The sequence below is a fragment of the Amphibalanus amphitrite genome, unplaced genomic scaffold (genome assembly GCF_019059575.1).
Source record: "Amphibalanus amphitrite isolate SeventyFive unplaced genomic scaffold, NRLGWU_Aamphi_draft 000337F_arrow, whole genome shotgun sequence".
Taxonomy (NCBI): Eukaryota; Metazoa; Arthropoda; class Thecostraca; order Balanomorpha; family Balanidae; genus Amphibalanus; species Amphibalanus amphitrite.
This window is the reverse complement of record NW_024881832.1, coordinates 61,856-165,779: the sequence shown is the minus strand read 5'-3', so window position 1 is coordinate 165,779 and position 103,924 is coordinate 61,856. Positions and strand designations below refer to the sequence as shown.

The 103,924-nt window shown below is 48.1% G+C and overlaps 4 protein-coding genes and 2 long non-coding RNA genes across 14 annotated transcripts; 4 read left to right on the top strand and 2 right to left on the bottom strand.

Annotated features, from left to right (window-relative positions):
* The first annotated feature begins 502 nt into the window (after positions 1-502).
* LOC122388860 lies at positions 503-8,851 on the top strand. Its single transcript, XM_043380342.1, has 2 exons — positions 503-788; positions 7,655-8,851. Exons 1-2 carry the CDS (start codon positions 595-597, stop codon positions 8,763-8,765), a joined length of 1,305 nt encoding a protein of 434 aa, XP_043236277.1. The 5' UTR covers positions 503-594; the 3' UTR covers positions 8,766-8,851.
* A 31,673-nt stretch (positions 8,852-40,524) lies between these two features.
* On the top strand, positions 40,525-73,231 carry LOC122388857 (organic cation transporter protein-like). 4 transcript variants are annotated; one of them, XM_043380337.1, is made up of 13 exons: positions 47,224-47,248; positions 56,127-56,340; positions 56,786-56,883; positions 57,303-57,445; positions 57,865-58,041; positions 58,335-58,438; positions 59,619-59,773; positions 60,994-61,162; positions 62,441-62,567; positions 62,967-63,267; positions 70,701-70,891; positions 71,713-71,849; positions 72,286-73,231. In XM_043380337.1, exons 3-13 carry the CDS (start codon positions 56,787-56,789, stop codon positions 72,413-72,415), a joined length of 1,731 nt encoding a protein of 576 aa, XP_043236272.1. In that variant the 5' UTR covers positions 47,224-47,248; positions 56,127-56,340; position 56,786; the 3' UTR covers positions 72,416-73,231. The 4 variants fall into 4 exon arrangements, with proteins under 4 accessions (XP_043236270.1, XP_043236272.1, XP_043236273.1 ...); XM_043380338.1 differs by lacking the exon at positions 47,224-47,248 and adding an exon at positions 48,397-48,417 and having other exon boundaries at positions 56,134-56,340; XM_043380335.1 differs by lacking the exons at positions 47,224-47,248; positions 56,127-56,340 and adding an exon at positions 40,525-40,839.
* On the bottom strand, positions 41,413-42,598 carry LOC122388859. The gene is made up of 2 exons (XR_006257879.1): positions 42,463-42,598; positions 41,413-41,518 (listed from the first exon to the last, which is right to left on the bottom strand). It is a non-coding gene; the product is annotated as an uncharacterized LOC122388859 (long non-coding RNA).
* LOC122388856 (translation initiation factor eIF-2B subunit delta-like) lies at positions 73,172-89,013 on the bottom strand. 5 transcript variants are annotated; one of them, XM_043380332.1, is made up of 12 exons: positions 88,814-88,958; positions 86,743-86,766; positions 82,529-82,908; positions 81,895-82,462; positions 81,369-81,629; positions 81,108-81,242; positions 80,726-80,862; positions 80,149-80,434; positions 79,808-79,935; positions 79,416-79,593; positions 74,966-75,146; positions 73,172-73,885 (listed from the first exon to the last, which is right to left on the bottom strand). In XM_043380332.1, exons 2-12 carry the CDS (start codon positions 86,752-86,754, stop codon positions 73,692-73,694), a joined length of 2,460 nt encoding a protein of 819 aa, XP_043236267.1. In that variant the 5' UTR covers positions 86,755-86,766; positions 88,814-88,958; the 3' UTR covers positions 73,172-73,691. The 5 variants fall into 5 exon arrangements, with proteins under 5 accessions (XP_043236267.1, XP_043236265.1, XP_043236266.1 ...); XM_043380330.1 differs by having other exon boundaries at positions 81,895-82,908; positions 88,814-89,013; XM_043380331.1 differs by having other exon boundaries at positions 81,895-82,908; positions 88,809-88,974.
* A 58-nt stretch (positions 89,014-89,071) lies between these two features.
* LOC122388854 (60S acidic ribosomal protein P0-like) lies at positions 89,072-95,549 on the top strand. 2 transcript variants are annotated; one of them, XM_043380328.1, is made up of 4 exons: positions 89,072-89,269; positions 94,069-94,416; positions 94,668-94,814; positions 94,949-95,549. In XM_043380328.1, exons 2-4 carry the CDS (start codon positions 94,099-94,101, stop codon positions 95,420-95,422), a joined length of 939 nt encoding a protein of 312 aa, XP_043236263.1. In that variant the 5' UTR covers positions 89,072-89,269; positions 94,069-94,098; the 3' UTR covers positions 95,423-95,549. The 2 variants fall into 2 exon arrangements, with proteins under 2 accessions (XP_043236263.1, XP_043236264.1); XM_043380329.1 differs by lacking the exon at positions 89,072-89,269 and adding an exon at positions 89,279-89,345.
* Positions 95,550-95,938: 389 nt separating this feature from the next.
* LOC122388855 lies at positions 95,939-97,013 on the top strand. Its single transcript, XR_006257878.1, has 4 exons — positions 95,939-96,123; positions 96,342-96,392; positions 96,576-96,644; positions 96,867-97,013. It is a non-coding gene; the product is annotated as an uncharacterized LOC122388855 (long non-coding RNA).
* The last annotated feature ends 6,911 nt before the right edge of the window (positions 97,014-103,924 follow it).

Below are 103,924 nucleotides of genomic sequence, written 5' to 3'. Positions count from 1 at the left end.
CCAAACGTTTGGGCTCTAGAGGCCAAAATGTTTGACTCTTTTAGTATCCTGGCTTGAACTCCCATCCATCCCACAGATGGACAGAAACTGACTCGCATGTTAACGAGCCGACTTTTACACGACTTCCGAATGTAAATTTCTGGTTGAAAAAGCATTTACTCTCTAACGCATACTTTCAAACCTTCATTTCAAATTCTCGTCTATATTTATTCATGTCCCAGCAGCGTCGAACCCACTCTGGCCCACTGTCGAGCCCAGTGCCGGCGCGGCGGCCTGCCTGTCACCTGCATGACTTGCACTACACACTGGTGCGGTGTTCCGCCCGGACAGTTCACCGTCCGCCGCGCCGCGCCGTGCCGCGCCGGGCCTAGTCGTCCCGCTTTTTGTAAGAGACCGCGGCCATGATGCTGCAGTAATGTAACGGTCCCGCGCGAGCCGCTCCGGCACTGCAGTGTGCCGCAGGCCGCCGGACTGCGAGGTGGTCTGCGAGACACGAGTTGATTCTTTGCAGGACGAAGTGCACCATACCGACTACCGAGGAACGAAGTGATTCAATGGGGACATACAGGGACGGAGTGGCGTGACGTCCAATGCATGTTCGGCGGCCAGGCGGCCAGTGTCAGAAGTCGTAGTTCAGGTCGGCGCAACGGTCGCGGGACGTTCTCGGTGACATCGCATGGGAGCCACAGCCAGCGAGGAGCTCCCGCACACCGCACGGCCGGGTCAATAATGACAAAACGGGCCGTCACACAGGGTGTTGCGATGACAGCCCTGATTGTGCCAGTCAGGTGAGACGGTGACTGCAACGACCGCGAGCCGCATCACCTGCTGACTGATGTGGCGGCGTAGGTAATCACTAATCTTTCATACGTCCTCGCCATCCTCAGGACAAGCCCATCCATGTCCCCACTCGAGCGTGTCACTTTCCGAGCTGATGGTCACCCCATACCAGACCGTCCATCGGTGGTTGAGGTCGGGTTCACACCAGGGCCTCGTCTCATAAAGTGAGTCCGTAACTTACGCCGGTTTTTGGTCTTGTATTGCAAGTGCATGTGAAGCGATAAATTCATTTCCCCTTCTCCCTTCTGTTCTGGCTTGCAAGATAAATAAATTCAACGGCTCAAACTAACGTCATCGCCTCACATGCACTTGCAATACAAGATCAAAAACCGTCGAAAGTTACGGACTCGCTTCATGAAACGAGGACCCGTTTGCCATAGTTCTCTAAAACACGGAAAAACACTTCTTGCCAGGCTACCAACTATGTTTACAATTTTGTATATCATTTTGCTCCATAGCCGTTTTGATTTTTAATAAGCGTTCTTGTCAATGCATTGCTTGGTTATCGTACACGTCTTCTACCAATTTTAATGCTGTTTACCCCACTAATAGCTGAGCTGGAATATTATTGTCTCTCCCCCCCCCGCGAGACAACATCTGACCTACAATACAGTACACGAGACAACAATAGACCTACAGCGCCGCAGAAAAGCGCATTCGATAGCCCTTTTACAGACCTTTCTGGATAATGTTCTCAGATATGACCTCAGGTCAACGATTTAGCTTCCACAGGGCAAAAACTGTTAAAATAGCGGTTTTCACAAAAAAATGTTTTTCGGCAATAACTTTTTACTTGAGAGAGCCACGGCATTACTTTTGGCAGCATCGTGTTCCTCTCGTCAAGACGCGTCGAATTAATTATTTGTTGCTCTTGAAAGGTCATTTTGAAAATTTGACCTCAGGTCACGGTCATGAGTGACCTGACAGGAAAGGGTCATGCTGCATATCAGTCGATCCGTATTGTCAATTAAACACATCTGACGTGTTTTCACCACTCTAGCACGTCTCTATCAAAAGTTATGGCCAAAAAACTGCTAGTGACCGTTCGTGACCTGAGATGACCTTAGGGGCTTACAGAGGGGTCCAGGGGCGCAGCCAAGGGGAGGGCACACTGGGCTTTAGCCCCCCCCCCCAAATCTAGCAGGCGCCCTCATCCAGGGCGCCGAAGGCGCCCTGGATGGCGCCTTCCACGATCATTTCGGGGCGCCCGAAGGCACCTTTCTAATGTCCAGCACTCTAGGCGCCCTCGACGGTTAGCCATTGCGGTACACCATGCGGCACTGGCGCCCAGGTTTACAATTTTATATCTCTTTGTGGGTGAAGATGCACCCACAATCCTGAACTGCCAGACATCCACCCCCAATCTCCTGACCATCTAGCGCCCTCATCATCTTCAGCGCCCTTCTGTCTGTTCGGCGCCCTTCTGATCTGTCGGCGCCCTTCTCGCCATTCAGCGCTCTTATGGCCTGCGGCGGCGCCCTTTTCACATTCGGCGCCCTCTGGGCTGACCAGTCGGCGCCTTCATGGTCCTTACCACACAGCATCCTCCTGATCTTTCTGCGCCCTCCACACTTGCCGGCGCCCTCCTGACCTGTCAGCGCCCTCCTTATCGTATTATAACGCCCTCCTCACCGTACAGCGCCCTCCTGACCTGTCGCCGGCCTCCTCACTGTATAGCGGCCTCCTAACCATACAACGCCCTCCAGACCGGCGCCCTCTGCGTTTAGCGCCCTCCTGACAAGTCGGTGCCCTTTTCACCGTAGAGGGCCCTCCTGAGCTGTAGGCGGCCTCCTGACCGTACATCGCCTTCCTCACCTGTCCGCGCCCTCCTCTTTAAGCAGTGCCCTCTTGACTTATCAGCGCCCTCTTCACTCGTATAGTGTCCTCCTCATCGTATAGCATCATCCTCACCATACGGCGCCCTCCTGACCTGCCGGCGCTCTCCCCACTATACAGCGCCCTGCAGACTTGTCGGTGCCCTCTTCACGTAGCGCCCTCCAGATCTGTCGCAGCCCTCATCACCGTGCAGTGCCCTCCTCACCTGTCGGCGCCCTCCTCGCCTGTCGGCGATATCTTCGCGTTCAGCGCCCTCCTGACCAGTCAGCGCCCTCCGCAATGTATAGCGTCCTCATCACCATACAGCGCCTTCCTGACCTGCTGACGCTCTCCTCACCATACATCGTCCTCCTGACCTGTCGGCGCCCTTTTCACCGTAAAGCGCCCTCCTGATCGGCGCCCTCCTCACATTACAGTGTCCTCCTCACCGATTATCGTTCTTCTCATCATACACTCCGGACCAGTCAGCGCCCTCTTCACGTTATCTATGTTGGTTACTGACCGTGGTAAGTTCTGATCACTATGTTATGCGTTTAGTTGTGTATTAGGTATGGTTTTCCATGATCCGTCATATTTTGTGAATTGCCGTAGAAGCTTGAGCTTCACAGAAGGTGAGCTTGAGAGCAAACCAAGCTCAGGTTTTGCTTAAAATTTTGGCTTCGCATAATAACAAATGTTACCTCGCACGTAAAATATCCAGTTTTTTACAACTATTTACAATTAGAAAAGCGTTAGGCGCCAACGATTTAGGCGATAACTAGAAATAGAGCAATTTCCGGAAAATAAAGGCATGACAACGTTTCCAACGCCTTATTTTGGAGCTTACTGCATCTAGTTCGGCAAACATCCATCGAGCACGTCAGTGCCACTGGCCCGACCGGCAAACTATTCACTCATCTTATTCACTCTCATTCAACTCATTCACTTATCACTTTCGTCCTTTTTGGGTCGGTCGTAAGCCAGACGACGCTTGACACCAGAATTTGAGACCTAAATTGGAACCGAAGGACGGAGGAACTGAGCCATGGGGTCGAAAAATACACCAGTAATGCAGACATTCGCAGCCCGTTTGTTTGCCTGCAAGGCTGCAAGAATGCCGAGCCTCGCTTCCGTTTGAAATGCGCAAAATGTAAAGGCAGTTTTCATCTGGAATAGGGAATAGGTCAAAAACGCCCCCCCCCCCCTTAAGCGCGAAGCCTTCTGACCAGGGGCGGATCCAGGAAAACTCCAAGGGGAGGGTCATGAATCGAAGTGGTGCCCCTACCTATAGGTACCCAAAATTAAAAACTCAACGGATTTCGTCCACTTCATTTTGGTGGTGCCCCCATTTTCAGGTTTTTTTATTTTTATTTTTAGTCAGTATCTTAACTCTTAGCCACAACCACATTTACCAATTGTAAGCAAGTATATATGAATGTGCTATGTGTATATATGTTGTGGACGCTGAGTAGTGAGTACTTACCAGGATCGTTATCAGGTAAGCGAATCGTTGTCAGTCCGACGAACTTGACCCTGGCGTCTAAAGGGTCTGTCCTTGACACTTCAGGCTTGTCAGGGGCACCAAAGTCCTTCCAGGGACACCACAAACCTGTCAGGGGCACCTACGGCCTTGAAGGGGCGCCAAAGGCCCGCCAGGGGCACCACAGGCCTGCCAGGAAGCAGGGGCACCACAGGTCTAGCAAGTATACACGACAGGCTTGTCAGGGGCACAACGGGCCTGTTGGGCCCATGAGCACCCCTAGGGGCAGAGGCACCACAGTCCTTCCAGGGGCACCGCAGGCCTGTGAGGGGCACCAGCGGCCTAGCAGGGGCACCAGTCAACACAGGCCTGCCAGGGGCACCACAGACCTGCCAGGGGCACCAGAGGCCTGCCAGGGGCACCACAGGCCTAGCAAGGGCACCACGGGCCTGTCATGGGCACCTCAGGCCTGTCAGGGCCCAGGGACACCACAGTCCTTCCAGGGGCACCACAAGCCTGTCAGGAGCACCAGAGGCTTAGCAAGGGCACCACAGGCCTGCCAGGGGCACTACAGGCCTAGCAAGGGCACCACTGGTCTATCAGGGGCACCACGAGCCTATCATAGCCAGGCATCTCAGGCTTGTCAAGGCCCAGGGGCACCACAGGTCTGTGAGGGGCACCAGCGACCTAGCAGGGGCACCAGTCAACACAGGTCTGCCAGGGGCGCCACAGACCTGCCAGGGGCACCACAGACCTGCCAGGGGCACCACAGACCTGCCAGGGGCACCAGAGGTCTGCCAGGGGCACCACCGGCCTCGCAGGGGCACCTTGGGCCTGTCAGGGGCACCACAGGCCTGCCAGGAGCACCACAGGCCTGTCAGGGGCACCACGAGCCTGTCATGACCGGGCACCTCAGGCTTGTCAGGGCCCAGGGGCACCACAGTCCTTCCAGGGGCATTACAAGCCTGTCAGGGGCACCAGAGGCCTAGCAAGGGCACCACAGGCCTGCCATGGACACCACAGGCCTGCCAGGGGCACCAACGGCCTTGCAGGGGCGCCTCAGGCCTGTCAGGGGCACCACGTGCCTGCCGGGGACACTTCAGGCTTGTCAGGGGCGTTACAGTCCTGTCAGGGCCCAGGGGCACCAGGCCCGTGGTGTCCCTGCTAGGCCTGTGGTGCCCCTGGCGGTCCTGTGGTGCCCCTGTCAGGACTGTGATACCCCTGATAGGCCGGTGGTGCCCCTGGCAGGTCTTTGGGCCCCCGGGCCTCAAGGGGGGGGGGCCATGACCCATGTGCCCCCCCCCCTTGGATCCGCCACTGCTTCTGACACTCAAACCAACACCGATTACTCAAACCTTTGGGCACCATCATGTAGCTCATTCTTTTTTTTTTTACTACGCTTTGAGACTAAGAAAAGACACCTGCGTGTGGTATTTAACCCCCAAAAAAGGTTTCCGCATACCCTTACAAAAGGGCGTTTTGCCCCACACCCTGGGTAATACGTCCACACCCATGTGCAAAGCGCCCCCATCCCATCTATCAACAGAACATGATGAACATGGCAGAACTTGACGTCATTCTGACGTCATTTGTGGTCAACCTATCATAGCCTTTGGAATAAAATTTTGTTGCAATGTGTAAAATGGATGTCCGGAGGAGTCCTCAAAGTTTGGTGACGATATCTGCAGTCGTTTAGGATATGTCAGCAAAAAAGCTCAGGGATAGGCCTTTTCGGGCCCGACCTAGGTACAGGGCGCTACCCTGCACTCTCACCACCGTGCAAAACGCCCCCTTACAGAAAACTGGGGGCGTCTTGCCCCATGCATCGAGTAGGCGTCTTTCCCCATCCACTCCATTTCCGGTCAACAAAATATTGACAAAAAACGCGCCACTAACGCCGCAGCATAGTAAATTCAACAGAATGACAATAAAACGCAGTTTGAGTGATGTGCACAATAGCAAGCTTTTGTGATATAAAGAGGGTATCAAAATATTAGGAATCTTCTGTAAAAACAACAAAAACAACACCCAAAACCAACATCAGCACCTACCCACGCTGCTCCTCAAGACGCAGAACCGGAAATACCTAGAGACCTACGTAAACAAGCAGCTGACTGTTCTGAAAGACAGGATAAAACACCTATTCGTCGATAAGAAATACGATTATTTAGGGGAGGCGTTTAACCCAGGGGTGCGTTTTCCCCACAGTTACCATACCTAGAATAAACCGTAGTTTGAGTGGAATAAGGTCGCGTGACCATGTAAGGGAAATACGAGAGTGTACATTTTGTCGTCCTTGCTCGGCATTGATAGCGTCCTCCAGAGCCGAAATTGGCGCCCTCCTGACCCAAAATTGGCGCCCTCACCAATTCTAGCCCCCCCCCGAAATTTTTTCCTGGCTGCGCCCGTAGGAGGGGTCACAGGTTTTTCCGATTCAATGTGTCATGTTTACCTCTGAACCAATGTTGGGAGCGTTTTGAACGACATTTGTCCAAAAGAGGCGCATTTCAATTCTCTCCCATTGACTTCTAATGAAGAGGTCGCAAAATTGACCTGACCTTAGGTCACAGATATAAAAAATCAGAGATATAAATTGTATACATAGGGGAAGACGGAGGAACACCGACCCCATTAACCTTTTAGGGTCTAGTCACGTAAACTTTGGCCAAATGATCAATCTCTCTGTTTCATTGGATTGTCGCATCAATTTTACACACATATCAACCAATTGTTTTCTTGAAGTTTCGTTCATAATTGCATTATTCCCCTAGTAAATGTCTACATTTTTCGGGGTAACACCGACCGCTGGGTAACACCGCCGGAGCTAAGCAGGCAACGAAATTTGCAGATTGCTGGACTATTAAGTTGTTCTTCTTATCGTAAATTTCAAGGCGTTTTAGTATATTTATAAAATGCAGTGGAAACGATTTTATTATATCTCCGTTACAATGTAGTACCTACTTATTTATGTAACTAGACGAATTAAAGTCCCAAAATTTCATTTTTTCGAAATTTTTTCATTATCTTCTAAAAAGAAAAATAGCAGCAACGTTCTTTCTTTATTGGAAATACGCCACTCCTGGGGTAGATGTCACAATGTGCTATTAAATACCAAGTTTCCCAAGTGGGCGGTGTTACCCAAGTGTCCATTTTTCTTTAAAAAAAAATCCTTCAATATGGCAGCACGACAAAAATTTCGCTCCAGCAGGAGCTCGATATGCTTGGATGAGTCCTAATAATGGCAAAAAGTACTACTTCAGGACTAATGTCTGTCAAATAAGATACCTAAATTTTCTTCTGCATATTCTGCTAGAAAAATAAAGCAAATTTGACCTCTGCTGATCTGACCTGTGACTTGGCAAAACTATAATAATTCAAATATTTTTTGACGATCCTGAAAACATCGCTTCCCGCTAGTCGTCGCGACGCAAGAGGTGCGCCAGATTGTCTACATTTGATAACGGCGGAATGCATTTCACGACGGTTGACGTCTAACGTGGTTTGTCCCGTCCCCGTCAGGTACCGACGGCTGGCCGCGCTGTGCTGTTGGGTGACGGTGATGCTGCTGCTGCTGGCCGGTCGAACTCGTCACCCGGCGCCGGCACCACCCGGGCCGACGGCTGCTGCGCCGGGACGCTGCGCTCGCCTGCTGCGCCTCTCCACGTGTCGCCACCGCTGGGAGTCAGGGCCGCCGCCGGCGGAGGCTTGTCAGGCTCAGCCGCTCAGCGCCCAACAGGTGCGCGGCTGCGTCCAGCCGCCGCCCGGCCAGCCCGCGCCGCGCATAGTCTTTGTCGGCGACTCGCGGATCCGGAAAATCTTCCACGGTGTGCTCGATCAACTGGGCCTGCCCCTGAGCAATCGGACCGAGCCGATTGCGGTCGGACATGACCCGCACTTTATCAGCCTGAACATGACGACGGCGCCGCCCTACTGTCAGGAGGTGTTCAAAATTACCATCCGGCCGCAGACCGAGCACACAGACCGCAAAATGTTCTTCTGCAGCCAGAGCGGCGGCGGCGACTGGCTGCGGCTCGAGTACTTTTGGCGGCCGTACCTGTCGCGCTCGTACCTGGCCACCGTGTCGGAGCTGGCCGACCGGTGCGACCGGCGGCCGGAGCGCTGTCCGCGCCTGGTGGTGCTCGACAGCGGCCTCTGGTACGCGCTGCGCTTCTCGCTGACCGAGTGGGCGCCGGCGGCCGACTGGGTGGCCCGCTACCGGCAGCAGCTGGCCGCGCTGCTGCCGCACCTGCGCCGACTGGCCGCAGCCTCCCACGTCCTCTGGAAGCTGGACGAGCCTCAGTTCCGGCAGGAGACCCAGGGCGGCAAGCCGGGCATCCTGATGGGCACTCTGACAGCCATCCAGGCTGCGGTGTACAGCCAGACGGCCGGCATCGGCAACCTCACCGTGTGGAGTGCCATGCTGCCCGACACCATCTTCTACCACCGGAACGTGTGCTGGACCGGCCGGCAGCGGGCCGGCTTCCAGCAGACGCCGCTGTTCAAACAGTGCGGCGACATGCACCACGTGGGCAGCCAGCTGATCGATCGGCACGTGACCCAGCTGGTCAACTGGCTGTGCCGCCACTCGGGGGAGCTCCCGCCCGGCCATTGCTGCCGATCCGATTCGTAATGCAGCCGCCCATCCGGCTGTGCATCGGTGACATGTCTTTTCCCCAATATTCATGGAGCAAGGTCAGGTGAGCACACTGGTATGTGCTGTGTCATAGACCACTATATATCTATATAGATATATAGTGGTCTATGGCTGTGTGCGTGCGTTATATACCTACGTGAGCACTGCGCACGTGCAGGGTTCCAAGAGCGGCTCGGCCGATTACGCTCATACCTTTTTGGGACACCGTTGGGGACCAGTTAGAAGAGGCTAGTTCGAATCCAGTTTGCACGTGTCACGTGTGCACGTGCAAGGGGCCGCTTCTATAGCATAAGAAAGGCTGTGAGAATTGCAGTCAAATTTAGAACAAAATTATGGGTCGGCAAAAAGAGTAGCTCCGCACAAGTCAGCAAAGGGTTTCATTTCGTTCTTTCTTTCGCGCAATGTTCACTGTTGTGTTCGTTTGCTATGTGCCCCAAATGACGTCTCGCTAGTAGGCAGGGCAGTTATACCTAATTTCGGCTGACATCTCAAACAGCGATTCAGAAAGCGACTTAGAACCAGCGACAGAAAAACGGCGACTGCGACTGCGACTGCGTTTACCTCTGGTACAGCGACTTACACGAGACACTTGAACGATTATTTAAAACGACGATCCGTGTTAGAGCGACTTCAGAGAAACAGCGACTGTTCTAGGTTAATCACGATTGCAAAAGCAAAATCGACGATATCTTGCGATGTATACGCCTATCTGATGGTTTTAGTATATTTTTATGTGAAATGCACTTGTTACGCGTTATCATTTACTAAAAGCAACTGTTAGGAGTCAATTCGATGATATCGTATATTGATAGAGACAAGTAGAAAAACACGGAACAAATAGTGCATGGACGCGTTTCGATTATTAACCCGCGCCCCGTTGGGCTCTGCCGAGCAACGCGCCCGGTTGGGGGGGGGCCATTTTGCCCCCCCCCCCTAAGATCTCGAGAACCACGCAACATAGCGACAAGCGGTAAACGGCGTTGGATAGCCCCAACGGGGAACTACCTTGTGACCCAATTTTATTGACCTAGGTCAAACTGATGACGTCACAGGTCAGGTCAAAGGTCCAATTTTCACCGTTTACAGGCACTTCAAGAAATGCGTTGTAAAATCGAGTAAAATGCATTTCATTGAAAATCATCGATGGGGAAATGTTCTTCAAACACATATTTTGCTATTTGAGGTCACTGATACCAGGTCAGGTCACAGAGGTCAGGTCACGGGGGGTCACAATATGAAAGTGTCGTGTGATACATGTTTTATGGTCCATTTTACATGACAAATGCGATTATATGGGTCAGGCAGCCTTTGGGGCCAGCTTAGATCACGTTTTGGTCAAGGTCAGGTCAAGGTCAGGTCAAGGTCAGGTCAAATTAGGTCAAATTTCAAAGTTAATATTTTGCATAAAATGGGTATCGAATCGATGCAACTCGTCACGGGGAGTTCAATGGTGGTCTTTGTTTTGCCGTACGTGATCTAGAATTGCTAAAAATTGAGTTCAAAAGTTTGACGTCATCATTTTTGAACAGTTTTTTCGCTATAACTTGGCCAAAAAACGAGATATCGATCTGAAATTTGGTATGTATATAGAAGAGCGCTGGGACTATCACATTTATTCCGTTTTTTTTTTCGAAATTCGGAAAAATTTTGGATTTTTTCAAAGTTAAAAAAATCAATTTTTTGATTTTTTTTGGTCAAAAACCAAAAATTTTGAAAATCCGAGATAGCAGTTTTGTAGCGCCGCTTTTTGTCTACTAGACCATATAAAGAACTTTGAAATTGCTTGATAACTGTAGATTTGGTGAGCGTTTCAAGATTGCATGTTTTTTGCTCATTTTTGCTCGAACATGACCTCAGTTTGACCTCAATAACTCCTGACCTAAGGTGACCTAAGACTTGAAATTTGGTGTGAAGGTGTCAAATTGATGCCCGGGAAGGTACTTAAAATTTGGCGGCGCTGCGCGCCGCCGTTTTCTTGCTATTCAGGAAAAACCACGGGGGGGCCAAAATGGCCCCCCCAACGGGGCGAGGGTTAAATCTTCATCAGCATGACATAATCACAGAGAAAACAAATGTGGTCCATATCACTTATGGAGTGTGCCTATTGAATTCTATGAATAAAATGACCCATAAAACATGCGTCGTACATGCCCTTTTCTATATTTCATTTTTGGTGACCTGACCTGACCTTGACCTTGACCTTTGCATGATATTGTATGCAACGAATATTGTCTTGGTAGCCTAAGAACACGTTTTGGGCAATCAGTCTCAGTCCATTCTTCAGCAACTATGGTGCAAGGCCGATACTGTAGAAACTTGCATTTTGTACCCTTGCCCTGACCTTGACCTCACCTCTTACCTACTTAAGCAAAAAATTTGTCTCTTAAGATCCGCCTTGTTGAGAGCTTTCGATCGCCGTTTTTCCGTCTTTCTACGACCATCGTTCGGAAGTTAGACAAGGGGGGGGGGTCAGAATCTGCCCCCAGTGTTCCATTTTTTTCATACTTTTTGGTGGCAAATCACACCTAATGGGGAAAATATGTTCATCCCTAAAATATGAATTGCCGAGTCAACTTCATCTCTGAAAAGTGTTTCATGTATTCCCAACAGCCAATTCACATGTCACTTGACAGTTGATGCACCCACATCCTTTTGCTCCACACCCTGTCAAGATCCTGACATGAAATCCTGGTTTATCAGTTCGCATGAAAATTGGCATTATACCATTTTGCAAAAATACTTCAGTTATTTACTTTCTTTTTTCTCATCCTAGAATTTCTTTTTTCTTTATTGGCACACCCAACCAATATCCAATTTTAGAACACTGCTGCCCCCCCCCCCCCCCAGCAGGGCGCTTATGGCTGAATAGCCCAGCGGGGCGCAGGTTAATTTCTTAAAGCCCTTGTCGGGCTTCATCGGACATGCAGATGCTCTCAAAAATAAGAGCTACATAGTGCACATGCTACTTTTAGCTTGACCTTTGAGTTAGCGTAAAGATATACCCCGCAAGAAAAGGACAATTTTACCTTTTCCAATCGCGATTAGCCTGCTCCCCTGAAGTCGCTCTATTGTGGATCGACGTTTTAAATAACCGCTCAACCGCGAGTGCCTGTTAGAGAGGTCGCTAAAAATGCGGTCGCTGTTTTGAGTGAGTCGCTGTTTTTCTGCCGCTGTTTTCTGAATTGCTATTTGACACGACACGCACATCACTTAGGTATATATTAGTGTGAAGTTATATTTAAAAGTAGATGTCAAGATAAGATTTAGCCGTCTTTTATTGCATAAAATTTGACTTCAAACTGGATGAATATCCAAATCTACATATTATTAACCCGCGCACCGACGGGGGGGGCGGATATCCGCCCCCCCCCTGAGGTTTTTCGCGAATAGCGGGAAAACCGCAGCGCGTAGCGCCGCGAAATTTGGTATGACTATAACCTCATCAATTTTACACATGGTGTGCAAGTTTGAACTTCCTACCTTTTAAGGTCAGGTCACCAGGTCACTTTGAATGACCCAACCTCAAATCACTTTTTTGCAAATTTGTCACCGTGCCACAGCTAGAGTAGATGTTGGAGGCCTTTGAAAGTCGCAGGATATTATAAGGTCATTAGTAGCTACAATTTGTATATCTCGGAATTTTGATATCGGTGACCTAAGGTCAGGTCAATTTCGCGACCTCCCCATTATAAGTCAATGGGGGAAAAATCAACTCCCTGTTTTTACCACTAAAACGGGTCGGAATGGCCCCATATACTTAACATGACTTCATATACGATCAACCTTCACTACCTTGAGGTCTGTTTTGCTGTTGGGCAGCTGTGAGGTCATGTGACGTCATCAAAGGTCACCAAAGGTTTTTGGCCAATAACTCCGTACAGGAACAAGATACAGACGCGTGGATGGTCTCATTGTGTTCAGCTCGTCAAGACGCATCGAATGATATACATGATGACCTCGAGGTCACGTGACCTGAGGTCAACCTTTGACCTTGACCTTTCGAGGTCAACATATATATCATTCGATGCGGATTGACGAGAGGATCACGATGATGCCCTTAGTTTGTTCCTATCTTGACTAATTCGAAAGTTATTCGAGAAAAACTCTCCATATCTAGCGCCGCCATTTTGACTTTTTCGACCCCTGTGACGTCATCTTTGACCTGACCTGAAAATGACCTTAGTAAAAATTGTAGATCTTGGCCGTGCGTATCCGATGCCGTTTACCGCTTGTCGCTATCTTGCTTCGTTCTCGAGATCTCAGGGGGGGGCGGTCATCCGCCCCCCCCCCCGTCGCACGCTGGGCCGGCGGACCGGAAAAGCGCTAGAAATACCCCCAAGAGTGACTTTCCACAATATGAACAAAATATGTATCATTCGATCCCAAATTGATCAAAGCATACGATTCTGATGCCATTTTTGCCCTAAGGTCGAAATTGAGGTGGTCAGTTGTCACCAAACATAAGACTATTTAGACCCGCTAGTGGCCACCACATTTGCCGATTTTAATGCTAATCTTTTGTAGGGGGGGCTCGGGCCGGTCCTTTTGGCCTTTCGCAGCCTCCCCTCTGATTGTATTACTACTACTCTACTTGATGTCCGTGTTAGACTGAGACGTCTCCCAGCCTGTGCCCGACTGCCACTCGGGCCACGAACATCCCAATGTCTAATTCTACTATTTTACGTTAAGTTACAATGCATCGTGGTACCAGTGTGAATCACTCCGCCATTTTGAGGCACGCCGCGGTTGGTAGCGCGCCCTTATGGGTTTAGGAGTGAAGCTCCTGGCCATTGATGACTTTACTAATGTACCGATAAAGTTAGACTCCGCTCAATCACCGTTCTCCTCCGACTCATCCCGTTACCAAAAGCATCTGGTCAATTCAACGCCCCATTTATTGTTCATAATTTCGTGATGTGGTCATAACGGACTGCGCTAATTTGACGTAATCATTTTAATTTCCTACCGCGAACGCAATCTACCCTAACAATACCCTAACGCCACGCATGCTAACCTAACCCTCCACCCACTTGCTCCTACCTATCTATGGGATGTGCCTTGAGCCCGCACAGCATCCCTGCGTAGTCGGAACCTACCTTCGAGCCAGCTTACCAGCAGCGTGGTTGAGGTCGGGTGCAGCGTTGCAGCCTAGTCGGCGTACAGGCACTGACGCCGTTCTCACTCCCCGCTGCGGTTATATACTCGCCCGAAGGTGGATAAGTCCTGTCACTCGGTCTGAGGCTAAAATCGATCGAGCGACAGTGACTTACGGTTCTGACTACGCTGACCTCGACGTGGTGTTTCTAAATGTCAAAAGGCGAGCGAAAACAAGAATACCGCGAGCGAAAACAAGAATACCGCGATTACGAATTTCTAGCTATAAACCAAAAGGCACATACCGCGATCCATTTTAACAAACATACCGCGACACACCTTACATAAATGCCCCCCTCTTTGGGCCTGGGGTTAAATCCCCTTACTTTGGGGCGGCTCGGCAATCCGTTTTTGTGTGTGTGTTTTTGTTTAGCGTCACGACTTCCTCTGCCGCGACGGCACCGCGACGGTTTCCTCTTCGGCGACGGTTCCGCGACGGTCAGCTTCCGCAGCTTCTCCTTCGTCCACATGTCCCTTAACATCGTGCAGCGGCGTCCACCACTGCAGCATCTTGGCGTTTCCGCAGGATCGGCATCCCCGCGCGGTTTTGCAGCCTCATCATGTCCTGCAACACTGGCGCGACGGTGTCCTCTTCGGCGACGATGTGCGCGGCGCACCAGCCTCCACGGCATGTCGGGTGCGCGCGCCTCCACGGCGACGACCTTCGCGGCGCACCAGCCTCCACGGCATTGGTGGGTGCGCGCGCCTCCACGGTGACGATGTGCGCGGCGCACCAGCCTTTACGGCTTCGGTGGGTGTGCGCCTCGGCATTGGTGGGTGCGCGCGCCTCCACGGCTACGATGTGCGCGGCGCACCAGCCTCCACGGCATGTTGGGTGCGCGCGCCTCCACGGCGACGATGGCGCACCAGCCTCCACGGCATTGGTGGGTACGCGCGCCTCCACGGCGACGATGTGCGCGGCGCACCAGCCACCACGGCATGTTGGGTGCGCGCGCCCCCACGGCGACGATGTGCGCGGCGCACCAGCCTCCACGGCATCGGTGGGTGCGCGCGCCTCCACGGCTACGATGGCGCACCAGCCTCCACGGCATTGGTGGGTACGCGCGCCTCCACGGCTACGATGTGCGCGGCGCACCAGCCTCCACGGCATGTTGGGTGCGCGCGCCTCCACGGCGACGATGTGCGCGGCGCACCAGCCTCCACGGCATTGGTGGGTGCGCGCGCCTCCACGGCTACGATGTGCGCGGCGCACCAGCCTCCACGGCATGTTGGGTGCGAGCGCCTCCACGGCGACGATGTTCGCGGCGCACCAACCTCCACGGCATGTGGGGTGCGCGCGCCTCCACGGCGACGATGTGCGCGGCGCACCAGCCTCCACGGCATTGGTGGGTGCGCGCGCCTCCACGGCTACGATGTGCGCGGCGCACCAGCCTCCACGGCATTGGTGGGTGCGCGCGCCTTTACGGCGACGATGTGCGCGGCGCACCAGCCTCCACGGCATTGGTGGGTGCGCGCGCCTCCACGGCTACGATGTGCGCGGCGCACCAGCCTCCACGGCATGTTGGGTGCGCGCGCCTCCACAGCGACGATGTGCGCGGCGCACCAGCCTCCACGGCATTGGTGGGTGCGCGCGCCTCCACGGCTACGATGTGCGCGGCGCACCAGCCTCCACGGCGTCGATGGCGCACCAGCCTCCACGGCATTGGTGGGTACGCGCGCCTCCACGGCGACGATGTGCGCGGCGCACCAGCCACCACGGCATGTTGGGTGCGCGCGCCCCCACGGCGACGATGTGCGCGGCGCACCAGCCTCCACGGCATTGTTGGGTGCGCGCGCCTCCACGGCTACGATGTGCGCGGCGCACCAGCCTCCACGGCATTGGTGGGTGCGCGCGCCTCCACGGCTACGATGTGCGCGGCGCACCAGCCTCCACGGCATGGTGGGTGCGCGCGCCTCCACGGCGACGATGGCGCACCAGCCTCCACGGCATTGACGGGTGCGCGCGCCTCCTCGGTGACGATGGGACGGCGCACTAGCCTCCACGGTATGTCGGGCGCGCGCGCCTCCCCGGCGACGATTTGCGCGGCGCACCAGTGATCAAAAGCATTGTAGTGCGGCGCCTCGGCATCATCTTGCTCTGCAGTGGCGTCCGCCTACGCAGCCGCCTCGGCCGTTTTGCGTAGCATCCGTTTCTGCAGCGTCATCGTGTCCTGCAGCATGTGCTCTCTTTCCGCGCGGCATCAGCTTCCGCAGCGTTTCCATTTGCGGTTCGCTGCGGCAGCTTGGCTTGCGGTACAGCAGCTCAGGATGCGACTTCGGCTTTGGCTCGGCCGCTTTGGGACTCCACATGGTGGTACTCGTTGCTATTGTCGGTTGCCAAGTGGTCGCAGGCGATACAGGTGGTGGTCCTGACCGTCACCCGGGCTCACCAGATGGCAGTATAGCTCGGCGTGTCGTTTCCAGGATGGTGCTGCCGTAGTTGCTGAGGTGGACACACGGCAGCGTCCGTGGTGGCCTCGTTGCCGCCACAGCAGCAGCAGCGTTCGCAGCGTCATCACGTTCTGCAGCTTTGCCTTGTCTTTCCGCACGGCATCCGCTTGTGCATTCGGGTGCAGCAGCTGGGGCCTGCGGCGCTGCAGCTGAGTCCTGTTGCGATTTCGGAGCCCCTGGGGCGGGCGTGGAGCCGTCGGCTCGTTTGCTTGGGCTCGGGGCGTTATCTGGTGTCCGTCGCTTGGTGATTGCCGTCAGTCGGAAGGGTACCATCCAGGTGGCGGTCTGGTCGGCCCACGGGCTGAACAGTTGGCAATGTAGTCTGGTGGTTCGCGCGTCGGGATGTCTCAGCCGTCGGTGACCGGATGATCGGCCGGTTCCGCGGGGTCGGTCCACCGTGGTTGTTCGTCTGGTCGGTGACCGGATGATCGGCCGGTTCCGCGGGGTCGGTCCACCGTGGTTGTTTGTCTGATCGCCGCCGTGCTTGCCGCCGTGGACGTTCATGTGATTGCCGTCGTACTTGCTCTCGCCAGTGCGGTACGACGCACCGGAGGTGTTCGGCACGCCATTAGCGCTCCGGGCCCGTTCGCCCCTTTTCTTGTTCTCCGTCACTGCTGTCCGGGTCACCGCTGGCCTGCCAGCATACTGTGACATACACTCATACAACCGCACGTACATTGTTTCAGCCGTAAGCGCCACGTATGACGGTATTACGACGGCAATTTTCTTCCACACTAATATACATGGCGACATACATAATAGATACATACATACATACATACATACATACATACATACATACATAGTTACATACATCCCCGCTACAATTTTACATATTGGCATTCATGCAGATGCAAGCTCGATTAGTTACATACATCCCCGCTACAATGTTACATATTGGCATTCATGCAGATGCAAGCTCGATCTACATGCAGTCAAATTTTATACCTATAGATTTCCAGTTTCCAGGAGACATTTCTACATGGTGTCATAAAGCATGTGTTGCCACTACATCTATTGGGCGTAGTGTTTGTTCACTGGCCGTGAACTAGGCAGGGTTTTACATCTATGTGTCAAGCTAGTGTATTTATTTTGCGAAATCTGATTTCGCTATTTGGAGGTCACAAAGGATGCACGAAGGTGAATCCCAAATCGATACCAGCCGGGATGAAGCCAAATGGTAGCCTCTGGATAGTTAACTTCGGCAGTTCGCCGGGGTCGTTCTTGTTATCCATCACGGCTGGCACGACCGGTCCGATCTCCCAAATAGCCATCCCAATTTGCACTGCTTTGGCCGGATCGAAACGAGCATTTGGAACACTGGGCTTTGTCTCATCGAAGATCGCAGCACGCTGCCATTACATGTGTCAAATCGGGTATTTATGGTTACAGCAACAGGCCCATTGCTCCAACACCATTATAAGTGTGGCGGCAGCTTGCAAAATGTAATAGCAGCGTGGTAGCATTGTTACATTTCCCTGTGATAGAAATTGAGGCCAAAGCTATCGCTTACCTGTGACGTTGATTGTTTCATTTCATTAAATTAAGTTGGTTGGGATTCTCCATAACTAAATACTTGCCTTTAGGATGTACTGTATACTCACCCTTTAGAGGGAATATTTCCCAATGTGATTTGGTAAGGTAAATTTACGTTATACGTTGTAGAATGAATGATGGGTTCTTCAGTTTTAAACAGTCGTTATGAACTTTTTTTTTTTAGCCAACATAGTAGTGGAGATAAATCGCTATAGGTACTTCAGTCTTTTGAAAGGGATAATAATACGGCCAATATGGATCCCATAAACCGTGTCCGCAGTGACCATTGAGAGGCCATTATCTGGGCGGATTTACATTTCTTATTAATTCGTCCGTTGCGGTGTCGGGATAGATACTCTGGCCGCTGTGGTCACTTGTTGCCAACCTTTGACAATTGCGAAAGAAAGCATAAAGTAGCGCAACGTTTAAAATAAAGTTAAGACACAAATGTCCACTTTTTAAGCCACTACTTTTTTTCGAAGCATCAAGCATCTACGATGCTTTATCGCCTTACTATCGTGATCAGAACCAACGAGTGACGTCTTATTTATTGATTAATTGTTTTTTTTTTAGCCTTGTCTTTCTATGCTGGTCCTTCCTTTATTGCTCTGACAGGCGAACGATTGAAGGAAGCTACCATTGCAAATAAAAGGGCTGTCATTCTGAGCAATCTTTGCGACAGGGGAAGCAGGGCAGGGTGATTGAAGTGATAATTCGAATCCAATGGCACCCTACAGCTAAACACAACTGGGCGAATGAGACGGAATGCATACAGCCCGGCAATGTATGCCCTTGTGGCTTATTTAAGCATTTATAACGTTAGCTAGGCTGGACACATAATAATGCCCAGGTAAATAGCTTCACGTGTGTCCTAACTTGTGAAACTGAAACGAGAATGGTGAATAACAGCCGAATCGATATATGAAGGTACGGGTTTCACTGTTATTATAATAACTGTCACTCTCGAAATCCAGGTATTTTCAATGATTCAACAGCCTTTGTTTACGACAGTCTTTGTTTGTTTGCGATGGGTGTAACTTCCACACCTATGAGTTCTGGTCGAAAATGTTATATTTTGTCAGGTAGCCCATAGCCTCTGGCTTCGGGACTGTAACTTTGATGAGAGAGAACATTTGCGGATTGTCGACAGTGGGGCCCCTCCCTGTCTGAAAACTAGACTGCTTCTTTATTTCAATCAGTTAATGATGCATTCATAGGTACTGTCATAATGTCATTGTTATACCATAGGTAGTCCATTTGCGCCTCTGGCGGACAATGGCCATGGTCGCAATTCACTTAAATTGAAGTAGGTGTTGTTCCTAAAAGCGTGGCATCCCTCATACAGATATGAATGATGTTTACTTTAAAATTGTTGCATAATGAAAAATGGACTCTGCCTTTAAATATCACTCTGAAAATGACAGATGTATCGCAAGTTTTTATGGTCTATGTTTCAAAATACTGCAAAAAGCTAAGAACAAGTCGTAACATTTCTGACGGCGCAATGAGGTCTACAAATAAGCTTATTTCTAGAGGTTGAATCATAAAAGGTACTTCCCAGTGGTAAATATTGTTTTCTAAATAAACTGTTATATATTTGTCATACCTATATGCCATTGAATTAGTGGTAACGTTGGTGGGCCGTACAATAAATATGCAAGCATATGCCATATCTTTGGACATTCAGTGGATAATTGTCGTTAGTTTCTACCGAAATTTTATCAGCTTTGCCCGATCTGAATGCGTCGCTGCGGGGAATAACGTCTTGTGCCGCCATGTTGACTGTAGTGTAGCGTCGACGTATATTTGACCCGTTGAACTCTATTGATTTCCGATGCCCGACCACTCGACTGACAGCTGACCGATCACTTGTGACAGCTAACTCGGCGAGAAAACGTGTACTTTAGTTCACTGGGCGACCGTTTCAAGTCTGAATTTTACGTTATTTGCACAGCATGGCCGTGCGCTCCTGCCGACGCCCGACACCCAAAATGAGTAGTCACCGAATTTTCTCGCACCCGTCCCAGGTTTCAGTTTTGCCTCGGATTGGTGTAACGGCCGCTATATTGCGTAGACATGTCAACCCCATGGGTCGCGCGGGCGGTAGATACTTGTTTAAATGGACATCACTAACGGGATATTTCCCGCAGCATTGTACATTGATTGTGCCAGGTTGGCACTTGAACAAACTATCCTATTTGAATCTGGTAAATCTAAATGGTTAGAAGATCTGCAAAATTTAAATCAATCACTTCAGATATTACTTTGAAACAGGGTATTTGGTGTTCATCCGTTGTTATCGCAATGGTTATTGCTTTGACGTTGATCGCTATAACACGATTTAAAATGAGCGGTAATAATTTAGTGGGTAAAGCCCAATAATACATCAGCATCGTATAAGTTCTAAACGCATTCCCTTGTCGTTGTTTTAATTTCAGTGCTTTCGTTCATGTTGTTACTGGTTTTACATAGATTCCTGACACGTAAGATTTAACCGACTTCCTTTTTATCTCTTACGTCCCTTTTCCAAATCCTGGCTATCCAACATAGGCATCGGTCAATGATTCGATTAGAGTTTGTGATCCGCCATAGAAATAACCGTCAGGAACGTTCAGGATACGTAGAAACAATATGCCACCATCGTTCAGTCGCCGAGCAGTGTTGGTCGCAAAAGCCGGCGATTCGCCCCTGGGCTGGTGCTAGTGTCACCGCGCGCATTGCATTCAGCATCAGGCCTGCAATGATGGACGCCGATGAAATTCTAAAATTTGTTTCGAGTGGCGCTGCTCGAGCATTAAAGAAGGGTATGTCAGAGCTTCATTAGGGAAATCAGCGAAAATGCTTGATCCGAAAGGAAAGTTCCTATGAGACACCATTGATTACGGCATAGGTCATATTTTATGACATATTAAATATATTTACTTAAATAATCTTTTATGAATAAAATGTAACAAAATAAACCAATTATGTAGCTAAATCTGTGCTCTCAGCTACGATCTGAAACAATTCACCCAGGTGACAATAAGCTGATGGTATTATTTATAACTATGGGTTCATAAATAAATCAATACATGCTTTTTGGATTTCTTCTCTATTTGAAACAGAAATACTACAGTTGAAACTTTGTAAAAGGCAAATCGTAGGCCAACTGGCACCTGACAGTTTGCACTTGCAATTGGCAACCCAAGGTTGACCACGAATGATTGACGTGGTTTTGCATCTGTCAGCCCATATGGTTGACTGACGTGTTTTGCATTGGACAACCCACATGGTTGACTGACGTGTTTTGCATCGGACAAGCCATATGGCTGACTGACGTGTTTTCACATTTGTACGTACTAGATGTCGATCTCTGAAATTCACGCCGCGACTACCATAAATCTTTTTATGATCATCACCAATATTTTAACTTGTTACCAAGAGTCTGTTTCACCAAAGCTGCCGGGATTTACACATTTCCATTTATAAGCAGTATGCCAACTATGTATAATTCGATTTTACATAATCTCTGGCCCTATTGGAATATGTAAGTAATTTTAACTTGCAACCAGCCAGATTGTTTGTAGGTAAGAACGATATTATGTGATCGGTATGGCTCCTTTTATCAAATCACGTCTCTAGTTTGTTTATTCCTGGAAAGAATGATACTTTTATTCTGGCAAAATAAGATTGATGACGGTCCATGGGTAAATCACAATATCTTATTATTGAAATAAGCGCGTTCGCTGTCGCACATGATTGAGAAAATACTACATCTAAACACTGAATGTCTTTAATAAACTTTGGTGATTATTTCTTATAAATACAGATTTCATTTGTTCGTGAAATAGGCCATTTTACACGTTAAATCATGCGCTATTCTCGGGCGATTCTGAGAACGAAAGATAGCAGTCACTTAGTTTAATCAATAGCAATATTGGAGCTTTGCTCCTAGTGTATTCTGCAGCCATCGTGAGAAACCTTTAACGAATTTATCCCCTTTATAAGCCGAATATTGAAAAATTGCAACCTTCGATTCTATACGCTTAATTGTATAATGAAATCGTCAAATTCTGAATAAAAAAACCTCCAATAATCCTAGTACCTACTTTTATGAAAGTTAAGTTGAAATGCACACAAAATGCTTAGACCCTTTTTTTACAAACATTGATAGCCGGTACGCCATTCTCGCGGTGATTCTGTGATAGCCAGATAGCAATTAACAGTCGAGGATTATGAATCTACCAATTATTGAAATTACAACCAATGACAAACCCCTTTTCATACTTCAAATATTAACGAATCTTACGTCCATTTTTATGTTCCTACATATTTAACCGTGTGATAAAACGTTATTTTCAATCAATATTAGGGGGAAATTTCACGATTGCATTGAAATACACAACTTTTTTACAATCTTTTTGATAAATTAGATAATATGATGTGTAATCTGAAATTCATTTGGCAGATGTTTATGTCCCAGCCGTTATAGTTCATTTGGTGATTTATCATTGTAGCGAAATCTGATTGAGTTTTCCGATAATTTAGGATCTTTCGCGACTGCGAAGTTGAATGAACACAAAATACTCTACCTTATTTTTAATTGGTCTGGAAGGCGTCAATAGCGGAGTGTGTTCACCTTATTCTAATTTGTCACAAAGGCAATATAGCTGATACATGTTAAATCAAGTGTCATTTCATTGCAATTTTGAAATAGAATGGCGGGCAAAACAAAGGAACCTGAAACATGCATCAACAGTACAGTTAAAGTTTTATTCAGTACAAAGGTATAATTTAAACGAATAATTTTTATGGTAGGCAATAATTTATCCATTATGGTGGGCTACTAGAACCAAAAATTGTTGTGTTTGTAAATAAATAAGTGATTTGAGGGCAAAAAATGCCCGGATTTAAACTTCTAAAATTATTTTGAACATAAAATATTTCAGTTTGAGGGATGTTAAGGCCTCAAAGGGTAGGTACTTTTTAGGTATTAAATAAGTTCCTCTGCGAAAGTTCCGTCGTGAAAACGGCCTATATACATTATTGAGATAAGATCAAAATGAGTTAATGCACGTATTTGTAAATGAACAATGCACACATTACTGAGTTAATCAAAACAAGCCTCCCGCTAATCGCAAATATGTGAATGTTACGATCGAGATGGGAATTTACATATTTTCATTGCATGCTAAGTTCAGGCGAATCCTTCACTTTCGCTCAACATACTCACAATTCACTCAACTTCAGATAGGCATTGTCCATCTAATATCAACATACTCACAATCTCGCATTCCATTTTCATTCTTTCATTCAGCTTACACTCTCCATTCTAGAAATGCATCATTCATTCATTTAACATACTCGCACCAGCTCGAGAAACTTTTTCCTTCTTAGCGACTCGCAACATTCTACACTCTCGCTTCTCACCAATATCACTCGTCACTCACTCAAGTTTTCATTGTTTCTCATTTTTATTGCAGTCATAGCAAGCTTTTGCCTAACAATTTTGGCTGCTGGTCTGGCTCGATTGTTCCTAGAAGTTCGGATATTGAGCGGAGTAAATTTAATAAATTTAAAATAATGGCACATCAACCGTTCTTTCAAGATTCATTCGATCGTTGCGACTTACTATCAGCCGTTTGATTTTTACAATTTATGATTTACAAAATCTCGTACTGAACACGCGCGCTGGATTTACTGTGGGCCGTCTCGCCAAATGCAGTTTAAGTCTTACGTTAGCGTCGTACCCCATACCAAGATCCTATTGCTCAGGATTAAATGAAAAACGTTTTTACGACTTACTGTTAGCCGTTTGTTTACACAGTTTAAGATTTACAAAACCACGTACTAACCAGTATAACGCCTTTTGGGGCGACTAACGGAGCGAGCGAGAGGGTGAGCCTTGCACGTGCGAAATTTCGAGGAGGTACCTCCAACTGACTTGTGCACGGCACCCTACTAACCGGTCTATAGCGATGTGCCAAATTTGAGCACAATCGGCCCAGCCGTTCTCGAGATCTGGAAGCGGCACCCTGCACGTGCGCACGTGCAGAATGGGTCCCAACTGACTTGTGCACGGCACCCTACTAACTGGTCCCTAACCGTGTACCAAATTTGAGCGCCATCGGTCCAGCCGTTCTCGAGATCTGGAAACGACCCCTGCACGTGCGCACGTGCAGCAGCACCCCAACTCTGGCACATGGATATGCAATGCCTAGTGGGTGCCTACCTACATGCCAACTTTCAGCGCAATCGGCCAAGTAGTTACCGAGATATTGCAACAATTACAAAACTGACACCTCTTCGTTTTGCGCGTGGCACGTGCATAAGGGGTCATCCACATGCATCGGGAATAGTCCAATACTTGGTAGAAGGAATGAAGCTACCCTACAAAAATTACCCCGTGTAAATCGGTCAAGTGGTTGCTGAGATATAAGCCTCGCAAAAGCGTCCGCACGGCCGGCCGGCCGGCCGGCCGGCCGGCCGGCCGGCCGCTCATACTCAGAAATTTCCGTTAATCTAAGGAAAGACTCCGCTCGCTTCGCTCGCTCCGTAACAAGCGCTTCGGAGTTATTACGGCAGGGCGTTTCATTAATGCAGTTTAAGTCTTACGTAATGGCGTGCCTGACCAACCGGATGAAAAACGTTGTTCAGTCCTCGAATTTCACTTGAAAGAACGTTTCCCGGCCGATGAGCACCATTTATGTAGGGGGGGGGGGGGCTCGGGCCGGTCCTTTTGGCCTTTCGCAGCCTCCCCTCTGATTGTATTACTACTACTCTACTTGATGTCCGTGTTAGACTGAGACGTCTCCCAGCCTGTGCCCGACTGCCACTCGGGCCACGAACATCCCAATGTCTAATTCTACTATTTTACGTTAAGTTACAATGCATCGTGGTACCAGTGTGAATCACTCCGCCATTTTGAGGCACGCCGCGGTTGGTAGCGCGCCCTTATGGGTTTAGGAGTGAAGCTCCTGGCCATTGATGACTTTACTAATGTACCGATAAAGTTAGACTCCGCTCAATCACCGTTCTCCTCCGACTCATCCCGTTACCAAAAGCATCTGGTCAATTCAACGCCCCATTTATTGTTCATAATTTCGTGATGTGGTCATAACGGACTGCGCTAATTTGACGTAATCATTTTAATTTCCTACCGCGAACGCAATCTACCCTAACAATACCCTAACGCCACGCATGCTAACCTAACCCTCCACCCACTTGCTCCTACCTATCTATGGGATGTGCCTTGAGCCCGCACAGCATCCCTGCGTAGTCGGAACCTACCTTCGAGCCAGCTTACCAGCAGCGTGGTTGAGGTCGGGTGCAGCGTTGCAGCCTAGTCGGCGTACAGGCACTGACGCCGTTCTCACTCCCCGCTGCGGTTATATACTCGCCCGAAGGTGGATAAGTCCTGTCACTCGGTCTGAGGCTAAAATCGATCGGGCGACAGTGACTTACGGTTCTGACTACGCTGACCTCGACGTGGTGTTTCTAAATGTCAAAAGGCGAGCGAAAACAAGAATACCGCGAGCGAAAACAAGAATACCGCGATTACGAATTTCTAGCTATAAACCAAAAGGCACATACCGCGATCCATTTTAACAAACATACCGCGACACACCTTACACTTTAGTTGATATTTATTAGTTGACCAGTTGTCGTTTTGAACGCAATTTTCTGTCAGACTAGTTCAGGGCACTGTTGTTCACTGTACCAACAACATTCTTACATATTGCATCGCTTTTCTGCAAGATAAGCTAGCTTTTTGCAAGCAGCTGCAAGACCTAAATAAAAATCATATCTAAATTTTTAAATAGACTTTTATAAAAACGTTATTTCGAGCGGCTAAAAATGAACATCTTATACTAGCCTCTGATTACTCATCTTTCGTTCCATATAGGTGCTTTGCTGCTTTTCCCTGCTACTTTTCGAGATATGCGCCAGTCAACCACATGATGTAGGGGCAATTGTCACCTCGCCGCTCTACTGACGGCCCGGCGCTCTTTAAAACGCTGAAATTTATGAAAAACGAATGTTTATAATCTGAATAAAGTATATGTCACTGAGCTCAGAATTGATCAACGCACACAATGCTGTCAAAATTTTTGGGCCAAAGTCAATAATTAAGTCATTATGAACCCCCAAACACAAGTCAGTGATAATCAACAACAACTTGCTCTTTATTTCGACTTTTTGAGAAATGTTATTTCGAGCCGCTAAAGATGAGCATGTCATGCAAACAACTAGTCAATTGTCTGCCATGCCCTATTGACGATTATTGCCTATTACTGCTACTTTTCGAGATATCGTCTGCTAAGTCACCTGATATAGCTGCTATGCCACCCTACCGCGGTAGGGTGGCATAGCAGCTATTTCAGGTGACTAAGCAGACGATATCTCGAAAAGTAGCAGTAATAGGCAATAATCGTCAATAGGGCATGGCAGACAATTGACTAGTTGTTTGCATGACATGCTCATCTTTAGCGGCTCGAAATAACATTTCTCAAAAAGTCGAAATAAAGAGCAACTTGTTGTTGATTATCACTGACTTGTGTTTGGGGGTTCATAATGACTTAATTATTGACTTTGACCCAAAAATTTTGACAGCATTGTGTGCGGTGATCAATTCTGAGCTCAGTGACATATACTTTATTCAGATTATAAACATTCGTTTTTCATAAATTTCAGCGTTTTAAAGAGCGCCGGGCCGTCAGTAGAGCGGCGAGGTGACAATTGCCCCTGCATCATGTGGTTGACTGGCGCATATCTCGAAAAGTAGCAGGGAAAAGCAGCAAAGCACCTATATGGAACGAAAGATGAGTAATCAGAGGCTAGTATAAGATGTTCATTTTTAGCCGCTCGAAATAACGTTTTTATAAAAGTCTATTTAAAAATTTAGATATGATTTTTATTTAGGTCTTGCAGCTGCTTGCAAAAAGCTAGCTTATCTTGCAGAAAAGCGATGCAATATGTAAGAATGTTGTTGGTACAGTGAACAACAGTGCCCTGAACTAGTCTGGCAGAAAATTGCGTTCAAAATGACAACTGGTCAACTAATAAATATCAACTAAAGATTGGCATTAAAATCAGCGAATGTGGTGGCCACTAGCGGGTCTAAATAGTCTTGTGTTTGGTGACAACTGACCACCTCAATTTCGACCTTAGGGCATAAATGGCATCAGAATCGTATGCTTTGATCAATTTGGGATCGAATGATACATATTTTGTTCATAGTGTGGAAAGTCACTCTTGGGGGTATTTCTAGCGCTTTTCCGGTCCGCCGGCCCAGCGTGCGTCGGTGCGAAGTTGGCGCAGACCCCCGTCGGTGCGCGGGTTAAAGATCGAACGACTAGAATTTGCATTCATTTCGCATGTCCATGAAAAGTGAAATGACAACTTGACAACTATAAAAGACGTTTATTATAGACGTCTTGCAAGCTGTTTATAATCGTCTATCTACTGCCTGTACGTTCAACAAACTTAGGCTATATTAAACTATACACTGACCTCGGTGTTTGATAAAATAATCAAACCGCTTATGAATAAAAGTGTTTCGCCAAGCTCTATTAGCCGTTCAATGTATAAAGGCAGTATAAGACGTGCTGATGATTTTAGGCAACGCTTGGTAGTCCATAACAGTCAGGCGTCTATACCAATAACTATTTAGCTATCAGATGCAGCGACTGATCAGGAACAGTGTTTTTTATATGAGTAAACATCTCACAGTAACGATAGTTCTGCAGGGTTAAATGTAGCAGCCGATCATATATCATATGATGACTGACAAGTGTTCGTTTATTTTGTTAGCAATGGTTTGTGGTTGCGTTTATTTGTCGTGATGTACCTACAGATAAGGATTGCCGCCACCATTGGTGGCCCGTGGTCTTTGATGAGATGGTAATTGGTACCGCATGAATGAAAACATTCATGCAACTAAACATTATACCTAGTTGACAGGCAAGGACAGGGTTCAGTTGACGAATGCTTCTTATGTATCATACAGCGGCTGCAACTGCATATGAAACGGATTCATCTGTAAACGGCATTCATGTTGGCCTATAGTTTGGAAGATTATTGATTGGCAGGATCGGCGTGGACTGGTCTTGGCTGTGAGATTGTCACTGTTCTTGTTATGACATGTTTTTGCATCAGACTTTCGACTGTATAGGATAAGGTAGGTACGTTGAAGTTAATAAGGTGTAAAAATAAAAAACTGCAACAGCTCAGGTACCTATTTGTTGATTAACGACGGTGTGCTCCTATTGGTTTTGTTTGTTGTGGAACAAATACAATATATTGAATCTGAGAAAGCATGTCAGTGCAACTAAAAATGAACAACATTTCGCCATTTCCCATATAGTTACCTACTACCTACCTTACCCATACCCATTCATAACCATTCATGTAGTACATACCTATCATTAACCCGCGCATGACTGGGGTATTTTCCATAACGCGAGTGACTGGGTATTTCAAAATTCTCAAAATTTTGAAACTCCGAGATAGCAGTTTGATGCCACGTTTACTCTAAGTTCACTCATTATAGCTTTAAAACTGAGGTCTTGAGAGCGATTGCTGTAGTTCAATGTTTTGCGTAAAAATCGGCCGACATGACGTCACTCTGACGCCATTTTCGGCCGACCTATGATAGCTAGGAAGTTGAAATTTGGACACAAGGATACCGCTGAAGGTACCGCAAGGTTCGCGCTGGTACGTTTAACGGTTTGGAAGATAGGTACTGCCGAAAAACGGGAGGGGGGGGGCTCTGTAGAGCCCCCAGTCGTGCGCGGGTTAATTAGCTATGTTATCGATACGAGATTTTAGGAGCGGTGGATTGCCGCCACTTCAGTCTTCATTGGCTCATTCACAATGGGTTTAGAACAGCGAATTTAATTGAAATGGGTTATATAAGCATGGAACAGGCTGAATTGCAGGGCTACTTGTATTATGTTGGTATAGGGATGGAGGCCGGACGCCAGTAACTTCAAAGTCGCGGCTGGAGTGAATGGAATGGGGCAACCGGAGTGAGTTAATGCACATTCGGATTCGGCGTTACAAATATATAGTACATCCAGTCAAATATTACAAAAAGAAATGAGGGCTGACCGCATTTCGACATACATTTTTGGTCGAGACACCGCGTCCGCATGGTACCAGTAGGGAAAAATGGGTAAGACGGTTAGGGGTAGGTAAGACGGGCACTCCCTCCCCTCTGCAGACCAAACCAATACCTAGCGCTGCGAGCGAGAAAGATTAGGACCAGTGTTGCCTTTCCCACCACACGCCACCCTTGAAGCCTGGTGAATTTGTGTTCAGTCAATTATCTTTTATTTCGATTTCTTAAAAACACTCATTTCATTAAAAATATCGATAGTGATTGTGCAAACTTTTGTGTGCAGCACAATAGAGTTAAAACTCGTTATCACTTGTTGTGGTACACTCACATGCCACCGGTGTTCATTTATCGCGGAATTTCTCCGCCCATGCATCAAATTGTCCACAGAGAAAAATTGTGCTAAACTTCTAATTGAGTTTAGTGTAAGACGGGCAAGTAGGTATGGATCCAATGGTGAAAATTAAATGGTAAAAAATATTTATGTTTCTGTAGGAAAAAAGAAGCATTTCTGGTGAAAATTTGTTCGATTTCAATACTCACAGACATATAAGCAACAATCCTTCGGTACAATTTATCCTCTAATAATGAAAATGAAAGACGGCTTAACAAGGCTTCTGAACTAGGACCTACCTACAAGTATACGCATTCTGCACGAATCGCGTATACTGCCTTTTTCGAAGCACTTGAAGTTGAGACCGACGAGCGACTGTATCAATGCGGCTAATCTCGGGAATTTATTACCAGCTGTGCTGGTCGGTGAAAAGAGCGGCCGTCTTACCCTACCCAGTACCTACCCATGTGACCGTTTTTCCTCATGGGGCTGGGAAGACGTTTTTTTTTGCAAGGTTTTGCAAAAATAGTTTATTTGTTGCACAGTTCTAAGTTTCATCTTCTGGCAAATGGAAGTAAAATGTCGGAAAAGGGTTTTCTTTCAGTTTCGCGTCTCTATGTTGTTTCTAGCCGGCGGCCGAAAAATGGCTCCAAAGTTAGGGTGCCCGTCTTATTTCCCCTATACCTAATGACTGGGATAGTACCTAGGAGAGAGTGGGGCAAAGCGGCAACCAGTGGCGGCGGATTCGATTTTGGCGTGGGGAGGGGGCAAGATCCCAGTCGAAATGATGTCATAGGCGGATCCAGAAAGGCCTTTTTTGACGCTGTAGGGGATATACCCCCCAAAAAAGTGTCCAAATCCAAAAACTCCTCGGATTTCGATTCGTTACGGACTTACTGCTGAACAGCATAAAGCAAAAAAAATCATAATAAAAGTGTTATTATTAGGAAACATAAGGTACGTTTTGTCTATTTCGGGCAATGCAGGGGCCAGGGGGAGGGGGAGTAAATATTTGCTTTAAATGCCCGCTCCCTGGATCCGCCAGTGGACGATGTAACACTTTTCGTATTGCTGTATTAGAAAAAAAGCTCCAATGGGAAAAATTGTGCCATAACCCGATCGCATATCAGATGTTGAAGAACGGTGCCAAACCTTTTAAAGTAGGCGAGCGCTATTCTTTGCAATGAGGTATCTCGTTATCATTTCCTCTGTTCATTTTACGTTCGATTTCCGTTTAACCTTCCTTTAAAAAGTATTTCTGAGACAGATATCAACTGAAACTAGCTCACAGCGGGAGGAGACCGCTCAAACATTCAGAGACAGTCGGTCGCATCTTAATCTATTGGGACAGCGATCCGCCAGAAACCCTCCCCAAGGCAGTAGTTCGCCAAATAAGCTCACCGAGACGGGCTGTCTCGAACTCTCGATGCGTTTATACAGTAAGCCTACAGCAAGGCTTAACTAGGGCCCAAACGCTCGTCAAGCTGGGAACGGAGGGTGAGGGAGCGCGGCGGCGGGCTGAGGTGAAGGAACGGTGGACTGGAACGAGAATCCAGAAGCTCTGGGTGGGGCGTTTCCTTATTAGGGCTTTAGGGTGTGCTGACTGCGGTAAAGTCGATATTATCACACCAAATTTTGCCACGACATCTGCCGGTTCAGGCACTCGAGAATCAGTGGCCAGTGATATCTGCAAAGACGAAGCATTTCCAACCCAGCTTCAGCCTGGTGTCAGGGCGCCTCAGGTGGCTTTAATTACAGTTGCACATACCAAACGACCTCAGTGCAGCCAGTCTGTGGCCGAAACAATTCGGAACAGACTTCAACGAAAAGTGAGACAAGGTCAGTGCTATCGTTAAGTGCCATTATAGACTTGGGCCCTGTTGGCTTGACCCACTGGAAGGTGGTAGTTATCGGACGCTGCGGGGCATACTCATTTTTCCAAAATGCCTTAGAATTTGCTTTCGTGTTCATAGGCGGCGGAACAGGGAGGGCACCGGGGCACCGTGCCCCCCTTTGATTTTGGCATTTTAACGTTAGCCCTATGGGCGTTGCACTTGGAAAGAATGGGACCAAAAGTCGGCAGTGCCCCCCCCCCCCTTAATTGAAGGTGTTCCGCCGCTCATGTTCGTGTTTGATGCTCTTTATTCTATAGCCAGCCTTTAGACAGAGGGGGGGGGGGGGCACTAATGATCAGTGCCCTAACCCTCAAAAGCTTCCATAATTAAGTTTTACTTTTTTGATAGTGACAACTGAAACAAAGCGTATACTGAACTTTGAACATCCAGTTTTAAAGGGACTGTCCCACCTTCAAAAAATTGCTTTGATATACTGTTCTTGTTTTGCAAGACATAGATTAGGGGCCCCTGTACACGAAATTGGCAAACATTCGGCCCATAGTTGGCTAATTGTTTAAAAATTCCAATTTAAAGCTTTTGGATCGATTACGTCATATGATTGTTTTTTTTTATCGGGCAAAGTTTTTTTCCTAGCTGCCAAATCGGTGGCACAAAGTTTTGTTACGCTTCTGCCGCGAATAGTACAAACATTGCGCATGAAATCAAAACTCAGGAAATTGTTTGGTAGCCGCCATTCAGGAGACCCATTTTCTGGATTCAGATTCCTCTAATTACAACTTTAACATACGTGGATATACTTTATATACAAATAACGTAAATGAAAAACCCCGCCGAGGCGGCTCGGCCCTTTATATTGCTAATAACCTCTTGCACCACGAAATTCAGCTCCGCACCACGCTTAACGCGGTCGCAGCTCAAGTCAAAATAGCGCAACATGACCTTGCCATCCTTTCCCTGTACCCAAGGCTATATAAACCAGGTAGAACGCTCCCGACGAAAAAGTGGTGACAAGCGATAATTAGTAGCCGCGACCCTCTTTTGTTCAAAACTATATCCGCAAGCAGCATTTACAGGCTAGCGGAAATCGACCAATCGGCGTTCGGCAATACTCAACGCTGATTGGCCCGATGCTCGTGACGAAATTGCGGGGGACTGCAGCTATTCCCCTATGGCGTTTAATAGACTTACGGCTTTTGAAGGGGATTTATACCAGTTTTTGTTGGGTTTGAGGCCATTTTTGAGCTTGGATATTCTTTCTGTGACTTTTGACTGTGTAATAACGACATTTAATCATAACATTTCTATATACTACCGGTGTCACATCGACCAAAAAGACCGTAAGTACATGGGATAGACGGACCACTGCTGATGGGGCCACACATGCCGGCGTGTGGTCATCGGAGGCCCATGAGGGCTCGACATAGGCCCTTCATGGGTCGGTATAGGCCCGGTGGGTCCAGTGCAAGCCTATCAGGGGCCGGTGCTGACCCAACAGGGCCCAGTGACATATAATGTAAGGCCGTCTAGGGACGTTGAGGGCTCATGGGGGGCCATATAGGACCAATAGGGACCACATAAGCCAATCAGGGGCCATTTAGGCCAATAAAGGCACTTCAAGGGACTTGAAAAGGTCATTCAAGAGCTGTGGTGGGCCCATGAGAGGACGGCACTGGTCCAGCAGGTGCAGTCAGGGGATGTTGTACGGGTTTCTCAGTGGCCCATTTGGGCATATCAGTGACCAATTTAGACCCAGCAGTGGGCTTTGTAGACCTATCAGGGGCTGGTGATGGTTCATCAGGGGCCAGCGTTGGTCCATCGGGGCACGGCATATGCCCATCAGAGGTAATTGCGAGCCCACGCTGAACAATGATGGCCCTTCAACGGCCCCATGGATCTACATTGACCCATGGGCCATGATGTGTCATGTATCATGTATGCCCCTATGACAGGCCTACTCAGACCCCTGATGGACGTTCCCGGCCTCTGATGACCCTATGCTGAATGCTGATGGGGCTCTAAGAGTCTCCAATAACCCTTCGTCACCCCATTATTACCATACGCTGGCATTAGGGACCCCACATCAGCCGCAGGGCAGTCCGTACCATGACAGCATGTCTTTTCGGCCGATATTTCATCGGTAATATTTATCAAAATCATGATTTTATGGTGCCATTATATAGGTAACAGTCATAAGAAATATATTTCAACTCGAAAACAGCTCGAAACAGCATATAATTTTAAAGAAACCCCTCCGAAATCCAAAAGCCTATTCGGGTCCATAGAGAATAACTGCGGTCCCCCGCAATTTCGTCACGAGCGTCGGACCAATCAGCGTCGAGTACCGCCGAGCGCTGATTGGTGAATTTTCCGCTAGCGTGTAAGTACTGCTCACGGAACAAGAGTTCGTCGACAATCCTCCACAAACGTCTGTCACCATTTTTCATAATGCTAAACAGCCGGAGCGTACCCCCCTGCCTGTACCTTTCCCCTAGCCACCGCTTTTCCTCCTCTGAACTCCGCCAACTGTTTGTCCAGCTTCCCCACCCCTGCCTAATACTAGGAGATTTTAATGCCCACCACAGATCCTGGGGCTCAACAACGAACAACGCGCGCGGAACACTAATTGATAAGATAATGGATTCACTTGATCTCATTTGCATTAACAACCGCACACCCACTTTCACCAGACACAACCAAGGTCAAGTCATACACTCCGTCATCGACTTGGCCTTCACAGACACTAACACCGCGACACTTTTCACTCAACACGTCGGAGATGATACATTGTTTAGCGACCATTATCCCATTCACTATCAACTTAATGTCCCTTCAGGACAAGCCAATTTTACATTTCTTCCTCGTTGGAACTTTAAGAAAGCTGATTGGGCCTCCTTTCAAAAACATATAGATGAACACACTCCCACCCCTCTCCCTGACATCAACACCTTTTTAAACGTGATTCTCGCTGCTGCTCACCAAAATATTCCCCATACCCACCCCCCACGTGAAAACAAAGCTGCCCCTTGGTGGAACGCTGACTGCAATCGAGCTGTAGCTCTGCGGAGGCGTGCCTTACGAGTCTTTAACAAATGTATTTGCGATTACCATGAAAATGCACTCCGGAAGGCCCGATATGATGCTTCACAAATAATACTTAAAGCAAAACAAGAAGGATGGCACTCCTTCTCTAACAACTTTAATAGATTTACTCCCCTTTCTAAAATCTGGTCGCTAATTAGAGTTTTTTCTACAAGGCGCAGCACAACTTACAAAATTCCTCATCTCTACATTAACAACACCCACTACGCCACTCCCCTTGAAGTTGCGACACAATTCGCCCAACATTACGCACGAATATCTTCTGCTCAACAATACACACAAGTACAACATGACAGCTTTAACACAACACTCGACACCCAGTCTCCTTCGACTCAGCAAATACTGAAAATTATAACAAGCACTTTGACTTGTTCGAACTTAGACACGCCATATCTCGATGTGGTGAAACGTCGGTAGGGCCGGATCAGATAGCCTATCCTTTCTTCAAAAATCTTTCTGAATCCGGCCTTGAAAACCTTTTGATAGTAATTAATAATCTATGGGAAAACAATTTGTACCCCGAGAGCTGGAGAAACAGTACCATCGTCCCCATCCTTAAACCCTCCAAACCACCCTCCTCCCCCTCTAGTTATAGACCTATATCCCTAACCAGTTGCGCTGCTAAATTGACAGAACATATGGTCAATGGACGGATTAGGGCATATCTAGAAGGTAACTACCTCCTCTCTCCACATCAAACAGGATTTAGGTCTGGCCGCTCCACGGCAGACAATATAGTCCACCTCATTGATGACATCCAGAAGGGCTTCCAAAATGACATGTATACATTTGCAGTTTTCATTGATTTTCAAAACGCCTTTGATAAAGTAAATAAACAAGCCCTTCTGATCAAACTTCATAAGACAGGTATTCGCGGCCACATGGCCCATTATATCTCTAATTTCCTCAAAGATAGAACATTTAACGTACGATGCGGTAACACATTTTCTCCCAAACTTAATCAGGATCACGGCCTCCCTCAGGGCAGTGTCCTCTCCCCAACCCTCTTCCTTATTATGATTAACGACCTTTTTCAAAATCCACCTAGTAGCCTTAAGCATTCTATTTTTGCCGATGATGTGGCCATTTGGGTAACGCGAAGAAACATTGACTCGGCTTTTGCCTCCGTTCAAAACGCAATGGAGGATATTAATAGCTGGTGCGATAAATGGGGCCTAGTCTTGTCGCCCAGCAAAACAGTAGCACTTATATTCTCCCATAAGTCCCGTTTTAAATTTGATACCGAACTTAAAGTAAAGAACCAAACCATCAAATACGTTAAAACGTTCAAATATCTCGGCATCACACTAGATAGTAGACTCTCCTTTAAACATCACTTTGAAGACGTTAAAATGCGTTGCACTAGGCGCCTCAACATACTTAAGTGTATAGCAGGAAAGGATTGGGGTGCTGATCGCAGCACCCTCCTTAACCTATACACTTCCCTAATCCGTCCTATCCTGGATTACAACAGTTTTCTATTTGATGATATAGCTTCTAAACAGATCGAATCACTTCAAGTTATACAAAATAAGGCCCTGCGTATAGTTACAGGAGCCCAATGCACCACAAATATCAAGGCTCTCCACGCAGAATGTAATATTCCTCTTCTCTCTCACCGCCGTAAACTCCAACTCCTTCGCTTCTATGCGCGCACTTTCTTGTCCCCTTATTCGCCTTCGCACCGCATTGTCTCCAATCGATATACGGACGACCCTCCCACAACGGCCCAACTCAAATACCCGATAATCGCCTATCGCATAGAAAGGACACTTAGTGATTTCCAGTTGGATTTTCCATCTATTTTTCATCGGCCACCCATCTCTTCTTTCTTTCTGCCAGCCATAGAGAATATTGCATTCCTGTACGCAGAGGCAAAATCAAAAGTCACAAAACAAGAAAGCATTCAACTTTTCTATGAGCATAAAGAAGAACATAAAGACTATGCATACATATATACAGATGGTTCAGTTTGTGACGGGAGGACGGCAGCCGCAGTCACATCTGACCATCATAACAAAACAAGTAGGCTACACGATGACCATAGCATATTTAGTGCTGAGTTGATAGCCATTCACTCAGCACTCAAATATGTCTCGTCGCAAAACATAGAAAAGGCTGTGATCTGCACAGACTCAGCTTCATCGGTAAAGGCAATAGCTCACAGAAAAATGGAAAAAAACGAAATCGTTTATAAAATAAAAAAGATGATTATTGGCTTTACCGATGAAAACAAACACGTCATTCTCCTGTGGATTCCGTCCCACGTTGGAATACAGGGGAATGAAAAAGCGGACAAGCTAGCCAAAGAAGGTCTTCATCTCCCATCTCGAAATCATCTCGCTCTCCCCCTTCCGGATTTTCTGTCTTCGCTCTTCCGTGCCTTCCAGAGATATCGCCAAAAATGCTGGATAGCTGATCATACACCACATCTCTTCTCCATTAAACCGAAACTTTGCCATTTCTTCTCTTCCCATCAAAACACAAGGATCAAAGAGAGAGTCCTAGCCAGGCTCCGGCTCGGCCACACCCAACTCACCCACAACTACATCCTGGACAGAGCACCTCCACCCATATGCCACCACTGCCGCGACCACCCACGCTACACCATCTCACACTTCCTCCTCCACTGCCCACACCTACACCAACACCGCAGACATATAGTACAATACATTAGCACACATGGACTCTCTCTCGACCTTCCGACTCTCCTGGGCGACACTCATCCGGATATCCACGACCTTCTGTTCGTCTTTCTCGCCGACGCTCGGATCATCAAGAGCCTTTAGCGTGTTAGGGCCGCGGCTGCCGCCCCTAACACGCTAATCAGAGCCCTCGTCTCCCGGCTCACCCCCAAACTCACACATTAATTAATCGCGGTTACAGGGCTTTTTCCCTCGCGCCGTTTTGGCTTAGGTGCGAGGTTTTTGCCCTTTGCGTTAGGCGTCGGGTTTTTTTTATTATTTAGGACTTTTTCGCCCGACTATTACACCCCACAACAAAGCCCCGCCGGGGGGCTGGAGCCTAGAAGGTCTTATACCTTCTGTCAGTGCGATGAAAGCTTCCCGGCTCCATTACACTGACACCAGCTCACAAGTGTTCATGTCTATTATGTATTGTTAATAAAAGTCATTCCCACTGTTGTGTTTGCGACTCCAGACATCTCGGCTCTTTGGCTATACACGTAAGTACCTCCCTTAGCTTTGATTCCACATTAAGATAGGATCCCACGTTGTTTTTGCTACCGGGTTCACATAAACCGGTTTAACGTAAGACTTGCTGCCCGGCGAAAATTGCCGGAGTAACTGCCCCCTGCTCGGGTATGGCACTAGGCCGACCGAGCAAAAAAAAAAAAAGGAAATTGTATTTTAGTAACATGCAAAGTAACACAAACATGTTCAATGTTCATGGAAAGGATTGAAATGAAACTTGGAAAATTGAAGCTTGAACTTTGTCAAGAAGAAGGTCGCAAACTGCAAAGAATATCAACAAGGCCTTATTTATCATTTTTAAAAGATTATAGAATGCTCCCTAATAAGCAAAAGCAAGATATTGATGTTTGATTATTGATGCTGCCCACAATGTCTTGGGCACATGGATGATGGAAGTGAGCTCAGCTTCAATAATCAGACCTAAGAATCACAATGGATATAGCCATGAGCCAGACTGCAAAGTATGGCAATTTTGTCCAGATGTTGTCAGTGCAGACTCCTTCGTCTGGTGCGGATTTAAAGGAAATAGTTCACTTTTTAACATGGGTTTTGAACTGGAATAGCAGTTCCGTAGCCTGGGCTGAGACGAGCATAAATCAGGAGCTTTTACAGCCCAACGATCACCCTAGGCAAAGATATTCTATTTCTCGTCCCGAAAAAGGTGTCTTGCGTTGAGGATGTGTGCCTTGCATATATTCGCATCCAGTATGAAAAGAGCATGGGTACCGAAAATTCTTCAGAAACTAGAGAAATTATCTACGAGTACTCTAGAGAAATTCTCGTACTGATCAATACCTAAGGACATTCAGCAGCAGCAGATCGCCCAAATGCCGGTGGCCGCGATCATTTCTCTAGTTTCTGAAGAATTTTCGGGACCCATGCTCTTTTCATACTGGATCGCCTGTGCCTTACAGAAACTGAAAAGTTCTTCTTATTATCAAAATATAGAAAATAATCTTTTGTTATAAATAGGTTTTATTTTCTTTGCTGATCATTTTGAACATAAAAAATCATAAATCCATTGCAAAAAAATAATTTCGTGAAAGTGAACTATTTCCTTTAAAGGGACCCTCCCACCTTCAAAAAAGTTAATGAATTGGCATGAAAGTGATGTCGCTCGGTTCAGAAAGAGCAAAAACGAATATCTACCAAATTTCATCGAAAAATATTCACCGGTTTTCAAGATATTAGACTTTTACTTTTGTTTACTTTTTGGGATCTCCGCTGTTCCTAGCGACTTTATTTGAAAGTGCGGCATTTGTTGCGCGCAAAGCAGCATATACCACCGCGTGCTACAAAACGTTTTAGTCAAACATTTAACGGACGTTCGAAAGCCTGATGACGTCATCAGATTCCCGTAATGGTTAAGAGATAGGGACCACGCTGGTCCCACCCTGCAAGTAAAGGGAAGAAATTTCTTGAACACCATAAAGCTGCGGGGGTTGCGACCAGGATAAATGGTGGTTTCTGAGCCTGGCCGCAAACTTGGCTATCTCAACTCAAAACTAATGTTAAGGTGGGAGGGTCCCTTTAAAGGAAATAGTTCACTTTCACGAAATTATTTTTTTTGCAATGGATTTATGATTTTTTATGTTCAAAATGATCAGCAAAGAAAATAAAACCTATTTATAACAAAAGATTATTTTCTATATTTTGATAATAAGAAGAACTTTTCAGTTTCTGTAAGGCACAGGCGATCCAGTATGAAAAGAGCATGGGTCCCGAAAATTCTTCAGAAACTAGAGAAATGATCGCGGCCACCGGCATTTGGGCGATCTGCTGCTGCTGAATGTCCTTAGGTATTGATCAGTACGAGAATTTCTCTAGAGTACTCGTAGATAATTTCTCTAGTTTCTGAAGAATTTTCGGTACCCATGCTCTTTTCATACTGGATGCGAATATATGCAAGGCACACATCCTCAACGCAAGACACCTTTTTCGGGACGAGAAATAGAATATCTTTGCCTAGGGTGATCGTTGGGCTGTAAAAGCTCCTGATTTATGCTCGTCTCAGCCCAGGCTACGGAACTGCTATTCCAGTTCAAAACCCATGTTAAAAAGTGAACTATTTCCTTTAAGTGTGGTGCGGTGTGGTGCAGATTTAGTGTAGCGGGGTGCGAAGTGTTCTCTCAGCCCCCTTTGGTGTGAATTTTCTGGCTCAGTTTGCAGGGTTTGTGTAAATTTTGAACTTAGGCCAGTGCTCCTTGGCGACCTGCGAGCCATACTCTGCAGTACTGGCCTGGGCCCATGAGCAAAGTAATATAATATAGTCTGTTCAAGATTCAATATAATAAGTCTGCAAAACACATTCCAGCAATTGTAATTGAAGCAGAATGAATTGTAGTGACCACAGTGTGTAGTGACCTGCATTTGTATTTTTGTTGTGTCTGTGAAAAATAATAAATATACCTACTTATTGGAAAAGTCGTGGCCTTTCAGCACATTTGGCAGAGTTGTGTGACTCTGATGTAGTGGCTCATGTGGAACGCAACGAGCTGCGGAACAAGCTTGAATAGCATTTTGCCTCGGGGCTATCTGCCAGAAACATTTCATCTGCATGAATTTATCCACAGGGATGGCAAGTCTGACAAACTTGTGGATTAACTGGGGACCTTGTAAGCCTGCATATTAAATTCTAGCCTACCAGCTCAGCCCTATCCTCAGTTTCAGCATTCAGCATGATAACAGTTCTGATCCAGTTCTGATTGTCACCACTGAGACACCAATGGAGTCCTCTGAAATTTTGCCTTTTAATTAAATTATTTGTAAGAGTTTCAAGCTATATTTAGACCAAACATTTCACTCTCAAAGATCTGCGACCTACCCCACTAGTCCAGTAGGATGCCTGGCGCGCAAACAGTCCAGCAGTGAGCTGCCAGCCGGCACGCAGGGCAGCAGCAGGCAGCGGCAGCAACGGCAACTGATGAACACGTCTTGGACTGCAGCCACGACATAATCTAGGCTAGCGTCTATTCAATTTGTCCATGTACAAGTCCCACAGCTCCTGCCCGAGGTTGCGCAAGTCAGGGAACTGACCACCTCCAGCCCAGGCGTGGTTCACTGACTCAAGATATTTCAACTGACCAGTCAGAGTTCATGTTTTGCAACTTTTATCCAAGTTATTTGTAATTGTAATATTCTAAACTGAATTTTAGGCATGACTTCATTTTTCAAGAGCTACAAAGAACACACCTTCCCTGTGCAGCACGTCTATTGTCCTAACATTAGTCACATAGTTGCAAGAAGCGACTTGAATGCGGAACCTGCCTGTTTTGAAGCCCTGTTGTCTGTTGGGTGACACTCCACAGAGGTAAGGATGGGGTGTGATTTTGCTGCTGTTTGTCAGGTTCAATATGTGTGTCAATGATCACAAAGTACTCTAAAGGTTTAAAAAATGCACAGCATGGCCTAACAAAGCACATTACCTAGGTTTTGACAAGCAGCGCAGCGACTGTGGTACAAAGGCCCAGTCCTGGTCCCATGCTCATGTTAGTAGCTGGATCTGCTCCCAGGAAACAAAGGTAAAACACTATTGACAGCTTTAAGATGAAATCTGCAGGAAAACTAAGCCATCTATAAAATCTAACATAAGCTTAAAAGCGCAACAGAGCATTTCTGATTCAACGTGCAGCACTTCCGCTTTCATCCGCCATCTCAGTTCAAAGAATGATGCATTACATCACTAAAATTTATTTCAAAATACCTCTGCATGGTGTTAACACAAACAACAGTTCTTTACTAGACATGGTCGACCTCAGGCCACCCACAATTCAGCAAACAGGGTATTATCAATGTTTAACGGCTCAAGGTTAGTCGTCTTGGATGTTCAGAAATAAAAAGGTGAACATTCATTGTCTCTTCCTTATTTGTCACCATCAATAGATTGTGGACTCCTCAGAGCATGTCTTGATTATGGAGTTGAAACAGCAGTGAGTAAATCATTTATGATTTTGATACTATGATTAATTTCAGTGAGTTGCACACTTGAGCTCAGTTGGGCAAACTAGACTTTTGGAATCAAAATATGGAGGCATCAATAATTTGATTCTGGTGGGAGGAGCCATGACCAAATATGGGCATGGAATCAATTTTTTGATTCATTTGGGTACGGTTTTTACTTCAAATGAACCGTTACGGTTGAAAAAAGGCCCATGACGGTGAGATTTTTCTTTTAAAAGGTAGAAAAATGTGGTAGGTTTGCAAAAAGTGTTACCTCAAAGCTAAGAAATTGTCCCTTTGGCCTTGTGAATGAGAAAAAGACAGAGCCACTGTCCATCACGTAAAAGCTGTTTTGGGGAAATCACACTGTATGTTATTTTTGTATCATGAATCACATACTAACCAATCAGTATTTGTGTAAAATGGCAAAATGAATTTTTTCAACCCCTAATTATCATTGTTGTAGTGCTTTTATATTATTTACATGGTTTTTACCTGTTGCTTCGGTTTTTGTATTCTTGACATTTTAAAATTGTGAATTGTTATCAAATGTAGTAAAGGTCAAGTACAACAATGCTATAGGTATCAGTTGTGGTGCTGAGGATACCACTAAATGAGAATAATGGCAAGATAAGTGCCGTATTCTTGCAAGTCATTGTTGCCTATCTGTTAACATTACCTGTGAATCAAAATAATGATTAGCCAGCTGACAGTGAATCAATATTATGATTATCTGTTTAAAGTGAATCAATTCCTTGATTGCCTTTCACTACCTATAGAATTCAAATTGTTATGATAGGAGCAATATTATTTTGCTTAGGAGATAGTTCAAGCATTTCTGTTCAAGATCAGGCATGCTCCTTCTTGAAACACTCTCTTATTTTTATGTGATTGGTAAGTTAGAAATGGTCTGCATTTATGCCCAAAAGGAATCAATCTTTTGATGCCTCCATATTTTGATTCCAAAGGTCTAGTTTGCCCAACTGAGCTTGACACCTGCCATTGATAAGTTCATGGCTCTTGCATTCTTCAGTCACATGTAGGACGGCCTCTTAAATATGTAAATACAAAAATAAAAATACTGCTAGAATTAGAAGACTATTAGAATTAGTTTGGCATATCAATTTAATTCTCCACCTCGTGGCGCCGGGCGCCAGTGATGCCATCCACATTTTTGCTCCATCCCAAGATCTCGACCAGAATTTCCCAAGATTCTCGTCTCGAATCCCAAGACTACCCATCGCATATCCTTAGGAGTACCCCAAGTAAATCCATAGCTTATTTTGAACATATTAGTGTGTTTAGTATTCAACTTTCTCTTCTTCAGATCCACCCTTGTCCTTATTAGCGTATTTACAGCAGCTAATGTACCTAGAGGCCGGGGGGAGGGGAGGGGAGGGGGTCGATCGGACTCCTACAGCTGATCGCTTCCTGACCGAGTATAAGAGATTCACGGAAAATGAAGATGCTGGCCTAGACAACATGAAGCCGGTGGTATCTGATATTATGGTCAGGGCCCTGTTTCACCGGTGATAGCAGCACGTTGCTATCACGTTTCGCGAGCTGACGTCATGTCGTGACGCCATACTGTTGACGTGATGGGAAGTTCCGGCGCACGATTGCCGCGACCTTGGCCGCGGCATTAAGTGACGTATGGGCCTCTAAAAGTAAGAGGTTACGCAGTCATGGTAGTATATTTATTTTTAATGTATATTTTCTAATAATAATGTATTTAAAAAAGTTTGGTTTAAGGAAAATTTGGACGTAAACTTCGAACATTTAGTTGATGACGTAAAACAATTTTGCGGCAATCGTGCGCCAGAATTGCCCCTTACGTCAGCAGTATGACGTCATCACATTACGTCAGCTCGCGCAATTTGATAGTAGCTTGCTGCTATCACCGGTGAAACAGGGCCCAGGTCATTCGTCGACCGTCAATGGTGGGTCAAGGACCCAAAACACAAAGTCCGAATCTGTTAGAACTTCTTGGAAACGAAGTCTGTGGCATTTTGGATTTATTTCGAAATTTTTTCTCGTGACACATTTGGAGAAGCTAGGGTTAGGTGAGGTCAGGCTGATTTTAAGTGTTTTCCACCACTGAGTTTTGAAATATGGGCTCCAAAACAAGCTCTTAAAAGCTTATGTGAATCCCGAAATCGAAAAGCCTATGCTGTGAATCTGCGCATAAGCCAGTGGCCGCTGGGGCCCATGAATTTTCAAGCCGACGATGGCGAGGGGTCTAAACGAGGACCTAACTCGTCCCCTGGACTATATAGTTACAAGACGTCAGCAATGTTGTGAAGGTCGCAAGGTTACGCTTTGATTATTTTTGGTCCAGCAGAGCCCAGAGGTCAGGTGACCAGACACTTTTCCGAGGTCAAAGACAAATTGCCCTTATTTTGGTTCGCGGTCAACGGATAAGCCTCCATAGAGCAAAACCGTAAAATGAAACGCTTTGTGCGGGAGTCGCTTTCTGAAATATTTTTTAGGCATAATGTTTGTAAAAGCTTTTCATAGCCACCCAACATCATGCCGCTAAACCACCCATCCCCGTTGATCGGTAGTTGGAAATTAAACAAATGAGCGCCAGTTGCGAACAGCGACTGAAAGCTGCTACTATGCCTATAACAAGTAATGGTACAAAAATAATCCTGCGATCTCGGTAAGATAATGCCTGCTAGAAACATCGCAAGCTTCGTCCGTTACTTCAATGTTTGATTAAAGGGAGATAATGACCTTTTTCCACAAAATCTGAGTTAGGACCATTTTCTGACAAAACACAACAAGTTATAATGTAAATTAAAACCATTTTGCTCAATTCGGTACCTTGCCGCAAATATCTCAACTTGAAGTCACGTTAGCGGGGAGCGCTGAAAATGACCGTTGAATAAGTACTTACATCACTTTTTGGTACTTGCATGTAATTTTGTAAAATGAGCGTATTCCTTACATTTGATCTTCATCACATCTAGTTAGTTAATGGTCGTCTATAGTGCTTTCAAACAGGGGCGGATCCAGGAAAACTCCAAGGGGAGGGTCATGAATCGAAGTGGTGCCCCTACCTATACCCAAAATTAAAAACTCAGCGGATTTCGTCCACTTCATTTTGGTGGTGCCCCCATTTTCAGTTTTTTTATTTTTATTTTTATTTTTAGTCAGTATCTTACCTCTTAGCCACAACCACATTTACCAATTGCAAGCAAGTATATATGAATGTGCTATGTGTGTATATGTTGTGGACGCTGAGTAGTGAGTACTTACCAGGAGCGTTATCAGGTAAGCGAATCGTTGTCAGTCCGACGAACTTGACCCTGGCGTCTAAAGGGTCTGTCCTTGACACTTCAGGCTTGTCAGGGGCACCAAAGTCCTTCCAGGGACACCACAAACCTGTCAGGGGCACCTACGGCCTTGTAGGGGCGCCACAGGCCCGCCAGGAAGCAGGGGCACCACAGGTCTAGCAAGTATACACGACAGGCCTGTCAGGGGCACAACCGGCCTGTTAGGCCCATGAGCACCCCTAGGGGCAGGGGCACCACAGTCCTTCCAGGGGCACCGCAGGCCTGTGAGGGGCACCAGCGGCCTAGCAGGGGCACCAGTCAACAAAGGCCTGCCAGGGGCACCACAGACTTGCCAGGGCACCAGAAGCCTGCCAGGAGCACCACCGACCTCGCAGGGGTAACGTGGGCCTGTCAGGGGCACCACGGGCCTGTCGAGAGGCACTTCAGGCTTTTCAGGGGCACCATAGTCCTCTCCGGGCGCAGGGGTAGCAGGGGCACCAGAGGCCTGCCAGGGGCACCACAGGCCTAGCAAGGGCACCACGAGCCTGTCATGGGCACCTCAGGCCTGTCATGGCCCAGGGACACCACAGTCCTTCCAGGGGCACCACAAGCCTGTCAGGGGCACCAGAGGCTTAGCAAGGGCACCACAGGCCTGCCAGGGGCACTACAAGCCTAGCAAGGGCGCCACTGGTCTATCAGGGGCACCACGAGCCTGTCATAGCCAGGCATCTCAGGCTTGTCAAGGCCCAGGGGCACCACAGGTCTGTGAGGGGCACCAGCGACCTAGCAGGGGCACCAGTCAACACAGGTCTGCCAGGGGCGCCACAGACCTGCCAGGGGCACCACAGACCTGCCAGGGGCACCAGAGGTCTGCCAGGGGCACCACCGGCCTCGCAGGGGCACCTTGGGCCTGTCAGGGGCACCACAGGCCTGCCAGGGGCACCACAGGCCTAGCAAGGCACCATTGACCTGTCAGGAGCACCACGAGCCTGTCATGACCGGGCACCTCAGGCTTGTCAGGGCCCAGGGGCACCACAGTCCTTCCAGGAGCATTACAAGCCTGTCAGGGGCACCAGAGGCCTAGCAAGGGCACCACAGGCCTACCATGGACACCACAGGCCTGCCAGGGGCACCACCGGCCTTGCAGGGGCGCCTCAGGCCTGTCAGGGGCACCACGTGCCTGCCGGGGACACTTCAGGCTTGTCAGGGGCGTTACAGTCCTGTCAGGGCCAGGGGCACCAGGCCCGTGGTGTCCCTGCTAGGCCTGTGGTGCCCCTGGCGGTCCTGTGGTGCCCCTGTCAGGACTGTGATACCCCTGATAGGCCGGTGGTGCCCCTGGCAGGTCTTTGGGCCCCCGGGCCTCAAGGGGGGGGCCATGACCCATGTGACCCCCCCCTTGGATCCGCCCCTGCTTTCAAAAGATATTCATGGTTTGGGGGTGGTTTATGTCTAAATTTACGCAACTATTTTTCCTGTTCATCATCTGACGCCATATGCTGCTATTTTAGTAGCAACGACTCAATTCTGAATCGGTCCCGCCGACTGCACAATAAAAGAAGATAGATACAACACTTTTGCGGCATCACTGAAAAACTTATGCAGTACTGTTATCAAAATTCTCATAACACCGTTCGACAAACCTGAAGTCTTTTTGAAATAAATATGCTTGTATTTTTCGCTTCAGGCTCTGACGCCAAAATAATGAATTTCGTAGTCGCAATCGCAAGATTTGGCTGCGTTTCTGGCGCATGCCGTTCATTGGAAACTTGGAAACAAAGAAGAGTAGGCACTATGTACCCCCGAATTAGAATCTAATTAATTCTAAACCGAATTAACTCTAATTCAAATTAGAATCCTTACAACCAAGCAACGACAAGGCGATAACATAAACAAAAACCCAAGCGTCGCTGTTTGAAACAAAAGCGCCATATACTGCGACTTTTTTATAGAGAAGGACAACGCATTTCGGTGGGTGTTACAAGTACTGCAAGTACTGCTTCTTTTTTGCAAAAATAAAAACCTTTTTCACATACGAAAATGTGCTAGGAAATTTTCATATTTTATAGAAACTACAGTAGAAATAGTATAGATGTCGAGTAATTTTTATTTAAGAAAAAAGAAAGCTCATTATCTCCCTTTAACCGTCCGTGAGGCAAATCCATCCTAAATCTATTATCGACCAAGGAAAGGCATTCGACAGCATGAGAAGACAAAGTGAAATTAGCTTCTGCCAGATCCCAAGATATGCAGTGCAAATCACAAGATCCCAATGTTAATGTTCAAATCCCAAGATCTTGGGACAAATCCCAAGGAATGGCATCGCTGCCGGGCGCTGTTCCAAGAGGCGTTGTTATTTTTCAAGGTTTCAATAAAAAACAAGTCGACAGATACAGAAACTTCGGAAAAGGCGGAAACGTCACAGGTTTTAAGTGCCAATACCAATACATTGTGGCACTTATTTGCACAGATGTCAAAATCAAACACGAATTTATTTACGATGAAGTAATTGCTGGAGAAACGGTTTTCACGACTCTGATTTTCAAAGAACGCCCATCAAGATGGCTATCTCAACTCAATTCTAATGTTAAGGTGGGACAGTCCCTTTAACACTGGCCCAAACAAGCCTCCGAATGCCCAAAGCAGATCTCTGATGACTGGCCTTTGGGTGCCATACCATACCGTGCATTGGTCAATGTGGTCAATATGTACGACCTCGGCGTTTACCATTTTATGCGCTGGAAACTGTTGCGCTTGAAAAAAATCACGGGAGTGGCTTATTATGAGCGCTCATCAGTCCTAACTATCCGCAAGCGAATGGCTAGCCCTTCCGTCTCCGCTCGCTTGCGATTTGGCATTTAGGTAAATTAGGTATGTAGGTACAAAATAGCGGCAAACGACCACTGAAGGTATCAGTTGCGTCTCTTGCACCCTTAAAAATATTTCTAAATCGAATCTAAGAAGACAAAAAAAAATGATATCAAGTGGAAATGGTTAGCATTTACACATATTCAAAAGGCACCGTTGGACAAACTGTAGGAGCGCATAGCTGCAATATCAGGTTATGGGAATTTTCCTCATGTTTAGGGCACAAACTATGGAGGGGCAAGAATATACGTTTGCCCCTCCTCCAAAAGTTTCTTAGGGGACGATGCCTCCCTTGCCACCCCGTATCTGTCGCCCCTGTAAGCGGTCACTGAAGGCCTGGGTTGCCGCTGCGTCACGTTGACGCTTATAATTCCTCCAAAACTAGGTTGAAGAGAGGAAAACTTCAATTGAACGCGAACGCTTGCCATTTAAGAAAGGCAACGTATGAAAGTATATGGGCATCTGGTTACATCTTCAGATGATCGAACAGAATAATCAGATATATGGTTTCTTGTCTAAGCTTTGTCACAAATTATGGGGGGGGGGCAAAAAGATACTTTTGCCCCCCCCCCACGATTTTGCCAGGGGGGGCAGCTGCCCCCCCTGCCCCCCCCGAATCCGCCGCCCCTGGCGGCAACCCTAGGCAAAGTGGCCACCCATCGTTTTAGCCCTCCACAGCTGGCGTCAGCTCCAATTTATGGTTGTCAATTATATTTCTCTTCGCGGTCGTTCGAATGAGCTAGACCTCGCGGTCGTTCCGGCCAATCGCCATTGTCTAGGATACACGGAAAAGCATTTCTTGACAGGTTACTAACTATTTTTTTACGATTTTCAAATGTTGTTTCATTCCAAAACCGTTGGGAATTTTATCTAAGCGATCTCTTTCATGCATTGCATGGTTAGGTATCGTATGTCGTTTACCAATTGTAATGCTTTTTGTCCCAGTAATAGCTGTAAGCTGAGCTGGAATATTTTTATCTCGGACGGTATGCTCGGGCAAAGTGGACGGGGCAAATAGGGTAGCCTGGAGCAAGACGCCCCAGATAATTTATTTTGCTACATAACTTTTGTCCCACATCACCTGGAAGGCCAAATTTGTGCTCAATGCGTTCTTTGGACATTTTACTTTAAATTCCACCCCTCAAATTCATTCGCTTATGATCCGACTCCCAGCTGGGAAGTGGTTTGTGAAGCAACTGCAAATAGGGCGTTTTGCCCCAACCCCAGGGCAAAACGCCCCACGGCCTGGGGCAAGAAGCCCCATACTCTAGATTAAAGATTAAACATGCTAGTTGACTAAATCTTATATGAGAGAGCCGTTAGACCTTGGGAGGCACGGCACTGAAGTTAGCACCTTCCATCCTATCAGGTGTTCAGCTACGACACTATTGTATGAGCAGGTTTTTCACCTGCCTCATAAGGCCAAATAATAAATTATTGCAATGCAAATGTTAACAAAATACTTCCTTTGCCATCCAGTTGCTGAGAAAAGTACATATAAATGCATAGAAACATATCGTTCGCCAGCTACCGAACATTAGGAAGTTGGTAGTCCGAACAACACATGAGGTAAAACGCCCCATGGGGCTTTTTGCCCCGCGACCTACTGGGGCGTTTTACCCCATCACGTAGTTCGGTCAGAGAACAAAGCCTTGCACTCAAGGAAGACATAATTTAACACGAACCAACCCGGCATTATAAGCGTTAGACAATAGTTGTTCAAAATAGGTACATAAAAGTCGTTAACCTGATGTGGACGATAAAGGAACGCCATGATGCATAATCTGACAACAAAACATAAAAATCACTCCAAAAACACATTTTTGGCTATATCTCTCTAAAGAGTCATCACAATTTCTTTCCAGTCTGCTCATATAATGATCGTATAGTGCACGTTTTATAGAAGAGAGGATGTTTCCCCAGAACCTTGCCAGTTCCGAGAAACATCGGTGAGGCGTTTTACCTCGGCGGGGCGACTTGCCACGGTCTACCCTAACCAGCTCCGAATGGACCATAAGTTGTTTCCATCTGGACAACAAACGTTATTGATATTGAAATGTGTCGTCATGCGTTCATCTCGGCCACTTTTTGGTTACATGAGTTCACAAATAATGCAATTAAATGTTTTTCCATGAGCATCCTTTCTTTGTATATATATCTACAGGTGGGAAGATGACAGATTAAACATCAATCTTCGTTTAATTGCCTCTTGGTTCAACTACGTTTCATTTCCAAAGGCGTTCACATACTCGTATGTGAGATGGCAAAACTTGTGACAAACAAAACGGCTAGGGTATTTGATGGTGAAAAGGTTTAAATAGGGATCACATTGGTATAGAAAGAATCTTTCGAAGTTTAAAAATCAAGCGTCGGCATCGTAAGAAGCGTTAAAGTGGCCGATTCGCCCCACTCTTCCCTACCTTTATACATATAGCCTCAGTCCGCTGGGGCATTCCACGATAGATCGACCAAAAATAAATAAAATTTACACCCTCATATTTTATTTTTTGCTTAAAATTGGTCTAATGGGTTGTGATGGGCGGGGAACCCAGCTGTGGCAAGGATTTTTTTCTTCGAACAACGGTTTCCGAGATATAGCCTCAGGCAATTCCTGGAGGTCACACTGCAACCCTATGTTTGGCGGCTTATAACTCAGAAACTATTGGTTTTCTATGGTAAAAACTTTATATGGTTCAACTCGCAATCAACCAACAAACGTTTTGGCTATCTCGGATTTTCGATTTTTGAAAATTTTGATCACGTGACATCTTAACCTTTTTTTCGAAGAATGACCTTGATATTTTCCCAACTGAAAGTCGCAATTATTTCTGATGACGATTAAAGCCTTATCAATTGTCATTCATATGCGCAAATAAAAAAAGTGGCTTTCGGCCTGCGTTGACCTCAGGTCAGGTCATTTTTATGACCTTCCCATTATTACGAGCGGGAGCGACAGCGAGATCTCGAGAACAAAGCAAGATAGCGACAAGTGGTAAACGGCACAAAGTACACATGGATAAGGTCTACAATTTTTACTCAGGTCATTTTCAGGTCAGGTCAAAGATGACGTCACAGGGGTAAAAAGAAAGTCTAAATGGCGGCACTACATATATATGAAGTTTTTCTCGAATAACTTTCAAAGTATCCCAGCTAGGAACAAACTAATAGCACCATCGTGATCCTCTCGTCGATCCGCATCGAAACATGTGTATGTTGACCTCAAAAGGTCAAGGTCAAAAGTTGACCTTAGGTCACGTGACCTTAAGGTCATCATATATATCATTCGATGGGCCTTGACGAGCTGAACACAATGAGCCTATCCGCGCGGCTGTATCTCAAACCTGTAAGGAATTATATGCAAAAAACATTTGGTGACCTTTAATGACGTCACATGACCCAAGAGCAACGTCACAGTTGACCAAGAGCAAAAAAGGTCTCAAGGTAGTCAAAGTTAGTCGTATATCAAGTTACTCATGTAGTCAGGGGAAGGAGGCCCAATTTTGGGCCGAATAACGCAAAATTGGGTAGAGCTTAGCAAAGGGTGGTTTCTGGGACAAAAATGACCGCTGAACCCGAATCTGACCGGTGCGCACCTCTAACTAATGTTGCACCACTTCCAGAGCACGTGCAACTGCGTGGTTCTTCTTTTTTGAAGAATGGTACCCTTTTTATATATTTTAAAATAAAATTAGTCGTGTAGTTGTGTTGTATTCCAAAACTTTAATATTATAGTCAAAATTTATTGCATAAATGAAAATCCTAGTTAACGCATATCGCAGACAATCTATGACGTCACTGTGACGTCATTTATTCGTGAAATGACGAGAAAATGAGGTGTGACAACAAAACATTTAACTTTATTCACAGGATACGCTCATTGGCGGGTTCAAAATGCATTGAGCATGCTCAGAAAATATCTCCCCGTTGCAAAAAGTAAAAATCGTCTGGATGGAGGTGCCATTTTGGCCTACAGGGGGCGAAATCCGCGGAGTGTGCGTCTTTACCCCAAATAGTTTTTGTGCAATAACTTTTGATACAATGCTTGCATGTCGTCCATTTTACCATCGTTGTGATTCTCTCACCGAGACGCATCGAATGGTATGCAAATTGGCTTCGATTGGTTAAGATTATATTTTACCGCAGTTCATGAGCTCAGGTCGATTATCACGCTAGTGAAGGTTATGACCTGACTGGAAATGGTCATGTAGTTTACCAACCTCTTTGGATTAACAAGATAATCGCATGAAAAATGCTTTCATTGTTCTTATGTGGTTTGATCAAAAGCTATAGCTGAAAATTGCTGATGACGTTTTCAGGACGTCACATGACAAAATTCAAAGGTAGGTATAGAAGTCGTTCATATATGTATTGGCGCTGCAAAGCATTCGTAGGGCATACAGTATGCTTGCGAGATTTTAGAATTAGATGTGTGCTTAACAGGTGTAGTTTTAGTTTATTACGTTGGCATACGTACCTAATAAGGTGGGCGTAAATTTCGTCACAGAGAGTTTCACATTTGTTATGTCCCAAGTTCTTATCAATGTCTTATGGTTATTCATGTTCTTAGACGTCACATACCCGAGCATTGAAGAACACGTAAAAACTAACCGGAGAGAATTTAATTCTGGTTGGTTGTATTTATCTCTTCTCGTAAACACACACACACGCACAGGCGAACACACATAATGCAGCACGGCTACTCTCAGGAGGCGTTCGGCTGCCGGCCGCCGGCACGGTGACTGTGCACCCTGGGCGGTGGCCTTAGCCCAGGACGTCTGCCTCGTCCATCCAGCGGACGCGTCTCGTCGTAATGATACAATATGTCCCGTCCCATTCTGTACAGTACACGGCATACGCACATAGGTAGTATCACGAGTGCTTGGCACTGCCGTTAAGTTGTATGACGCCAACCAGCCGGTACGTGAAGTCGCCGGCCAGGTCGACGGAGCAGAGCGACTGGTCGTTCTCGACGCAGGACTCGGATAGATGCACCTGTTCCGATGCGTCAGCCTGCTCTCCCTTCTTCTTCCGCGCACTGCCGACCGTGCCCTAGGGCGCGGCAGACCGGGGCTGGTCCACAGGTGGCGTGGTTCGCCCCACTCGGTCGAGGAACTCCGTGACGCATTTAGCCGGCCCCGAGAGCACATCCTAGAGGGTGGGGAGCGGCCCCCAGAGCCGGATTCGCGTTCTTGCGCGGCCGGGCACTCGCATAGCAGGTGTGCGACCGTGTCCTCTTCGCCGCACTGTCCGCAGAGAGGGCTGGTGGCCAGGCCAATCCTGAAGAGTGTGGCCCGGACCAGGGGTGAGCAGCCGCTGCGGATCTGCGAGACAGTGGTCTGTCCCCATCGGTCGAGGTCGTCGTGGCCAGGGGTGTTCTCCAGATGTGGGTGGTGCTTGGAGCGATCGAGGGTGAGCAGGCCGGTTCAGTGTCTGAGGGCGATGCGCGCACAGGCCAGGTCAACTGGGATCCGACGCTGGTCGCCTGGTGTCGCCGCGATGTTTTCTAGGCGGTCCGCTTCTTCATTATCCTCGACCCTCGCGTGGCCCGGGATCCACTGGAGACTAATAGCTCTGCCCCTGGCCGCGACAGAGTGCAGGAGAGCCCAGATGCCCTGTGTCAGGGCCGATTCGTGCGCTGCCGGGCCTCGGCTGAGCAGTTGGAGGCCGGACAGGGAGTCCGAGCAGAGCAGGACAGACCGAATGGCAGCGAGGGATGACTCTGGCAGTCCCAGGAAACATTTTAACGCCTCCGTCATCGCCGCCAGCTCCGCCTGCATGCTGCTGCATACGACTTCTGCCGCCTGCCGGTACGGTACATTCGATCTTGCGCCCCTCACGGTGCAGTTCGAGGAGGGCTCATCCGCCGCCTTTCTTGGTACCGTCTAGGGCAGAGCCATCAGACCAGAGTGAGGTCTGGATTTGGGTAAGCGGCCAGGGCCTCCAGGGTTGCAGCCTTCCGTAATTCTGGTGGGTCAGTCCTCTTGGTAGGTTTCGGAAGCTTCAAGCCGAAGTGGACGTTGGTGTGGTACTGCTTCCACGGCGGTTCTCCCTGGTGCAGTATTAGTGGGCCTACGGGCACTCGAACCAGCCCAGCTTCCTCGCACACCCACTTCCCCACTCGTCGGAAACAGGGTCGATGCTGGAGGCCAGCAACGTCCTCATCTGGCGGCGACGACGCCGGCACTCCCACCTCCTGGGCTTCCTGTTTATTCCGCATCCAATGGAGGTGGGCTCTGTATTACAGTCTAGGTGGCGGTGTCTTATCAATGAGCTTCCGAGCGGGATCGTCCGGAGGGAGTCGCGTCAGGCGTCCATACTCCCGGCCTGCCAGCTCCTTGGCCCGTACTGCCAGCTCCGGCTCTCCCTTCTCCAGCAGCTGCATGTTGGTATTATTCAATCTCTTTTGGACTCAGACGGGCGAGTCGGGAGAGCTCCATATTCAGCTCGTCCTGCCCGTCATCATCAATATGCAGCTTTGTCTAAAACGGTTCCATGTGTGCACCAAGAGCATCTGATAGTGTCGAGCCGCATGCATGCTGAAGGTGTCACCAAGCTTCAACTTTATAGGGCAATCACGAATCCATGCTCGTTTGATACAAATGAATTTTCACTTGCAATGTACTCCCAAGAAAATGCACTTCACACAAAACAGGTTTACGAGGAGGCATTCAGTTGTCAGATCATTTTTGTAGGCACTGTTTTGTTCCTGCATCGTCTATCGCGTGGTCTCGCTTCGATCTTAGATTGTTTTCCTCAATTATCCAAGATTACAAAGGTGTTTTTTGCCCTTTTTGATAAACCACAGCTGTTTATTTTCTTTCTCAGTCTTCATGACAGGCTCAATTCTGGATCATTTTTTATCGCTTGCCAAACGCGCGTAACGACTTGACTTTCCGTTATTCATAGGAATGGATATTTACTTGAAATAAATAAATAAATATACAATTTGAACTATAAATAAGACCAAAGGAACGATATTTAGTCAATTCAACGCTAACAGCATTTTGATTTAAATGCCGTCGAAGCGCCAGAACACGGTAAAAATGATAAAAAGATATCCTGTTTCACGTGATTTATCAATCTGCTGTACTACTTCATCCAGTTTGACCAAATCTGTCAGGTGGTGCATTGGACTGTCACGTTCTCAACGTGACTCACATGTACCTCTGCAAAAACGATTTTAGCATGGTCCGACTCAGAAATGTTCATAGATCATGTTTGATTATTTTCCCTTCTCTGATTCGCATACGACGGGAATAAAGTTAAATGCTTTAAGGACAAGACAACTTTTTCAACTCATTTATAGGTAAATGACGTCACGGTGACATCATCGGCTGCCCGAACATTGCAAAACTTCAGCTTTCAATTGCGCCACGTGTTTTTAGCACAGGGACAAAATCTCAAAACAATATCTCAAATATCAACGACGTTACACTGCAATTCATTAAAAAGGTACCATTCTCCAAAAAAAGATGAACCACGCAGTTGCACGTGCTCTGGAAGTGGTGCATCATTAGTTAGAGGTGCGCACCGGTCAGATTCGGGTTCAGCGGTCATTTTTGTCCCAGAAACCACCCTTTGCTAAGCTCTACCCAATTTTGCGTTATTCGGCCCAAAATTGGGCCTCCTTCCCCTGACTAATGGTATATTAGGCAATTCCGACGCGTTTTAGTGTAAAAATAAGGGAGCTGATTTTTCCCCCAATTGACTTAGAATGGGGTGGTCAAGAAATTGACCTGATCTTAGGTCATCGGTATTGAAATTCAAAACAAACTGGCGCTAGGCGAAAGCAAACACAGTGGTGCCTGTTCCACGTCTCTTTCTTTATTAGATCAAACGGTACAGACAAAACTATTTTGACTTCCTTTTTACCCCTGTGACGTCATCTTTGACCTGACCTGAAAATGACCTCCGTAAAAATTGTAGATCTTATCCGTGTGAGTCCTGTACCGTTTACCGCTTGTCGCTATCTTGCTTTATTCTCGAGATCTCGCGTCTCTCCCGCTCGTAATAATGGACAGGTCATAAAAATGACCTGACCTGAGGTCAACGCAGGACGATAGCCACTTTTTTTATTTGCGCATATGAATGACAATTGATAAGGCTTTAATCGTCATCAGACATAATTGCGACTTTCAGGTGGGAAAATATCAAGGTCACTCTTCGAAAAAAAGGTCAAGATGTCACGTGATCAAAATTTTCAAAAATCGAAAATCCGAGATAGCCAAAACGTTTGTTGGTTGATTGCGAGTTAAACCATATAAAGTTTTTACCATAGAAAACCAATAGTTTCTGAGTTATAAGCCGCCAAACATAGGGTTGCAGCGTGACCTCCAGGAATTGCCTGAGGCTATATCTCGGAAACCGTTGTTCGGAGAAAAAAATCCTTGGCACAGCTGGCTTCCCCGCCCATCACAACCCATTAGACCAATTTTAAGCGAAAAATAAAATATGAGAGTGTACGGCTTTGGTTGATCTATCGTGGAATGCCCCCGCTGGTACTACAAAGCTACAGCCTACAGCGAAGAGAATGGATGCCCGCTGTGCTGAAGCGCCCGTTGAGAGCCTGGCCTTGAGCGCGGCTGAACGGTCCGCGGCAGAGGGCGGTGTGGGTCGGACCGCCAGTGTGCTCTGTGCAGCGAGAGTGTCCGGGCGCCGCACAGGTGACGTTCTCAGGGGTGCGGAGTGCTGACACAACCCAGCTGCCGGCTCGGCGGGCCGGCTGCCAGGTCAGTGCACGCGCGGTATGCGGTTCTAGAGGTCAGGCGTGCACTGTCACTGTGTGTGCGTGTGTGTATGTGTGTGTCCACCGTGCGTGCCCAAAGGACTCTCTGTCACAATCTCCAGTATAGTGTCAACGAGACTTCGTCACCGTTTCCCGTATTGCCCAATGCCCATGGGACTCTCCGTCACAACTCTTAGACCATCCACCTTCCGATGGCCTAAACGCGGTTACTTGCGTGTGCCATTACATCGAGACGATGTAGTTTGAAAATCAAGCGTCGGCATCGTAAGAAGCGTTAAAGTAGCCGATTTGCCCCACTCTTCCCTACCTATATATAGCCTTAAAGCCTTAAAGCGTTCACCAGTTTTGTCTCTCGGTATGTAAGCTCACCAATGCATTCCATCTGACACCACTGCCCTCACTTCGGGTGCTGCTGGCTGGTCCCACAGGATGGGCTCGGAGAAGGACGCCGATGACCCCCTGCTGAGGCAGATCGGACGCATCGGCAAATGGCAGGCCATCACCTTCGTCGTCCTCGCGCTGTTCGGTGAGCATTCGTCGGCAGAGCTAAATCGCTTCAAACGACCCCACATGCTGTACATAATACATATACCATTGGCGAGTGAAACTCGCACCTGGCATAACACTGCTGCAGCTATATTTCTCCAGCGCGAGTAGAGTAAAACTCGCACCTGACGTAACATTGCCGCGGCCCTCCTGTAATCAAGTGTCTGATCAGTGATCAGTGATCGCAAATGCTGGGCCAATCAAAAATAAATTGTGAATGTACTCGTATGTTCCCTCCGACTTATGCATGGATTTTTGTAGTAGAGAAGTTATGTGCTAAAGGAATTTCGTTAGCACAAAATACCAGACGACATAAAAGAGCAGGGACGTGAGAGGGATCGACGGAAGTCCATGCTCCGGGACCGTCGCGACCTGACGCCTGCGCCGCCACTGCCGCAGCCGCGCCGGTCGCCTGGCAGATGCTGGTGGTGGTGTTTCAGTCGCCGTCCGGGGTCGATCACTGGTGCAAACGACCGGCCGCCTTCGCCAACTGGAGCGTCGAACAGTGGCGCAACTACAGTACGCCGTACACGACTGATCAGGTGGGCGCAGGGCCGACGGCGTGATGGGCCAGTGACGCACATACCAGGAGGGGTGATATAAAACACGTGACACCTACTGGCTGTGTCTGATATGGCACATCCGAAACAATGCGTAACATGATCGGTGTAACATGGATAAGTTTTCGTCTGTACGATAATAGCATAATATGACCTTTCCCATTGCGAATTGACCACGGGCAGGCGACCGAGTTCCCTGCCTATTTCTCGACCTTCTGGTCTACGCGAGTCGCTGTTTCAAACACTTCCACTTCGGACGTCGCCACTGCAGTGAGCAGCTGTTGCTCGGCTGCCATTTTCGAGTCACTGTTTTCTGAGCTGCGTGAGCGGTGCTGTTATGACGTGTGATACGATTAATGATGTGTAGCAGATCGGGGCTCACCGGCCGGCTCTGCGTGCAGGCCGGCGCGCTCCACTGGGACCGATGTCACGTGTACGCGCTCGACTACAGCACGGCGCCGCAGGAGCCGGTCCGGCCGCCCAACGGCACCGAGACGGCGCCCTGCCCGCGGCTGTACCGCGTGCACGGCCGCTGGGAGTTCGACCACTCGTTCTACCAGTGGACCATCCAGGAGCACGTCAGTCGATCACAACTGCTGCCGTATAGGCAGAGACATCACATCACTATTAAGACGCCAGAGGAAATAATTTTCTAGCTACCAAGAAGTGTTCTTTGTGTCAATGCCAGAGTAGGTTTAGGCATGTGAACTTTAAACAGCCATTGTGGCTTGCATATTATCCAGCATCTTGATCTTATTAATCTAGTGACAAGTGAATAAGTGACTTTATTCAGTGACTACTAATTCAGTCACGAGGCAGCTTTGTAACGCTTAACATGCCGCCCTTTATCCGGACGGCACTTTGTCTGCAGTTTGGTCTGGTCTGCGAGTATGAGTACCTGCTAGCGCCCATCAAGTCCTCCTACATGGTGGGTGTCATGCTGGGGGCCCTGCTCGGCGGCATGGCCTCAGACAGGTGAGACAGAGGCAGAGAAAGAGGCGTTCAGGGTGTTCCAAAAAAGTGAGCCCCCTAACTACTATTGCTTATATCTCCAAAACCATATATCCTACAATGGTTAGAGACCATTTGTTGGAAAGAACGGCCAATTTCCGTACTAATAGGCTACCTAGTGTGGCTCTGAATGAATACGTATGACACCGAGAACGACCAGAATAAAATGTGTTACGAGATCGGGTGAAACACGGCGGCGGCGGTAACCGTGCATTGTAAACGTGTATTACTGACGGCAACGCACGACATTTGAACGCACATGCATCTCTTAAGTAGGCTCTGGACAGGCTGTTCACCCCTCAATATACCCTGGTTCACCCATTCAGTCTTCAATTTTTATAATGAAAATCCACGTGCGAACGGTGAATAAACGCAGGTAAACTGAAATGTGCAGTCAGATGTGAAGAAATGTCGACCATATGCGATACTGCTAAATGTTTCACCAAAAATTTGGTATTGAATTGTACTTTTCACAATGCTGGCCGTGTTGTGCGAAATATGTAACGGAATTGCGGCCTATCGGGATGGAATTTGATTGTTCTTTCTAATGAGCGGCTTTCCAAAGCTGTAGGATGCACGGCTGCAGAGATACAGTCGATCTAAATTGAAGGGCTCACTTTTTTGGAACACCCTGTACAAGCCCAATCGAAGCGTAGAATTTTTACGGCGCCGCAGTGGGGATGTTAATTTAGATATCTAGTGTGTAAGTATTTAGTGGTTCATTTAGTTATTTAGGTACCGCATGCGCATGAATCAGTACAACCGCAGTCCGAACGGAACATTCAGTTGTGTTGGACCGCACTTCGGCCAGTCGAACCGTAAACCGCTCACCGTCTGACCGCACTCCGGCCTATATCCGACCGAAGTGCGGCCTATGTACCGCAGCCCGATCGAACTCTGACCGCAGTCCAGCCCATGTACCGCAGTCCGGCCTATGTACCGCAGTCCGATCGAACTCTGACCGCAGTGACCATGCGCCGCAGTCCGGCCTATGTACCGCAGTCCGGCCTATGTACCGCAGTCCTATCGAGCTCCAACCGCAGTCCGGCCTATGTACCGCAGTCCAGCCTATGTACGGCAGCCCGATCGAGCTCCGACCGTCCCAGCCGGCCGACACCTGACGGCAGCCCGGTGTGCCCGGCAGGTTCGGCCGCCGCCCGGTCATCCTGGCGCTGCTGGGCACCCTGCTGCCCCTCTCCCTGCTGGTGGCTCTCTCTCAGACGGTGATGGTATTCATCGTGCTCAGGTTCCTGGTGGCCATGGCCGTGGTGGCCGAGTACACCGCCATCTTCGTCTACTGTAAGTTCGTCCCGAGAATACTAATGAGTACGAATGTAGGGGAGAGTGGGGCAAAGCGGCCACCCGGGGCAAAGCGGCCACCCATCGTTTTAGCCCTTCATAGCTGGCGTCAGTTCCAATTTAGGGTTTCCAATTATACTTCTCTTCACGGTCGTTTGAATGAGCCAGACCGGGGTTTCAGGCCCATCACCATTGTTCTGTGAAACACGGAAAAGCATTTCTTGCCAGGTTACCAACTATGTTTACAATTTTTAAATATTGTGTTATTCCATAACCGTTTGGAATTTTTATAAGCGTTCTTGTCCATGCATTGCGTGGTTATCGTACATGTATTCTACCAATTTTAATGTTTTTTTACCCCACTAATAGCTAAGCTGGAATATTTTTTTTTTCTTGGACGGTATGCGCGGGGCAAAGTGGCCGGGGCAAAGTGGCCACCCCCCAATTGGCCATAAGTTGCTTCCATCCGGATAAAAAATTATTTAAATTCAAATGTGTCGTCATGCATTCAGCTTGGCCACTTTTCAGTTGCATGAGTTACCAAATAATGCAATTAAATGTTTATTTTCATGAAAATCCTTTCTTTGTTTACCTACAGGTGGAAGATGATAAAGTAAACATCTATCCTCGCTTAACCTTGTCACCATCAAATACCCTAGTCGTACACGAGGCAACTATTTTGTTTCTCATATCGGGACTTGAGAAGACGCCGGTGGCCGCTTTGCCCCAGGGTATGGGGCAAAGTGGCCAATATGCATAGGTTTAAAGTTTTGTCAATATCTTTCATATGTGAACGCCTTTGGAAATAAAACGCAGTTGAAATAAAAGGCAACTTAATAGGGATCACATTGGTATAGAAAGAAACTTTCCAAGTTTAAAAATCAAGCGTTGGCATCGTGAGAAGCGTTAGGGTGGCCGCTTTGCCCCACTCTCCCCTACATACCTTACAACCTTCGGGCTGCGCCCCGATGAAGCGAATGGTCAGTAGTGGTCAATATAACCAGCTCACTTTACGTACAAATCGTCAGGCCGATTGTGTACGATCCTGTCGTGCTTTCAGTACGGCGGCACTTTGAGTATGACGACGTTCTGGTTGTGGTATGGCTGAATATAGCATGACGTAGTGAGTGTGGTATGGCGCTGTATCTGGCGCTCCTGGGTCCGATATTATGGACGTCCCTGTGGGTGTGTTATGCAGCAGTAATGCGGCTCTCCGGCAGGTATGGAGATGGTCAGCGGTCGCTGGAGGATCATTCTAGGCATGCTGATCCAGCTGCCGTTCTCGTTCGGCTTTATGAGCCTGGCCGGGATCGGGTACGCGCTGACAGACTGGCAGCATCTGCAGGTGGCCATTAGCGCACCCATCGTCGTCTTCTTCTTCTACTACTGGTGAGAGAAAACTCTGCACACTTATTTTACCTTCCCGATATTCGGTTATGTTCTGATTCATCGGAGGCAAGGCCGTGATCATTGATCAGCTATGCACTGTCTCACTTTGCCAGCCTGCCAGGTTTCTGGTGAATAGGTACGAAAAAAATCAACGGAAACGATCTCCCGGTACGGACTGTGTGGATGAAACCAGCACGACTAAACATTTGTCCTCCACGATAAAGTGTATCATGATATAAGCTACCAAATCCAAACGACAGCCGACTCAACAATGTCAATAATGTCGCTCCGTGGCCAATAACTGAACGGCGCTATGAAGCAGAAATGGGAGAGGCGATTTGGCCGGGCTGCGAGCCGGTTCCCGGCGCTCCTCTGGCCTCGGGTGCTCCATCCGTCGCCTCCCGGTACTAATCCGCGGCAGCTCAATGTCACCCCTAATCCTCTCCACCCGCCGGCTGGACGGACCGACCGACCATCGGCCGTACTGGGAGGCCTCAGCGACCGACCGACCGACCGACCGGACGGACGGACAGACCGACCGATCCGGACCGACCATCAGCCGTACTGGGAGGCCTCAGCGACCGACCGACCGACCGACCGACCGACCGACCGACCGACCGACCGACCGGCGGACGGACGGACGGACCGACCGACCGACCGAACGACCGTGCGACCGAGCGACCGACCGACTCGGACCGACCATCGGCCGTACCGGGAGGCCGCACCGACCACAGCCGTGAATAGCGGCGCGCTTCCCTGCCTCACTATCCAGCGATCGTCGATCGGATAGGTAACCGTTTGCCCACAGTCGCCATACCCATATCATCGCTATTGCTTATTAGTTAGAAGTTTGAAAGTCTATTGGGTAGGATACAGGGTAGTACGATGCGTTAGGCGTGAATCTGGGTCCTAGCCGTGTCATTGCATGGTGCCAAAAAGCAGCAATATGCAGGGACATGCCTCACGCTGAATGGCATGTGGTCTATTTTAGACGGACGTTCTTTCCGACGACGCCCGACCGCCTTTCAAACCCACTCGTGATAGCCTTCGTGCCTTATCATATTGATGCCAAGAAGTGTTTGTGATTCCGTGCCGAGTTCGTGCGTTCCTGTGTGCGTGTGCCGTGTGTTGACCCGATCGGAATCCCATCAGGGCGGTACCCGAGTCGCCCCGGTGGCCGCTGAGGACCTGTCTCTCGCCGCTTTGTGCTCGTGAGTCCGTGCCGCGCCGTGTGTGCGTATCGTGTGTTGACGTGGCCGCACGGACTCCCACCCACAGGGCGGTGCCCGAGTCTCCCCGGTGGTTGCTGGCGGCCGGGAAGGTGGATAGGGCGACGGCGCTCATCGAGTCCATAGCCGAGATCAACGGCAGAGAGTTCGACCCCGACATTCAGCTGGTGCCACCGGTGAGTCGCCACGGCAGTGGACCTCGAGAGCGATAACATAGAATATTTTCACTCTCCAACAATTTCGTATGCCCTTATTACACAAATGATGAGTTTATAATATGAAGGTGCGCAATCAGTCACTGTTACGCAATATCCCCCGATTGACATTTACAAATACATAAGCACCTGACATAATTGCGTTGGAATACGGTGCGATCTACGATAATTATTCATACATACGGTTATGTATGCGATTATTACCGGTTATTGTTTATACTGAGGGGCTAAGCGGTGCGCCAGTCGATGCACCATGGTTTGACACCAGTTCACGTCTCGCCGATCGGCCATCGTCTCTCGGTTCGGCACGTTCCCTGACCGGCGGCCCGTTCCGCCTGTTCCCCGCCCGCCGCCACTCAGCACGAGGGACGGCGGCACGTCAGCGTCATAGAGCTGCTCCGCTCGCCATCCGTCCGCTACCGCACGCTCAACCTGTGGTTCAACTGGACGGCCAACGTGCTCGTCTACTACGGGCTCATCTTCTCGTTTGCGGACGTGGGCGACGACATCTACCTGAGCACGGTGCTGGGTGGTCTGGTGGAGGTGCCCGCCTACCTGATCGGTATCGGCGTGTGCCTGCTGCTCGGCCGGCGACTGCCCATCGCCGGCACCATGCTGCTGGCCGGCGGATGCCTGCTGGCCACCATCGCCGTGCCCAGAGGTGGGTCTGAGGGACCAAAATCACCGTACCCAGAGGTGGGTCTGAGGGGCCAAAATCACCGTACCAGGAGGTGGGTCTGAGGCGCCGCCATCGCCGTAGGTCAGGCCCTGCATGGGGAAGACGTGCTTCTTTTGAGCCATTTCTTTGCGTCGTTTGCATGGTGGAAATTAACAAAGCCGTGCGTTTTGTTGTTTTCTTTTTTTTATTTCAGCTTCGTGTGGTCCCGTGCTTGACGATTTTTTCCACTTCCACGGATACTGCCCCAGTTAGTTCTTGTTTCACGCAATTTCTGCTTTGTCTGGCCATGAGATTTCCAGTTTTCAAGCGGGATTTGACGAGTATTGCCTTCTGCCTGCCCGCCAAGGAACTTGCGTACCTACCTATCCCCTGGCAACTACACCTCGTTGGGAGGTAATTGCAGTCAGCCCGTCCCGGCTGGACGCCGCTGACTCAGGAACTCAGTAATCTTCTGGAGGGCGACACGAGCTCTCGGTTCTGGTTTTTACTGACACAGGAAGGGAAGGGCCGAGGGGAAGAAAAACAGGTGTCTGCCGACTGTGTCACTGGATGACAACACGTCGGCTGCCGGGTACGCGGAGAGTACTGACATCGACATGGGCGCGTTGACATGGGAGTGTTGATTACTGCCATAGACGTAGCGGCCTTCGCTAAATCACCATGACCTACAAATCACCATCGGTGTACACTTCCCCGTGACGGAAGATGTCTGCGCTAATGTAGGTACCTTTAAGGGACGACGAGCATGTCTTATCCCGTGAGCCAATGTCAGCATTTTGTCCCCACTCCCGCTGCGACATCTGCAAGGATGCGGTTTTACCTGCAGTCGCAAGCTTTAATCCATCAGAAATAGCTGCACTACAAGGCCGTATCTTCTCAGTAACATTCCTCTAGCTATTCGATCAGCAGATTCTAGCTGTCGTCCGGCATAGAACTAAAGATCTTGAAATTGATCGCCCAGTCACATACTTTTGGTATTTCTTTTAGTTTGCAGACTCCGAGCTCTAACAATAGACCGAGCTTACTGTGTGCCTGTCCAAAACAGCTCTGCTGCTTGCGGGCGCACGTACAGAAAAATCCGGCCGATTGTTACGGCTATTCTTACACGGTGCACAGTACGCACACGTTGGTGGTCTCGACCGACTAGGTGACGAGTCACCCTCTTCTGACGGAGCAGCAATAGTACCTAACTCTGCTCATCAGATGGGGAACGCTGTGACCTTGGAGACACCTGCATTAACTCATTCGCAGAACTTCAGGATGCCTGACGACCCTGCACAGTGTACACCCGGTAACCAAATTGTGAATCGTGCTAATTGTGCTAATCAGATGACAGGCTCGACCATCTATGGGCTGTGTACTCAGTGTAGTGTGTACAGGGACCCGCAGTTGCTACTGTACACATATATTACCAATTTAGAATTGCGCTATTATTTGCTAAGTGCTGGCCATTGGAGAAAGGAAATGTAGTGCAAAGTATGGAGGAATAACACATGTTTGCTCCTAGGACGTATGTTTTGTATAATTCCTCTTACCGCAACAAATATTCTTCCAAAACTACAATCGTGCTATTTTTCCGCGCCGGTTGCCTCCCCAGAGCCCGTCCTTGGTATCGCCTATAGCTTCCGTTCACGCTACGTGAATGAAAGTCACGTGACTACTACAGGTTTGCGCTCAGTACTAACACTCCTAGCCCGAGGGCCGGTCCGTAGCGGGGAGGGGTAGAACGCCAGACCTCCAGCGTAGTGGAGGTGGTGGTGGCCCGTATCATAAAGAGGCAACCGTAAGCAGAACTACAATTGCCGCAGTATAAGATTATGATCAAGTTTTCTTTAGATGTATTGATTGACAAGAAAGTGCAATGTTTATCCGATATAATAAAACGGTGTCCAAGGCCTTGGAAGAACTATAAAACATATTCAGCAACGTATAAATTTCTGATACAGGCCATGACCTTTCACCTTGCCTCCGGGGAGGACCGCTCAGGAAGCCACATACCGAACGAATCGAGGCCTCGCAGCGCGGCGGCAGAGGAGGTGGATAAACCATCGCCAGATCTTTCGGTTACTTATGTTTCCAGAAGACGGAGGGGGGGGGGGGTGGAGGGTGAGGGCTGTTTTCAACCCACTCACCAATCCTTTCCTTATTAACTTATAGCTTACCGAACAATGCAGCACAATGGTGGCCGTCACGAGATGTAGCGAAGAGTGCCTCAGCCACACCGGTTTTGAGTAAACTTTAAGCATTGGAATTCAGGCCAGTGATACTGAAGCATTATTTTATTTTTGTCGTGCATAAGCTGGGATGACGTGGTTCAAGTTAATTGCGAAGAAACGGTTTTAGTTTCAGAACATTTATGAGGCTAGTCGCGCCAAATAGTATACGTTTGTTGCAAAATGTCAAATAGAATGTTAAGACGTGCTATCCAGATGATGGAATTTATTTGACACAAGAAGTCAAAAAGTGGCATCGTTAGTCATCCTGCATACCTATAAATCGATTCGTCACCTTGGTTCGAGCTCAATAGTTCTTTTCGCGGATGATTGGTTTCGTTTTCTTTCTTTCTTTTTTTTTTTTGGGGGGGGGGACAGATTATGAGCCAGTAACCACCCTCCCCAGTCCCCCAAACAACAATTGTTGACAAATACTGTGATGGCCTAAAAAATGCCCTCAATTGTGTTACGTAGTGGAAACTGAGGTAAGTTGAGCCGCTTTTTGTTTTTCGTAAGCTACAGGCTAACTGACTGATCATTTTTCTGCGTTTACGGGTTGGACGGACAGAGTGGTGATTTGCGCATGTAATGGTGGCCAGAAATGTTTCATACCGTTTATTTTTGTACTGAAAAGGCTACGTCAAAAATCATCTTGCACGTTGCTCATCTTACCCCATGGGCGGGGTAAGTTGAGACACGTCGTGGGGAAAGTTGAGCATGGATAGAAAAAGCGAACCTTTTCTTTTCCCGGGCGCGGCGAAGAGTGGGCTCTTTTATTTACTCCATGGCCGATAGATACTTATGGCAAAGTTTTTTTTCCTCCATCAAAAAGTGAATGTTTTAAGCCTTTCAATAGCTCGTCAAGTTTTCTATTACGGAAGAAATCATTTTTTCCTTCAGATAATCTGAAAATCACAATTACAACTTGTGTAATCAACAAAGAAAAACAATTTCCTACCATTTTTATTCAGCAGAAACAAGCGTAGCTCAGTTTGGTTTTCGACAGCGGAGACAACAATGGCTTATCCGGCTCATCTTCCCCCAGGTGAAAATGGCTCATCTTGCCCCACCCGTGGCCATTTTCGATTAATGACACCCGCTAAGGAAAATAACCATGCACCGCAGATAGCAAACATCTCATTTTAAAGGCAAAACATGTCTTAGTTATCAGGGGCGATACCACATGTTACCGGGTGCTGAGCGTGAGAACGTTGCCGTCTCACGTGAAAGACTGCAGCATCGTAAGCGAACGGCACATGGAAGCTCAAGTCAATTAGCGCCATAGGAGCTGAGGAACATGGGGTGGCTAAACTTGCCCCTTGGCTCATCTTACCTCACTCTCCCCTATTTGGGGCTCTCAACTTTGATTTGTTAAAGTTTTTTGTCTGTTCATTATAAAAGCTGTTAAATTTGCCGTATCATTAAACTTTTATTGAGTTTCTATTTCACACTTATCTAAAATGAACAATTTTGTCACTGGCTTCTTTTATGAATGGAATTGGATGGTCGCACGAATGAACGAATGAATAGCTCCATTTGAGCATCAGCTGAAATCAATCCTAAAATTTAATCTACCAGTCTGCAACGAAAAGGTTTAAAAACCAGTGCAAGTTAGTTGCAGTTTCTAATCTATGCCGTTTTTTATCAAGTGTCTCATAGCTTCTTAATCTTGAGCCGCTTAGTCTTACGATTCATTTTATGTGGTGCTTACATTGTTCAAGAAGTTATAGTATTCGAGCTCGTTGGTCTTAAAAACTGCTATCGAAGTAAATTAAAGTACTTCGGGCTTCGGCACTTAAAAACCAATCGATATTTATCCCACTTAGGCATTTCTTTTCAGCGTCTTACATGTAGCAGAGGGGCGTAGAAACCCTCAGCCATTCGGCCCTTGATAGAAATAGCCAGAGCTTCGCTAAAAAATACAAAAAGAGCGAGCTGCTCGTGACGAGAGAAATCCGATGATTTGAAGGTCCTGGTCATCGCTGACGAGAGAAAGCCAATTATTTTTATGTTCTGTTCAATGCTGAGATCCTAGGTCACTGGTTGGCCTCCCAGATCAGGTTAATAACCCAAAAGCACGGAAAATTGGGTCCTGCTAGAATTTATACAAGTGAACTTTGCTGGGGCTTGGCTTGCTTCTGACTCCGAATTTGCACTTGCTTTGATCAAAGATGATGTATCAAAGCATTTGGGGTAGGACGGGTCACGCCAGATCACCCATTAGGCGTTCTGCCGGCTATCCATAGAATGTTAACAAGCACTTACAGCCTTGCAACATATTGCATAGGCATTATAACTGATACCTAAGTATGCCTAGTTTTCAAATGCTAAAATGAGTGCTAAATTTCAAACCAACACTTCCTAAAAAACACAGTAAAAAGGTGTAAATTTAAGGAAGTTAGCCGAGATTATTTCAAGTAAATGACCTTAACCTGAGTTTCACGTGACCTTGGCACCCACAACAATCAATGAGACAAACATTAGATACCTAGTATATTTCACATGTTGTCACGTTGCTAATCACGAAACGACTATGGAAACACACAGAAGATGTGTGCTGACTTTCAGTTGCTATTCTGGCCTGACATGATGTTCAGAAAAATGATCACAGCCAGGTTAAAGGCAATTTGGTTCATGGATTTAAAATTCTCAGACAAGATGCAAAAATGATAAGGGCTATTTAATTTTCCGGGAAGTTGTAAAATTGATTAACTGCAGGGCACCAAAGAATCGTCGCAATCCTTCGCTTTGCCGCGATTTATTGGTGAAAAACAGGGGGTGCGGTCTACTTACCTCGACTTATATGTGTGGTGAGGGCTAATATTCATTTTATCTGTGTTGATGAATATGCAACAATTTCTAGTTTCTACATGAACTGAGACCAGTCCATATGAGTATGTTTTTCTGACGGACAATGACAATATAAAAACAATAATGCGAATAGAAGCAAACGTTTCGGACAACAACGTGCCTTCGTCAGTGGAGAAAAAATAAGTGTATAGGTTTAAAGGAAAAGGGCCACCTTCGTGAAATATGAAGATATCGTTGTTTTTCATTTTGACATTATTATTTTTCATTTTCTTTTTAATACTGGTGCCAGAAGTGCACAATTCGCGAAAAAGTATTTAAAACTATTTAACATATTGGTACTATGTTGATACTCTCTACGGCACCTACTGTATGATGGCATAGCGATGACGTCACACTCAAGCCAATCAGCGTTCAGAAGACAGACTCGTCGGATTGTGTCAGATAAGCTGATTGGTTAAAGCTGAGCTGGTTGGAGCTGATTGGTAAAAAACCAAAGCCTCGCCGCGGGTGGCTGTATTGTCGGATAAGAACGCATTCCTGGGATAAGGACGCATTCCTAGCGTATTTTCTTTTAAAATTGCCGATAACTACGAATGGAGGCCGAAATCGGCCGTAAGGAGGTAGACAGATAGGTTTTCGGACACGGGCTACAAGATGGCTATCTCAGTTTCAATCCCCATGTTAAAGGTGGCCCTTTTCCTTTAACATCGATGAGAACTATATGCGGCACCGTCTCGGTCTGGCCAGCCGGGTTGCCGATAAAATACACAAATGTTTATAAGCTTCCATGATGTGCTTAAAAAAACTGCTGAAAATATATCTTAAAAAATAAAGATAACTACTTCATCGATTTTATCGAAAGAAAATATGTATGCCTAATTACTTATTTCTTGCAACTGACGGAGGCACTTTTTTGTGCAAAACGTCTGGTTTTATTCGTAATTGTTATTGTATTGTCATTCCCTGTGAGAAAAAAGGATAACTCTTCAGTTAGTAACCATAACAGCGAAACGGCTTAATGTAACACAATTCACTGTGTATACGAAACCTGTAAGTCCCTAAAAATAATTCTATTTACAACTTTTAAAAAGATACAGATTATACAGCTTAGGCATACAATTTTTTCTGCATTAAGATAATATTCATTTATCTCCACAGAATATGGTAAATTAGTGCTGCTGAAGTTCGCTTTCGAAGCGTCTCCTCCAGGCATTCCACAGCTCTCGTGCCATTTTGGATCACGGAACATGGCTGGGCGCAGGACAGGCCGTCTGCGAGCTTGGACGGACCACGTGACCACCTCCTCCCCTCCCCCTCACTCCCGTCCCCTTCCCCAGCAGGGCGTCCGATCTAACCGCGCCCCAGGCAGTCGGCTCGGTCCGACCCTCCCCTGGTCGAGCCACGGCCCGGTGCCGCCTGAGTTTGTGCCGGGTGCAAAACTGGAGCAGTAACTAGCGCCGGAACTAGTAGTCAGCACGACCATCGTCAGATGGCAGGAGTAAATGGAATAAGCGGTTCCAGGTTTCAGAAGGAATGGGGCAAGAAAAAGCGCTGAAAACAATGTTTTGCTGATATAGCCATAAAAAGTTCACTGAATTAGGAGAGCAGCACATCAGTTTAAAGCCCTTCAGATGGTGGTTTTAATAAGCACACAATCATTTCCCAATTCGCTTCCAACGGTGTCACAGGCAAAGAATACGCTGAAATACTAGTGTGTACAGAAGCAACTGCGGGTCCCTGTACCTACCCCTAGTGTGTAACTTTACTTTGTGCTGTGCGACTTTTCTGCATGAACTACGTACGGCCCTCCAGCAAAAGAGTGGTTGTTTAGCCTATGTGCTTTTGGTGTAATAAATTTGAATGACAGAGACACTCCTGTAAAATGACTGAATAGAAATGAGAAGAGGGTTCGTACACACACTTCGGCAATGGTTTTCAACAGCCATTAGACATATTCATCAATGCAAATCGCTTATTGTGATGGTGGCAACCAACCACTAAATACCTGGAGGGCCGTACATATGTATGTGACAACTGACATGTGTCCATTCCATGCTTATCTATGCCTATAGATATACAGTCATGTGTCTAAATCTGTACTCTTGGTGTCGGTGAAATGGTACGGTGTCCCGCTGAGGACGGTATGCCGTATGACGCAGTCGCTGTTATGACCCGCGTGAGTTTCTGACTGCGCGGTAGTTGCTGCATGACCAGTGTGTGTGTCTGTGTGCTGCAGGAGTGTTTGCCAGTGACTAGCCGCTGCTGGGGTCCCTCAAGCGCTGTAAGACCGACCTGTGTCTGTGTGCATCTGTCGCTCAGGGGTGTTTGTCCGTGACTGGCGCCCCTCGGTTGCTGTATGGCCATTGACCAGTGTGTCTGCGTTTGCCGCAGGGGCGTTTGCCCGCGACTGGCCGCTGCTGCTACTGACGCTGATGGCCCGGTTCTGCATCACGACCTCGTTCGGCGTGCTGTACGTGTTCTCGGCGGAGGTGTTCCCCACGGTGCTACGTAACACAGGCGTCAGCTCCAGCTCCACGTGCGGCCGGATCGGCGCCATCGTGGCGCCGTTCGTGGCCGACATGGTTAGTGGACGCCGACACTGACCGGGCACAGACTCGGACAGTGGCGCTGAAAGACGCTGACGGCACCGACACAGACTCGGACAGTGGCGCTGAAAGACACTGACGGCACCGACACAGACTCGGACATACAGCGTCACGGACCCGGGTAGGTACACGACTACATACATAGACTGATGCGCAATCATACCTTCAATTAAACTAACACACCGGCAGTCGGCACTGACAAATATCGACACCAACATCAATGCTGACATACATAGGCAATGAAAAATGACTCAGACACCGACACTGGCACATATCGACAGTGATACAGGACACTGACGAGTGACGAAGACCGTGACATTTAGTTACCGCCCCCGGACCCTGAGGCCTGACAGGTCGGCGGGCCAACTGCGGGAAGCCAGCATCACACCGGCCAAAATGGAATAAGGTAGCACGGCGTCTCAAGCATTACAAATAAATGTGTCAGACCATTTTTCAACCAATCGTAACTCTCCTTGTCGACTTACCCGGTCTTTCAACCCTTTGGTAATTTGGCTAATTAGCAAAATATCATTATAGAAATTTGATAACTTTACGAATGTGGGGGAATAGGCATTCATGTACTAATGGGCAATGAGTATAAAGCCTTCACGTTGCTGTGCCTGTCGTGGGAGGGTCTGACCGCTCGCGGTACGGCTGCAGGCGCGGACAATGGACATCACTGTTCCTACGCTATTGTGCCTGTTGTGTGAATGCCTGACCGGTACGACTGCAGGCGCGAACCTACGTGCACCTGCGCCGCTGTGCCTGCTGTGTGAATGTCTGACCGATGACCGCAGGCGAAGACGTACGTGCACCTGCCGGCCGTGGTGCTGGCCGTGGCCGCGCTGGCCGGGGGCCTGCTCATCCTGGTCCTGCCAGAGACCACCGGCCACAAGCTACCCGACACGCTCACAGAGGCCAAACAGCTCGGCAGGTAAGGCACTCGCTACCCCGAGGCACGGGAGGTGCCTTACACCTATCGCGGAAATAACGACTTTATTGTATGTAGTTTTCCGGCCCACGCCATTTCAACAATCCTGTACGGGTGGGTGAGAGAAAAGCGTTAGCATTCTTTATCACTGGTCATTTACAATTTTGTCATATTCCGCATTATTCAATTGTGTTTGTGTGGTGATGGTATGTAGGGTTCGGAAACAAAATGAGGTATATCGAAGAACATACAGACGACTCAATGTCGCCACAATTACACAGGTGGTTCTTTTCAAAGCATTCTGTCGAAATCAAGGCCAGTGTAGAAGGTAAAAGATTCTTAGAGTTCTGGTGAATAGATTTAAAATGCACCTATTAGGAACATAACCTCCCGATATCTCGTTTCTGACTTGTCCGAACCCTGCCCTCATATGTTGCAGTGACACCAAGAACGGAGCTGTGTCCGCGCGCCCGGTGCCTACTCTGAAGACCACCCCTCCGGCCGAGCAGTACAACAACGCCGCGTTTGAGGGTGACGGGGAAACTGGCGGACGGGACGGAGCGAAATGAAGGTAGAAATAAAGCGGACATAAGATACGGATGGAGTGGAATGCGTTTGGACTGGAGCGGAATAAGAGCGGAATGAGGCCCAGCCAGAGCGGACTGAGGCGGTAAGGAGAGGGATGAAAATGAAACAGCGCTACGTCGCCGAGACAAAGCCGGTTGAGACTGAGAAGGAGCGGACTGAGAGCAGAATGGTCGGACCGAGAGCGGACTGAGAGCGGGATGGAGAGGACTGAAGCGGACTGAGAGCGGGATGGAGCGGTCTGAGAGCAGAATGGAGCGGACTGAGGCCTTGACGAGGCCGAGCTGGAGAGAAATAAGGACGGACTGAAGCGGGCCCTTGTCGGTCGGTAACCGACAGGCGCCGCTGTGAAAACTATGCGCTTCGGAGGAAGCAGCGAGGTTTTATGACGAAATGCCCTTTTTACGAAGGCAGTTTTAGTGAAGTGTTATGAGTGGAGTGCCTGATCTGATTAGTGTAGATCCAAGTGTAGATCTAGCTGCATACGATCAACAAAGCTCAGACTCTAGTCTCCAATGGGGAGCGAGCCGAGTGTTTTATGTTGCCACAAGGAGTGCGAATCTTCCAGGTTAGCCCTAATAATAATCGATCTTTAGAGATGGTCGATCGTCTAATCAAGAGCCCCATGTCAGCAACTTTGTTAAACGCATGAAATGCAAGCTCAAACGGCAAAATTTCCTTTCTACCGAAACTTAAACTCGTCCCAATAGGAGCGGGGCCACTGTGGGCAAAGCTGTATCAACATTAAACTTTTTATATTCATATAGCCAAGGAACCGTAGACAAATAAATCGTAACAACGCACCACTTGGTATCAGAACAGTCGGCGTGGCACGGCCAAACGCGGGGCCGTCAGAACCTTCACCCTGACATCACTAGGATAGAAAGCACGCCGCACGGGCACACGACCACCCCCTACAGAACCCACCCCTTCCTCACAGTGACACCCATATTAGCCCGCCAGTCACCGCAGCTCAGCTAATCCAATGCCTGACTACCAGTCAGCACCCAGGCGCATCGTTCGTACATACGCACTGCGTAGTTGGGGTTGGGTGGTGGTGTTGGGTGTTTGCCAACTAGGGCTCCGGGACGGCGGCATTTTTTTCGCAGTTATGCAGATTGCACACCATCCCAGAGGCGGACACTGGCCGCACCCCATTGAGACCGGTATTCAGTACACACCGTTCGAACCGGTACACGCCGGTATTCAGTATACTCCGCCCGGGCGGATATTCAGTACATACCGGTCTGCAGCCGGTATTCAGTACACCACGCTCTGCTGCAGCCGCAGCACTGCCGGTACGGATGTGCAGGGGATGGCTCCCAGCTCCGTCACCACCACGTCCACCAGCTCCGGCGGCGTGACGTCGTAGGCCAGGTTCAGCAGGCTGAGCGACTCCGACTGGCGCAGGTCGGCCAGCGGCGAGTCGGGCGTCACCAGCTCGTTCGGGTCACCTGCCGGAGCGGCGGGCCGGCGGTCACGAAGGGAGCAGGACAGCCGGTCAGGGGTCACACCTTGGGAGGGCAACCGGCCGCGGTCAGGGAGGGAGCAGGACGGAGGACCGGCGGTTCCACGCAGGGAGGACCGGCGCAGCAAACCGAGGAGCCAGCCCAACAGGAGGAGCTACCGGCGAGCATCTGGGCCTCTCTCCATGACCTCACGTGTTCCGGGAAGCACGTCACCCTCCAGTGGGTACCGGGGCACGCTGGCATCCCTGGTAATGAGGACGCCGACAGGCTAGCCAACCGAGCCGCGGCAGAGCTAAGCCAGGCAGCGGTCCCGCTGGACATGGCCGGCGCCCGAGCGGCGATACGCCACAGATCCGCCGAGTGGACCGCAGCCCGAGCCAAAGCTCATCCTCACCTACCACCCACGCCCGGACACGAGGACCTGACCAGGTGGGAGCAGGTGACACTGTCTCAACTGAGAGTGGGAAGATCAGTGCTCACAAGGAAGACTCTCCACGAGATCGGTCTTGCGACAAACCCCGACTGCCTGAACTGCGAGGAGGAAGACTCGGTAGCACACTTGCTGACCGAATGCCCAGCGTACGCCCACATGAGGTCCCGCCTGTGGGGCGGACCTCTGCCGAGCCTGGGGCATGTGCTGGGCGGATCAGCGACTCTCATCTTCGAGTACCTGCGGCGGGTGGGCCGTGTCGACCCCCCGGTCGACGCTGCCACGGCCGTGGCCGCCCCGGCGGCCACGGCGTGACGTGTAGAAGAAGAAGAAGAAGCAGCAAACCGAGCAGACCGAGGGGCGGACAGGGCGGCAGATCGGCGGTCAGAGAGGGACAGGGCAGCAGACCGCGGTCAGAGGAAAGGTAGGTGGCGCAAGGCAGTCCACTCACGACGACACGTATCAGGGAGGAGCGCAGAGATACGAATACATATGAAGAAAATTTTCACTTGATACAAAAATGGATGGAAGCATTGCATTCTTGCTTCGCAGATAAATCATCACCAGTGTAATTAATTCGCCCCCTTTGTTCAAGGCTCGTCGGCCACGTCCCCAGTCAGCCAGTTCAGCCTCACCTAATTCGTTGTAGACCTGGGAGTCGGTCTGCACGCGGTCCGAGAACTTGTACGTCTCGCAGCAGACGAGCACGGGACGGTTCAGGGCGCGGCCGGTCAGACTGACGAGCGCCGTGCCGGCGTGCGACAGCACCATGCCGTTGGAGAGCAGAGCCTGGGCGCCCAGCAGCACCTTGGTGGCCTGCGGGGGAGCGGGAGTCACACGTGTCACTGTTATCGTCGGGAAGGGATCACAATCGCAAAGGGCGAAAACAGCAACAGACATGTCACTACACCTTTTTAGGCTGAAGTTCGAATAAGTCAAGTTCAAATTCGAATAAGTCAACTTCATATTGGAAGATGGGGCATTCCACGATAGATCGTACCACTTTTTTCCAATTTGACACCCTCATCTCTCGGAATTTGACGAGAATTGGTCTCGGGGGTAATCAGGGGCTCTGAATCCACCTGTAACAATTTCAGGCTTATCAGATAAATATTTTTTGAGTTATGGTGTATAACATTTTTTGGATCTTGCTTTGCAGCGCTAAGTTTGGCGGGCTGTAACTCTAAGACGGATTATTCAAATGCCAAATGTTATATAACATTGAACTTGCAGTGAAACAGAGATTAATATGTATTTTTGAAATTTCGAAAAATACGTCATTTTTGATATACGACATATCGAGTTTTCTTTCATTTGTATTTTTTGGACTTTGGGACCAAATTTTCTTGAATTTTTATTTCTTTAAAAAAGTATTTGGCTCATTGTTAAGAAGTATGCAAAAAATTAGGAAGGTGTTCTTTCTACAAATGTATTTATTTTACGTCACGATAACGATTTCGAATAGTGATTTCGGGAGGGGAGCTTACAAATGGCGTGGTAAAGCTGCCTAGTGACATCACGGGTTACTGAAATTTCAATTCAAGTCTGAGTCATCTGAAAAAAAGTGAAAAGAGGGTTCATTCAACCCTCTTTCCTGTAAGCGCGAGGGTGAAAAAGGCTGTTTGGTTCTGACATTGTTTTGGACGCCAATGACCATAGCTGTCCAAGATGAAAGTTACAGGACGCATACATGGTGTCCTCCAGAGGTCTCACAACTTGTAAATCTGGGAATTTTTCAAGGTTACATGAGGTCAGGTCGGTCACGTGACATCACTGTTATAAATCAATGGGGAAATATAAAAACTGTTATTTTGGCGCCGAGAATGATCTAAAACTATCCCACGTACATGGTATCGTGATTTCATGCACTCCTTGCAAAGTCCAATGCTTTACTTTTGCATTGTTAACCTTGCGTGACGTCATTTATGACGTCACTAGGGTCGTACGAGTTTTTCGTCAATAACTCCCGATCAAATGGAGCTAGAGAGTCGGGAAAGCCACCAATGGACTCGAGAAGACCTTCCGAATCGAATGATATGCCATATGATACCCTTTGCCCAGCTTCGTGACCTGAGGGGCTTTGACCTGACCTTGACCCGAGGTCAACTACTTAAGTTGACCTCACCCTAGCAAAAAGTATACCATTCGATGCACCTGAGCTAGGCGAACACAATGATGCCAAAATCGCGGCTCTGCGGCCATTTTTTGCGAAGTTATTTACTAAAAACCGAACCCGTAACTTCAGTCACGTGACCTGACCTCAGACGCTACCGGTTAACCTGAGACCTTAAAATCAGGTACCAATCGCTGCGACTTGTAACGGCACACACGCTCGTTTTTCCCGCGAGGCTCTAGCTCTATTAGAAGCGAAACGGCGTGCTGGGGTCGTATCAACCCCTCCGAAACCCATTTTGTTTGCGGGAAAATGAGGAACTTATAGAAAGAACACCTTTCTAATTTTTTGCATGTCGATTTGCAATGACATGAAGATTATTTTGAAAAAATAAAAATGTGAAAAATTTTGGTCCCAAAAGTCATTACAGGCAAATGAAAAAAGATTAAGGTTTTTGCTCAACAACGAAATTTTTTCTTTGGAATTTTTAAATAGTAATATTAATTTTTGATTCATCGCAAGCTTAGTGTTGTTTACTTTTTGTTGGTTGCTTAACCCGTTCTTGAGTTATAGGCCATCAAACTCACCGTTACATACCGAAGTTAAAAAAATGTAATGCAATATAACTCAAAAAGTTTTGATCTGAGAAGTCTGATATTTTGCCAGGCGTCTTTGGGGCCTATGATTACCCCTAGGACCGATTTTCATTAAAATCTGAGAGATGAGGGTGACGGGCCTGGTACGATCTATCGTGGAATGCCCCAGATGTCAAATACAAAATCGGATACCTCAAGCTTAAATTGAGATATACCAACATCAAATGGAAGAAGTCAAATGCAATTTCGTCTTACTCAAGATCAAATTCGAATAGGCCAAGTTCAAATTAGAATGAGGCAACTTCAATTTCGTCTTCCATTAGTACAAATTTGTTTTTTTTTTCATTCTTTCATCAGCGTTAATAATTTCTTCGTCACCGAATGCATGACATTTTCAGTCACAATGCAAGTACTTTGATAATGGACGAATGCGTTTGTTTTCTTTTTATGAGCTCGCGAAAAATAAGATGTCGCGAAAAAATGTACGTACATATGTTGCGCTAAAATATGTTCAGGGTAAATGCAAAGCATATGCAGTCTTCAAGTTAAAATTAAGCTTTACAATTGGAGCAAAAGAAATTGCACGTATACCTATATGGTAGTGAAAATTGACTCGAAGTAATGGACGGCTTGGACGGATGTCAGTGATCTTGAGCTGTAAGACAGTTCCGCTACACGTGAACCAGTTGGCCGTTGCACGGCTCGCTCTCCCCGCCACTGCCCAGTCTGATATCGCCGCTCATGGCTGACAGCTTTGTGCAAATATCAGTTCATTATGGCGGGATATTTTTGCATACTATGGGCAACAGTTTTCAAATGGCAGATTTCCGTTTCGTCTCAAGCATAGACCGCGTCGCTCTGACAGAGCTGCGAACTTAACCGAGTATATGACGCACAACCTTTTATCGAAACGAGACGGGGCGAGATGGGAGTCGACAGCCAAATTCGATGTAGGGCGGATGGCGATTAGCACATCATAATACTAATAGCATAATATAATAACAATAATGATAGCATAATAGGATAATAAGAATTCGACTTATTGACGGCAGGTTGCTGCGAAAATTGAATTAGTCTTATTCTAATTTGAATTTGACATACCGTTGTTTGGCCTAACTTTGTACCAGTTTTTGACTTTTCTTCGTATTACTTCCAAATTATTTTGTTAAATGTTCAGGAAATTGTGCAGTAAGGCAGTGACATCCCTGCTGGTCACCTATAGTCACTCTTAATTTTTTTGGATAATGACATATATTTATTTTTTTGAAATTAGAGTGGCACAATGTTACCCGCACAAAAATAACTTTGTACCATATGAATAAATGCATCAATAAAACAATGGAAAAGCCAAAAGTATCAATGTTAGCGGTCGTTATGGATACATTGGTCCACTTAGGGGCTTTTAAAAAAGGAACAGCAAACTTGTACATTGTACAAACATAGTCACGGGATGATGCACACCATCATGACTGTAGGTCGCTTACGTATCCCGCTGGGGCATTTACGCACAACCAAGGACGCGACGAACCACACACAATAAAAGGCACGGAACACAACGAACGATTCGACGACCCTCTTCATCATATGGTGTCGGAACTTTAAATCACCCCTGGATTTACCCTTCCTGCGGGTGGCCCAAAGTTATTGAATTAACGGCAAAAAATATGTATAAACATTGACCACCCCCAAATTTTAAAAAAATGTTTGAGGAAAATAAATTACCAATAGTCGAATGCAAAGTTCACATGATGTCCTATTCAGGCAAATTGCAAAAATCGATTCGGCTGGTAGCATCTGAGCCCCGTACAGGGACCTACCTAAACCTTAATATTGGGTGAAAAAAAGGAGCTTCACCAAAAAAAATCTAGAAAATCCAAAATTGACATGATGACGTATTTTTTTGTGTCCCTGGGTTTATCATTGACTACTTCATTGGTTCCGGCCCAAAAATGCCATTTCTCGCGCATAGGTATTAAGCTGATTAAAATTTAGCCATTTTTTTCCTCGTGGAACAAAGTTACCCACACGGCCCAAAGTTAGACCAAACAACGGTACTCGAATTTGATCTTGAGTAAGTCGAAATTGCGTTTGACTTCTTCCAATTTGATGTTGGCAAATCTCAATTAGAGCTTGAGGTATTCGATTTTGCATTTGGTATCTTCCAATATGAATTTGACTTATTCGAATTTGAACTTGACTTATTCGAACTTGAGCCTAAAAAGGTGTAGAAGGCTTTTTTGTACCGTCTGTACGAACTGGCATGGCTCGAATCTTCCGTCATTGATACCTATTCGTGTAACGTCCAATTTCACCTATTGGATGTCTTTACTTTCCACCTGCTCAGCTGAATGAGCCCCTCGGTCCGCGCTGTCTTACCTCCTTCATATGGTGTCCGATGGCCGTGAGCAGACCGTACGAGCACGGTACGTTCGCGTCGAGCAGCTGTCGCAGCATGTCGCGCCCGTCCAGCCGCGGCCGAGAGTCCACCACGATCACCCGGAACCGGCAGCCCTTCCGCTGCGCCGCATCCAGCACGTCCAGCACAGTTGTGGACCTGCAGCAGACCCGACCGGGTCACAACTCACATGTCAGGTCACAGGGGAGTGGGGACGGATGAGCGCGACTGATGCAGAGAGGGACCGGCTCATCGCACCACCGCGGGCTGTCTCAGAACATGAGGCCCTGACCACTGCAGCTGGTCAAGAGTGGAGGGTCACGAGCGAATCAACCTGCTGACCTCCCTCCACTACCCCCACCAGCTCACTGACCTGCCGTACGTCAGGATCACATCACCATCAGTGATCTTCTGGCCGGCGAACATGGAGATGGCCGTCATCGCCTTGCAGATGTGGTCATTTATGAAAGTCTCGATCCAATCAATAATATACCGCTTCGCCTGACAACAAAACCATGACAAGCAGTCAGTAACATTAAATGGAGGGGCGAATAACACACAACAAATGAGAAACTGACCACGACCGAAAGACATGGCACGATCACGAACTATGCCATCCGAAATAGGTCTACTTAAGTAAAATGAGACGCAGCAGGCAGCCAGCCCGCCCCCACTGACCGCGCGGCGGGCGCCGTCGGTGCTCTGACTGCTCACCTCATAGTCGCCCTTGTCGGCGGGCACGTCCTCGTGCCGGATGGCCTGCTCCAGCCGGTGGGCCACGTTCTCCATGGCCACAGAGAGTGGCCGCCGGCGCGCCAGCTGCGCCACCGCGGCCGCCACCTGGTCGGGCAGGTCGCGCAGCAGCTCGCGCTGCGGCGGCGTCACGTACTGGTCCACGAGGTCGGCGAGCGCGGTCAGCAGCGCCACGGCGCCGGCATTGCCGCCCGTCAGCTGGCCGGCGGAGAGGCGCAGCAGCAGCGGCTCCAGCGCCGGCGGCACACTGGGGACGACCGAGCGAGCGAGCGGCGTCAGAGCGCGGCCAGAGGGCAGACCAGACACGGCAGCCCGGGAGGCAGGGAAGAGAAGCCCGTACTAAAGGCAGTGAGTGTAACCTGGGTTTGATGGCGGAGTAGCTGAGCGGCATGGTCGAGAGAGGCGGCGTTCCCTGTACTAGTGTACACGGTATGTCCCAAACCTACTAGCTGCCCATCCATTCCATTCCTCCCAAACAAGTCCCACTCCACCCTCCGAGCCGTTCCATCCTCTCACCGGCCCACAGCAGGTGACTAACCCGTGTTTGCCGGTGGCGGTGTCTGCACTGCTGGCATCAAACTGCAGAAGGTGCGAGAACATCTGCAGGCCCTTCCTGGCGGGCGGCTTCTCCGCGGCGGCCTTTTTGGCGCTGCGACGGTCACCCTTCGACGACTCCTGAAATAACAAAAATGTACAGGCACTGCCAGGCATGCACGTCCAGACACAAACACCAAATGAACATGACTATTAAAAATATACAAATTTATGATGGATCTATGCTGTTTTGCTAGAAAAAAGTATCAAAACGTACAACATACACTATTCTGACGTTTGAATACAAACACACGTCACCGGAGCTCGCCAAACACATTTAAAAATGGTCCAAAAAGCACGCCGGAGTACGGCTTGAGACGGCTCACTTTGTGCGGCTGGTCCGCGTCCCCCGGCGTAACACGCTCCGGTCCTGGCGTTTTGGCAGCCTTCGCCCCCGCCTTGGGCGTCTTAGTCGCGGCGGCCGAAGCCGCGGCGGCAGCCTTGGCTGCCCGCTGTGCCTCCTGTGTGTCAAACAAAGAGGGAACGTCAAACATCAGCATTTGGTGAGCTCGGATGTGTCAGCCGAACACGGAGAAGGCACACCAGCTCAGCCTCACCCTACCCTCTACTCACCACCGTCCACTGACCTGCTTAGCGCGCCGCTCCGCCTTCAGTTCGGCCTTGGACTTCTCCCCGGCGGGTTTCTCCCCAGCCGGTTTCTCCGGCTCTGGTTGTCCGACCAGTGTCGGCGTCTTCTCAGACGGTTTCGCAGCTGCCGGCTCGCCGCTGGGCGTCGCCATCTTTTTGGACTTTGCCGTGGTCTCTGCCGGCGCTCCGCCACCGGACTGGGCGGGTTTGGAGGGCGGCCCGTCGCCACCGTCGCCATCTCCAGCCGCCGCTGCCGCCTGCTGCAGTCAGAGAGGGAACGTTCACGACTCGGCACGAGCAATGTGCCTCAACATATCTATAATCTACACAAACACATCGTAGAGAAAAAAGTAGGCCTTTCACAAGCATGATTAATCCAAATAAAATGTGGCAAGGCAAACAAGATATTTGACGCCAATATTACCCTAAACCTAAAAGAAGCTTTGAAAATTAACTACCTAAATGGAAAACCTAGCGCCACTGTTTCGCAAGGGTAACGGAAGACAGGCTTCCCGGCGTTCTTACCTTCTTCTGAGCTTTCGCCGCCTTGGCGAGTTTGGCCGCCTCGGCCTTGGCCTTGCGTTCCGCCTTGATCTGCTCCTTGGTCTTCTGCGGCGCCTCGGCGGCGTCTGCCGGAGGAGCCATGGTCGCCTGTGGAGGGGGAGCGGTGCTCCGGGCCGCGCTCTGGGCCTCGGAGGGCGCAGCGGGAGGCGGCTCGGCCAGCAGTCGGGTGCGCAGCTCCCCCAGCACCGTCTGCAGCGCGCGCACTGAGCGCAGCACCTCCTCTGAGGAGCTCACCACCGGACTGGTCTCCCGGCGCCGCTCCGGCAACGGCTCAGCGCCGGACTCTGGTGCCGGAGCGCTACACTGACTCGGAACGGAGGGTGCGGGTGCGGTCCGTTCAGTGGGGGCAGAGTGCACCGGCTCGGTCCGTTGAGTGGGGGACGACTTGGTCCGTTGGTCCGAAGCGGAGGGATCCGGTTCGGTCTGCTCAGTGGAGGCAGAGTGCACTGGTTCGGTCCGTTTAGAGGAAGTAGACGGCGCCGGTTCGGTCCGTCTAGTAGAGGCGGCGGGGGCCGGTTCGGTTCGTTCAGTGGGGGTAGAGGGTACCGGTTCGGTTCGTTCAGTGGGGGTAGAGGGTACCGGTTCGGTTCGTTCACTAGGGGCGGTGGCCGCCGGTTCAGCCTGCTGGTCGTTGGCAGCTGCACTGGACGGACCAGTGGACCTGCGTTTCCTCCGTTTGGCCGACTTGGTTCGTCCCTCTGTCTCGCCGCTGCTGGCTACCGGTGCGGGTCTGTCGGCCTCACGCGCGGCGTGTTCCGGTCCGACTCCGCACTGGCCGCCGTCGGTCCGAGGGTGTCCGCCCTGGCCGGACCTGCGGGAGGCCGGCGCGCTGCCCTCACCCGGCTCTCCTCCTCCGGCGGTGCGCGGCTCGTGCTCGTCAGAGGAGCCGGCCGGTGCGCTGCCGTCCGCCTGCCGGCGCCGCTCCTGCTGCTTCTTCCTCCGCTGGCGCCGCTTGAACGAGCGGCTCGGCTCAACCTGCGGCACAGGGACACGGTAAATGCACTAGTATATACTAGCGGAACAAGTTTTCGCCAACAAGTGTGTTCGGGGAATGGGTAGTCGGTAGGTAGCGGAACGGAGGGTCAATTTGATTACATGAGCGTGCTTAACGAAGTAAGTTCGCCGTGCAGACTTTACAAAAGGCTACGCAACTTCCACATATCTTCTACACTACTATGGTGTTACAGTTCTAGGGAAGGTTAGTATGCGGCTTGCGGTATCCAGTACACCATAAGCACAAAAGCCAGCCTTGCATTGGTTCACAGCAACAGGCATGCTACGCAGTTTAGATAAATACAATTTTAACTGAAATGAGGAGGAAGAAAAACGTCGAGAAAAAGTCGTCGGATTCATAGTTAATGAGCATGGTAATCTTGACTAAGTTCACTGGCGCGACTTAAACTGCAATTAAAAGGGTTTTGGACACTAAATCGTTTGAGGAAACCCTGCATCAGTGCGATATCGATAAGGACGAAAATTACGGTTCATTTGAGCGGGAGCGGCTTTATTGCACCTCACGCTCCGACGGCGGAGCGGCGGCGTGGGCTCCGGTTACATTACTTAGATATCAAATAACACATCAGTATGGAACGCGGTGTAGGTATCAAATAACACAGCAGTATGGAACGCGGTGCAGGTATCAAATAACACGGCAGTATGGAGCGCGGTGATTCGCGCCGAGTCGTCACCACAGCTCAGGTGGCCGGAGTCCGCCGTAGTGGCCGGGACGGAGAGTTCGCCGGCTCCAAGTCAAGCATGTACCGTCAATATTTCACGTCCCGACTTTTCTAGTTGGGGGGGGGGGGGCTTGCACCAACCCCACCTTCATCCGACAGTTAGGAAATGGTACTGAGGATTGTGCTGACACCAAAGCAGTGAGGCATATCGGAAGACCACAAGCGGTGAAAGCTAATTTCAGCTTTAGATCGTTACAGTGAGATCCGGTGTCGAAGAGGTGCTCGTACGCGGGACAAGACCGAGTACTATCATACGTCAGCTAACCTAAATCTTGGCCGTTACTGGCAACACGCTGTTGCAAGGTATCTCTAAGAATCTTAAGGCTGACTAAGTAACTTTACATGACTTTATCTTATGAAAAATAGTCTTATATACTGAATATTGTTTCACATTGCAGACACGCATTTAATTCACGTTAACATAAAAAACATGTTAAAAAACACACACACATATACGGGTGTCCGTCAAAATTCGTGGAGATATGCTGTCCCACGATTTCAATAATGCCTCACGTCAATAAATGAGCTTATTTTAGCGTAACACGGGTTCGTACGCGAGATTTGGACATTTGATTGAAGAAAAAAATCATTGAAAAGGCAACAGCAAAGTGGCAAAAAAAAAAATTTGGACATCTTTCCAGAACCGTGCTTTTGTGTGGTTTTTGGCAAACTTTTTTTCTGGGTCACGTTTGTTTCTGGGTCACGGTACTTAGCTCCTCATTCAAAGCATTACGGACCGGGTAAGCAGGGTCTGCAGACTTGCATATGGTCCTATCCCGCGAAGGCGCAGAGAGCGGGGGCGGAAACTGAAAACTGTCAGTTGGGCTGGGCGAACCCAGGGGAAATCATCTCCTGCGTGCCATAAGATTTCTTTATTCTGGGTCACACGCCCTTGTGGCTTGTGGCTGGTAAGTGTCGAAAAGAATCACAGTGTCGTGTTGCTGCGTGCTCAGGTACTCCAGATAAGATGTACTTGGAGATTAGCATTCGATAACAAACTTGCCATATTCGGAAAACTGTAAAAACCATTCCCCTGGGTCACGCATTTTTTCTTCTGGGTCACGAATTTTAGCGTGACCCAGGAAAAAAATCGTGACCCAGAAGAGTAATTCTGCCCACCTACATCATCAAGACATGCAAGTCTTTCCGCCTACGCGTGGAGAAGGTCATTGCCGATAAGGGGGTTATATCGCGCATGAGGTGAGTGAACGTATCTGGTTTGATAATGCGTGACCCAGAAGAAAATTTTTATTTTTTCTGGGTCACGGACCATTTTACGCGCATGCGCAATGGCCTTTTTGAATAATTTCAACTGTGAAAAGCCTAGGGTGCATGGTTTATGAAAAGGTAATGATTTCTAGGACATCAGTTGTGGGACAAATATCGACCCAAATCTCCACGAATTTTGACGGGTACCCATGCACACATTCGACTTCACAAGCTAGTATTCTGTATTAGTAGCACGTGTTTTTTACAGCCCTTGTAGGCAGGCAGGAACACACAAATGTAGGTTCAGATGTAGGAGAACACAAATGTGGATTCTGCGGATAAGAGCTACGCAGAGATGCCAGCTGTAAAATTAGCCATACGTCTACATATAAAGCATACACTGGCTATTCAAAGCTGAAAAAGAGAAAAAGAACGGTAGCGAAATAGGTGAGCGCATAGCATGCAAATTATCCATCGAGGCAGTGCTTTTAAATCACAAAAAGTGGGTAACGAAATTATCCGGACATTCGATTTCCGCACTTCTGACCAAAGACCAGGGAAATTCAATGGACTCTTACCCATGGTTTCAGCTCTCATAGCCAGGATACCTACTGACCTCGGGTGATAACTAGAAGTTCGTTCAGTACGAGTCGAATCACCTCCGAGGTGGAAGTCACTTTGCAATTTACAGTCATGGCGTCAAGCATCCGCTCTCCTTTCGCAGTAAAGCTCAGCTGCGGGAACGGTGCATGGTGTCATAAGCCAAAGGATGACCTGTCGACACCTTAATATCAGCATGAAACAGCTGCTCATCGGGCTGAAGCGTCACAAATTGTGGAATGGGCTGCGAACTCAGCCAGCAATGACCGCATGATTGCCCTTGGAAGGGCAACTGTCAAAATGGAGATGAAGAAACGATATCAAAATCAAACGACTCGAAAGCTGGCCGAAAGGCCCAACAACCCAGGGAGTAAGACGCATCATATGGTAGTTCACCGCTACCCGCGGAACAGCCTGGACATTCAGCAATTCAAGCTGAAAGTGACACCAAAACTGAAAGCGGCGACCACCTGAAGTTCACGTGAGGACACCTGCGCTGGTCAGACGAGACGAGAACAGGCGGCAGGCGATTTGGTCGGATCCGTCATCGTTCGGGCCGTGCCATCCTCTCAGCCGCCATACTTGTGTGTGGGTGACCAGCAACTCGAACGTGCCGACAGCTCCCAGAGTTGCACGGCTAGCAATGATCCACGTCTGGGGCAATATGCTCAACTACTCTGCTTGTGGCAGCCGCACATGATGCTCCGGAAAACGATAATCAATGGCAATTACTATCGACCCAGCATCAGAACCAGCACATTTATCTCAGGCGGACGGCAAATGAGGACTCTATATTTTGAGCTCGCAATAATTATCCACCTCACCCACACCGTGTTCATAAAGGCACTGCGTCAGATTGAAAAACAGGACAAGGAGTGCTGAGTTTCTCCGAGAAAACGACGGTTGATCTCACATGGTTCCGATCTCAATCTCCTTGAAAATGTTTCCAATTTCCCCCAGCAGAACGTGCATCATATTCATGACTAAGGAAAGAGCTGTCAAAAGCACGGGCCAATTGGAGGTGCATGTCAAAATTGGACAGGGCAAAACTAAGCCAGGCAAGTTCAAACTCAGAAAATCTGGCGGCTGGGATGCCCCAGCACATGCATGACTGCATTATCATGAAGGCTGGCAATGCTGGTGTTGGTAAACACTGCGAGATGGATGTCCGGATAATTTTGTTATAACTGCAAGAAATTGTGCAAGAAAAGATCTGCTGAGATGTGAGCAGCATTGCATCTAAGCTAACTGGCCAACAGCTTACCAGCAGCTCCATTGTGCCACAAGTCTGCAATGAGGCATACATATGTTATTGGAAAATGGCCTCTCTACCTGCAACAAGTGGATCAGGATGCAGGCTGCGACAATATGAATAGCTCAGCAACCTGCATCACAAACAATGCATTTGCTAACAGATCTATCTAATGGTTGGCTTAGATACAACATTTCAACCATGAAGCTCTATAGCCTGTGGGAAAGATCAGGATGAATAACACATTTTTGCCAAGTATTTTGGAAAAGACTACCGTTGAAATGCTCACTAGCAGGCCCTGACAGATAGATCTCTGGACACTGACACATGATCATCTTGGGTAGTTGTTACCTAATTATATTCGATGGTGTCCAGCCAGGCCAACACCTTGTTTTAGCACATTGACATCACTGCCCACACCACCACATTTAATACACAGTGACACCGACACAGGCTTACATTTCAAGTGTAGATGTAGAGTGTAGTGAGTAAATTTAACTAAAATTAAGGTAAAGTCTTGTCGTTTTGCTTGTACCATTTTTTGTAACCCGCGCCGGGCCGGTGCTCTGAGATTCCGCGCCGGGCCGGGGTGTGTGTCTGAACACCCCCCCCCCCCTTCTAACTCGGCTCCTGGGCCACGTAGCGACACGCGAAAAGCGGCAATCGAAAGAACGTCCAAAATAAGGACGAAAACACTTTGGGTCATTTTTTGGGTCAGGTCAAAGGTCAGGTCACCAGAGGTCACCAAAGGTAAAATGTTGACTATTTCAACATTTTGGAAACTGCCCACGGCTACCTCGGGAACCGATAGAGCTACAGCGCCGCAGAAAGGCGCATTTGATAGCCCTTTTACAGACCTGTCTGAGTAATGTTCTCAGATTTGACCTCAGGTCAACGGTTTAGCCTCCAGATGGCAAAAACTCCAAAAATAACCGTTTTTACGAAAAGCGTTTTTTCGGCAATAATTTTTGACTCAAAAGAGCCAAAACATTACTTTTGCCAGCACCGTGTTCCTCTCGTCGAGACGCGTTGAATGATCTATAATTTGACCTTGAAAGGTCAACTTGAAAATTTGACCTCAGGTCAAGGTCATGACCTGACCGGAAAAGGTCATGTTGCATATCAGTCGATCCGCAACGTCGAGCCGAACACATCTAAGGCGTTTTCAGCGCTCTAACACGCCTCTAGCAGGAGCTATTAGCGAGAAACTGTTAGATTCTGTTTGTGACCTGAGATGACCTCGGGGACATAACGAGAGGTCACAGTTGCCATTTTCCGGTTCAGTGTGTCAATTTTACCTACATCTCAATGTTTGAGAGTGTCTAGAATAGCGTTCGTGCAAAACAGACGCTTTTCAATTTTCTCCCATTGACGTATAATGGAGAGGCCGCAAAATTGATCTGACCGATATCAAAATTCCGAGATAAACATTTTATAGATAATGTTACTCTAATTAATCGCTGAAAGTTTTAAGGCAATCAATCAGTCGGTGTAGCTATGACAAGTATTCTTATTTTTCTGAGGTGAGGTCACTTTGCGTGACCTGGTGACCTGACCTAAGGCGACCTGAGTCTGAAATTTTCACAACATGTGCGAAACAGATAAACAAACAGGTGTGCCAAAAACGGCGGCGCTCAGCGCCGCCGTTTTTTAGATATCTGCGGAAAACCGCAGGAGGGGGGTGTGTTCAAACCCCCCCCCCCCGGCCCGGCGCGGGTTTATGATTCATATGTGGCAAATTTAATTGTCCATCTGTGCAACAATATTTCAGCACAATTACACCAGATGCTGCTCCAACATTTCCGCACAATCTATCTGATATGCTAGACATGTCGATGGTAACATGGACTTTTTCCAGTCTGGTCAATACCAATGCACACCCTGCTTAGGAGGCCCTGTATTTTGATTAAGGACTTGCCCTGCGCGTTACGGATGAAGGCAGTACATAATTTATTTCGTAAATGCTTATGAGCCATCCAGGGCATATACATTAATGTGTTTATTCTTAAGCATGTACATCATATACAGCTTGATATTAAAATAATGTCGGAAACACTTAACTATATTACACTACACACCTCACCTTGACCTGCCAACACCTATATCCGTAAGAATCTTGTCAATAACTCAAACGTCTTGTTATTACTCGATATTGATATTGAGGTTGATATAAAAATCTATTAGAAGTTCTATCAAGGCCGTATAAGTTAGTTCTATAGCCTTGGATAAAAATATTCCCTAATCCCTACGCCTGAATTGACTTTAGCGCGCCTTGAATGTAGCAATTTGTTAGAGCTGAGAATATTCGGCTGTTGCAAATGATTTCGGTTTGTTTTGAAAATGGATAGAAGGAATATTGGAAACAAAATTTATCTTTAAGTCATTCAAATTAGAAAAGCTATATTTTTGAAGAATAGCCCGTAGCCCATACCCTGTTTAGCCATCTGGCCATCCTCTGGCGATACACGATGAAAGTTTAATACTCACTACTGGCACCATTTCCTTTTCCGCTGCCACTTCGTCGTGTGTGGTGTTCCTGGTGAGCTGCGCGTTTAATGTATTCGTCTCCCAACACTAGAACCCTACATCCTGTTTTCTCATGTGTTTTGAAAGGGGTACGACTTACGGGTTCCCCTTGCCTGGTCTCGACGTGGGTAGTTGAAAATATCGAACATTTCCAACAGGTTCATGTTCATCTTGATCTAAGACAAGACCCTGATTTGGGCCTTCGGTACTGCACTGCTTTGCCACAAGCAATTTTAATAAGGTGGCAAAGTACTAAAATGAGCAACATGATTGAATATTGTAGAAGAATAACCTCATGCTCACTATCTTACCTTACCTTACCTTACCTTTCGGTAACGGGATTTTTTTAGGCTGTAAGGCCTGTAGGACCCGATCTTGGCGAGCTCCTGGTGTCAAGCATAGCTCAGTCTGTGTTGTATATGGTAAACGTGATTGACGACCAGTGCGCATCGAGTCTTGCCTTGAAGACGTTCAGGGATGGTGCACAGGCAACCTCAGCTGGCAGCCTGTTCCAGTCATTTATCACCCGGGAAGCGAAGGCATTTCTCCGAGCGCGGGATGCAGCCGGAAACTTCATGAGCTTCAACGAGTGGCCTCTTGTAGTAGCGTTTCCCGGCTTGAAGAAACCGCCTGCCTCAATGTCCATACCACTGTGCAGGAGTTGATACGTTGCTATCACATCACCTCTTCTGCGCATGTAGTAGAGGGACGGGAGGTTCAAGCAACGCAGGCGTTCTTCGTACGGTTTGCCGCGGATGTTGGTAACCAGCCGAGTGGCTCTTCTCTGCACGCGCTCGACCAGACGCTGGTCGTGTCTGTTGAAAGGGCCCCATATTAGGTTGCCGTATTCGAGGTGAGGACGTACCAGCGTCTTGTAAAGTAATGGGAGCGTGGTCTCGTCAAGGAGAGCAAACGTTCGTCAGATGACTGCTAGGATCTGGGTCGCTTTAGCCACAGCAGAGGCCGCGTGCTCTCGGAACTTCAGTTCGGAGTCGATTTGTACTCCGAGGTCTTTCTCGATAGTGCAGCTGGCTAAAGGGGCGCAGTCAAAGGTGAACTCAAATTCGCAGTTTGAGTGGCCGATGTGGAGGACCTTGCACTTGCCTTTGTTCAAGGGCATCAGCCAGGTGTTTGACCACCTAGCGATTTCATTCAGATCAGCCTGGAGGCGGTCAGCGTCGGCTCTGGTTCGGACCCCAGCGTAAAGCTTGGTGTCATCGGCAAACATCTTGATGTCACACTGGATCCGGTCCGGCAGGTCATTGACGTAGATGAGGAACAGCAGAGGGCCGAGTACTGAGCCCTGAGGGACTCCGCTGGTCACATCCGACCACTCTGAGTGTCTACCCTCGAGTATCACCTGCTGTTTCCTACCCGTCAAGAATGACCTAATCCAGGCTAAGAGCTTGCCAGTGAAGCCATAGGCCTCTAACTTGACCAAGTCTCTGGTGGGGGACCGAATCAAAGGCCTTTTGGAAGTCAAGGTAGATAGCGTCCACGGGTTTTCCATCGTCCAGATCTCTTGTCCATGAGTCCAACACTTCCAGCAGCTGAGTCACGCATGATCTCTTAGGGCGGAAACCGTGTTGGTGGCTGGAGATCAAACCGTGATCGGACAGATGGGCCATCATCTGGTCGCGTATCAAGGACTCTAAGACTTTGCATGGCACTGACGTGAGGCTTACCGGCCGATAGTTGCCTGGGAGCCTTTTATCCCCCTTTTTGAAGATAGGTACGACCCGGGCCTCAGACCACTCCGCGGGTAGCATGCCACTGTCGAGCGAACAGCGGAACAGATGCGTCATTGGGATTGCTATTGCGTGACGGGCTCCTCGCAGGATGCATGGGTGGAGGTCATCGGGTCCTGGGGCACCAGACGCCTTGAGGGCACCAAGCTTGCGTGCAACTGCCTCCCTCGTGATTTGAACGTCCGCTAATGTCGCAGGGACTTCTGGTGACCCTGGAACCGGTAGAGCAGTGACCTCCTCGTGTGTAAACACACTGGCGAAGAACGTATTGAATATTCTTGCCTTTTCTGCGGGTGAGCTCTGCGGTACTCCCGCACATATATAGTTCAGCAGGTCCGTTATGTCTCCAATCCTTGCTTTCGTCTTGAGCCTGCTGTTGCTGTATCGCCAGAATGCCTTGGGGTTCATCTTGATGTCTGAGACTATACGTGCTTCGAATACTCTGCGGAGCCGTCGTGTTTCCTTCCGAAGCTTGTTTCGGTAGATGCGGAATCTGGCTAAGTCGATCGGGTCCCCTGATGCGGAGCACTTTTTCCACAGCGCATTTTTCAGCTTTCTCAGTTTTAATGCATGACTGGTCATGTAGATGTTCTTTCGGTGCCTACGATTCGAACGCTCTGGGATGCATTTACCAATCATGTCTGTCAGTTTTTCATTGAATAGGGCGTACCCTGACTTGATTCCGACCGAGTTCAGTATGCTCCAGTCAAAGTCAGAGATCAGGGTGCTCAGTTTCTCAAAGTCTGCCCTGTTATAGTTCAGCCTTCTTTCCTTGTGATCGATAGGTGTGGTATAACATGCTAGCATGAACTGGAGCATGACGTGATCACTCTTTCCAAGACCAGGTAGATACTGAAGGTTGCTCAACATCCCTTCTTCATTTGTCAGGACCAGGTCAAGAACGTTTGGGGTCGTGCCTTCCCTGAATCGAGTTGGCTGGGTGATGTGCTGGAGCCTGGAACAACAGACAGTCCTGTACAACATCCAAGAACTTATCCTAAGAACTATCCTTTAACAATCCAAAATTAGCCTAAAATGAATCAGTCGGGGAAACTGGTAAAATCTGCTATTTTTAGCAGTCTGCTATTTTTAACAGAAATCTGTTAAAAATGGGTACGCATGTGACGTCATCGTACCCAAATATAGCAGATTTGGGTACGGCCCCATACAAAAGCAGATCTGCACCCTAATTGAAGCAAATGCGCATCAAATGCCTGGCAGATTCATGATGAGAATAGTGCTGAGAGTGATCTCTGCTATTTTTGTTCAGATCCGACTATTTTCAAATTCATTATTTGAAAATAGTCTGATCTGTGTGTGATCTGTGTGTGCTCAAATGGTAAGTGCAAGCCATGGACCAGTCGCCTTTCGGGACCCACACGGTCGCGGTTGCTTTCGCCGCTCGCGCTAGTCGAGATGCAAAGTTTATAGTCACACAAAAGGGTCTCTGAAAGGGTCTCGAAATGCTTAGCGCTAGACGGGACTAACCCACCCGGAGAATAAAACACTGGGACCAGAAAGCGGCCTTATTTCCAGCACTGCAGGAAACTCATCCTGCACTCGCTTTTCTTTCTCACTTTTGAGTTCTTGGGTTTTTTTTCCTCTTGAAGATGATGCTGGAGCCGGCCCCTTCTTTGACGGCCCAGGCTCCAGCTCTTGGCTAGTTTGTTGTTTCACGGCTCCGGGCAAAATGTGCCTGCTCCGGCGGCTTCGGCTCCAGTTCCGGCTGGGCACTCCTGGGTCAGGTCATTCACGTGACCTAACTATCGTAAGTCAATGGGGAAAATGAAAACAGCTATTTTGGTGCCGGGAACAATCTCTAAACTTTATCAAGCGCACGGAATCGTGATTTCATTCCTTGCAAGGTCCGATGCTTAACTTTTGCATTGTTGAGCTTGCGTGATGTCATTTATGACGTCACTAGGGTCATCAGAGTTTTTCGCCAACAACTCATGATCAAATTGAGCTAGCAACTCGGGAAAGCCACCAATAGACTCGGAAGACCTGCCGAATCGAATGATATGCGATTTGACTTTCTTCGGCCAACTTGTAACCTGGGGGCTCTGACCTTGACGAGGACCTCACCCAAACAAAAGGCATACCGTTCGACGCGCCTGAGCGAGGCGAACGCTATGATGCCAAAACTGGGCGCTGCGACCGTTTTTTTTTGTGAAGTTATCAAAAACCGAACCGTGCCGTGGGCCACTTGACCTGACCTCAGAGATCACCCGTAGACCTGAGACCTTATTATCAGACACCAGTCGCTGCGTCTCGTAACGACGCACACGCTCGTTTTCTCCGCGACACTCTAGCTCCATCAGGGGCGAAACGTTGAGGGGTCGTATCCCCCCCCCTTCGGCAGGCGTGCATGTAGAGAACCAATAGCTCTGACGAGGGCTAAATGAATACCTAAGCCATAGTTTAGGAAGATTTGTTGGTTGTAGCATGTAATGACGTCACTTTATGACGTCGCAGTGACGTCATAAAGTGTCGTTTTGTGATGTGGAGAGTTTCTGATGCCACTGTACTAAAAAAAAAAAACTAGGATAAATGAACGAAACAGCACTTGCTGTCATCCTGACACATCTAAGTACACTTTTAACCAGTTCCTGACCAGTGGTTCCTGACCAGTGATCAGTCCTTTCTATTCAGTATTCAGTCCCACATATCGGATATAACGTGAGGAAACTCAGACGCAAATCTGTAATTGGATTTCTGATGTCACTGCTGTCATTGCAACTAGGATGACACCTGATTTGGGCGTGACCTCGGCTAGCTATTCAGGAATGTGTGTTCAGCTTTGCTTCTCTATCTCTTCGCATTGCGACGATATCGTCTGAGAAGTAAAGGGGGTGGTACAACTAAAAGCTAAATATCTCAAAAACAAGTAAATAATTTTCGATGAAATTTGACATATTTTTTGTTTTTGTTTTTTTTTTAAGCACGGTACATCACTCTTATGCCAATTTATCAACGTTTTTGAAGTTGGGGAACTGGGAGGGTCCCAGTAACTTTTATGGTATTTAGCTGAATCTCTGATTAATTGCTTTTTTTTCTTTTTCAGTCCTTAAAACGTGATCCTTGATCCAGCAAGATGGTCAGGGAGGACAGGAGAAAGTGGAAGGAGAACTACTTCAGCAAGCTCTCTGCTTGTCTAGATGAATATCCCAAGTGCTTCATTGTGGGCGCAGACAATGTCGGCTCAAAGCAGATGCAGCAGATCCGCATCGCTCTGCGTGGTACCGCCACTGTGGTCATGGGCAAAAACACCATGATGCGCAAGGTCATCCGCGGCAAGCTGGACTCCAACCCTCACCTGGAGAAGCTTCTCCCTCACATCGTGGAGAACGTCGGCTTCGTCTTCACCAAGGAAGACCTGAGTGAAGTTCGTGAGAAGCTTCTCAGCAACAAGGTAGGCTACAGCAACAACACTTATTCTATATAGTCCTTCATTGAATTGCATCAGAAATGAATGTGAATGCATGATTCATGAATGCAGAGTTGTGACCACAGTCTGAAGTTGGGAATTACATGCCAGAGCCAGAAATGGCAGAACCCACTGGCATGCCCTCTGTTGCAGACACTGGATCTGTGTCTGATTCGTGGGTGTAATTACGATGCTTCATGTGTTCGATTGGCTCGTGACGATTGGACACTTTTTAGGTGAAAGCTCCGGCTCGTGTTGGAGCGATCGCGCCCCTGGACGTCGTCGTGCCCGCCCAGAACACCGGCCTGGGTCCCGAGAAGACCTCGTTCTTCCAGGCCCTGTCTATCGCCACCAAGATCTCCAAGGGTACCATTGAAATCATCGTAAGTTCCGAATTGGTCTGCTTTACTTGCAAATTTATGACTATCTTTGTTTCTGGTTTTCTGGTTGTAAAGTTAATGATAAAATTGCTTCTGTTCCGCTAACGGCAACCGAATCACCACCATCCCGTTTTCAGAACGACGTGAACCTGATCAATGAGGGCGACAAGGTGGGCAACTCCGAGGCGACCCTGCTCAACATGCTGGGCATCTCTCCGTTCTCGTACGGACTGGTGGTGAAGAAGGTATACGACTCGGGCACCGTCTTCGACCCGAAGGTGCTCGACCTTACCGACGACGACCTGATCGCTGCCTTCGTGAAGGGCGTGCGCAATGTGGCCGCTGTGTCGCTGACCATCGGCGTGCCCACGGCCGCCTCCGTGCCGCACAGCATCATCAACGGCTTCAAGGACCTGCTGGCCATCGCCGCCGAGACCGACATCACCTTCAAGGAGGCTGAGAAGGTCAAGGAGTACCTGGCCGACCCCAGCAAGTTCGCGGTGGCCGCTGCCCCTGTGGCCGCCGAGACCAAGGAGGCCGCCGCTCCGGCCAAGGTCGAGGAGCCCGAGGAGTCTGAGGACGACGACATGGGCTTCGGCCTGTTCGACTAAGTCGAATCGCTTCCGAGACGGCATGGTCTGCGCCCGATGTCAGTACTTGGGACGGGACCTTCGGCTCGCATATCTGGTGACCATACCGGCCGCAGCTGAGGTTCTAATATATTGACATCGTGTATAATTCAGTGTTTGCTTGGGATATTGGGATTGGGAAGGTTAGGTCTACGTCTTCAGCATTCTGGTCGTTGATGCCATGAGCGGTAAGTGTAATACAAATGCTTCTAATCGTTTCATTTATGGCAATTTTTGACTGTTTGATTTCGCGTGCTGCATCTGATGTGTTGCCGTGTGTGTCTGTATTTGTGACAAGCTTCGTTTTCTGTGCTAGAAAAGTGGTTGTTCGCGGCGTATTTGTTGCGCCAACGCTGACAGCATCAAATCGTGTGATTATTTCTACAGGCGATGTTGACAATGTGATGATTTCAGGTGATGTAACTACTAACAACCAAGTCCTCTGGATCGCACTGGCAGGTGCGTACGACTTAAAAACGCTAACGCGCCGGTATCGAGCTTTTAAATGATGATATCACTTAGAATATATGACTGCTGTGATATGTCTTTATGTTCCCTTGGCTGTCTGACTGAGTGTGTCCTACCTGTGAATACGTCGTAAGGGGTTGGCCTTGACGTAATGATGTTATCTTTCAGTGGACGACGACCGATCTGGGAATCAACCTTCCGGCTGTCTACTACAGGTGAGACCCTTCCGTTGCTTATTGATTTATTATTTGTGTTGTGTGATGAACTTTCAGCCTTTGTCCTAGGTTGGGAATCACACGTCGGAGCCAGAAATGGCTGAACCCACCGGCGTGCCCACTGCTGTCGATATTGGCTTCTGTCTGACTGTCCCTTTGAAAAATGACTTTGATGTGACTACCTGACGGAATATTGACGGCTTATTTCTGGTCCCCAGGCTAATTAGCTACAAGTTCGGGACAGCGTTTACGAGCTCTGGATGGTTCAGGTACGTGTCGCTCTGCCGTGCCCATTGTGCTGCTTTATTCAGGATTGGTGATCATGATGATAAATATTATTTGGATGAGATTTGTGATTATACCACAGTTTCCCTTGGCTGTCTGAGAATAAAGCATGTCCATTTGAGGTAATAAGTATTATTCGGTGTCTCATACTGGTGTTTTGATTACAGGTATCGCCCATCTTCTAGAAGTGTACGGCGGCCGTTTTCAAGCATCTCTTCCGACGTGAATGATGCAAGGTGGGTTCTGGTTCCGTGGAGCGTTTTCTTTTAAAAGTTTTCATGATGAAAGTTTGCTAAACGTCCGAGGTTGGGAGTTCCACGCCAGAGCCAGCAATGGCAGAACCCACTGGTGTGCCCACTGCTGTCGATTTCTGGCCGCGTCTGACTGTTTCTCTCGACGATATACGGTGTGATGTCGCGCGGCAGTGTGCTGAGACTCGTTCGCCTCTCCCCCCGCAGGTAACACCCAGTCAGAGGAGTCTGGCCGGCCTATCCCGACCGCCATCGGTCTGCTTGGAGGGCGCAGCGAGGTTAGCCGGTGACAAGTGACTTTCAAAGGACAAGTGCGTTGGATGACGAATAAAAAGCTTTACTCAATGCTCCAAATATCGTCTTTTTTCATACCCATTTGCGTCCCGACTCCTGTATAAACCTCCGCCGTGGCGGCAGTCCAGTCTTTAGGCGAGGGGGGGGGGGCGCGTGCCCCCTGGCTCCTTTATTATGGGGCCCCAATCGGATCGGTTTCAGGGTCAACGCTAGCCTCGCTGGGTCTCCATAACGTCCTTCAGAGCATCCCGAAGGCTCCCAGCTCCCCCACTAAATTCTAAAGTGACTGCGTGCCTCATACCAGCTGTCCGACGAAGCAGTTCAAGTTCGTAACACCTCGGGTCGACTTGTGACTTGAGCTTAAAGGGACCCTCCCACCTTAAAAAAAGTTAATGAATTGGCACGAAAGTGATGTCGCTCGGTTCAGAAAGAGCGAAAACGAGTATCTACCAAATTTCATCGAAAAATATTCACCGGTTTTCAAGATATTAGACTTTTACTTTTGTTTACTTTTTGGGATCTCCGCTGTTCCTAGCGACTTTATTTGAAAGTGCGGCATTTGTTGCGCGCAAAGCAGCATATACCACCGCGTGCTACCAAACGTTTTAGTAAAAGATTTAAAAATCGTTAGATCTCCGCTGACGTCACAAATTCTAAGGGGGCATACCAATGCACTAGCCCCTTAGAATCCGAAAACTGCAAGTTTGAAATTCCATATCTCCGAATTAAAGCATTTGTCGATGTTGTGAGTGCCCAAACCGGTATTTGCAGGCCATGGCCACCAATTTGGCTATCTCAACTCAAAACTAATGTTAAGGTGGGAGTGTCCCTTTAACAGAGAAGCTGCCGCAGGGAATGGAATAGGATGCGTTGCTTAACTCTCGCGGGCCCAGGGGGCGCCCCCCCCCCCCCGGCGAATATTGGCGATCCTGGGCCACGTGGCGATACGCGGAAGGCGGCGTTCGAAAGAGCGCCAAAAATGATGATGGTCATTTGTTTTTTTGTCTGATCAAAGGTCGGGTCACCAGAGGTTATTGATTGAAGGCTCGTCGATTTTTAGGTCGAATGTCGACAATTTCCAAGAAGCCAACGCATAACTCGGGAACCAATAGAGCTACATCGCCGCGGAAAAGCGCGATGGATAAGCGCACCCCAGTGGCGGTCTCAGCCAACTTCGCCCTAGTGTGGGGGGGGGGGGGGAGCATATGTTACCACCCACCTCTAACTCAAAAACTAAGAGGGCTAGAAAGATGCGGTAAAAAGCAATCGATAGCTCTCAATGCGTACGTTTTAAAGTATACAGGTCATTTTCATCTTAGGGCAATATTGGGGTCACTGGAGGTCATCAAAGGTCAAAATTTGCCAAATGTATTTCTCAGAAAACATGCATTTATCTCAGAAACTATGATAGCTAGAAAAACGCATGAAAAAGCAATCGATAGCTTTTGAACTCTTCTTTTGATAGTCATCATCAAAATTGACCTCAGGTCAACGGTTTAGCCTCCAGAGGGCAAAAACTCCGAAAATAGCTGTTTTTACGAAATGTGTTTTTCGACAATAACTTTTGACTAAAAAAAAGCCACAACATTTCTATTGCCAGAATCGTGTTCCTCTCGACGAGACGCGTCGAATGAACTATAATTTGACCTTGAAAGGTCAACTTGAAAATTTGACCTCAGGTCAAGGTCATGACCTGACCGGAAAAGGTCATGTTGCATATCATTCGATGCGTCTCGGCAAGACAAACACAATGAGGCCATCCCCAGCGTCCTTCCTACCTCTTTCCAATCGAGAGTTATTGGCAAAAATCTGTTTGTAGCCTCAAATGACCTCGGATGACCTTTCTAGAGGCTATCAGCAAAAAACACACCTTGGTCGTCACGGGTGGTCCAAATCGTTGTGATTCTGAAATATTTGGACTGTTCCTATGCGTACACACAGATTTAGAGGCATTTTCATTTTTCTCCATTGCCTTATAATGGTAAGGTCACGCCACTGACCTGACCTTAGGTCACGGATATAAAAAATCCGAGATATACAAATTGTAGGCGCCCATAACATCATGCAATCCACCAAGTTTGAAACCTTTCTGTCAAACACTGCAGGCTGGACATGATTGCAAACTTTTTTAGGCTTGATCAGTTAACTTGACCTGGTGACCTGACCTGACATGACCTTGGGTCAAAAATTTCACACATTGTCCAAAATTGATGTACAAAAAGCTACCCCAAGCGGCGCTGCGCGCCGCGGTTTTTTATTTACACGCTAAAAACGCGACAGAGTGGCAACATATGCCCCCCCCCCCCCCCACTGGGGCGAAGGTTAACGCTCTTTCTGGATATGGCTCTCAGATTTGACCGAGCGTCAACGGTTTTGCCGAAGTTATTTTCTGCAATAACTTTTGGCTGGAGCCTACCAGCATCGTCTTCCTCTCGTCAAGACGCATCAAATGATCTTTAATTTGACCGAAGGTCACCTTGAAAATTTGATCTTAGGTCAAGGTCATGACCTGACCGGAAAGGTCGTGCTGCATATCAGTCGATCCGTGTCATCGAGCTGAACACATCTAAGGCGTTTTCATCGCTCTGGCATGCCTCTATCAAAAGTTATTCGCGAAAAACTGTTGGCATTCGTGACCTGAAATGAACTCTGGGGCTTTAACGGGGGTCACGGGTACCATTTTTTTAATGTTCAGTATATAAAAGTTGCTTGTAATTCAGTGTTTTAGAGCATTTGTAATGGCTTTCGTCCAAAAGAGGCGCCTTTCAATTTTCTTCCTATTGACTTATGGTGAAGTCGCAAAATTGATCTTACCTTAGGTCACGAATATCAAAGTTGCTCTAAGTTTCAAAGCGATCGGTCACTCTGTGTAGCTATGATCCAGACATTGAAGCTTTTTATGAGGTGAGGTCACCTAGTGTCCTGACCCTAAATGACCTTGGTCTGAAATTTTCACTGGGGCTGTCTTGATGAACATATGTACAGGGTGTTCCAAAAAAAGTGAGCCCCCAAACTTATATTGCTTTTATCTCCGAAACCCTGTGTCTTACGATAATGAGAGACCCCTTGTTGGAAAGAACGGTCAATTTCGGTTCTAGTAGGCTACCTAGTGTGGTTCTGAATGATCACGTATTACACCGAGAACGACCAGAACAAAATGTGTTGCGAGATCGAGTGAAACTTGGCGACAGAGGTCGATAAAATCTCTGACCATCTGACCCTAGTCAGAGAAAAATAAGCGAGCGAAAATCACATAAAGAAGAAAATATCATGGAAGAAATTCTAAGATTAGCAAAGCCAACATTGTTACATCCATACACCTATGTCATCGACTAACAACAGCACGAGTAACAAATTAGTGATGACAGTTCTCTACCATTTCTCCACTTTCTCCATAGTCAGAGCTGGTCTGATCCGGTCAGAAGCAACTCTGTGCCTATTAGGTCGGTTTCCCTACCAATTCATAACCAAATATCGCTCTTATTGGCAGTCGGAGAAAGTGGTGTTTTTGTCGACCGCTTTGTTTTCTTCAGCTGCCAAACTCTTGAGACAAGAGAAAAATAGTTGAGATTTATCAATAATAGTCGCTAATTCTTGCGATGTTTATTGCGAATCTGAAGGAATTTCTTCAAATACAAGGAAAAGTCTCAATAACGGGAAATAGCCACCTTAGCGGCAAAGACGCTAAGGCAGGGGTCGGCAACCTTTTTTGGATGGGGGCCTTATATGTGATTTGGAAGCAACCGGCGGGCCGGAGCATGGTCACAATTTGTTACAATCACGCGCAGGAGCAACGGACCGGAACACAATGTTAGTTACTGATGCCAGCCGCGGGCCGGATCCGGCCCGCGGGCCGTAGGTTGCCGACCCCTGCTAAGGGCCCGACAGCGACGCGCGGTGAGGGAGGGAGGGAGTGGGTAGGGGGACTAGGAAAAAGGGGAGATGAGACGCGGGGCAGGAGGGCAGGAGCCAGGAGGCCGGCGCTGGCCGCGGGGAAGGTAGGGGTTGGGGGGGGGGGGACTCGCAGGAGCAAAACACACCTGGGTTTCAGTCGGCAGAGGACTGCGTGCGCGTATTGTATTGTATTGTATTGTATTGTATTTTACATCATTGGCACTCATCTGTGGCGAATAATCGGCGATACCTTGGCAACAAGTCGGCGCACGCAGCGATATGTCGGCGCCGACTCGGCGACTGTTTGGTGATTAGGTATATTCGTTTATCACAAGTTCGGAGAACGGCCACGAAATTTTCATTTTTCATGAAAAATTTGTGGCGGTCGTGACGAGCCGTAAAAGTCGCGCGGTGGACACCGAATGGTCTGCGAAATGCCAAGACCGGGGAAGAAAGATCCCGAATCGGTCCGCGACATAGGATGGCCTGCATATTCGTGCACATTCGTGTACCAAAATTTAGCAGTGTAACAAGAGCTTATGACTGCCGTATACCAGTGTTTTGGGTTGCGTGGATAGGTATCCAAATTCATCATTTCTCACAATCGCGAAGAAAAGCCTGGAGAAAATTGGCAGGTAGTCGGAGAAACTCCATGAATTTTGTCGGCCTCTGCTTGGCGACGGCGGTATGCCCCGCCTAACTATTATTGCTTTTATCTCCAAAACCGTATGTCCTACGATAATGAAAGACCCCTTGTTGGAAAGAACGGTCAATTTCGGTTCTAGTAGGCTACCTAGTGTGGCTCTGAATGATTACGTATTACACCGAGAACGACCAGAACAAAATGTGTTGCGAGATCGGGTGAAACACGGCGACGGCGGTAAACGTGTATTGCTGACGGCAACGCACGACCGATATTGGAGTGGTCAAAATACTGGTTGAACTAGGTCATCCATTCAGTCTTCATTTTTTTATGATAAAAGTTCACGCGCGAAGAATGAATAAAAGCACGTGAACTGAAATATGCAGTCAGATGTGAAGAAATTTTAACCATATCCGTTACCCCTAAATATTTCACTAAGAATTTGGTATTGAATTGTGCTTTTCACAATGCTGGTCGTGTTGTGCAAGCTATGTAACAGAATTACGACCTATCTGGATGGAATTTGATAGCTCTTTCTAATGAGCGTCTTTCCAAAGCTGTAGGATACACGGTTGCGGAGATACAGTCGATCTTAGTTAGGGGGCTCACTTTTTAGAATTGATGTACAGGGTGTAACGAAATTATCCGGACATCTATTTTTTCGCCATATCTGCTCGCACAGTTTCTCTTTTAATGTCAGAAGCTGGAAAATTGGATGAATGCATACCTCTGGTATCTGCTCTCAACTCAGCAGTGACCTGACCTTGCGAAATGACTCTTGCTCTGAGTAAGAGTCGAGTCGCCGACGGGTTCATTTGATAGTTTTCGTTTAAGGCAGTGGAGAGAAAGGAGTACAGTCTCTCGTTTCGTAGTAAGGCTACGTGTTGGTGGCATGGTGGCATGAGCCAGAAGCTGGTCTGTCAGCAGCTGGACATCAGCAGCAGCCAGTAGCACATCTGCCTGAGGCGTAATAAGCTGGGACTTGGTGGCAGACTCAGCCCGGCCTCGATCGCAAAAGGCGCCCTTTGCCAAGTGGTGAGGAGAGTTGTCAAGATAGCGACAAGAAACGGCACCAATTAATCCGCATACTGACTCGAATTCTTACCAAGGTAGATAATAAGAGGTCCCACATCATGATTCACCGTTACCCGCCCTTTAGCTTGGTTTTACTGCCCTTCAAACTGGAAAAGACAATGAAATTGACGGGAAAACAACCAGTCCACCACCTTTGGCTTCAGGCCAGGGCGTGTCCACTGGTCGAAGGAAGACACGAATGAGGTGACCTGGTCGGATGGGAAGCTGTTCGAGCTGCGATACCCGTTGAACCGTCAAATCGGCCATGTGTGGGCTGCCAGCAACTCGAATATGCCGGCCGTCGCCGGCGTCAAACATCCGGCCAAAATCCAGACCTGGAGCATGTTCAGCTGCTGTGTAATATTCAAGCTGTTCATGACGACACAGAAAACCACTATCAGTGACGAGTATTACCGGCGCAACATCCTGGCTAGCGATTGGTTGGAGCCACTCAACCAGACGGCACAGGATGGCTCGGTTTCTGAACGTGTACCGATACCTGATTCAAGCCGCGCAGTCTTCATACGGGGCGGCGCACCACCTTCAAGTCCCTAGCAGAATGAGAAGTGATGCCGAGAGGACCTTTTTGTTCTTCTGGGCTAAAGGGCTATGGCTTGGAAATAGTTCCCATGCAATTCCGTCGATATATTATGGACTATTGTCCATCAGGAGATGAATGAGGGGACACCCGCCACCAGCGCCGCCCAACTGCGGGCACAGGTTAGTAAGGCGCTACTCTATATGAAACCCACTGTGCTGGAAAATCCAGTGGCTGGAATGCTCCAAAAATGTGTATCTGCGCTCTTATGAAAGGTGGCTATATAATAATTCAAAAGGGAAAATATCAGAATGTCTTGCTTCTTAATTACAGCGCGAAGAAAGATGTCCGGATAATTTCGTTACACCCTGTATGATAAGGTTTGCGCCGCGTTTTTTATAGATATTCGCAGAAAACCACAGGGGGGGGGGTTCAAACACCCCTCCCCCCAGCAGGGCGCGGGTTATGATAGTTGATACCTTGGTTGCGACTTGCGTAGGTAAATCTCCGCGACTGCCTATGTTGCTGACACTGCTCTGTGGCTGGGACGTATGGGAATTCCTAATCACGCCTCAGTTAGCGCGGAGCGGTCGACGGAGTTTTAGGGCCTTGGACGGAGTGACGCCTTGGGATCACCTTGGGATTTAGCGACAACAGACGCGTTTACATAGGGTTTGTTGCAAGCTTATATCTCCGTCCGTGATGTTGCAAAAGATGCCAATGGTGGTGAACAATTTACAAAATGATCCCCTCTAAATATTTGAAGACCACTGCATCGAAATTATCGCCAAATTAACGAGCTAGAGCCTCGTCAAATATGCT

Bases quoted from the DNA above. Each gene is read 5' to 3' on its own strand.
- LOC122388856 (XM_043380330.1), bottom strand. The intron at 79,936-80,148 runs GTGAGCAGTCAG...TTTTGTTGTCAG, and splicing joins CCGACAAGGGCGACTATGAG to GCGAAGCGGTATATTATTGA. The intron at 79,594-79,807 runs GTCAGTGAGCTG...GGTCTGCTGCAG, and splicing joins GTGATCCTGACGTACGGCAG to GTCCACAACTGTGCTGGACG.
- LOC122388854 (XM_043380328.1), top strand. From the start codon at position 94,099: ATGGTCAGGGAGGACAGGAGAAAGTGGAAGGAGAACTACTTCAGCAAG. The intron at 94,417-94,667 runs GTAGGCTACAGC...GACACTTTTTAG, and splicing joins AGAAGCTTCTCAGCAACAAG to GTGAAAGCTCCGGCTCGTGT. The intron at 94,815-94,948 runs GTAAGTTCCGAA...TCCCGTTTTCAG, and splicing joins AGGGTACCATTGAAATCATC to AACGACGTGAACCTGATCAA.
- LOC122388857 (XM_043380335.1), top strand. From the start codon at position 40,784: ATGCGGAACCTGCCTGTTTTGAAGCCCTGTTGTCTGTTGGGTGACACT. The intron at 56,884-57,302 runs GTGAGCATTCGT...CCACTGCCGCAG, and splicing joins CGTCGTCCTCGCGCTGTTCG to CCGCGCCGGTCGCCTGGCAG. The intron at 59,774-60,993 runs GTAAGTTCGTCC...GCTCTCCGGCAG, and splicing joins CACCGCCATCTTCGTCTACT to GTATGGAGATGGTCAGCGGT.
- LOC122388860 (XM_043380342.1), top strand. From the start codon at position 595: ATGTTCGGCGGCCAGGCGGCCAGTGTCAGAAGTCGTAGTTCAGGTCGG. The intron at 789-7,654 runs GTGAGACGGTGA...CGTCCCCGTCAG, and splicing joins GCCCTGATTGTGCCAGTCAG to GTACCGACGGCTGGCCGCGC.